Raw genomic sequence first — 142,007 nt, 5'->3', positions numbered from 1 at the left:
CCGAGCAGCGCCCCCCGGAGCCGGTCCTAGCGCCGCCCGCCGCCGCCTGCAGCCCGATCCCGCGGCCCCAGTGGCCCAACTTCCCGATGCGCCTCCGGGACGCTGATGGCTGCGCGCGGCCTGGCCCAGGCCCTAGCTTCCGTGTGTCTCCGCGCGAGCCTGTGGGGGCTGCCCGCCCGCGCCCCGTGGCTTCCGGCCCCAGGGCCACCCTCCAGTTGTTCCTTTTCATCACATTTGCTTCATCTAAGCCCAGTCATTATGTCAGGTTCAAAGGGTACCGATGAAAATTCCCACAACAAGGCTCGGACATCACCATATCCAGGTTCCAAGGTTGAACGTAGTCAGGTACCCAATGAGAAGGTAGGCTGGCTTGTTGAGTGGCAGGAGTATAATCCTGTGGAATACACTGCAGTCTCTGTCTTGGCTGGACCCATGTGGGCAGATCCACAGATCAGTGAAAGAAATTTTTCTCCAAAATTCAATGAAAAAGATGGACATGTCGAATGAAAGAGCCAGAATGGCTTGTATGAGATTGAAAATGGATGACCTAGAAATCCAGCAGGTCGAACAGGACTGATTGGGAGAGGACTTTGGGGGCATTGGGGCCCAAACCATGCTGCAGATCCCATCATTACTAGGTGGAAAAGGGATAGCAGTGGAAATAAAGTCATTCACCCTCATTCTGGGAAAAATATCTTACAGTTTGTAGCAATCAAAAGGAAAGACTGTGGAGAATGGGCAATCCCAGGGGGGATGGTGGATCCAGGAGAGAAAATAAGTGCGACTTTGAAACGAGAGTTTGGTGAAGAAGCTATGAACTCCTTACAGAAATCTAGTGCTGAGAAGCAAGAGATGGAGGAGCAGTTACACAAGCTTTTCAGCCAAGAACATTTAGTAGTATATAAGGGATATGTGGATGATCCTCGAAACACTGATAATGCATGGATGGAGACAGAAGCTGTGAACTACCATGATGAAACAGGTGAGACAATGGATAATCTGACTCTGGAAGCAGGAGATGATGCTGGGAAAGTGAGATGGGTGGACATCAGTGACAAGCTCAAGCTTTATGCCAGTCATTCCCAATTCATCAAACTTGTGGCTGAGAAGCAAGGAGCTCATTGGAGTGAGGACTCAGTTCCCGGCTGCCACAGATGATGAGAGCATCAGAACCACATGCATTTCAGGTCTTCAAATGAACAGTTGTGGAGGGCACAGAACAAACATTAGAAAGGGAAGGTCACTTATTTTGATGGTTGTTTTATTCTCTGAAATTGTATTTGAATATTTTTGCGTCATGAGTATGATAGAAAATCGAGTGGAATGCTTAAAGTGAAGAAAAGCTTTCTAGCTAGAAGAGGAATATAAAAGTTGGCCTCTGTACTTTGTTATATTTAGACATTGCTTAAACCAAATTAAATTAGTGCTGCTTTTGAAGAATTGCAGAACTAAATAAAGAAATGACTGATAATGACATGTGCCTGATGACCGTCTTCTCCACTTTGTTCCCAGCTGGGTTGATTGGTTCTTTCTCACCATTCCTCTGCACTCAAAGCTTGGAGTGGGGCTGCCTCTTTTAGGACACCTTGAGCTCCAGAAGGAGCGATATCATTGGAGAGTCTCTAAAGCCCAATTCCGTTTGTATCACCTACTTCAGCTTTAGCTTTGGGTGTCCTTGTGGAAGTTGCTTTTAAGAACTGAACCTTTCTTGGCATTCTTGATTTTAATAGGATCAATTTTATGAAAAAAAAATTTCATGAATGGTGAGAACCAGAGCTCATATTGTTTCCATTTTAGAAAATTCTTCTCAATAAAAACTTGTCTAGGAATTGAATAATTTAAAAAAATAAAATAAAATAACATGTGGTACATACTTTGAGTACTAGAGGGCCTCAGTTGCACTCTGATGATTAAGAGGTGAGCCCTTCTGAGATGAAGTTGGCTGTCCAAAATGATTTTCATCCAACCCTACATTCAGTTCTACTCCCCTCTGGCTTCAGGATAACATTTATTTATACATAAATTTAGCTTTCAGCATTCATTTTTGTAAAGTTTTCTCCCTCCCCTTGCCCTAAGATAGAAAGTAAACCGATCCAGTGTATACCTACACAATCATGCTACACATCTTTCCATATTAGTCACTATCAAAGAAGCTGAACAAAAGGGGAAAACAATGAGAAAGAAAAAAACAAAAAAAAAACAAATTTTCAAAAGTGAAAAGAATATGCTTTGGTTTTTAGCCATCAGTCATGTCCAACTCTTCCTGATCCTATTTCAGGTTTTCTTGGAAAAGATACTGGAGTGGCTTGCCATTTACTTGTCCAGTTTCTTTTACAGATGAGGAAACTGAGGCCACAGTAATACAGGGTCACACAGCAAGGAAGTATTTGAGTCCAGATTTGAACTCAGGAAGATGAGTCTTCCTGATTCTAAACCCAGAGCCTATCCACCCTTCAAGTTAGGCAAAGATGAGTTAAATTCCATCCTTCTCTGTCCCTCTTGGTATTGTCACTGGTATCAGTTTTCTGATAGGTCATGGAAAAAGCATTGGATTTTGAGGAAATACTTTCTGCAACAAAGAGTCCCAGTAGATTGATTTATGTGATTATGAACTTAATCTCACTAGATTCAGTTCACTCATCTGTAAAATAAAGATATTATCAAGCCATCAACAAGCATTGGTGAGTGCCTGCTCTGAGCTGGCTAGGGAGGTAGCAGTGCCTGTTCTCAGGGAGCTTCCATTTGAACAGGGTGCTAAAACAAAGGCCAGACCTAGTCTTTGCCCCAAGTGCATATCTGAGCAGACATGGAAAGAGAATAAAAGCAAATCAGGGGGATGGGATCAAGGGGCTATGTGTCAATTGGCCTTGGCCACCTCAATCCCAGAAACTGGGAGAAAAGAGCATATGGGCTTTTGAAGTGAAGAGAAGGGAAGAAGAGGGAGCCTCAGTTATTCCAGTAAAGTAAAAGGTGAGGTCCTCAGCTGTGGGAATGAGGCATGGAGTGCTTCAAGAGAGAAGATGCTTGGAATGATTTCTGTGAGGATGAGAGAGACCAGAAATTAGGGAGGAATAAAAGGACAGTAACTGTTCCACTGAATTTGGCTATCATGAATTTTGAGAGATCCCAGTCAACAACTTCTATAACTTCCACTGGTTGCATTCAGAAGCTGATATGGTGGATGAAGAGAATAAGTAATTCTGGACTGAACAATGGTGGGACAAGAAGGTCAGGAATTTGAAAAGAGAATATGAATGAAGTTGTATTAGTTAACTATGGGGTTGAGATTGGAAAGAGAAGCAAGGCAAGGCAGAACAGAGACAGTGGCATAAGGAAAGGACTAATGAGTTGGAGGGCTAAGGTAAGATATAAGAAATTGTGGTCTAATAGTGGATTTAGGAGGAGTAAACCCTATCAGAGTTTTTCCTGCGAAGAGTCACTGAAATAATGTAGATGAAGTCCTGGTAAATCTGAAAATGCTTGGTAAATGGCAGTGATGGCTGTGATAGCCACTGGAGCTGTTGCTCCTTCTTTATCTCCACCATCAGGGCACAACTCAGCATCTTCCTCTGCCCAGGAACCTTCCCTGGTCCCCTCAGCTAGAAGGCTTCTCTCCATCCTCAAATTTTCCTAATTCACTTTGGGTTTCTCCTTTTCATTTTCCCCTAGTCTCATGGATTGGACTTCCTTGTTGACCTGCTGAAGCCTCCCAGTAGATTGTAAGCACATTGAAAGTAGAAAGCACTACAAAGGAGAGTACCATCTGTATCCAGTTAAGGAGCTGTGGAGTTTGAACAAAGTTCAAGGACTATTCCCTTTAATTTCAAAAAAACAGATATCTTATTGTCTGATCTTGTTACCTCTTAGAATTCTTGTCTCTTCTCTAAGGATATGATTTCTCTCTCATCACACCCAATTTGGATCAAGGTACAACATGGAAACAGGGTAAAGTCTGACAGATTGCTTTCTGTGGGGGGGGGAAGTAAGATTGGGGGGAAAATTGTAAAACTCAAATAATACCTTTAATAAAAATTAATTTAAAAAAAAGAAAGTAGGAAGCAAACTTTTTGAAACTTTTGATTTATAGCACATGGTAGACAAGTGTTCAAATAAACTGCTACATAGGTCTTTATTTCTTTGGGATTTTTACTCTTTTCTTCATCAGGAATAGAAACTGGAGGACTTCTGGCCAAGATGGCAGAGAGAATCCAGACACTGTTTTCATGGATTGACAGAACTCACAGAAGATCAGAGGCAAGGTCTGGGGGAGGGGCATAGAGCAGAGGCCAAGCCCAGGGAAATTACCTGAGAACTGAAGTGGCAGCAGCAGTGGCAGGGTGGATGGAAGAGTTCCAGCACAGCAGTCCAGACACCCATCCTGCCAGGAGCCCACAAGTTTCCAGCTGAAGCCCCCGTTGTTCCTATGGCAGAGCCTGACTTTCTCCAGTACTCCAGTATAAATACAGAAACAGCCTCAAGTGTTTGCACCTTGTCCCAAGGCAGCAAATTTTCCTCTATGCTGATTACCCATTGAGAACCACTGACACAGATCCAGCCCCAAGCCCAGGAAAATGGGCGGCTTGACACCTCCAACACAACAATCCAGAAAAAGTTTCTGGTTCCTTCCCGGTGAGTTCACAGGGTAGCCCCCAGGAATTCCTAACCCCAGTGAGCCAGGCCTCTAGAGATCTCACACAAGTGCCCCCCCCCCAAAGCTAACATCCCAAAACAAAGCAAGGTCAACACAAAGCAAAGTCTATTGAATGTTACCTTGAAGAATGAAGTTTCAGAGAATATGAATTGGTCTCCAGCCCAGAAAGGCTTCTTAGAAGAGATCAGAAAGGAGCTTAAAAATCAAATGGAAGTGGACAGAGCACTGACCCTGGAATCAGGAGGACCTGATTTCAAATCCAGCCTCAGATACTTAATAATCCAAGTCACTTAACCTCATTTCCTTATGTAAATAAAATTTTAAATCAAAAGGAAAAATTGGACAAAGAAATGCAAGAGAAAATTAACATCTTACAACAAAAAAAAGACAAAAGAAAACAAATCCTTTAAAAATACAATTGGTCGAATGCAAAAAAGAAAATGATTCCCTTAAAAACACAATTAGGTAAATGGAAAAATATAGCTCCTTCAAAAATAGAATTGACCAATTGGAAAAGGAGATGCAAAAGGTAAATGAAGAAAATTCTTCTCTAAAAAAAAAGATTGGAATCTGTGTAGAAACTAATGACTTCATGAGACGCCAAGAATCTATTAAACAAAATTTAAAAAACAAAAAATAGAAGAAAATGTAAAATACCTTAATGGTAAAACAACTGACCTGGAAAATAAATCTAGGAGAGATGATTTAAGAATCATGCCTGGACTCCATACTTCTGGAAATCGTGAAGAGAACTGCCCTAATATCCTGGAACCAGAAGGCAAAATAGTCATTGAAAGAATACATTGATCCCCTCCTGAAAGGGATCCTAAAATGAAAACACTAAGGAATATTGTGGCCAAACTCCAGAACTATCAGATCAAGATGAAAATCCTGCAAGCAGCCAGAAAGAAACAATTCAAATACCAAAAAGCCACAATCAGGATTACACAGGACATGGCTGCATCAACATTAAGGGATCAAAGGACCTAGAATATGATACTACAGAGAGAAAGGGAACTTGGATTACAAAGAAGAATCCACTATCCAGCAAAACTGAGCCTTCGCCCCCCCCCCCACCGGGGGGCAACCCGAGCCGAGCCTGACCCGAGCCCCAGCACATAACCTCAAGCCAGATATGCACTGGATCTGTTGAATGGGCAATTCTTCCATTTCCTAGTACAAAACTGCAGATCAACCTCTTTGCACTTCTAAGTCCACACTACACCCACTATCCAGCTCTGGAGAGCTGCCAGATATCTCCGGTTCTTACTTTCTGCACAATTAGGGGAAAATAAAAAGTGCAACATACAGCAGTTCTGATATGGCTGAAGTGAAATCAATGTTCCGGGAAGTCCTTCCCAAACAAGGGCAGTTGTCTGTAGAAGATGTGGCCACAGTGGTGCTATGCAAACCCAAACTTCTGCCACTAAAATCTCTGACTCTTGAAAAATTAGAGAAAATGCAGCAAACAGCACAAGAAACTATTCACCAACAGGAAATGACAGAAAAGGAACAGCACCAAACCAAGGAGTGATTCATTCATCAATTTTGTAACTTTTACTTGTTGATAGTTTTTCAAAGTAATTCACATTTGTTTGCTAAATTTTTTATTTTTATTAAAGTTAAAATTCATTTAAAATAAGGGGACAAATATAAGTCATCAAAAGAACAAAATAAATTTAAGCTTTTATAATTCCTATTATGGACTATGTTCCAACTTTAGCCACAATTTATTTTAATCTTTGGTACTCTGTTTAGTGATTGTTGGAATTCTAAGTTCTACTACAAGACTACTATTTTTGTCTAGATGTTATGCATCATTTCTACTTTTATCAATTTTAGAGATTCAAGAACCAACCCATAAAATATGTAACTTCATTAAAGTTCTACACATTGGCCTTAAAAAAAAAAAATTGAGCCTTCCATTTCAGGGGAAAGATGGACATTTAACAAAATAGGTGACTTTCAATCTTTCCTGATGAAAAGACCAGAACTGAACAGAAAATTTAATCTCCAAACAAGAGACTCAAGAGAATCATAAAAAGATAAACGGGGGAAAAAAACTGTTATCCAATAAGACTAAACTGATTACATCGCCACCTGGGAGGAAGATTCTCATAACTCTTGAGAATTACAATTCTATTAGAGGGCATATACCCAGATTGAAAGTATATACATTCATGGTATGTTCATAACTTTAATGGAATGATTTAATATATATATATATATATATATGTTTCAGTAAAGAGACAAGAGAAAGGGGGGAGGTTGAATGGGGTAAATTACATTGCATGAAGAAGTGTAAAGGACCTATTACAAGAGAGGGGAAGAAGGACAAAGGTAAGAACCACCTGCATCTTACTTTCATCAGAATTGGTTCAAAAAGGGATTAACATACACACTCAGTGTATCACTTCTGCACCATAAGATGAAAAGGTGGATAATGTGCTGAATTTGGAGTCAACGATACCTGAGGTTTCTGTAAGACAATCCATTTAGTAATTTTTTCTGGTACAATACATTCAAATACCATCTACCACCATTTGTTCAGCCATTCCCCAAAGGCTAGGCAACCCCTCAATTTCTAATTCTTGTGCACCACAAAAAAAGAGCTCTTCTGGGGTGGCTAGGTGGCGCAGTGGATAGAGCACCGGCCCTGGAGTCAGGAGTACCTGAGTTCAAATCCGACCTCAGACACTTAATAATTACCTAGCTGTGTGGCCTTGAGCAAGCCACTTAACCCCATTTGCCTTGCAAAACAACCTAAAAAAAAAAAAAGCTGTTCTGAGTCTTTTTGTACATGTGCCTCCTCTTCCTCCTTCTTTGATCTCTTTGGAGGTCAGCATAACCTTATTATCCACAGAGCTGTTCCAACATGAGGTGGGCCACTCTTGAGGATTAATGAGCTTCCCTCAAGCAGAGAGTGAATAACTTGTCAGGTGCGTTGTAGAAAGAGAGTCGTTTTTGTTCAGGTCTAAGTGGATGTCCACAATAGCACAGCAGCAGTTAACAAATCAACCAGCGGGTGCCACTCTTCCTCCAAGAATTGTAGGTCACATGGGCCCAGCTCAGGAATTCACAGTTTGGAACAATATAACTTGCTCTGCTTTCAGAGACAGAATGCAAGAATGCTCTGGTCCTTGAAAGGAGTCAGAATAATTTCTTGTTGCTTCCAGGCTCCCTCTGTTGCTCTGCAATCTCTCCTCCCTTAAAGTATACCCACATTTGTCTACTCATTCCAAACTCCACTGATCGTTGTAACTCACCAATAGATCATACCTCCTTCTTTCTCCAGAGGCCTGCCATGTTCTTTTCCTCTGCAACATGTCCACTCTCATACACCAAAGACTTCAGTTTTATTAACACTGATGCTCTCCCTGACCCTAACTCTACTTCACCAATTCCTCAACCTTTTGTATTCCCATGATCTGCCCTTCCCCAAAAAAATTTCAGTGCTGAAAAAAGAAAAGGCAAGAAGAGAGAACGTTTGAAATTATGACATTTCCCAACCTAACCCTAACCCCATAGTATTCCACCTCTCCCTATTCTTCATTCATTTCTCTCAGAAAAAAAGGCCTCCTGCAAGCCCGCCATCCTTCAGCATACTGAGGCCATTACCCCAACCCCCATCCCTTCCCCAACTTTCACTCTTCTTCCTCTCCATTCTCAACCTCCCAAATGATCATTTTAACTCTGTCATTTGCTCTCAAATTCTTTGTCCTCTTGCACAATCATAAACCTCTTCTCCAGTAAAACTTCAGTCCTGGAAGACTTCCACCATCCATTGGCTTCCTGCCTTCCAACTCACAAGATGTTGAAGGGAGCTGGAGAAAGAAAGTCTCACAATTCAGTCATAACTTCTGCCTGAAATCTTTACTAACAATCCCCCCACCTGCCCCCCCTTGATAATCCTACTCCTCTTAATCCCCCCTCATTCATTCCCTATCTCACTCCCAGGGATACTTCAAAACTTTCTCTTCCTTCCTCAACCCTCCCCCTTACAACTAATATAAGGACCTTGACTAATGAGGAAAATTGAAGCCATTAGAAGGGTGGACCCTCTTCTTTATCTCAGAATATTTTGATATCCCTTCCCTCTGCCTCCTACTTTCCCTCATTCTCCTTGCCAAGGCTAAACCTTCTCTCTACGTGTGTCCATGATCTCATTCCTTCCTGTCTGTTCTACATTTCAATTTTAATCATCTCTTCTTTCCCTAACTCTCAATGTCTCCTCTCCTCTCTTCTCTCTCTCCCCCATCTTCAATCTTTATCAAATACTATCCAAACATGCCTAAGTCTCTCCTGGTTCTCCTCCTACCTCTCTGACCATTCCTCAGTAAAGTGAAGTGGTTTCACTTCATTCTACTAATTGTGAATGTACCCCAGGCTTCTTTTCCCAGGCCTTCTTCTCTTCTCTTAGTAACCTTCTCACCAACCAAGGGCTGAACTATCAGTTCTTTGCAGATGACTCCCAGTTCTATATATCCAGTCTCTACATCACTGATCCACTATTGAATATACCAAACTATATGTTCACAACAAAGACAAAACTAAACTTATGATCTTTCCCCTTCAAACCTTATTTCCCTCTGTCCGTGTCCATTATTTCTTTCAAAGGCATCACTGCCCTTCCAGGGTCTCAGGTTCATAATCTCAGCATTATCCTGGACTACTCAGTTTCCCTCACCTCACAAAGCCAATCAGTTGCCAGTTCCTGCTTTTTTCTATATTCAAGACATCTCCCATACCTGATCCCTTCTCTCCGCTCATCCAACTCCCACCTAAGTTCAGGCCCTCATCATCTCTTCACTAGATTATTCCAATAGTTTCCTCATTGGTCTTCCTCTCTCATTTCTCCCCATGCCAGTCCAGTCAACTGAAAAAGTGATCTTCCTTAAATGTAGGTATGACCATGGTACTCTCCCACTTAATCAATTCTAAAGGCTCCCTATGGCCTCTAAATTCATATATAAACTCTACTGGTGGTTTCCTTGGGTTCCTTCAAAATTCAGATGAAATATCAGCTTCTTCAAAAGGCCTTAACCATGTAGCCAGTTCCACTCCTCAATTAGTGCATCACCTCTGACATTACCTGCCATCTTCTTTGTAGTATGTGCCTAGTTGTTTGCATATTGTTTCATAGTGAACTCATAATTATAAAGCATTTAACTTAACACAGTGACTGGCACATAGTAGGCCCCTGTGTTGTTCAGTCATTTCAGTCATGTCTGACTCTTTGTGACCCCATTTGAGGTTTTCTTCTCAAAGACACTGGAGTGATTTGCCATCTCCTTCTCCAGCCTGGCATATCATAGGAGTTTAATAGTTGCTTGCTCCTTCCTCCTCCCCCTCTCACATGGTCAATCTGAAAATTTGTTTCTCTTGATTCTATATACTTGTAGCATTGGTTTTGGTCTTCCCCTTGGGGGAGGAAGAGAAGAAATAAAAACAATAACAACAATAGAATGAGAGTTCTTTGAGGGCAGGGGCTGTGTTTTGCTTTTCTATGTATCCCCAGACAGTTTCTGGCACATAGCAGTTGCCTCATCATTGCTTGTTGAACATCCAAGTCTAACCAAACTTGCCTCCTCTCTACTCCTTCCATTTCCCATCCCCAAAGCCTTTGCACTGGCTGTGTACCATGCCTGGGAAACCCTCCCTTCTATCTCCCCTTCAAGATGTAGCTTAGCATCATTTCCTACCTGATAGACTTTCTTGACACCTTCCTCCCTCTCAAAGTACCTTGTATTGAAATCCCATGCAGTTAGGTGGTCAAGTGCAGATAACATGTCCAAGAAAGGTTTTTCTTTGGGGGTGGGAGCTCCAACTCTAAAAGAAAAGTTTTGGGCCAGGGTGGAACTGAAAGCCAACACTCTTTACTGATAAAGCAACTTGCTGAGGTCCTGGGCAGTGATTTCAACCTCCTCCTTAGGCCTTGGATGCCAGGGGGTTACAATTACTTGTCAAGGCACCTTCTACCAGGGCATAGTGGGAAGGAAGGCTGCATTTTGAGTTGTCCCCAACCTGCTTCTCTAGCTGAAAAATGGTCACTTGGGTATGAGAAAAAGATATGGCTGAACCTTGTCACTCTGTTTAACATAACAAATGGGGGGCAGCAGTCCGCTTCGATTACGTCTATGTCTCTCTTCTGCCACTTTTTTCTTGTCCCCTGAGCTCTTTCTGGCCACTTCCAGATATTGTGCCCAGAGGAGATGCCAAGAACTGACTTGATGACAAGGGAAGCACAAACCCCAAGGAAATGGACATGGGGCTGTTTGCTTCTGTTCACTATTGCTTATCCTCAGTTTTAGGTGCCTAAAGTGATCATGTCAAGTTTGAAGGCAAGATTGGAGGTGAAGTGGAGTAGCCAGCCAGGCAGCCTGGAGTGAAAACCCTGAGAATCCAGGGTGCCTGCAACTTGAGCCCAAGATGGGTTTGGGAGTTTGGAACTGGAACTGTGCTTCATAGGAACTGAGCTAAGTTATGAACCTAATCCCTTTCCCTTCCCCATAGATTGAGGAGGTGGAGAGGGGTAGAAGATTTATGCCTCCTTCATTCTGAATGAGTTTGCATATTTGTTTTTTTAGAAATATTTTATTTATTTTGAATTTTACAATTTTCCCCCAATCTTGCTTCCCTCCCCCACCCACCCCCCACAGAAGGCATTCTGTTAGTCTTTACATTGTTTCCATAGTATACATTGATCTAAGTTGAATGTGATGACAGAGAAATCATGCCCCTTAGGAAGAAAAATAAAGTATAAGAGATAGCAAAATTATATAATTGAAGATAAAAGTTTCTGGTTTTTTGTTCAAACTCCACAATTCTTGCTCTGGATACAGATGGTATTCTTCATTGAAAGTACCTCAAAATTGTGCCTGATTGTTGCACTGAAGGAATGAGCAAGTCCATTAAGGTTGATCATCACCCCCATGTTGCTGTTAGGGTGTATAATGTTCTTCTGGTTCTTCTCATCTTGCTCAGCATCAGTTCATGTAAAGCCTTCCAGGCTTCTGAGTTTGCATATTTGTGATTATATCTGTTAAAGTCAATATTTCTGTGTAAAATTTCATTGCTACCTCAAAATACTGTACTTATATGCAGTACATCAAAGGGATCAAGGAATTCTGCTGTTATTCGGGCGTCCAGTCATGTCCAACTCTTCCTGACTCCCGGAACCACAGCACATCAGCACATTGTCCTGCACTGTCCTCTTGAAGTCTATCCAAGCTCATGGTCATTTCTTCCATGACACTCTGTATTCATGTCATCCTCTGCCATCCTCTTCTGCTTTTGTCTTCAATCTTTCCCAACACCAGGGTCTTTCCCAATGAATCTCATCTTCTCATTATATGGTCAAAATTTTTAAGCTTCAACTTCAGTATTTGACCTTCCAGTTAATAATCTGAATTAATTTCTTTAAGTGTTTACTGATTTGATGTCTCTGCTGTCCAAGGAACTCTCAAGTCTTCTCCAGGGGACAGTTAGATACTGCAGTGGATAGAGTACCAAACCTGGAGTCAAATCCAACCTCAGATACTTAATACTTACTTAGGTGACCTTGGGCAAATCACTTAACCCCATTGCCTTGCAAAAATAAAAAAAAGTCTTCTCCAACACCACAATTCAAAAGTGACTAAGTTTTCCTTTATAGTCCAACTCTCACAGTCATATGTTGCTTCTGGAAAAAAACTAACTTTGACTAAAGGTACCTTTGTTGACAAGGTGATATCTCTGCTTTTTAGTATGCTATCCAGACTTGCCATGGCTTTCCTTCCAAAGAGTATCTTTTAATTTCAAGGTTGCTGTGATCTTTGAGCCTAGGAATATAAAATCCGGCATTGCTTCCATTTCTTTTTCCTTTATTTGCCAGGAAGTGATAAAGTCAGTTGCTAGATCTTAGGATGAATTTCTTTAAATATTAAGCTTCAGACCAGCTTTTGTACTCTCCTCTTTTGCCTTCACCGAGAGACTTCTTAATTCTTCTTCACTTTCTGCCATGAGAGCAGTATCATCTGCATACTTAAGATGATTATTGATATTTGTCCTGAAAAATTAATTCCAACTTTTGATTCATCCAGTCTGGCATTTCATGTGATCTGCATATGAGTTAAAGAAATAAGGTGAAAATAGCCTTATCACACTCCTTTTTTAAATCTTTTGTATTTTTTTCATCCATATGCATATGTATATTTTTAAGTTGCAAAATTTCCTTCCACCCTCCCTTCCCATCCCCCTCCCTCGGTTAGCACTGCACATACATATTTTTGATAAACATGTTTTCAGATTAGTCGTTTTCAGTATGAGGAATTAGGATTAAGGGAAAGAGATACAGGCCTTGCCTTTGCAGAGGTTTGTTTCTTCCTTTATGTCCAGGTTTGACTTAGCAGTGGTTTGTTCCTGACCCAGTCCTGTCTTTTGCCCCGGTGTTTCCAGGGTTCAAATTTTGTTTGGGGTTGGGATCCTCCCTGCTGGCTTGCTATCTAGCTGCCAGGACCTCTGCTGTTGTTAAACTGTCAGAACCTGGATTGTACTGTTGTTAAAAGCCTTCTGCTGGCTTTCCCCTCCTGGACTTTACTCCCCCTTTTCCCCTAAAGAATCAGACCTTCACTGAAGATCCTCCACGATGTCTACAGTTGAAAACTTCTTTGAATCTCCTCTTTTTCTTGGTGGGATCTGTAATGTGAATGTCAAAGACTTCATTTATCTTTCTTAGAGAAAAGCTCTGGGAGTATGTAAGCTTCATGCTGCTATCTTGGCTCCACCCCGTAAGTCTGTCTATTGTTTCATTAAAAGCTTTGAAAAATAAGATTGGATAGTCCTGCTCTAGAGAAATTAGAATTTTGATATGAGACCTTCATTTTGAGCAATATTTTATGAAAGGCCTAGAGCATCTTTCAACAGGGTGACGATGGGTATACAGATTTGTTGGTGTCAGAGGACTACCTATCAATCCTGCTCTAAGGAAGAAGAGATAAGTGCAGAGAGAAGAGGTGAGATTTCCAACAGCAGCACCTATGGAAGAAGAGGCCTGGAAACAGAAAGGGTATTGAGTATGCTTACATGAGGGTGGGTAGAGGATATCAGGGTAAGGAAGAGAGAATGAATCATGTAATATGATTCCTGCTTTAGCTAGTTCCTGAGAAATCTTTGTTCATAGGATCACAGGGAGTTTGCTAGGGAGATACCTTATTATTATTGTCTTTGAGTCCCAATTTGTTACCAAGAGGATTATATTAACAGAGTTAGGGTCCCCAGGGCACAACCAGAAAGAAGTCAGGCTAAGAAAATTAATTGTATCATTAGCAGCTAGAAAAAGAGGATGTGAAGGTGAAGTAGAGTAAGGAGTAACTAGGAGGGTATGACCAAGGATATCCACAAGAGCCATATGTATCAATGATTTTGCAGAACAAAGTAGATGACCAACAAGCTAAAACAGAGGCTCCAGGGGTCACTTAGTGGAGGTGATCAAAGACAAGTGTTTTCCTCTCGAAAGAGAAAGTAAAGTCTTGTGGTCTTTTCCATGATACACTCTCTCCAGAGTCCAATCTATTGGGAGTGGATAATATGTATATAGCAATAGTAAAAAGGAAGAACAATAGGAAGTGTGGCTAACATGATAGTATTCCATGATTTTGGTAGTTGATAGTTGAATTAACATACCTATGTAGATATCATATGGTAGTTATCCAGTCCAGTCAGCAATGGCCTTACTAGTATATAGAACACTGCATGATAACAGGGCATATTGTACATGCATCTATGTCTTTCATTGACTACTTGCTCTGATCATAGAACTCTGCTAAAGAAAGAAAAAACTGGGACATGATTTAAACAAAAATGAGTCTGTGGTAACTCAATACAAATGAAATAAGATCAAACATCCTTAGCTCTGTTTGACTTTAGATAAGTATTACAGTTAACAATAAGCCATACAGTCACAGTTCAAGAATTGGGAAACACTCCTTTTCAAAGGAATACAATGGGGAAATTGAGCCAGAAGAGATAAATCTTGGACTGAGATCAAAAGTTTTCCTTTTCGGCCTGTTTCCGAACACCTTCATCTGTGACAATTTAAGTCCACCTTTCCTTTGAGTGACTTGTGACCTTAGCCTGTAGAAGTTCTTATGAATGGTAGATTACTGACTTAATGATCCATGAGACAACGATACCTAAAGTCAAACCTTAGAATATTTATCAAAGTCATAAAAACTTTTACCTCAAATAGCAAACTCTAGATACATTTGTTTTTTTTCTCATGGGTTGCTATAAGAAATAAAAGTGTGCCTGTATTCAAACACATATAAGAAATTTCACGTAACATTCTTGACTTGTTTATTTTCTCCTTCTGCAGTTTAAATATGTTCTAGTATACAGACAAAATCCTGTATTAGACAGGTACTTGCAGATCTGCAACAGGCCAGGTTCACTGTCTAGAAATTGTATGACTAAAGTTATCTTATTTCCTAGGACTAGTTGACCTTGCCCATACTTAATCAACAGGGACCCCAGAGAAGGGAACTGGGTTTATTGTCCCTGCCTATTCACCCATCTCTTCTGTGGTGGGCTATACTTTTTGATCTTTAGGTTTTTAACATTACAATATGACTTCAAACAATTTACTTTTTCATAAGTGTAGATATAACTTCCTCTTAATTTTATGCAAAGGTGGAAAAAAATCCACAGTTACAAAACAAAGGTTGATAAACAGGATGGCTGATTTAAAACATTTTTCTACTGATTATTCTTTCTTTTAGTCGGTATGAATTTTGCAATGCACTCTTAAAAAGGATCTATGACTAGATGGTTCCAAAAATCCTTTTTTCCTTTCAAGATTTTCTTTGTAACACAGTTAATAATCTTATGAATTCCAAAAATCATAACTAAAATATCCTTAAATGTGTTTCAAGGCTTAGAAGTTGACAAATCTCTAAATTTTTTGACTCAGGTATTCTTTTTTTCAACAGTGCAATTCTAATTTCCCAATATTCTAGTTTATGAAAGAATGTGTCCTTATTAGTAATCATAACTGTTAAAACTTTACTTTATACCTTATATTTCTAAATATATATTATAGCTATATAGTGACTATATTGTTAATACATGACTTTACTCTTGAGAGGTTTCTGTTGGCAGAATTCCCAGAATAGGGTGGGCCTTCGATTACACAGGAGCTGACCTGCATTTGATAGCAATTTTTCTTTGAGAAAAACCATAAGAAGGAAAGAGGAAGAACTGTGTATAGAAAAATTCCCAGAATGTGGTCCAAACTGAACAAGGAATGGGAGGACAAATTATCTCCTTTCAAAGTGGCAATTTCCAGATAAATTTTACCAGCTTGACTCCAAGCCACTTTGATCAAAGATGACTGATCCTCCCATCCCCTAGCTGTAAAGCAGTGGAAAAGAGGTGAAGAGGTGGCAAGAAGAAAACTAAGAGCAGGGGGATTCTCAGAGCAAAGAAGTTTTTTTTAGAGAGAGGAAGTTTTGTCTAATTGAAAGATTTATTTAGCTGTTCAAGTGTCATTTCTCCTGACTTTTTGAATGGCCAGGACATATATATATATATGCCATCTGTTTCTTCCTCAAATGTTATTCTGCAAAATTTTCCCGGTTCTTTAGGAGACAATCCCAGGGAGTTCAAGATTGATGTGGTTCAGCAAAGAGTGAACTACAGCAAGGATATGGTCCAGATACTGAGAGGTCAAGAGTTGTCAGATCTGTGGGGCAAGGATGTTGGGGTAGGTCTGCTGTAGTTCTGGGATTTAGACTCATTTTGGGAGGTTCAGGTTGATGTAGGAGGAGAATCTGAATAGTGAAATAGGAGTCGAAAAGGGAGGAGCACTGCCTTAGTTCAAAAAACAGATGGACAGATGGGATTTTGTTCCACTTGCCTTGCCTATGACACAAATTGTTCATGTCAGTGAGGGTGTACATGGAATGTTTGGAATTTGAGATCCCCATGAAGAGGATATGAGATGTGAGGATCTACCTAACAGTCCAATGGCCATGATTAAGACCCACATGAAGGGTATCCCCAACAGCTGAGTTGTTTAGTTCCAGTTTAAACAGAGAAAGAGGCATTCCAGTTCCATTCCTCTGTTTTGAGGTAATTCCCCACCTGGCTCAAATTTTGTAATGGAACACCCTAGAGGGAGGGGGAAGAGGAAGTGCCCAGGAAGGAGTCTTGCCTCTCAAATTAGTCCTGCCTTCTGAAGTGGCCAGGATGTAGTAGTTGTCCTTAAATGCAAGGGGCTTGGTAGATCCAGGAGAGATTTGCAAGGGTTTCTTCTAGCAAGATCAGGGAGTTAGCCCAAGCATGTTGTCACGGCTCATTGCTTCCCTGGTTGTGAGCCTTCAGGGACCCTTGCTGAGCCTCTTCTGGATTTTGGCACCAAATGTAAAGTCAAATATCCTGTGTATAAGGAGGACAGCAACAAGAGAAAAATGGAGGAGGGTGTAAAGTTGTTTATTGGAGAAAGGGAAAATGGGCACAGAAATACAAGAATATTGATCAGTTCTTTTCTGCTTGTACTAATTTTGGCCTAACAACATCAAGAAAACCGAAGATCCCCTCCAGCCAATACCACATCATCCATATGTGGAACTCTCAGTTATAGCAAATGGAGAAACTGAATGCTGTGGATAAGTTCACTTACCTTGGCATTATAATTTCCAACGATTTACACATTAATAATGAGGTTGACACACACTTTGCTGGAACTAACTCAGTATTTGGGAGGCTGAGAAGGAAAGGATGGGAGAAAAGAGGTAGACTAACTACCAAACTGAAGGTCTAGAGAGCCATTGTGCTGACTTCACTATTGTATGCCTGTGAAATTTGAACAGTCTACCAGCACCATGCCAGGAAACTGAATCACTTACATTTGAATTGTCTTAGCAAGATTCTGAAGATCACCTGGTAGGAGAAGTTACCAGACACTGAGGTCCTTTCTTGTGCCTTACTGCCAAATATTCAAACCCCACTGCAGGGAGAGCAACTGTGATGGACTGGCCATGTTGTTCAAATGCTAAAAGTAAGTTAACCTAAAAGACTATTTTATAGATATCTTATATAAGGCAAGTGCTTATATGGGGATAAGAAGAAATAATACAAGAGCAATCTCAAGGTCTCATTGAAGAACTTTGGAATCAGTTCTGAGACATGGAGGACAGGATTGCCTAACATGGAGTGCCTTCATCAAAGAAAGCACTGTGCCTGATGAGCAAAGCAGAATTGCAGGAGTTCAAAAGATGTATAAATTTCAATACATCCCCATTCCAAATGCTTCCATGGACCATTTGTTCCCAACTTGTGATAGAATCTTTTGAGCTCATATTGGTCTGGTCAATAACAGCTGGATATACTATACCTTAATCCTGACATAGCAAATGCTATTTTGGTCCTCTTCAAGCATGAAAGTCAACAACCAATCATAGTACATTATTATTCCATCACAATCATATACCACAACATATTCATTCATTCCCCAATTGATGGATATCCCTCACTTTCCAATTCTTTGCCCAAGAGATGCTATATATTTTTGCACATACAGGACCTTTTCTTTTTCCTTTGATTTCTTTGGGATATGGCCCTAGTTATGCTACTGCTGGGTCAAAGAATTTAATTAATTATCTTTTTAAGACCCCTCTTTTCAATAGAAATAGTTTATCAATGTTACCATAGGGCAGTGGGAACCAGAATGCCACTACCTCTGAATGATTAAAGATGACAAAGGATAGAGTGAGCAGGAACTCTAAAGAACAAGAGGAAAGAACACTGACAGAGCAAAAAGATGGGCTGGTCACCTGGAAAGAGTGAAGGATAAGAAGCAGCTGGTGCTCCATAGCTATACTCACAATGTTGACAAAAGCCAAAGGATCAGGATCTTCTGGGATAAACTTTTGGAAAGACATAGACAAGATTTGCCCAGGACAAGCAGGCATAGATGGATTGGAATCTGCATTATTGGAGGGAACATGTAAATGGATAAGATTACAAATCTATTGGTGTATCTAAGTACCTTGTTTTCAATTCCCAACCTAGATCAGATATATTTAATTCAAAATTTCACAATTATTATTTTAACTATTTATTATTTCATTTTAACTATTGATCTCATTCATGTAATAGATTTTTAATATCCAAATGCCTATTTATTCCTTATAATGTCCTTTATGCTTTCTTTGATTTAGAATTTTCCTAGCCATAGTTGAGAAAGGTATCTTCTTCTGTTCATGGTACTTTTTTAAGTTTAGGTTAAATAGCCTTTGGTATTTATTTTAAGGGTTTTTTTTTTCTTCAAGGCAATGGGGTTGAGTGGCTTGCCCAAGGCCACACGACTAGGTAATTATTAAGTGTCTGAGGCCACATTTGAACTCGGGTACTCCTGACTCCAGGGCCGGTGCTCTATCCACCACACCACCTAGCTGCCCCTGCCTTTGGTATTTATTGTAGCATATGCTGGTCTAATCCTATTTCCTTCCAAACTAGTGTTCCCCACAATTCCTCTTGAATAGGGATTCATTCCCTTAATAGTCTGTGTTCATAGGTTTATTGTTCAGTAAGCTGATCTGTTTTCAATTTTTTTCTCGGTGTTGTATGTGTAATCTATCTCACTGATAAACTTTTTTTTAGGTTTTTGCAAGGCAATGGGGTTAAGCGGCTTGCCCAAGGCCACACAGCTAGATAAATATTAAGTGTCTGAGGCCGGATTTGAACTCCTGGTACTCATGACTCCAGGGCAGGTGCTCTATCCACTAAGCCACCTAGCCGCCCCAATAAACTTTTCTATTATTTTTAAACCAGTACCAAGCCATTATACCATACACTCTTTTAAAAGCTTTTCACTAAAGACAAGATGCTCCTAAAGACAAGGAGCAGCTAGGTGGCACAGTGGATAGAACACCGAGCTGGAGTCATGAAGACCTGAGTTCATATGTGAACTCAGATTCTTACTAGTTATGTGACCCTGGTGGAAAGTCACTAAATTCTGTTTGCTTCAGTTCTCTCATCTAGTCTCTTATCCAAGAAAATCTTCCAAAGGTGTCACTAAGAGTCAGACAAGACTGAAAAAATGAGTAAACAACAGAGACAGTCTCCACCAACACCTAGTCTAGGGTACAGGAAGGCCTTCTATTGAAGAATGAAAGGAAAGGCAGCTAGGTAAAGTTAAAAGAAAGCTCTGAGTATTAGATGGTGCAGTGGATAGAGCACCTACCTTGGAGTCAGGAGTACCCAAGTTCAAATCCAACCTCAGATACTTAATAATTACCTAGCTGCGTGACTTTGGGAAAGCTACTTAACCCCATTTGCCTTGCCAAAAAGAAATCTGAGTTCAAATCTAGTTTCCAACATTTCCTAGCTATTCAAATCTTGGCAAATCACTTCACTTCTGACTTCCTCATTTTCCATAACTTTAAAATGATGATAATAATAATGTTGTTGTTGTTCAATCATGTCTTACTGAATAATAGTTTCCTGGATAAAAGAGGAGTCTACAATTCTGTCACTGAGTTGAGAGCTTGCCAGCTGGCTAATAGAGGCTGAGTCCTACAGCATCTACTATTGCTCAAACTCAAACTCAGATCAGGAACTTGCAGAGCTCAGAACACCGGGGCAGCAATTGACTTTGGCCTGTATCAGGCCCCTCTAGGAGCACTAAAAGCTTTCAGGTCCCCAGTCTGAGCTGTTCCTAATACACTGGAACAACCCAGCACTCAAAATTCTAAGAAAAAAAGCAGGGGCAGCTAGGTGGCACGGTGGATAAAGCACCAGCCCTGGAGTCAGGAGTACCTGGGTTCAAATCCAGTCTCAGACACTTAATTACCTAGCCGTGTGGCCTTGGGCAAGCCGCTTAACCCCATTGCCTTGAAAAAGTCTAAAAAAAAGCAGAATAACCAGCTCAGACCTTCCCTCTATATGGCAGAGTCCAGTCCTAACATCAAGTCTGAAGTCAGGAAACAGGCTGGAAGAATGAGCAAACACAAAAGGAAATCCACCATAATGAGCTACTATGGTGACAGGGTTGCTCTAGACATGAAGAAGAAGAGGATGACTGCAAAATATCTCAAAGCCTCAGAGAAAAACACAAATTGGGCACAAACTCAACTGGAATTCATGGAATAGCTGAAACAAAAGTTAAAGTGGTTTTTTTTATAAATGAAATGAGAAATCTTGAGAAAGAATTGGAGAAGAAATGAGAACTTTGGAAGAAAGGACTGGAAAGGGAATTAACATCATGCCTAAAGAGGTACAAAAAAACTTGTGCAAGGAACAAACTTTCTGAAAATTTGATTGAACCATGAAGCAACAAGAAATATTAAAACAACCTCAAAAGTTGAAAAACTAGAAGAAGAAAATGTCAGGTATCTCATAGCAGAGCAATTTGCCTCAACAATAGATAGACTATATAGATGTAATGGGAGTATGCATGAGAGGTGAAGTGGAAGAGTGAGAAGGCAAATTCTTAGCTGATACACACACACACACACACACACACACACACACACACACACACAAATGGAAATTCTGTTGGATATAATGACTAACCATAACTCCAGAGGACTTATGATGAAGCTCACTGTCCATTTACTGACAGAAAGCCAAGACTCGAGACATTTTTTTAGGTCTGGCCAGTGAGAACTTTTGTTTTGCTTGACTATACAAGTTTGTTGCAGGGGTTTTGTTTCTTTTTGTTTTGTTTTCTCAAGGAGGGTGGAGGAGGAGAGAGGTAAATGGGAGGGAAAGAAGACCAATCTTTGTTTGAAAATAAAATTGGTGCCTATGTGGCACAGTGGATAGAGCATTGAACTGGGGATCAGGAAGACTCATTCACCTGAGTTCAAATTCAGTCTCAGAAAATAAAATGAAATTTAACAAAAAAATAGAAAAAGAAAAAAATCCAAAGTATATGTGGAGGCTGAGAGGGATGAGCAGGCAGGGGAGAGGAAATGGTCAGTCCCTTCTTCCCTTTTCCTCTTCTCCTATCCTCTTTTCTCCTCCTATTCTAGACTTTCTTGTTCTGGCCTCTTTTTCTCACTTTCCATCCCATCTCCCCTACTCCTGCTTTCTTCCCATCAGGGTCATTCTAGTCACCCGGTCTCATTTACCTCTGGAGTTCCCACCTTGCCTTGTTTCTTCAGCATGGCACTGACTGAGCCCCTGTGGGTGAGTGGCTATTGTGAGTACTACGGGAACCACCATCACTGTGGTAGCTTCGGAAGAGCCCCAAGTTCAGTACAATCTCATCTTAGTAGGTGAGTAGAGAATTGGCAAGATCACCTTCATCAAGCAACCACTTGATTAGAGAATTTGAGAAGTACATTTGTGTGTATTCTGGGTGTGGAGGTTCATCTTCTGGTGTTCTCCACACACTGAACTACTGTCAAGTTCAAGGTGTGGAATGCCAAGGAAAGTTCTGAGGTCTCTATCATGATGTGCTATCATGACGTTTGGGGTTGCATCCCCAACTGGCACAGAGACCTGATGCAAGAACATCCCTAATGAGCTTTGTTATGTGGTAACAAGGTGGACACCAAGGATAGTAAGGTCAAAGCCAAAGTCATTATCTTCTGCCAGATCTCTAATACTATGACATCTTGGTCAAAAGCAGCTACAACTATAATAAACTATTTCTCTGACTTGCCAGGAAACATTGGAATTTGTGGTGATACCAAGCCTTGGCTGTGCTGGAGGAGCAGGACTTAAAAGATTCTGTTTCTGTTAGCAACAGCTTGCAGGCTTCCCTTTATTTCTAGCACTTTTATGACAACTTTCTTTTTTACACACTGATTCTAGATCATTCAGACAACTGTACTCCCTGTACTCCAGGGCCAGGAACCAACTTTGCCAAGCACCTGCTCTGGAATGCCACTTTATTGTGGAAAACACAAGGAAATATATATATCCTTGACTTTTTTCCTTTTCTTGGTGAGACAATGTGACTTGCCCAAGGTCACACAGCTAGTATCAAGTTTCTGAGGCTAGATTTGAATTCAGGTCCTTCCTGAAGCCAGGGATGGTGCTCTATCCACTGAACCACCTATCGGCCCCTAATATCCTTAACTTTTAAGAATTCAAAGGAGATAAATGACCTTCAGACCCCCCCCATAGTGGTTTCTGAAGTTTAGCATACATACCTGTGCCTGTGTCTTGGAAAGACTCAGGGTTAGGATTGCCATTTTGTTTCCCCTTGTCAGTTTCATTCCTTTTTTGACCACACTCTAATGGTCATCTAATTTATCTCAGGCATCTTTCAATTTCAAGTTTTCTAAACTTAGTCTGTGGGATGACTCAGCCAGCCTTCCTAGAACCCAGGAAGCTTTTCCAATGAGGTTTTTCAAATGTCTAACATTCAATACCCTATATGATAAGGAAAGTTCTAGAGGTGACATTAGGCTTACAAACTTAGTTTGTTTAGTTTGTTCTACTGTTAGATAATAGATCCAACTTGGGAAGGGTTAGAGCTAGTAATGTCTCTCCTGGTGTGGATGACTATGAATACACATGCACTCATACAAGTGCATCCTACCATTGGAGTTAATACAAAAAAGCTAGAGGAAAGTCACCTTTTCACTAGGGTGAAGTTTTGTTGCTTATAGAAGGTGACTTAGGGAAGAACTGATCAAGTGAAGTCCAGGGCCAGCATACACCATTCCCAGCTATACCCACTGACTCTAATGGTTGTCTTCACTTGGCCATAGGAAGCAGGTTGGAAGGAAGGCTTGAGGTGATTAAGGAAATTAGTGCATATTCACCTTGGGTTCTCTGGCAACTCCTGCTAGGCTGCAAGCTATACATCCTTCCTGAAGGTCAGTGTAAACCACAGAGGAAACACATTCTGACTCATGTGATTGATTAAAGAGTCCAACTGACCAGAATCAGATATGGAGCAGTGATGGGGGAATTAAATGCAAGTCTGGAAATGAAGAGCCTCTGAACAATGATTCTCTGATTCCAGGCCCATATTCTTTCTATTGCCCTTGACAGGTTGCTATAAACCTTGACCAAGCAGAACTGGGGAACCTGAGTTGATTCACACAGTAAAAGGGACGTCAGAAAAAAGGGGGCTTTCCATGATCCCTTTCTTCTTCCCCCTCCCCAGCAAGTCTTCGAAAGATCATTTAGGTCAAGGCCTCCCATTTCAAAACAACTGAGGAAACCAAAGATAACCATAGAAGAGGAAGGAATCAAGACTGTTGTCAAATGAACTCACTAACAAGTTTCTGAGCGATTCCCAATGCTGTCCTTTCTTACTACTTCAGGAAATAACTAAAGCAAGTACATAGAGGTAAGGGGTCTCAGGATTGTAGCATTATAGCTGAAGAGATTAGCCAGACCAAGCTTCCCTAAATCAGCAGAATACTGGAGGGAACCAAATTTACATATGGGAAACTCCCTAAGAAACAAACACCAATCGATAGAAGTTTGATCCAGATGGCCAATTCCATGTAAGAACTACTGCACCACACAGCCAAGGGATTCTTTTGATGGAAAAAATTAAAGAAGACTGTGATACAGGCAGCTAGGAGACTTCCCCACTCCACAGCTCTAGGCTTTGACTTTTCCAGGTGAACTTGTCCAACCCTGTCATTTTACCCAAAGAAGAGGCAGCTGGTAGTGCAGTGGTTAGAACACCAGCCCTGGAGTCAGGAGTACCTGAGTTCAAATCCAGCCTCAGACACTTAATAATTACCTAGCTGTGTGTGCTTGGGCAAGCCACTTAAACCCATTTGCCTTGCAAAAACCTGTCTGTCTCTTGGGGGAAAACAAGAAGCAAAGTCCAGGAGGCAGGAGAGCAGGAAAGCCAGCAGGTGGCTCTTAGCCACAGAGGCATCCAGGTCCCAACAACTTCACAACAGCAGAGGCCCAGGCAGCTAGGAAGGATCCCAACCCCAAACAAAATCTGAACCCTGGAAACACCAGGGCAAAAGACAGGACTGGGTCAGGAATAAATCACTATTAAGTCAGAACCTGGACATAAAGGAGGGGACAAACCTCTGCAAAGGTAAGGCCTGGACTACATAGGCAACATCTTGACCAATGACCAGCCAGGGATCAGACTTCAGACCCAGAAAAGAAAAAAAAAAAGAAAAGCTTGGATTCATACTCCCTACACCCCAGGAACAGAACTAAAATAACAAAGATGAGCAAAAAAGCTAAAAGAGTACTCACTATAAATGCCATGTCTGAAGAAGAAACTAATGAAAAATCATTCAGAGAGGAAGTATCAAAACAGTCTATAAATTGGACTCCAATATAAAAGTTCATCCAAGAGCTTAAAAAAAGAATTTAAAAACCAAATAAGAGAAGAAGAAGAAAAATGGAAAAAAGAAATGGGGGTCATGCAGGAAAATTATGAAAAATTGACCAGAGAATTCAACACTTTTAAAAAGGAAACACAAAATGTAATTGAAGAAAATAAAACCCTAAAAACTAGAACTGAACAAACAGAAACCAATGAATCTACAAGACTGCAAAATTGCATCAAACAAAATCAAGAGGCTGAAAAAAATTGAAGAAAATGTAAAGTACATTTTAGGGAAAACAAATGACCTGGAAAATAGATTCAGAAGAGACAATCTACAAATCATCAGACTACCAGAAACCTAGATCAAAAAAAAAAAAAAAGAACCTGGAAAACATCAAGCAGGAAAATGAAAAAAAAAGGGGGAACAGTCCAAATCTGCTAGAACAAGAAAACAATATAACCATTGAAAGAATCATCAGAACCCCTCCAGAAAGAGACCCTAGCATAAAACTCCAAGGGCTGCTATAGTCAAATTCCAGAATACTCAAATAAAAGAGAGGATATCGCAAGCAGCAAAAAGAAAACACTTCAAATACAAAGGAAACACAATCACACTCACATAGGACCTATCAGCCTCAACATTGAAGGATAAGAAGATCTAGAATACCATATATTTGAGGGCAGTGGACCTGAGATTACCAAATCAGAATGTATTGCCCTGCAAAATTCAGCATATACTGTCAGGGAAAAGGATAGGTGTTCAATGAAGTAGAGGACTTCCAGAATTTCCTGACACAAAGACCAGAGCTGAACATAGAATTCAATGCCCAAATACAAAACTCAAGAGTTGCATAAAAAGATAATCAAAAGGGGAAGGAAAAAACAACACAAAACAAAACAAATGTTGGTCAAGACCATCAAATTGTATACAACCTTAAAAGGGAAGATATTATTAATTAAAGGGTCGAATATAATTGAAGAGATTGAATTTAAAGGACACAGGTATAGTTGGGTCCTCACTCTTCAATGAAGAGGTCCAAGATGACATCACTATGTTTGAGACAAAAAAGCCCTGAAAAAAGCAGAGGTGTTGGGGCGCAGCCAAGATAGCAACAAGAGAGGATCCTCTCTTAGGCGCTCTTTCATAAAACTTATAAACTAAGGACTCTAAATTTTCAAGAGATAGAACCCACAGAGCGACCCAGTAAGGCAGTTCTCCTACTCAAGGTAACCTGGAAAAGAGCAGAAAGGATCTGCTCCCCAGGGTTGAAGGGGCAGCCCACCAGAGGGGTGGCCCCCCAGAGCGAAAGAACTTCAGTCTCCTGGAGGCAGCCCCAGGGCGCTGGGACCCATGGCTCACAGTAGCAAGGGTGTTTCCTGATCTATGCCCCAGGGAGCACCAAGCACAACTTCGGGGAACAGTGGGGTGACCTTTGCCAAAGCAAGCACATGAAGCTCTGCCCCTGGAACAGGATGCTAGGGTTGTGACCACATTCAGATCCTGATCACAGTCTAGGCCCCCCCATAGAACAGCAGGGCCGCCCCCCACCTCAGCCCTGTGGCAGAAAGGGGTGCATATGGTCATTCACAGACCAGGGGGAAGGACAGAGGCTCATACACTGAGATCCTTGTGGGAGTGTCCCAAAAGCTCAGGAAGCACCCCAAAAACAGGCTTAGGCTGGGAAAATGAGCAAGCAGAAACACCATTGAGAAATATTTTTCCTGTGAGCCCAAGAAGGATCAAAACACTTTGTCTGAAGATGAGGAAGCACAAGCTCCTGCATCTAAAGACTCCAAGAAAAACAGAAATTGGGCTCAGGCTTTGAAAATCAAATGAGGGAGTTAGAAGAAAAACTGGGAAAAGAAATGAGAGAGATGCAGGAAAAACATGAAAATGAAGTCAGCAGCTTAGTCAAGGAAATCCAAAAAAATGCTGTAGAAAATAGCATGCTAAAAGCCAGCTTGGGTCAAATGGATAAAACAGTTCAAAAAGTTATTGAGGAGAAGAATGCTTTAAAAAGCAGAATTGGCCAGATGGAAAAAGAGATAAGAAAACTCTCTGAGAAAAACAAATTCTTCAGACAAAGAATAGAACTCAGGGAGACTGTTGAATTTATGAGAAACCAGGACTCAATACTTCAAAAACCAAAAGAATGAAAAATTAGAAGAAAATGTGAAACATCTCATTGAAAAAACAACTGATATGGAAAACAGATTTAGGAAAGATACTTTTTTTTAGGTTTTTGCAAGGCAAACAGGGTTAAGTGGCTTGCCCAAGGCCACACAGCTAGGCAATCATTAAGTGTCTGAGACCAGATTTGAACCCAGGTACTCCTGACTCCAGGGCCAGTGTTTTATCCACTAGGCCACCCAGCCGCCCCTAGGAAAGATAATTTAAAAATTATTGGAATACCTGAAAGTCATAATCAGGAAAAGAGCCTTGACATCATTTTCAAAGAATTACTACAGGAAAATTGCCCTAATATCCTAGAAGCAGAGGGCAAAATAGAAATGGAGAGAATCCACCAATCCCCCAGAGAAAGAGATCCCAAAAAAACTAACCCCCAGGAATATTATAGCCAAGTTCCAGAACTCCCAAGTCAAAGAGAAAATATTACAAGCAGCCAGAAGGACACAATTCAAATAATGTGGATCTGCAATCAGGATCTCACAGGACTTAGCAGCAATTACATTAAAAGCTCGTAGGGCTTGGAATATAATATACCAGAAGGCAAAAGAGCTTAGAATGCAACTGAGAATCAACTACCCAGAAAAATTGAACATCCTCTTCCAGGGAAAAAGATGGACTTTCAATGAACCAGGGGAATTTCAAATTTTCCTGTTGGAATGGCCAGAGCTGAACAGAATGTTTGATCTTCAAATACAGAACTCAGGTGAAGCATAGAGATTGGAGGAGAAGGGGAAAATATGAGCAACTTAAGGATGATGAATTGCATGTATTCCTGCATAGAAAAATGACACTGATAATATTTATATGAACCTTCTCAGTTAATAGAGCAGGTAGAAGGAGCTTTTATAGTTGAAGCACAGGAGAAAGCTGAATTTGAAGATAAAATATGGTGTAAAAATGGAGTCAATAGAAAAAAAGGGAAATGTAATGGGAAAAAGATAAAGGAGAGGGGGAATAGGGCAAGATATTACATATAATAAGATTTTTCTTTATTACAATGAGCTATTGCAATGATATGGAAGGGGGAAGGCAAGATGGAATGAGGGAATCTGCACTCTCATGAGAAGTGGCTAGGAGAGGAAACAGCATATACACTCAATGGAGTATAGACATCTGGAATAAGAAGGAGGGGGAGGATGGGGGAAGGGGCGGGGATATGAATGAAGGAGGAGAGGATGGACCATGGGGGAAGAGTGGTCAGATATAACACATTTTCTTTTTTACTTCTTGCAAGGGGCTGGGATTGGATGGCCTGTCCGGGACCATAGGGCCAGGTGGATCCTGGGCCTAAGGGGTGGTATGGGGGCTTGGGGCCTCTTGTCTGCTGTGCCACTCAGCTATCCTACAGCAGAGTCAGAGTGAGAGGAGAGAGAAAATATAGTACATGGTAGTGGAGAAATACGAAAGGAGGGCTTTGCGATCAGCAATGGCACCAGTGGAAAAATATGGAAGTAACTTTTGTGATGGATTTATCATAAAGAATGTGATCCACCTATAACAGAGTTGGTGGTGTTGGAACACAAACTGAAGCACATTTTTTATTATTATTATTTTCTGGGGGGTGCAGGGCAAATGGGGCTGGGTGGCCTGCCTGTGGCTGCATAGCAGGGTGATCGTTGGGTGTCTGAAGCCGGATTTGGACTGGGGTGCTCCTGGCTCAAGGGCCAGTGCTCTGTCTGCCACACAGCTGCCCCTACTATTATTACTATTTTATTTTATTTTGGGTCTTTTTTTCCTTTTTTTTTTTGGTTTTCGCAGGGCAGTGAGGTTGGGGTGGCTTGCATGTCACACAGCTGGGTGATTTTTGGGTGTATGGGGCCGGATATAGGCTCAGGTGCTCCTAGCTCCAGGACTGGTGCTCTGTCCACTGCACAACCTGGCCATACCTACAATTATTACTATTATTATTTTAATTTTAATTTTTTTTTCTCCCCTTTACTTTTTCGCTCAAACACTTCTATATTTTTTTGGGGGGAGAGGGTATTTTGTTTACTCTTAAACAAGAATATTTTATTAATGTATAAAAAACATTATTTGTACAAAATGAGAATAAATAAATATTAAATTAAAGAAGAAAAATAAATTATAAGAGATAGCAAGGTTTAAAAAATGATTATTGAAAACTATTTTTGCATGTAGTTGGAAAAATAAATAAATAAATAAAAATCAGAATCCTACAATATGTTGTTTACAAGAAACACATTTGAATCAGAGTAAAGGTAAAGGTAAAAGATGGGAGTAAAATATTACACCTCAGCTGAAGGAAAAAAATCAAGGGTAGTGATCCTACTCTCAGATAAGTAAAAACAAAAATCAATCTCATTAAAAATGATAAGGAAGGAAACTACATCTTCTTAAAAGGCATCATTGGCAATGAAACTTTATCATTACTAAACATGTATGCACCTAGTGGTATAGCATCCTAATTCCTAGAGGAAAAGCTGAGTGAATTACAAGGAGACATAGACAGCAAAACTTTAATAATGGGGGACCTCAATCTCCCTCTCTGAGAACTAGATAAATCTAACCACAAAATAAACAAGAAGGAAGTTAAGAAGGTGATTGAAATCTTTGAAAACTTAGATATGATAGACCTCTGGAGAAAACTTAATGGGGATATAAAAGAATATACTTTTTCTCAGCAGTACATGGCACCTGAACCAAAACTGACCATGTACTAGGGCACAAAACCTTATAATCAAATGCGGAAAAGCAGAAATAAAAAATACACACTTCTTAGTCCATGATACAATAAAAATTACATATAATAAAGGATCAGGGAAAGATAAACCAAGAACTAGTTGGAAATTAAATAACTTTATCTTACGTAATGGGTGGATCAAACAGCAAATAATAGAAATAATCAATAATTATATGCAAGAAATTGACAATAATGAGACATCAGAACAAAGTTTATGGGATGCAGCCAAGGTGGTTTTTTTGTTGTTGTTGTTTTTGTTTAGGCTTTTACAAGGCAGTGGGGTGAAGTGGCTTGCCCAAGGCCACACAGCTAGGTAATTATTAAGTGTCTGAGGACAAATTTGAACTCAGGTACTTCTGACTCCAGGGCCGGTGCTCTATCCACTGCACCCCCCTAGCCACCCCATAGCCAAGGTAGTTTTGAGGGGAAACATTATATCTCTAAATGCCTATAATGAATAAAATAGAGAAAGAGGAGGTCAATAAATTGGGTATGCAACTTAAAAGGCTAGAAGAACAAATTAAGCATCTCCAATGAAATACCAAATTAGAAATTCTGAAAATCAAGGGAGAGATTAATAAAATTGAAAGCAAGCAAGCCATTGATCTCATAAATAAAATGAAGAGTTGGTTTTATGAATAAGTTAATAAAATAGACAAACCTTTGCTTACTCTGACTTTAAAAAAGAATGAAGATAATCAAATTACCAGTATCAAAACTGAAAAGGGTGAACTAACCACCAATGAGGAGGAAATTAAAGAGATAATTCAGAACTACTGTGCTGAACTGTATGCCAATAAATTGGATAACTTGAGTGAAATTGATGAATATTTACAAAATTACAAACTGCCCAGATTAACAGAAGAGGAAATAAATTACTTAAATAACCCCATTTCAGAAAAAGAAATTGAAGAAACCATCAATAAACTCCCTAAGCAAAAATCTCCAGGTCCAGTTGGATTTACAAGTGAATTCTACCAAACATTTAAGGAACAATTAATTCCTATTCTATATAAACTATTTTTAAAAAATAGGAGAAGTTCTTCCAAACTCCTTTTATGACACCAATATGGTGCTCATAACTAAAGCAGGAAGAACCAAGATAAAGAAAAGTATAGACCAATCTCCCTAATGAATATTGATGCAAAAATCCTAAATATAATTTTAGCAATGAGACTACAGCAAGTTATTACTAAGATAATACACCTGATCATGTAGGCAGGAATGGTTCACTATTAGGAAAACACTGAACATAACTGAACATATCAATAGCAAAACCAACAGAATCAAATGATTATCTCAATAGATGCTGAAAAAGTCTGACAAAATACAACATCCATTCCTTTTAAACAACACTAGAAAGTTTAGGAATAAATGGCATTTTCCTTAAATTTATAAATAGTATGTATCTAAAACCATCAACAATTATTATGTGTAATGGGAATAAACTCAGAGTATTTCCAATAAAATCAGGGGTGAAATAAGGATGCCCATTATCACCAGTACCATTCAATATACTATTAGAAATGCTAGGTGTAGCAATAAGAGGAGAAAAAGAAAGTGAAGGAATCAGAATTGGGAAGGAAGAGACAAAACTCTCATTCTTTGCAGATGACATGAATGGTATACCTAGAGAATCCCAAGAAATCATCTAAAAAACTACTGGAAACAATTAGCAATTTTAGCAAAGTTGCAGGTTATAAAATAAACCCTCATAAATCCTCAACTTTTCTATATATGTCTAGCAAGAAACAGCAGGAAGAGCTAGAAAGAGAAATCCCATTCAAAGTAACCTCAGACAATATAAAATATTTGGGAGTCTATTTGCCAAGACAGACTCAGAATCTTTTTGAAAACAATTATAAAACACTTCTCACACAAATTAAATTAGATTTAAATAACTGGGCAAATATCAACTGCTCATGGATAGGTAGAGCTAATATAATAAAAATGACAATTCTACCAAAACTAAACTATCTGTTTAGTGCCCTACCAATCAAAATTCCAAAAAATTACTTTAACGAGTTAGAAAAAATTGTAAGTAAATTCATATGGAGAAATAAAAAGTCAAGAATTGCCAGGAGCTTAATGAAAAAAAAAGTGCAAAAGAAGGTGGCTTAGCCCTACCCAATCTAAAATTATATTATAAAGCATCAGTCATCAAAACTGTTTGGTATTGGCTAAGAAATAGAGTGGTGGACCAGTGGAATAGACTAGGTGTAAAAGCAGGAGATGATTATAGTAATCTGCTGTTTGATAAACCCCAAGAGTCCGGCCATTGGGATAAAAACTCCCTCTTTGATAAAAATTGCTGGGATAATTGGAAGTTAATATGGAAGAAATTTAGATTAGACCAACACCTCACACCCTTTACCAAGATAAGATCCAAATGGTTACAGGACATAGAAATAAAAAACAATACTATAAGCAAATTAGAAGATCAAAGACTAGTCTACCTGTCAGAGCTATGGAAAGGGGAACAGTTTATGACTAAGGAAGAGTTGGAGAACATCACCAAAAACCAATTAGATGATTTCAATTACATTAAATTAAAAAGCTTTTGCACAGATAAAACCAATGTAACCAAGATCAAAAGAAATGTAGTAAATTGGGCAACAATCTTTACAACTAATGATTCTGACAAAGGACTCATTTCTAAAATATACAGAGAAATGAGTCATATTTTTAAAACAAAAAGCCATTCCCCAATTGACAAATGGTCAAAGGATATGCAAAGGCAATTTACAGATGAGGAGATCGAAGTAATCCATAGCCATATGAAAAAAATGCTCTAAATCATTGATTATTAGAGAAATGCAAATTAAAGCTTCTCTGAGGTACTACCTCACACCTCTCAGATTGGCCAGTATGACCAGGAAGGATAATGATCATTGTTGGAAGGGATGTGGGAAATCTGGGACACTATTACACTGTTGGTGGAGCTGTGAACTCATCCAACCCTTCTGGAGAGCTATTTGGAACTATGCCCAAAGGGCAACAAAAATGTGCATACCCTTTGACCCAGCAATACCACTATTGGGTCTATACCCTGAAGAGATGAGGAAAAAGGGTAAAAACATTACTTGTACAAAAATATTTATAGCAGCCCTGTTTGTGGTGGCAAAGAATTGGAAATCCAGTAAATGTCCTTCAATTGGGGAATGACTTAGCAAACTGTGGTATATGTATGTCATGGAACACTATTGTTCTATTAGAAACCAGGAGGGATGGGATTTCAGGGAAACCTGGAGGGATTTGCATGAACTGATGCTGAGTGAGATGAGCAGAACCAGAAAAACACTGTACACCCTAACAGCAACATGGGAGTGATGTTCAAGCTTGAAGGACTTGCTCATTCCATCAGTGCAACAATCGGGAACAATTTTGGGCTGTCTGCAAAGGAGAGTACCATCTGTATCCAGATAAGGAGCTGTGGAGTTTGAACAAAGTACAATGACTATTCCCTTTAATTTAGAAAAAAACAGATATCTTATTGTCTGATCTTGTTAACTCTGAGAATTCTGTTCTCTTTAAGGATATGATGTCTCTCTCGTCACACCCAATTTGCCTTACCAAAAAAAAAAAAACCTAAAAAAAATAGAGACTCAGGGCAGTTAGGTGGTATAGTGGTTAGATCAGAGGCCCTAGAGTCAGGAGTACCTGAGTTTAAATCTGGCCTCAGACATTTAATAATTACCTAGCTGTATGGCCTTGGGCAAGCCACTTAACCTCACTGCCTTGCAAAAACCTTAAAAAAAATAGAGAGACTCCTCTGAGCAAAAAAAAAAGTTTGTTTTGGCTTTTCTCGAGAAATGAGCATACTCCACACCTCACAAAAGTAGTGAAGATCAAGGAGCTGCCCAAATTGACAGTCAAGCAAGATTATATGGCCTAACTCAATCCCCTCCTCCTCCCTATTGTCCCTCTCTGTGGACTCATTGGTTAGTCTTCAGAGTTACATTATATTTGTGAAAATCCACCCCAACAACAAAAAAAAAGAAAGAAAAGTTTTCATAAAATATTACCTCAAAATCCAGTTGGTGAGAATAACCTTCAGGATTATAACTACCTTATTGAAGTAACAGTCTACTTATCATCAAACAAGAGGAGTCTTATGGGCTTCGTTGGAATGCAAGGTTTTTCTCATGGGAACAGTCTACTGTTCTCCCAGTTAAGATAGTTTTATCATCATTTAGGTGACTAACTAAAAAATGCTAGGTCTCTCTGGAAATAGTCCAGTATTTACGCCCTAACAGAATTGGGAGGGTGCCTGACTGGGAATGCAAAGGTCTCTCTCCCTCTTTCATCTAAGAATAGTCTAAGAGTAATATTCTGTCTTTGTTTTAATGATTTTTAACCCTGAGAGGACTTCACTAGGAATATTAACTCTTAAGAGGGAATATCCCACTCACAATCTCCACAGCTAAGAGTTCTGATAAAGGTCTCATTTCTAAAATATATAGAGAATTGCATCAAATTTATGAGGTCACAAGTCATTTCCCAATTGATAAATGGTCAAAGGATATGAACAGACAGTTTTTAAATGAAGAGATTAAAGCTATATATAATCATATGAAAAAATGTTCCAAATCATTATTGATTAGAGAAATGCAAATGAAAACAACAAGGTATCACTTCACACCTATCAGATGGGCCAAAATGAGAAAAAGGGAAAATGATCAATGTTGGAGAGGCTGTGGAAGGCATTTCTGGTGGAATGGTGAATGGATCCAACTATTCTGGTCAGCAATTATGGAACTATGCCCAAAGAGCAACAAAACTGTTCATACCCTCTGACCCAGCAATTCCAATTCTAGGTCTATTTCCAGAAGAAATTATAAAAAAAATGGAAAAGTCCTATATGTTCCAAAATATTCATATCAGCTCTTTTTGTAGTGGTAAAGAATTAGAAAATGAGGGAATGCCCATCAATTGGGGAATGGTTACGACACAAGTTATGACACATGAATACTATGGAATATTAGTGTTCTATAAGAAACTATAAGTGGTCAAACTCTAGAGAAGCATGGAATGAGTTACAGGATCTGATGCTGAGTGAAGGGATTAGAACCATGAGAACAATGTATACATTAACAACATTGTGAATGGAAGCAGCTCCTCTGGCAGTTCAGAGAGCTAGGACAATTATATTAGACCTACTATGGAATAATGCTATTCCCCATTCAAAGGAAGAAAAACAAAATAAAACAAAACACACAAAAAAATCAACCCTTCCAAATCTGATGAACACTTTATAAAAATTATCTCATGTATTTCTTTACCTTAATCCTAATTCCTCATACTGAAAATAACAAATCTGTAAAATGTTCATCAAAAATATGTATGTACAGTGCTAACCTGACTGCTTGCTGCAGTAGGGATGGGGGTGGGAAGGGAAGGTGGAAGGAGATCTTGTAACTTAAAAATATACATGTGCATATGGATGAAAATAAATTTAAAAAAAGAAACAATAGACAATATATTTTGATTTGCCATTTTAGTGAGAGCTCTGGTAGTTCAGCTTTGTTTAATAAACCATTTAGTAACTCCACAGGCAGTCCCATAAAATTGCCCTGCGCTGCTGCATTTTGGACAGCCCTGCTCTAGATCAAGCTGCCACCCCCTTCTGGTCCTTAAGGCACCACTGATCTTCCTGTATGCTCTACATTGCAGGAAGCAGTCACTAAAGACTAGGCCATTGTCCCAATTCCCATGAAGCATCCTCCCATCCCCTATGACACCCTCATCCTTTTTACAGCTAGAAACTGCCCCCCCATGTTGTACTGTTAGAAACAGTAGTTAGAAATCCTCCAAGCATCATGTTTAGTTAGCAACACTTTCTCCTCATTGTCCAGAGATGACAATCTGATCAATCTCCCATAGTCTTTGCAGGCAAGGGGTTTTTCCCTTGCTGCTCTCCCACCTAATTGACCCTGATCCCAAAAAAAATTAAAACAAAAGCCTTAAATGTTGGATCTAGGCCTGGGTTTCACTCTTGACCAGTTGAGCCCGATTGAGTATTATTTCTTGAGAAAATGAATCTTAACCTCCCTGGAAACTCCAAATGACTCTCAATACCCATGGAAACCCCAAACCCTGCTTTCCTATAGCACCCACCCATAAAAGATGTGCTCTTCAAACTACCCAGTGCTGGAGTCTGCTTGGACCCAGTCCACCATTCGTTCTTTCAGTAAACAACTTCACACCCTCCTCCATTCGTCTCTTGTTGATATCCTCATACCGAGGGTTTTCTAACCTTAAATTTGACCTTACAGTGCTGTACAACAGATCTCTGAAAGCTTCCCATTCCTTTTAGGTTCCACTGTTGCCAGCTATGTATTGGTTTAGTTTTCCCTTCAAGTTAGCATCAAATTACTCCTGCTAGGAGAAGCACTCTAATCTATTGACATTAAGTCTTTTGGTGCTTGGGGCTGTTTTTGTTGAATTCAAATATTTTTACTTGGAGAGGATAAGTCTGTGATCAGTCCAGCACTCTGCTTCACACATTTCCTTCATCACTCTCACATTATGTCTGTCTCTTCTTACAATCGTCTATTAAATACCAATGTTTGTTATTAGGGTGCAGTCAGGAAGTCTTACTCTGTTGAGATAAATGGAAGACAGTGTTTGTGATGAGGTCAAGAGATGCACAAGTCTTCAGTAGTAGGTGATAATTGCTGTTACTGTTTCCCATTCCATTCCTCCCAAGAATTCCCTGTCTTGTCTAGCATTCTGAACCCACTCAAGCATTAAAGTCACTCAGAAATATTAGCTTGTCCTCTTTTAGTAGAATGATGATAAGGGTCTTCAGGTCTCCATAAAATTTTTCTTTGACTTCATCAGGGTTTGTCACGGTGGGAGCAAAGGCAATGACAATGGTGGCATGGCGTTTTCCTGCAAGTGGCAATCACATTGTTATGAGACTGTTGTTCACTCCTTTCAGTAGGCATTCAAGCTTGTTGATCGGGTTTTTTTTTTTTTGTTTGTTTCTGCAAGGCAATGGGGTTAAGTGACTTGCCCAAGGTCACACAGCTAAGTAATTCTTAAATGCCTGAGTCTGGATTTGAACTCAGATCCTCCTGACTCATGGGCCAGTGCTCTATCCATTGGATCATCTAGCTGCCCCAACCAGATTAGTTGTGATTGCAAAACCTACCCCAGCTTTACAGCACTCCCACTGTAGCTACTCTAAAAAGCCATGTATCCATCTTCAATCTCAGTAAGTTGATCTCAGTTGCCAAATTTGTTTCATTCAGGTTTGCTATTTGGATGTGACACCTGCTGAGTTCTGTTGCAACAAGTTGTTCATCTTTCGATCTATTGGATCTTATGTTGTCTATGAGTATGCATACATTCCATGCATCAATGGTAAGTGGACTCTTCTCTGAGAAGTTTTTGCAGATTTTTTTGTTTTATTACCACAGGGTAGGATCCCCATCTAACATGGTAATCAGGTCAAGGTTGGATAAGCAAATACTTTTTAGGGCACCTTTTGTGGCTTCACACCAGGAGGTAAGAAATGTGGTCCTTCAAAAACTTTGCTCAGACACTCAGGGGACTGCTGAATCTCACTACTGCTTGCTTCCATGAGAAGATGACCCTATGACCTGGGCCAGCTCTGTTCAGAGTTGTGACTACAGTTCCCAGTGTATTTGCACCTGCCACTTCATCATTTGCGCCTTGCCACAAGACTTTGAGGTAGGTAAAAATGGTAAAACTGTATGAGTCATATCTTTTAACTAACACACAAGTTAGATTTAAGTGAGGCATATTTGCACAAAGTTATTGGCTTCACTTTCTCTTCCAGAGTCATCAGATACCAGTGGCAAGACAAGAGTCAAGATAACTGCTAATGGTTCAGGCTGCAGTGGATGACCTCAGCATCTTTAATTTCTAATCAAACTCTAAGTGTTCCATAGCACCAGTTTCAGCCACCTTCATGGCCCATTGGAACAAATAGTCCATGTCACCTATTCTGCCAAGGAAGTCTTCACATGTTTCACTATTGTGCTATAAAAAAAACAGCAAAAAGCAGGACGATTTTTAAAAACTCTGGAAAGACTTACCTGAAGATGCAGTGAAATGAGCAGAACCAGGAGAACAATGACAATGATATGGGGAAAACAATCAACTTTAAAAGTCTTAGAAACTGTAATCAAGGACCAACCAAGATTCAAAAGGACTCATGGTGAAACATATGCCCACCTCCAGATAGAGAACTCGGGACTCAGTATATAATAAGATTTTTGGAGGAGGGAGGCCTTGTTCAATGCAGAAATTTGTTTTTCATGAGTGTCCATGTTTTTAACAAGACTTGTTTGTCTTGTTTTCTTGAGGAGAGAGGGGGAAGGGAGGAGAAAAGGCATATCTTCATTTTAGGTTTTGTTTTTGTTTTTGTTTTTGCTAGGCAATGGGGTTAAGTGGCTTGCCCAAGGCCATACAGCTAGGTAATTATTAAGTGTCTGAGGCCAGATGTGAAATCAGGGCCTCCTGACTCCAGGGCTGGTGTTCTATCCACTGCACCACCTAGCTGCCCTCATATCTTCATTTTAAACAATTTTTAAATGGATTTTTACCATCTCACTTCCCACAATCTCCTTACTGTGGCCTCAGTCTTCATCATCCCTGTCTGCTCCCCGTTGTCTTTTTGCCACCCCCTCCCATATGCTACCCTGTGCTTTTTAGCAAACCATTATATATTGTCTTCCCCTATTAGACTGAATGCTACTTGAAGGAAAGGACTATCTTGTTTATTTTTATATATATTCCCAGTTATGGGAAGTTTACAGCCACATGGGTACCCTAAAAATGTAAAGGTTCTAATATTGATCCTTGAAGAGCTTTAGTATGTAACATTTATATGCTCAGGTCTCCCAGACCATCAAAAGTATCTTTCTTTACCACATGGCTAGTGGAGGAAACATCCATGTGGGGAGTGTATCAGGCTGAGCACATTTAGGGTTAGGAATGCACATGCTTGTAAGGACCTAGTTCTCATTGGTTAATTCTCCATTATAAGATTTTGATATGGTTCTTTTTTGTTGTTATTTTTTTTTTAGGTTTTTGCTAGGCAATGGGGTTAAGTGGCTTGCCCAAGGCCACACAGCTAAGTAATTATTAAGTGTCCGAGGCTGAATTTGAACTCAGGTACTCCTGATTCCAGAGCCGGTGTTCTATCCACTGCGCCACCTAGCAGCCTCTTGATATGGTTCTAAGAGACAGAGAGCAGACAGATGATAGAAATGTATGTGGTTGGTAGCTGGCCTGCATGTGGCACAAATAGATAAACCCTGGTATCTGTCCCACCTTACATCCAAGGTAAATTATAATTTTGAAGTGGCTACATGGTGTAGTGGATAGAGCTAGGTTTAGAGTCAGGAAGAGTCATCTTCCAAAGTTCAAATGTGGCCTCAGACATTTACTAGCTATGCAACCCTGGCAACTCACCTCACCCTGTTTGTTTCAGTTTCCTCAAATGCCAAATGATCTGAAGAACGAAATGACAAACCACTACAGTATCTTTGCCAAGAAAACCCCAAATGGGGTCAGGAAGAGTCCTGAACACCCCAGTCAAATTGTAGTCTAGGGATATGTTAAACATTTCAAAATAAATACCACTTTCCCTGATGACTCTCAAGGGGAAGGTAACACTTAAGGTAACACAAATTCTAGTTATACAAAAGGTCATAAATAGCTAATAACCCTTGAGAAGTTATTCAGATTTAAATAACCTTAAGAATGGGGGCAGCTAAGTGGCACAGTGGATACAGCACCGGCTCTGGAGTCAGGAGGACCTGAGTTCAAATTTGACCTCGGACACTTCATAATTATCTAGGTGTTTGACCTTGGGCAAGTCACTTAATCCCATTGCCTTGCCAAAAAATTATAATAATAATAACTTTAAAAATCTTCAAGGTTAAATAAACTCAACCCTAAAGATAGAAAAGTGTTGTGATAGGGGACTGGCTTCCCTGCCTGTTCAGAGTCTGGGGAGATCTCTAATCTAAGATTCTAAGTCAGAATTGGTGCCTTTTGGCCACCTTTCTGGGAATAAGAAGGAATAACCTGAACCTTAACTCTACTTCAATATAGAATGACTGGCTCTCAGGAGCAAGGAAAATTCTTCAAAAAGTAAGCCCTGGTGAATTTGAAGTCCCATTTTCACTAAGTCTATGAGATAGAGCAAAGAAATGAGATTTCTGATTGTTCCTGAGGGCTTCTCTCAATCTCCTTCACTAGAGACCAGAGAAGTTCAATATGGTAGACAGACAGAATAAGATGGTGAGGGAATGTCCTTCTCTTGATAGAAGGATGAGGTCAGGGTAAGAAGTCCAGGAAGGCAAATGTTAGAGATACCTCAGTGGTAAGGAAGGGTTCTGAGAATCCAATATATTATGGATCAGAGAAATGCTAATTAAAATTACTCTACCTCATTCTTACCAAATTGGCTGAAATGACAAAAATGGAAAATGATTAATGTTAGAGGGAAAGTGAGAAAACTGGGACACTGATGCGCCATTAGTGGAATTTTGAACTGATTCAACCTTTCTGGAGAACAATTTGGAACTATACCCAAAGGGCAATCAAACTGTGCCTACACTTTGATTCAGCAATACCTCTACTAGATCTGTATCCCAAAGAGATCATAAGAAAGGGTAAAAAGCCCATTTGCACAAAAATATTTATAGCAGCTTTTTTTGTGGTGGCAAAGAATTAGAAATTGAGAGGACAATTATTCATTGGGGAATGGCTAAACAAATTTTGATGGGTGATTATGATGAAGTGTGATTGTGGTACAGGACATGCCAAGCAGGATGCCTTCAGAAAAATCTGGGAAGAACTGTAGGAATTGTTGTAAAGTAAAGTGAGAAGAAACAGCAATGTTATAATGATGATCACCTGTCTAAGACTTGGCTACTGTGATCAATACAGTGATCCAAGACATTTCCAAAGGACTCATGATGAAAAATGTTTTCCACCTCTTGAGTGTAAGTTGGAGTGTAATTTTCCCTCTTTCTTCATTTTTCTTGCTTTTTTAGAAATCTAGTTAATATGGACATATGTTTTGCCTGATCTCACTTGTATAATTGCTATCTTCTTTCTTGCCTTCTCAGGGGGGGTGGGAGGAAGGGAGAGAATTAGGTACTCAAAATTTAGAAAGAAAAGAATGCCAAAAATAATCATAAATTGAAATGATTTTGAAAAAGTAAAAAAGAAAATTTCTTGGTGAAAGAAGGAAGGAAGGAACAAAGGAAGGAATGAAGGAAGGAAGGAAGGAACATTGTCAGCCAACCCAAATCAGGGCTCAATTTATTGTTTGGCTGTAGATTTCAAAGAGTGATGTGAAAAATGTCTCAAATGCCCATTAAACTGTAAAGTGGGTCTTCCACTCACATTTCTTTTTCTTTTCTATTTTTTGGGGGGTTCTTAATTTAATGAATTTTTTATTTTGAATTTTACTATTTTCCCCTAATCTTGCCTTCCTTCTTCATCCTCCCACAGAAGGCAATGTGTTGGTCTTTATATTGCTTCCATGGTATACATTGATCTAAGTTGAGAGAAATCATATCGTTAAGCAAGAAAGATAAAGTTTACGAGATAGCAAAATTACATAATAAGATAATGGATTTTTTTTTAATTAAAGATAATAGTCAGGGCAACTAGGTGGTTCAGTGGACAGAGCACCAGTCTTGGAGTCATGAGTACCTGAGTTCAAATCGGACCTCAGACACTTAATAATTACCTAGCTGTGTGACCTTGGGGAAGCCACTTAACTCCATTGCCTTGTAAAAAAAAAAGATAATAGTGTTTGGTCTTTGTTCAAACTCTATGATTATTGGCCCTGGAGTTAGGAGTACCTGGGTTCAAATCTGGTCTCAGACACTTAATAATTACCTAGCTGTGTGGCCTTGGGCAAGCCACTTAACCCCATTGCCTTGCAAAAATCTTAAAAAACAAAACAAAACTCTATGATTATTTCTCTGGATACAGATGGTATTCTCCATCACTGATACCCCCAAATTGCACCTGATTTTTGCTCTGATGGAATGAGCAAGTCCATGAAGGTTGATCATCACTCCTGTTAGGGTGTACAACCACATTTATTTTTCTAGAGGGTCAGTTGTTAAACATTTGTTCCCCACCACTGTGGAGCAGCTAGGTGGCCTAGTGCTGTCTTGAGTGAAATCCTGATGTAACAGAAGAAAACACTGACTTAGGGTCAAAAAAGATTTTTAATTGATTTTCCCAAGAATAAGGCAAATTATGTGTCTGTCTAGGCCATCGGTTCCATGTGGAAAGTACTTTTACCAACTTAAGATGCTTTTTAAATATAACCCCTTAATGCAGCTTGGTGTTTGTCTTGCTTGGGTCTCAGTCAGGTTACAAATGATCCCCAAGGGGGGGGGGGGTCATGAGCTCCTTGCAATCTCTGAAATGGTCACCAGGTGGCAGCCTGATCGAGCTGCCAGTATCATTAGCAATCCATAAACATTGATTAAGAAGAGCCTACTGGGTGCACTGGACAAGGTTAGAACGCTAATGCTGACACATCAGTGGGTCTTGAGGGGACCCAGCTTACACCTCCCGAGGCAGACCTTCCCAATTAGGCCTCCCTGGCTGGCTTCCAGTTGAACTTGGAAATGGATGGCACATCATTGCCAATAGCTTTTTTTTTGGGGGGGGGGGTCCCAGGACTGGGAGGGAGTGCAACAGAGAAGAGGCAGCTGTCATGAAGCAGTTCTGTCTTCTGGCCCTAAACTTCTCCTGACTCCTGACAGGTTTCTAAATCATAGGGAGAGACCCTGACTCTCCTGCATACATCTCAGAGAAAGCAAGAGATAGGAAGAGTAGGGGTTCCCAAGTCATCCCAGGCCATTACACCTTCTAGTCCCTCTAGATATGGTCCTTGGGTCATATCTGTGGGGAGACTAAGTCCAAACAAAAAGGCTATGAGGAAAGAATGGCAATAGGACTAAAAAAGATTGACTGGGCAACACAAGAGAACCCTTAGGACAGCACAGCACAGATACCGGCTAGTCAGGTGGTCTGTGCCTCAGTTCCGTCACCTGAAACCGAGTGTCATAATAGCACAAAGGAGTTGGTGTTTGTGTCCCACACACAGTAGGTTCCCTTTCCCCTTTGTAGTGAGGGCTCTTTCTCAGCCCTTCTCTATCTAGTTTCCTTCCCAGGCCTTGGATCTGCAGCCAGATGAGGTCCCACTGGCTCAGGCTCCTCCAATGGGCCGGGGACTGGGCGGCCCGACCTCCTGGCCCACCAGCATTTTCTTTCTCCCTTCCTCGGAGCTCCATCGGTCTCAGCCCCTAGGGTGGGAGGACTCCCAGAAGTCTTGGGAATGCCGGGCCATGGAGGGGAGGGAGGGAGGGAGGTCGCGGGAAGGCCTGGAGGCCCCAGACAGACCCAGACACACACGTGCCCAGACACCCGGCCCAGACACACTCGGCCCTACAAAGGAACACTAGCTCTCCCCCCCACCCCAGCCCCGAGGCCTCCCTAGTCCCGGCCCCAGCCCGCCCCCCCCCCCCCCCCACCGTATCCCTGGGCCCAGACTCCTACACCGGGGAGCCAGGCGGAGGGGGAGGACTGGGGGGACTGGGGGGAGGGGGAAACCTGGGGAGGCCGGGGGGGTGGGGCCGCCCGGGGGTGGGGCCGCTCGGCGGAGGCTGGGGAGGGGCCGCGTCCTCGGTGGACTCGGCTGCTCGGGCGTCGCTCGGGCTTTGGGGGAGTCCCGGGGCCCCGGCGCAGGCTCCCCCTGCCCCCGTAGAGCCCGCCTCCGCGGCCCCGCCGCCCCGCCGGCAGCTTCCTCCCCGGATACCGGGGAGGGGGCGCCGCCCCCCGGAGCCGCCGCACCCGGATCTACGTCGCGCCCCGGCCCCGGCCCCCTCCCCAAGGCCTGGCCCGGCCATGCCCGGTTCGGCGGCTCCCCGTGGCCCCCGCCCCCCGTGCACAGGGGGTGCAGGCTGGCCCTAGCGGGCGGCGGGGCGCCGGGGACGCCAGGGTCCAGGAGCGGCAGGGACGGTGGCGGCGGCGGCGGCGGCGGCGGCGGCGGCGGCGGCGGCGGCGGCGGCGGCGGCGGCGGCGGCGGCGGCGGCGGCGGCGGCGGCGGGAGGAGGGGGAAGAGGGGGGAGGAGGGGGGACGGGGAGGAGGAGGAGGAGGAGGAAGAAAGAGGGCAGCAGGCTCGGGCTGCGGCGGGATGCAGGGCAGCGGCGGGGCCACCCCCGCAGGGAGTCCGGGCCCCCCGCGGCCCCCGAGGCCCGGCCGCTTCTCCTGCCACATCGAGGGGGCCCAGTCCAGGCCTGGTGAGTGAGCTGGGCATGGGGAGGGGAGGGGGAGGGGGAGACGGGAAGGGGGGGAGGCAAGGGACCGACCAGTCTGCCCCGGGGAAGGGGGCCTGAGAGGTGCCAATGGGAAACACAGGGGTAAGGGGGATTGAGGGGACAGATGAACAGACAGACAGGTGGGCAAGCCGGCTGGGGTCCCTCTCCTCAGACTCTGTGTCTCCCTCTCCCCCTTTCCCCTTCTCTCCCCCAAAGAGATACACTGTATTCTCCTGGGACAATGTGAGCCTGGGTCACGTGGGGGTTGGTCCCTTCCAATCACTAGGATTTGGTCACTATGGGTAAAGGAAACTCTCAGGACCCAGTTGCGGCTAGAGCCACAGAGAAACATCTAGACTCTGGCTTCACTTTTCCTTCAAAAAGAACTGGAGTCTCCAGTGGACCCTGAGCTACCCTGACAGAGATCCAGGCTCCAGCAGCAGCAGGGAAGTGCCTGCTTCCCCATGACCTTTGCCCTGCCTCAGGCACAGCTGAACAGTTTTTTCAGTTGGAGACACCCCAATCTGGGTGCCAGGAGAGGGATGTTCTTCCTGGAAAAGGGGTACCATTGCCAAGTCCCCAAAGGACTGTGCCATGAGAAAGGGGGAAGTTAAGAGCCTTGTGCTGTTTGGTGCCAGCATGAGGAGGGGGGGGATGATGGAGAAGCCAGTTTAGGCTCCAGTCCTTCTTAATGATGAGAACTGTGGAAATCAGCCTGTACCATGTGCCAGGTCCTGTGTGACTGGAACCCTACTGGACCCACCAGATGAGTATGCAGCTCCTTTCATCTAATGAAGAGGTCCTCAGGCCTCAGTAGGTATCAGACTCCTCAATGGAGGACTTCAAATACAGGCCACTTGACTATTTGTCTGAAGCATCAGATACTATGTATGCTCTTTCTAGCTCAGAAACTGTGAGCCCTTGACCTAAGCACAAGGATGCTCTGACCCTGATCTCTCCCCATGCCCAAATCCAAACCCTGACCCAGCTTTCCCATCACTATCTCCATTCCAGTGGACCCCAGGAAGCAAGAGCTCCTTCTCCCATACATAGCCTGGTCCTGACTAGGGTCCTAGGCCTGGTGAGAGAACTGGCAAAGGAGCAGCTGGCCAGACGAACTTTACTAGAGATAGCCTTGAAGGATCAGGGACATCAAGCCTGCCTGGAGCAGAGAGCAATGTCAAAAGGCCTAAGCTTGACCATGGGAGGTGATCCCAGGCTCAGGCTCCTGGTGTGAAGTTGGAGTTTTGAGTGTAGGGCTCTGAATGGGGAGACGCCACCATCCTCAGACTCATCTGTGAGCAGCTAAGGTCCTTTTCCAATTCTAATTTGATGGTCCTCAGCCCATGCTCTCTGGGTCACTTTATCACCACAGAATGATGGTCACTTAAAGTCCTTTCATTTCTAATACTCTTTCATCCCAAGGCTCTTCCCTTCTTTGGGCTTCCTCAGTTTCCCTTCACTCAAATGAAGAACTGGGATTGGCTGACAGATGGCAAAAACCGAGGAACCCTCAATTCCTCTACCTCATTCTAACTTTCAGCTAAGATTCCCTTCACCCACCACTATTGACTAAGAGGAATCCTCCTCCTTTCTGGGAAGGGGGGAACTGGGGAGGAGGGAACAATCCCTTGTCTACCCCCCACTCCCAAGGATGAGGCTCTTTCTATTGACAGTCCCCATGACTGAAAAAAACTATTCATTGGTTGGGGCTGTGGGGTGATGGTTGGGTGTCCAACATCTGGGGTATGATGGGTCTCACTCAGATTTGGACCACTTGGAGATCAGAAGCCACCAAACCTAACTCTTCCCTTTTGCAAACAGGCACAGAGATGAAAAGTGACTGGCTCAAGGACACAAGGGTGCTTGGTAGCTGTACAGTCATGTCTCTTCAAAACTTGCCTTAGGAAATCAGCCACACACATTGGTTTCTTCCCATTTTACAGACTCAAATCAGTGAGTGTGGCCAAGATGATAGAGCCCAACTGCTCCACCAAGGCAGACCTGGGGATGAGACTGAATACACAGTGTGGAGCTGCTGGAGAACAGATCCCAGATATGGCTCAGGTCCCAGAGCGGGACTGGCTCCTCTTTTGGCCAGACTCTACAGGTCTCCTCATGAAGTCTCTGTCTAAAGGAAGAAGAGACTTGGCGAGGGAAGCACTTTTCCCAGCTCTGGGCTTTTCTTTTGGTCCAGACCCTGGGAATCAGGAGATTCAGCTTTTAGTTAGGGGTCCAAAATGGAATTGTTGTGCCTCTTTCCATCTGCATGCCCAGTTCTCCCATCTGTTGGCTGCCTAGGAGAGCCAGGAAAGAGTGTGAGGAATGAGAAAGGCCTTTGCTTCCTAGAGAAGGTGATTATCAAAAAAGATTAGGGATGCCAAGAGGCAGAGGAGGGACACTTTCTATCCCTTCAGGGGCCAACCTGTATAAAGGCCCCTGAGGTGAGTAAAGAACCTTGGTGTATGGGGAGTGTGTCATGAGGGGACTGCAAAGGTCAGTTGGGGCCTAGGAGGGAAGAGTGTAAAATGTCTTGTATTAGATTCTAGAGGTAAGAGGGAGCCAGTGAGAATGGTTTTGGCAGCAGTGGGGAGAGGGCTGAGGAGGAGGCTTGGACTGTGTAAGAGAAGAGATCAGGTCAGGCTGGAACATGGCTGAGAAGAGGCTCAGGAAGCCCTTAACAACCCCCTTATCATTCCCAAGGAGGAAACTGAGACCACAAAGTGAACCTGAGGCAGAGCTGGAACTCAACCAGATTCAGCCTTCTTAACCTCTCAGATCCTAGTTAAGACACAGTTGCTGAGAGATGACAGGACTTAGAGAGAGATCAGTCCAACCCTCAAGAATGGCTACTGTGCCAGGGATTCAGGAGAGCAGAGGGGCCAGCTGGGACTGTGAGCATCGCTACCTCCAAAGGCAGCTGGCAAACCAGCAAATGCCACCTCTTTGCAATTATTGATTTATTGGTTTCTAGACTTCAGAAAGTAATGAAAAAGTGTTAATGATGACAACTAAAAAGTAGGCCCACCCCCAAGCCTCCAGAACTAGTTTATTATCAGCATAGCTCCAAAGACAAGTGAATGACCAGATTCACTCTAGATGGGGAGACCCCAGCATCCCCAGGCTCCTCATCTGTGAGCAGCTGAGTTCCTTTTCCAGTTCTAATCTGATGGTCCTCACTCACCTTCCACTTCTGTAAAATGATCCATTTGTGCTAGTTAATCTAAGGTTCTATTCAGTTGAAACATTCAAGTGCCTTCTGGGTACCCGGAGGGGGAGTGGGAAAGAGACTAGCAGAGGAGTTACTGGCTCCCAGATAGCTAACTAAGTCTTGGAGGTGGCGATGAGGAGGGAAAGCATTGCAGACATTGAGGGTGGGAAGTGGGGGTTGGGGAGCAGCCTGGCAAAGACCAGAAGACAGGAGATGGAGTTTCAGGTTCAAGGAACGTTGTAGAATGAGCCAGTTTGGCCGGAAGGCTGAGTAATGTTGGAAAAGGCTAGAAAGGGGGCCAAGCAAAGAAGGGCTGGATTTGATTCTAGAGGCCCACAAGAGGCCCTGGAGTCTGGGCTTAGGGTCTCACTGGTTGGTGGGAGTGGCTCATGGGAGTAGGATCTGGGGGTGGGGGAAGGAGCGTGAATGAATTTGGATTCTGAGTTGAAGGAGCTGAGCAGGCAGGATGGAGAAGGGTCAGATGCCAGGGGCCAGCCAAGCTGGGCGGGAGAGGAAATGAATGTACCCAGAGGGCCTGGGTCTGCAAAATGCCCTTTCCCCCATATCTGGAAAGTGAATCAGACTCTCAAATTTCCCTCTAGGGTACCCAGTCTCTGTCTAGGCCTGGGCCTCCAATTACCATAACTGGGTGTGCAGGCCCAGGCTCCCTTGTGGAGAGGGGAGGCCTCCTGCCAAGTCAGCCTTAGGCTTCTCACACAGCTTCCAGGAAAAGGGACCCTGTACCTTTAAGTTCTCAAGGTCTGAGTCACCATCCCCACTTTTCCTAATGCTTTAGACAGATGTAGAGTTGGAGTTGGCCAGATGTTTGCCTGGTGGGCTGAGGGGCCCTGGCTGGGGGAAACAAACACCTGTCACTCGGAACCAGGGTTAAGCCCTCTCCTCTTACCAGTGACAGGCAGACCCTCTTACTGGGTCCCCTCTGGCCTGGAGCTGTCGAGACCTCCCACAGGGGACTGGCTCCTTGAGACAAGGGCAGAACCTCACTAGATAGTGACTCCAGAAGGCCCCCATCAGAGTGCCAAGGTGGCGACAGAAGGGTGTGGCCTTCCATGGAAAGATGAGGCTCCAAGCCCAAAGTGGTTCACCCTACTTTTGTAGGTCACTTTTGTTTCCCATTTGTCACTTGGGACTAGAAGAAGCCTTTGCTCTTCTTCCCTGCTTGGATTAGGAGTTGCAAAAGAACTTGGAGATCAAGTCATTTAGAATGGATTAAGTGCTTTTGGGAAACAGGTCCTGTTCTAAGTCAGTCGTTGGGGCAGAGGAGATAGGAATACAAAGAAAAAGTCACCAAACCCAACTATTACTGCCCTCAAAAGGCTTCTGTTTCAACTGAGAACTCCTAGAGCCCATACCAGCCAAGTGTGAGGTCCATAGAATCCCTTGGGCCCATCAGAGACCTAGGAAGAGGTAGGCTGGAATCAGGTTCCCATGGGACTGGACTGTCTTGGGCTGAGGAGTTCCCTCTGTAAGGCATTAGGGCCCTGGCTTCCAACTTTTGAGTCACCGTGGGCCTACAAAGGTCCCTCTTGGATTGGTGAGGAAATCAAGTCCTTGTTCAAGAATCCAGATGTTGGAGGGGACACTTTCCTCTCTCTGGGCCATGGTAAATGAGGGTCCTTTCTACCCTGACAAACTAAACTCTCTAGGATCATAGCCTGGAGTGCAGGCAGTGTCCCCCCCCTACACAAGCCTCACTTAGGCCTCAACTCAGGCTGATCCCCACCCACCCTCTTCCCTAACTCTGAGCCACTTCTCACCACCTAGGCCTTTGTCCTTTAGCCCAGCACCTGTCCCAGAGTTATCATGGATAGTTCTGCCCCTTCGCTACCCCCCTCCCCCCACACCCCCTCCCTCCCTCCTTCCCTTGAAGTTGACATGGGAGGGACAGTTGGTGACCATTCTGCCCCCTTGCTTAATTGGATCACCCAGGATTGTTGGGGAAGGGGCCTGACCAGTACTGCTTCAGATTCCCATTCCTCAGGCAGCTGAGGACAGCAGTAGGGGAGCATTGGACCTGGAGGCAGGAGGGCGGGGGGAAGAAGAGGAAGAAACGGGTCAGTGTCTCAACAAGCAACCCCATTCTGTATTGAAGGAAAGCAAGGCAGACAAAGACAAAGTGACTTCCCCAGGGTCACACAGCCAGGAAGTATGCTACCTCCTAGCTACCTTCTCAGAGAGACCTGCATCACAATATATAATTTCAGACACTTCTCTGTGTGACCCTGAGGATATCTCACTTCTCTAAATGGATAAAAACAGCAGCTACTTTATTAGGAGACTCAAGTGAGGCAACAGCTTTTCAAGTGGCTGTACCTCATTCCACTGACTTGTGCCTTTAGGCTGGAAGACCTTAGCAAAGTTCCTGGCTTGTAATAAATAAAACTAATTGATAGCTGAATCCCTCCAAGATTTTAAAGAGGGAAGATGATTTAGCCAAGGTAACATAGGAAGTAAGCCACTGAATCAGGGTTTGAACCCAAGGCCTGGGACTTGAAAGCCAGCACTTTCAAGTGGCTCCAACTTTCTTAAAGGATTATACTTTGTTCTGCTCCTGTAGGCAGAGAACTGGATATAAACACACACACACACACACACACACACACACACACACACACACACACACACACACAGTACCTGGTTGACCTTCCAAAGGTATAAAAAGGAGGACCTGCATTGTTCTCAACCAATTGAAAGGGAGTCAGGTTCAGACCCCTGAATCCAGAGTGGCGAAAACAGGTGCTGAGAGGCATCCAGTGTGATGCCAGAAGTGAGTGGGAGCCCTGCGGAGACTTTTCTTTGCTTTGTGAAGGGTAAGGCCACTCTGGAATGGGTTCATCCCAAGAGAGAGATTTCCAGCAGTGTCTGGTAAGCCTCTAGCTCTAGGGAATTTGCTAACAGCAGAGCAGCATAGCCCAATGAATGGCTAGCTGCCATTGTCCTAGTGTTAAAGCTGTTGCCTTTAGTATCAATCTGATGAGTAGCTCACAATTCAAAGATGGCAGCTTGAGAGGAAAGACCCTTCTGAAATGAGCCCATCGAGAGACAGGTTAGGATATGTCGATTGTCTCATTCTGTCGCCACATGTTAGTGTGACATGCTTGCCTGGCATTGGCGGTACACTGTGATGCCTTGCTGATACGGGAAGAAGAGTTACAAGGAAAGTCTGACGATTCAAGAGAAAGGTTTGCATGCATCTAGTTGTTCACTTTCTGTCACCAGTTATCTCATGCTGGTTCTTGTCTAGTGTTGATGATACACTGTGGCGCTTCCCCAATAAAGGAAGAATCAAAACCATTTAAAGCCAAGAGACTCCAGCACCAGACCATCACTAATAGCCCTGTTTCCTATCAATTAGGGCCTGGGAACAATTTTGGTACAAGCAAATGAGGATACCTTGTATAGCATACCCCTCACTGTAATAAACACCATTTGGTTGTTTGATATGGTCCTCTTTGATACCAAAGGACTAGTAGTAGTAGTAAAAGGATCTTGTGACCAATCTGATGGATGGGTAGGTAGAAGATAATTACAAAGAAAATTGGATTGGAAACTGACTGAGTGACCCTGGATAAGTCCTTTCCCCTCTGGGGGGGGGCCTCTTGAAATTCACGTAGCCAAAGGCCTTTTGCTAAAACATCTGTTTTTTGGAGTCCTGGCCTGATCTACCATTCTCCCCATAGGCAAGCTTCTAGGCTAGAGCTGGCAGCTTCTGGGCTAGAGCTCATCCCTCCTGCTCAGGAAACTGCCATGGCTCCTCATTGCTGGAAACAAAGAGACCTGTAGCCTTCTTGCTTGCCATCTTTATCTCATTGTCTCTTTTCCCACAAATCCTTTCTTTCTCTCTCTCTCTCTCTCTCTCTCTCTCTCTCTCTCTCTCTCTCTCTCTCTCTCTCCCCTCCCTCTCCCTCTCCCTCTCCCTCTCCCTCTCCCTCTCCCTCTCCCTCTCCCCAGAACAAATCATCCCTCTTGATCCCAAACTAGGCCTGGGTAGGACATATTCCCAGTGTCCCAGGCATGGTCAGGCCCCATCCTGCCCCACACACCTTGAACCTTGGGGAGAGGGTGAGGGAAGGAAATAGGGTACTTTGGGAGCTGAAACATTGTCTACTGCAGACTTGGATCCAGAGGTATCCACCTTGGGGACTGGCTTGTCTGCTACCCAAAGCCTCTCTTGAGCACCTTCTGCACCTAAGCTATAACTTGCCACAAACTCCATGGCACTTTCTCCACATTTGTGTCTCTTCCATGGTTACTTCCAGGGCCCCGGCTACTTGTCAAAAGTCTTTCCTTGGAACCCAGCCCCCAAGGAAACCCGACTGAGACTCCTAGTCTCAAACCCTCCCCCTCTAAGAAGTCTCCAGGGCCCAAGCCTCAGGGTGAGTTTGAGTTTGGGAGGTGGAGATGGGAGGAAAGAGAAATGAATGGGGGGGATAGGGAGTAGGGAGTGTCTGCCAAGTGCCTGGCAGGGGTTACCTCCTCCAATTTATCTTTCAGTGCCCCCCAAGCCAACCCACCTCTTGGGCCCCCGGCTTGCTCCCCTGCTGGAACCCATTCCCCCGCCCCCCTCCCGCCCACTGCCTGCAGACCCCAGGCTGACCAGGACTTCCCAGCCACGGACAGAGGCAGCTGGGGGGGGCTCAGCTGTGTCCTCCCTGATTGAGAGGTTTGAGAGGTAAGTGAGGAATAGGGCTGGAGAAGGGTTACCCTGTGAAGGGCAGTCAAGGGATAGGGGAAACAGGGAGGGGAGAGAGAGGGAATTTAGGGGTGAAATGAAAGGAACTCATGGGGGGGGACATGGACTCAGGGCAAGATAGCTTTTACTTGGCCTGGCATCCCTGTTCTCTGCCATTTGTCTCCAGAGAGCCTGCCAGCCTGGTGCACTCAGAATTGACAACAGGGTTAGACTCCAGGGAAGGCTCCCCATGCCTCCTCCTCTCTGCTCCTGGGGAGAAGGTGCCCAACCGGGACAGTGGCATCGGAAGCATCAGTTCACCTTCCACCAATGAGGAGATCTGCTTGGCCAGTGCTAGCAGTGGTGGCAATGGCAGCACTGAGGCTGCCCCAGGACCCCCCAGTGGCCTGCTTCCTGCTAATCCTCTGCAGCCTCCACAAAACCCCATGGAGGCAGATAGTGACCTGGACGAGGATGAAGAGGAAGATGATGAAGAGGATGGGAGAGAAGTGCTGCCTAGGCCCAGAATGGAGAGACAGGACTCTTCAGAGGTAGGCAGGGATCTGGGAGGTAAGGAGTCCAGGGAAAACTCAAGGCAGGACAACATAGTCTCCAGTCTTTGGTCAGAGAAGAAAGCCAGCTCCACTGAAGTGTGGAGTTTGACCCTGTGAGGCTACAAAGTTCCCAGGCAGGGTTCATCTCTCCACAGCTAACAGTTCAGCAGAAGGTGTTTCATATTGCCAATGAACTTCTGCAGACTGAAAAAGCTTATGTATCAAGACTGCATCTCCTGGACCAGGTAGCACCCTTCCTCCACTGCCCCCCCAGGGTACACCCTATTGCTCACAATCCCATAATATGAACCTATCTTTCATCACAGATAACCTCAAGAAAGACTACCCCCTCTAAGCACATCCTAATTACAACCCTAATCCTTCCCAACTAATCTAGGCCCCTAAGGACAAAGCTTAATCATACCCTTAATCCCTCCTTCATAAAAGTCAAGGCTAACCCAAAATCCAGAGTCCTGATTGTTATTTCTGAGGAAGAGCTCAGGGACATTCCTGGCTTCTCTCCATCATCTTACAAAGCCCTGATTCTAAGCTCCTTTCCCCCTTAATCTGTGCCTGATCCTCAACTTCTGATGCCATCACTATAACCTTCCTGACTGAGCCACCAGATTTCAGAAGTCTCAACCTAACCCTGGGCACATCTACTTCTACACTCCGACAGGTGTTTTGTGCCCGACTGTTAGAGGAGGCTCGAACCCGAAGCTCCTTCCCAGCTGATGTGGTGCATGGTATCTTCTCCAACATCTGCTCCATCTACTGTTTCCACCAACAATTTCTGCTGCCAGAACTTGAGAAGCGAATGGAAGAGTGGTGAGGAACCCCCAAGGAAGCAAATAAACAGGGGTTTGAATGTTGGTCTATACAACCTTAGGTAGCAAGGCCCTTGCCCTCTTTGGCTTTCTGTTTTTTCCTTTGTCAAATGAGGGGGTTAAATCAGATGGCCTCAAAAGTCCCTTCCAGTTTACCCTTCTCAGATCCAAAGTCACTCCCTGTAAAGTATGGGGGTTGGGTGGGCCTTGAGTTTCCAGAATTAAGAGATGCAGGTAGACCAACTGCTGATGAAGCATCAGGCTAGTCCTTGAAAGGGGTGGAAAAGTGGCTTCCCTGTCCTTCTTTCCTACCACCCCCCACAAAGGGACCGGTACCCTCGAATCGGGGACATCCTGCAGAAGCTTGCGCCATTCTTGAAGATGTACGGTGAGTATGTCAAGAACTTTGACAGGGCCGTGGAACTGGTGAACACCTGGACAGAGCGCTCAGCTCCTTTCAAGGTCATCATCCATGAGGTGCAGGTGAGCAGGGGAGCCCCTGAGATTCTCAGTCCAGAGTTCCCATGTACCATGTGGCCCTGCCTGACCCCAACCTGGTCCCCTCTCCCCAGAAAGAGGAAGCCTGTGGGAACTTAACCCTGCAGCACCACATGCTGGAACCTGTACAACGCATTCCTCGCTATGAGTTGCTGCTGAAAGACTATCTGCTCAAGCTCCCTCATGGCTCTCCAGACAGCAAGGATGCAGAGAGTGAGTCCCTTGGCCTGGTTGGGGGCCATGAAATGTATTTCTTCTCCACAATGGTAATTGGGTACTAAATTATGACATGGATGATTGGCTGCCTGGATTTCTGAATGAATGCATGGTGGATGGATCGATGGATGGATGGACGGACGGACACGGATAGATGGACAGATGTACAGAAGAGATTCAAGGCTCAGTTCCTACTCCACCTTCTTGGTGAAAGCAACCCTTGCCCTAGAGTGTTTTGTCCCAATCTGAAACCCTTGTTTTTTGTCTTCCAGAATCATTGGAATTGATCGCTACTGCAGCTGAGCATTCCAATGCTGCCATACGCAAGATGGTGAGGCTCAGTGGGTCCCCCAGCCTGTTCTGCAAGGGTTTGTGGGGAGATATTCAGAGAAGAGACCTCACCCTGTATGTCCTGCCCAGGAGAGAATGCACAAACTCCTGAAAGTCTATGAGTTGCTTGGTGGGGAGGAAGATATTGTCAGTCCTGCAAATGAGCTCATCAAGGAGGGTCACATCCTCAAGCTGTCTGCCAAGAATGGGACCACTCAGGATCGGTACCTCATCCTGGTAAGGGACCAGAATGGGGTAGGGCCTGAGGAAGATCACCTCCTACCTCCTGTTCTTTCTCTATGTGCTTCCTCTCTTGTCTTCCCAGTTCAATGACCGCCTACTGTACTGTGTTCCCAAGCTCCGACTCCTAGGACAGAAATTCAGTGTGCGAGCTTGCATAGATGTGGATGGCCTTGAGGTAAGTACCAGTAGGAGGTGACCTGAGACCCCAGGGGACTTGGGTTGGGTTTGGTTTTGGGGAGAGGAGTTGTATGGATTAATAGATAGATGGATGTGTATAGATTGATGGAGGTGGGGAGTGAGGGTTGTCATGACATTCTTTATCTCTTCCACTAGCTGAAGGAGAGTTCCAACCTGAACCTGCCCCGAACCTTCCTGGTATCTGGGAAGCAGCGTTCTCTGGAGCTGCAGGCCAGGTACTTCTTGACCCTAGGATGGGAAATTCTACAATGACCGTTCTTGATTCCTGATGAGATAATGGGGTGTCGAAGGCTTGCCAACTTCCAGCCAGTCATTCTCCATGGAGTGAATGATCCAGTTCTCATAATGTTTGTACAATGCCTCCGATTTTGTGAGGCAGGAAGCAAAGGGCAACTCTGGTGCAGAATGGACAGGCCCCACTGAGCTTGTCTCTCCCTGTTCATAGAGAAGTTGCATCTGCCTAACCTAGGTCAAACCATGTTCTTTTTCCTGCTCCCATCTTCCCCACAGCAAAGCTGGGCACTTAGAGGCCATGTAGCTCAATGGCAAGAGAGGTGGTCGTGGATGGTGCCATTGTGGCTTCACCTCATTTGGCCAGTGGGCAGAAGATTGTCCCTAGTTATTGCAAATGAGCTTTTCCTCTGTATGGTTTTTTCCAGGACTGAGGAGGAGAAGAAGGATTGGATCCAGGTAATGCCTTCCTTGGGTGGTTCTGGTTCCTGGAAGCTGGGTTGAAGCATGGCCTATCTCAGCCAATCATCAATCCTTACAAAAGACCAGAGCGAAAAGGGGTGATGGGAGGGAGGTCACAAGAAATTGTCAGTCACAAGATCTTGGAGTTTACCTGTTCCTGACTGGATCCTTGCACTTTATCTGACTTCTAATTCATGTCTGTCCTTCCCCCCACAACTCTCCTTTGTCACAAAGAACAACCGTTAAATCAAATGGACAAAAAAAATGCATCATTCAGCCCCCCAACTTCTCTTTGAGGAGTGCTTACCCCATCATTCTAGAAAGGGGGAAACTGAGGACTAAAGGGATAGGTTCCCAGGTCCCACAATGGGTCAGTGACAGAACTGAGGCTAAAACCTTCTGGTTCTTCTGGCTTTCAGCCCAGGGTCCTTTTTGCTGCCCCGAAGCACTATTCCTTCTCAGAAATCCACTCTGTTCCCCTATGTGACTGGGTAAAACCCGTCTCTTTGCTGTATCTCCTTAGCCTTCCCCGCTATAGAGAAAGAATGAGGGAAGGGGGGAATGGGGTGGGGGGAAGGAAGAGAGAGAGAATGTGTGTAGCAGGATTGACCTCTCAATGGGCCCTTTCTGAGAGATGAGAATCTCTTACCTCTGACTTATCTCTGAGCTCTGCTCCCCCTTGTCAGGCCATTCATGCCACCCTCATGAAGCATGAGCGTACACTGGAGACCTTCAGACTGTTTAACTCAGCTCACCGAGAGGAGGATGAGACCCCCCCTAGCTCACTGGTAATTGAGAGGACCTTGCTGCTATTCCACTTTCCCTCTCTCCTCTCCCTTTTTTACTATAGAGGAAATCTTAGGCCCAGGCAGGTAGCAAGTTGACCAAGACACACCCCCCCCCCCCCCGTGAGGTCTTCTTACAGGAGTAACTTGCACTGACATATGGGGAAGACTAAAGGTGATGGGAGGTCATGTTTGGGATCAGTTTAATGGGAATCAAGTGCCTGTGAAAGAGCCTAGGAATCAGACTATTTGGTTAGAAAAAAAGGGGGAGACTAATTAAAAGGTTGCAACAACAGTGCAGGGAGGGTCCCAACCTTTGGGGTGGAGAGCCATTGTGCTCCCACAGGGAGCCTCACTGGGAGCTGGGGTTCTCCCCAGAATGTGGACCTTGGGAAACGTGCCCCAACACCTATCCGAGAGAAGGAGGTGACAATGTGTATGTGCTGTCAGGAACCCTTCAACCCAATCACTAAAAGGAGGCACCACTGTAAAGCCTGTGGTCACGTGAGTATGGGCCAGGTCCCACACAGTATTGGTGGATGTGGCTCTGAAGATTCAACCTGGGGGAAGGAAGAAGGTGGAAAGTGGTTCTTTCCCCTTCCCATTCCCATCCCCATCCTTCCAGCTGCCCAAGCTGGAGATCGCCCCTCCCCCAACCCTCTTGACATGGCCTTTTCATCCACCTCTGCTTCTTGCATCTCTTCTCATATTTACTTTTTTCTTCCTCTCCTCTCATGGCCTGGCCTCCCCTCCCCTCTCATGGGCTGTCCTATTCCCCAATTTTGACTTCCCCTCAGTAGTCTCAGGACCCTAACCATTGGTATTTTCTGACCTGGCTCCCAGGTTGTGTGTGGCAAGTGCTCGGAGTTTCGGGCCAGATTGGTCTATGACAACAACCGCTCCAATCGAGTGTGCCTAGATTGCTACACTGCCTTGAGTGGAGCCCAGGGACCCAGCCCAACTCCAGGGCAGAACACACCCCAACGGAGACGCTCCATCCTAGAGGTGAGCTTTTAGCCCATGGCCTGGGGAAGGAGGACAGCTAGCTCAAGCAGTTCCTTCCGGCTCTTGATCCGAAGCCCTAACCCCAGCTTCCTTCCTGGCCCAGAAACAGGCATCAGTAGCTGCTGAGAACAGCCTCGTTTGCAGCTTCATGCACTACATGGAGAAAGGTGCCAAGGGCTGGCACAAGGCCTGGTTTGTGGTCCCTGAGAGTGAACCCCTTGTCCTCTATGTCTATGGAGCCCCTCAGGTGAGAGGGTCTTACACAACTGATACTCCTCCCTTCTCCCCCATTCCCCTGGTCCAGTGCCCATCTTTCCTTTCCTTCAGGGTCAAAGCTCCTCTCCCTGAGTTGCCTTAGTTTTTCTCCCTCTGAAACTTGGGAGGGGGGAGTCAACAATTTTTTACCCTCTCCTTTCTTTTCCCCTTCTTCAACCTTCTTGCCTCATCACTTTTCTCTCTGGTCTCTTAATTTCCCCTCTCTTCCTCATCTTTCTCTCAGGCCTAGGAGAGAGGGGGTGAAGGAAATACACACACAGGTATATAGGCCAAATTAGTCCAGGAATGCTTCCCAAGAAGAATTGAACTTCTACTGAATGATAGGAATAGTATAGAGAAGACCAAGAAACAATGAACTGTGTGAGGGTCAGAGTGGAAGAATGAGTCTTTAATGCCAAGCAGAATCTCAACTGAATTCTATGAAATCCAGGGAAGTTTGAGGACAGGGGAATTCCTCTGAGGCCATACTCATTCTTCTATCTGATTTGTCCTGCCCAGGATGTGAAGGCCCAACGTAGCCTACCCCTTATTGGCTTTGAGGTGGGGGCCCCAGAGGCCAATGAGCACAAGGAGAGGCGTCACGTCTTCAAGATCACCCAGAGTCACCTGGCCTGGTACTTTAGCCCAGAGACTGAGGAGCTTCAAAGGCGGTGGATGGATGTCTTGGCCCGAGCTGGGCGGGGAGATGAGCTCCAGACAAGCCCCTCCATTCTAGAGTCCCAAGAGGAAGACAAAGCAGCTGCTGCTGTAGTAGTTTCAGCAATAGCAGCAGGCCGGAGCTCAGAGCTGGAAGCCCCTCCTTCCACCTCTAAGCAGGGACCCCAGGACTAAGTCCGTGGCAAACTGCTTGCCCCTTGTTACTTGAACTCCAGATTGTGGGCACTTTTGTTCAACATTTTAGCCAAATGTGAGGGTTTTGTTTTTGTAATTTCTGACCTCATGTTTTGTTGTTTTTTTCACTTGGGGCAAGACTTTATAAAGGAAAAAAAGTTCTGCCCTCCCCATTTCCTACACCCTTATGTAAAATGCCTCAGCTGTGCTGTGACTTTGGGCAGGCTGCATGCCCCATGGGCGTTTCACCAATTGTAAAATGGGTGAGTTGGCCAAGTCTCCATGTGGTGCTAAGTCCATGTCTCTGGGATCCTTTTCTTTAAAATGGCTCATCTTCAAAGTGTTATCCAGCTTTTGCACTCTTATGATCCAAGGTGTCTCTCTAAGCCTCAATTTTACCATCTATAAAACAGGCACTGGAGAGAACTAAATGGCTTCTTTTCTGAAAAAAAGTATTTTTGAATAAGACCTGGGTCCCCACTCCATTCTCCTCAGTCCAAGATTAGCCACTTAGGGTGATCTTCAACATCTCCCCTCCTATTGCTGGACCTGTTTCTCCTATACATGGGTATGGTTTCTAAGGTTCTATCCTGCCTTTTTGGTCTCTGAGCCTCAGTTTCTTCATCTGTAAATTGATAGGGTTGGCAGGATCAGATGGTCTCTAAAGTCTCTTCTAAATGATTTGAGTTCTGTGATTTGCAAGTCCCTTCTGTCTTGGTCTCATTTTTCATGTCCAAAAGCAAAATCAAGTGAGAGGAAGCCCTAGCTTGGATGAGCTTTCCCTCTGGTATGGGGTTGGGACTGGCATCTTAGCATCTCCTTTCCCCAAGTGGCAGGACCACTACACCAAATAACAGCAGGGCATTGGGGGACTAAGCAAAGGAGATATGGTTTGATGTTTTGTTTTAATGGAAAAATACAGTTTTGGTTGCAGTACCAAGGAAGCTTGATTACTGTGTGTTCATCTGTCTAAGGCCAATAGTCTAATAACCCAAACTAGAAATGCAGCCTTTCGTCTAGAGGAAAGGCAGATGGAGAGGAAAGCAGTAGATGTGGAAGTTACAAGGGGTGGCGGTGGGAAAGTTGTTCCTAAAAATTGTAGCCATTCTCAGAGAATGTGCAGTTGCCTGGGGAACTTGTTAAGTTGTTCCTCCTCCTCAGGTGTCTTCCAAAACTGGAGGACCAGTTTTCAAACAAGTCAGAAAGCATTTCTTGGGCACCAACTATGTGCTAAGGGCTAGGGATATAAAGAGAAACTTCTTCCAACTTGATTCATTTCAATCCCACAAGCATCAGTGAGTAGAAGCAAGGACAAAAGGCCCTAGCTACAAGCAGACTCCACTCAGCAAAACCTTGCTTTTACCATTATGACTGAGAACACAGACTGTCCACATGAGCAAAGGGAGCCCATTACCTGGTTACAACTACAAGGAAACTTTGAGGATCAGGATGCAGAGGCTAAAGTGAAGAAAGGAGGGGACTCCAAGGATGGGAGAGGAACTCTTGGCAGGTCCATCAGCCTGGAAAGGCAGGTAAAAGGAATACTGTAGAGAGCTTTAAATGCTGGCTTGAACACTTTAAGAGTTTAGCCTAGAAATGGGAGTCACTGAATGTTTTGGGGCATAGATGCGATATATCTTTTATCTCTATTTCCACACACACACACACACACACACACACACACACTCTGACAATTATGTGGAAGATAGAGTGGACAAAAGAGAAGTGTTGAGGTTATTCTAGTTGAGGTGAGAGGGAATGAAATTAGGGTAGAGGCCATGTGAGTGAAAAGAAGGTGGGGGGAAGGAAGATGTCCATTTGTTGATTAGGAACTATGGTTCAAAGATGGTCCCTGAGGCCCCTTCTGTCACATTATTGCTTTCTAGCTGACCCTCAATCTGGGGTGTTAGCTAGTGAAGATCCTGGGGGGGGGGCAGGGGGTAAACAAAGGCTCTGAAAACCTTTCACAATTCATTTCTTTGTATCCCCCATTCCCATCCCTCCCCCTCCCCCAGCTCCTGTGAAGCTGAGCAAAGTCAAAGTCTATCCCTCCAATTTTGGGAAGCCATTATTGTCCCAATTTTGCAGATAAGGAAATGAAGGCCCAAAGAGGTCAGGTGACTTTCCAAAGATCACATGACATCAATAAATGTCAGAGCCAAGCACCCAATTCTCTCAAGTAGAAACTTCTCACAGGCTGAGCCCCTTTGGGTGGCTCTAAGGCCAGTTTTATAGCTGTGCAGGGAATGTCATGGAATGGTGCAAGAAGTTCAGGAGGTGCTCTTCCCTGAGAGGTCCTGAAGCACACCTGGAAGGTCAGGTCCAGCCCACTGGGGAAGGGCTAGGCTCTCACTTCTTTTTCCTCTGAATGACAATCCACCCATCTTCAGCAGGTTCATGCCCAAGGGAAGTCAGGCTATTGACACCTGAAGGACCAGCCTGGGAACCACAAGGCAGGGCAGGGGCCTCCCTGCTGTCAGTCACCTAGAGGGAAACAAAGGAGATGTGGAGAGTCATCAATAGGCTGGCACCTGCCCATGTACACTGATGATACTCCTTTCTGGTGATTCACATGGGACAAATGAAATTCTGCAAGGAGGAAGAAGCCTAGAACACAGAATTCAAGAGGCTTTAGTCACAGGTGCTATTTTCATCAGTATAAAGAGTAGAAGGGGAGAGAAATAATAAAACTGAGGAAGCGTGCAGCTTTAAATTTCTGTACCATGGCTTGAAAACAGGTATGGTAGGTAGCAGGCTCTCAACCAGGCTTAGAGGATAGCTAAAAAAGGCTGCTCTGAACATACTGGGCTAGAATACAGTAAATATTTTAAAACAACTTTAAACTTGAAAAGGGAGCGCCAAAAACCCCTGTCCACACATTTCTATGAAGACAACTGGAGGAAGAATAGCATTAGAAAGCTACATGTTCACAGAACATAAAATCCACAAAAGAAAGCCTCATAGGAGACTTGTCCCCATTTGTCAAGAAAGAAAGGCACAAAGTTGGGGTTTAAAGAGTAGTATAACCTTGGGGATCCTGACATGAGACCAATCTGACCTCATGCCTATCATTGAATGGACGGAAAGGAACCAAGGGCCACTATATGTATCATGCATTCAAATGAGAAAGGAAGCCAATTGAGCTCTGGGTAGGGACAACAGGGTGGTTATAATATTTCTGAAGACCATCTCAGCTTAAGCAACCCTTCAAGAAAACATTTGAGGGGGCAGCTAGGTGGCATAGTGGATAAAGCACCAGCCCTGGAGTCAGGAGTACCTGGGTTCAAATCCGGTCTCAAACTTATTTTTAAGGTTGTTTTTTTTGCAAGGCAAACGGGGTTAAGTGGCTTGCCCAAGGCCACACAGCTAGTAATTATTAAGTGTCTGAGACCGGATTTGAACCCAGGTACTCCTGACTCCAAGGCCGGTGCTTTATCCACTGTGCCACCTAGCCGCCCCCAAGTCTCAAACTCTTAATAATTACCTAGCTGTGTGGCCTTGAGCAAGCCACTTAACCCCATTTGCCTTGCAAAAACCTAAAAAGAAATATTTGAGCACAGCGCACCAAAGTATTGTGGAAAGAGAATATGGCCTCCCCCATAAGGAGAAAAGACAACCAGGGCAACATCTGCCATCAGTCAACATCTTCAAAGCAAAGTCAGTCCAGTTTGGGGACTTCTTCTGGTAAAAAAGAGGGAATGATGACTGAAACTACTATTATGGATTTGATTTTAACCTAAAGGGATAAAGTGGTCAAAGTAAAAATGATGGAAAACAAGTAACTGACCATTCCATTCTCAGGGATTGCTGGGTAGTCAATAGACACCAACTTCCAAGAGATTTTTAAGAATTGGGGGGCATGAGGTGGGGGCATAATCTAAGCTAAAATACTGCTCCGGAAATTTGCTAGAGATGGGACTCTGAGGGGAAAAAAATAAGGAAAAATCTCTAAAGAGACTGATGTGGAGGTCCAAGAGACTCATCAAATGACATAAAAAATTGTGAAGAAAAAAATCACAGAGATCTATAGGGATATATGGGGAGGGGGAAGAGGGAAAAGAGAAGGTAAAACCATGATACAGGCAATTGAAGGGGGTCACAATAAGGGAATGGGCATTTATTAAGTGTCAAACGTTGTGCTAAATTTTTACAAATACCTTGTTTGATCCTCAGAACAACCTAGCCTAGCAGGGTAGGCACTATTATTATCATCATCCTTAGATTGACATTTGAGGAAACTGAGTCAGGAAGTGGTTAAGAGTAACTTTCCCAGCTGTTATCTAAGGCTGGATTTGAACTTGGGTCTTCACAATGTTCTCTCTGATCAGAGCTATGTCTAAAAGAAGACAAGACTTACCTCATACTGTGTTTGTTTCTTCAGCAAAGTAAAATGATGTTTAGACCAGAAAGCACAGAATCAAAATGGCTAACAAAACCCATACCCAAGGAGCTCATACTAATTGGTCTCATTAATATGGTTGAAATAGACCTGTGCTGAGCAATGGGAGAAGTACCAGGAAACTGGAGAAAGATCAACTTCCCAACTTTTTTAAAAGACTAAAAAAACAGACTTTGCCAACAATTCAATGAATATGAACAGAATTCCTGAGAAAATTGTACAACTCCTTCAAAGGCTTGTTAGGGTTACTGAAAACCTAGAGGGGAGTGGTGATCAGAAAGGACCAAGTTATGGCGGTAGAATCTCAATGGCAGGGCTGTACCCCTCCAACTCTTCCACAAAGATCTAGAAAATGCACCAAACTGAGTCCATATTGAGTAAAAGAAGGAAAAAAAAAACAAATCACAGTAAATTATTTTTCCATTCCAGATGTTTGCAAACACTGAGGACACTGGGGCTGGGGGTGTACCCAGGTCTACTCTGTGCCTCACAGAGCTTTCCAGGGAAGGGACTGAAAGAGGCTCAAGGGAATACCTAGGACAGGAATCCCAGCCCAAAGGTGAGTCAGTGGTTCTGACACTCAGAACAATACAGCTTTCCAGCCATCTACTGGAACTCCAATCAGGATCAAGCCCACAGGTCAAGAACTTGCACACCTCAGAGCAAGAACTAATGAAGCGATTTTGTCCGGAATCAGAGCCCAGTGGGAATACTTCAAAGTTCCAGGCTCTAGGTCTGAGTTGTCCCTGAGAGCCTGCAATAACCATCACTCAATAACTTAAGAATGCAGCAAGAGGAATTGAAAAGAACACAAAGGTCAGTCCAGGCTTTCCTTCAGATGTTTGCAGAGCCCAACCTTAACACAAAGAACATGTTATGTCACCATTGCTCTTCTGCCAAGGTAACTAAACTGGTTGGTCACAGGAATACTACAGATGGAGTTTCTGAAAGCATTCTACTATGTACTATTCTTGCAGAAGAGATGGACAAATGTTCAATGGATGACAGGACAGCTAGGTGAATTTAGAATTGATTCAAGTAATGGATTCAAAGAGTAATCATCAGTAATCCATTTATAAGCAGGGGATGTGGCAGAAAGAGCTTTGGACAAAGAGTCAGAAATGGCAAAGTTCATACATCACCTCAGATACTTCTTAATAATGATGTGAGTAACCTTGGGCAAGTCCCAACTTCAGCCTCAGACTCCCTACTATAAATCGGGGCTGGTAATAGCATCTTCCACAAATCGTTTTGTTAGCTGTTGGGGGTGGGGAGAACAGTGGCGTAGCCAGGTGTCACATTGAATAGATCACCAGAGCTCAAATCCAGTCTCAGACACTTGATACTTACTAGCTATGTGATCTTGGACTAACCCCACTGCTCCACAAAAAATAAACAAACAAACAAAAAAAAAAAGACTCAGTTGTAGAGAATCTGGTGGGGGAGAGGATCTTCAGAGTATCCCAGGAATTTCTCTTTGCCCTGGTCCTGCCTGATTGTGTTTCTTCACAATCTGTCTATTAGAGGTATCCAGCTCATACAGAACCAGATTAAAACATAATTGAGAAAATATTTAACAAGTAAAAAAAAATGTAACTCAGTTAATGTTAATTTGTGGTTTTCTCAATCTGGCAAGGATCCATTTCTTGTTGACCTTAACACAACTGGTTTATAAATTTGAAGGATTGTTAGAAACCTTAGAAATCTAGTCTAATCCCTCATTTTATGCTTACCAAAAACTGCAGAGGGGGGTGGGGATGGGGATGGGGTCAGGATCAAAATGATCTAGGCAGACTAGAATGAAGAGCCCAAATCAATAAGAAATGTTATAAATTTTATGATCAGGTTGAGGAGAGGTCATCTCCAGCTTCTGACCTAGTCAATCCCCTCCTCCTCACCTCCATTTCCTCAGCTGCCCCAGCTAGTCTTTCCTCCTGGTCTGAGTTGTTGTCATTGGTCTGCACGACTGCTGGAACTTCCAGGACTTTGACCTCCATCTGCTTCTGGCCCATCTGACTGATGAACTCTCTCAGCAAAGGTTCTTCACCATTCTGGCTGTAGCTGAACACTCTCTGGAGCTGCTGACTTACCTGTTAGACCCAGCCCCACCACCACCACCATCACCATCACCACAGGTATTCTTTTCAGAACTCATTCATGGGCATAGGCCAGGAAAGAGATAAAAGGAAGATATGACACTTTTGAATGAGGAAGACAGGCTTCCAAATTAGCCTGTGAATTAACAAGGAAACAGCCCAAAAAAGTAGGGACTGGGTTTGAATCCCAACTCCAAATCCTTTTAGTTTGGAATGTGGGCTGGGGGGGAGGGGAACATGCTGGAAGGGGTAGTCTGGGCTTGAGGGCAAAGAGACCTCAAAGGTGGAACAGCGATTGTACTTGGATAGCTTTGTTAAGGGTGAACTGTTAACATGGGGAGCCCCTGGAGGCAGGAAAACTCATGACACTGGTGCAACAGAACTAGAAAAGGATATAGAGTGGGGCCACAGAAATAGAAGGAACTTGGGACAGGAGGAGCTGACCTGAGCCAGACTTCCATCTTCCACCAGCGTATCAAATTCGGTGCTCATGATGTCCGACAGGAAGTCCTCCACCTCATCCTGCTCCAAGTCAGCTGGGAAGGGAAAGATGCCCAGCAAGGGCACCAATTAGGGTCTGCCCAGGTAGTAGGCCTCCCGCAGCTCTAGGATCCCAGTCCCGACTTCACTCACGGTTCCGAACGAAATAGTCCTCGACCACTCCCCCTAACCACAGGGCCTTCTCGTGGCTGTGGACTCCCCCGAAGCCATTCTCCACTGCGATCTGGAAGAAGAAGAGATACTGCCAGCCCTGGGCGGGGGGCTCCCCACTTCCGGGCCCTGCTGGCTCCCTCCCTTCCTTCTTCCGGCTCAGAGAGTCGCTTCAGTTTCTCGGTCTGGGGTAGGGCGACACTCGGAGTTTCCTCCCTTCTCAGGCACCCTCACCTGCAGCGCCGGCCAGGACGCCAGCACCGCCCGAACCCCGGTGCCAAACAGGGCCCACGCCTGCTCCGCGGCCGCCGCCATATCCATCCTCGCCGCCACCAGTCACGAGAGCGCCAGCTACACCGGCAAAGCGCGCACGCGCAGGACCGGTTGTCGGCGGGTGACCAATCCCGATCCGGCCACGCCTCCAAGCTTACTCCCCGCCTCCCAGCTCCTACGTACGCTTGCGGGGCTGGATTTTCGCGGCTGTTCTCTCTGGGAATGTAGCTATAGGATTCCTCCCGAACACCTCCTGACCCGGCCCGGCCTGGCCCACCCGACCCAACCCGACATGACCCTCCTCTCCCAGTTTAGTTTTCGGGGCGGGGGGGTCTTCCTGGCGTTCACTTGCTTGCTTGTATGCAGTCAGTCAATAAAAGCATTAAGTGCCTATTATGTGCTGGGGGGGTGGGGGGAACAGTCCCTGTCCCTCAAGGCGCACCCAGTCTAATGAGTGAGAGAAGGGGTCTGGTACAGTGGAAGTACAGACAGGAGAAAGGGGAGAGAATTAGGAAAGGCTCGGGACACAGGCCAAAAAAAAGTCAGGAGCTGCTTGCTGTTGGAAAGCCGTGGGGGTGTGTGTGTGTGTGTGTGTGTGTGTGTGTGTGTGCGCGCGCATCTGTCTGTCTGTCTGTCTGTCTGTCGTGTCTGACTTCTGTTTCTGACTTTCTTATCACGCTGAGCTCAGTTTCTGGAAATCTTTCTACTCTCATCTCCTTAATCTGTTGCTCCTTCTGTTCAGGGTCTTCCTCTCTGGGTCCCTTTCTCCATGTACCTCAGTCCCTTTCTTCACTTCTGTCTCTATGGGCTTCTACCTTTCTTTTTCCATGTCTGTTTTTCAGACTCAATGTCAACTCTTCCTTCCACATTCTTGACTAGAGTCCCTTTGCTAAACTCCTAGAAATGGCTTCCTACACTAGCTGGCTCCATGTCATCTCTTCTTTACTTCTTACACCCACCCTGTTCTCTCCAGTCAGCACTGACCTCTAAGTTGCCAAATTTCAGTGGCCTTAATTTACTCCTCACCCTTAATCTTTCTACAGCATTGGACATTATTGGTCACTCTTCTTAGACTCTTATCTCTAGGTTTTCAAACCAGTTCCCCTTCTTTCTCTCCTTTTTTGGGATCCTCCTCCAGATCTTGCCCTTGAAACCATCTTGTCCCTCAGGTCCCTGTCAAGCTCTCTGTTCTCCTGTACTACTTGGCAATCTCATCAACTCTCATAGATTGAATGACTTTATGCTGATAATTGATCCTCAGACCTACTTATCCTCCTCCCACTTCTCAGCTGACCTCCAATCTTCCATCCCCTACTGCTTTTCAGACATCTAGAAATGGATATCCAGTAGGCATCTGAAACTTAACCATGTCCAAAATGGAACTCATTCTCTTTCCCCTGAATCTACTTGTCCCACCTTCCCTATTTACTGTGGAAGGTAACAACATCCTCTCTATCTTCCAGGCTGAAAACCTAGATCTCATCCTAGACTCCATTCTCCCTCACCCTCCATTACCAAGCTGTTGCCCAAGGCCTGTCAGTATTACCTTTGCCTTATCTCTGATATATACATCCTATCTCCTCTCTGACACTGCATCCCACTCTGGTATTGCCCCAATCACCTCACATCTGACCTACTGTAATAGCTGAGGAAGAGTTTGCCTAACTCAGATCTCCCCCCCATTCTAGTCCATCCTCCATTCACCTGTCAAAGGGAACTTCCTAAAGTACAGGTCTGACCATGTTACCTACCCCTCTCCACTTCATAATCTTCAGTGGCTCCCTGTTGCTTCTAGGATCAAATACAAAATGCTCTATATGACTTTCCAGCCTTTCATGACCTGCCCCTCCTCCTTTCTTTTCTAGTGTTCTTACACCTGACTCTGGCATATACTCTTTTTTTTGGTAAGGCAATGGGGTTAAGTGGCTTGCCCAAGGTCACATAGCTAGGTAATTGTTAAGTGTCTGAGGCCGAATTTGAACTCAGGTCATCCTGACTCTAGAACCAATGCTCTATCCACTGTGACACCTAACTGTCCCTGGCAGGTACTCTTAACATCCAGCAACATTGGCCTCCTGGCTATTCTGCCTCTCAGCTCTGGGCATTTTTCTCTGTTTCCATACCTGGAAGGCTCTCCTATCTCTACCCACTGCCTTCCCTGGTTTCCTTGTCACAGCAAAACTCCCTTGTTCAAGAAACCTTTCACAATTCCTTTGAATTCTAGTGTCTTTGCTCTCTTTTTATTTTATATTTATCCTGTAGTTTCTTTGTCTATGTTTGCTTCTTGTCTCCCCCATTAGGCTTGGAGCTCCTTGAGGACTGGACTGTCTTTTGCCTCTTTTGGTATGGCTAGTAATTAAGCACTTAGTAGGTATTTAGTAAATTTTGCTAACCAATTGACTTGATTTTGTCTTTCTTTACCTCCATCCCAGTCCATCTCTGCCTATGTCTTTTAGTCCCTAACTAGGCTTCTTTATTTGTCCCTTATTACCATTCCCTCAAGATATGTTTCTGGGGGCAGCTAGGATAGAGCACCAGCCCTGGAGTCAGGCGGACCTGAGTTCAAATCCGGCCTCAGACACTTAATAATTACATACCTGTGTGACCTTGGACAAGTTACTTGGCCCTATTGCCTGGCAAAAACAAACAAAAAAAGATGTGTTTCTCTCTGTCCCTTTAAATTAGGGCCTATTGCCTGCTGACATTCTCATAGATGGCAGACAGACACTCCCAATAAAAAATACTGAACAGAAAGTCCAGTAGGTAATCTAACCACTGTATCTTTGCATGCTTTAGAATCTAAAGATTGATTCAGAGAAATTAAAAGAGCTAAAAATAAGCTAAGATCAACAAACTCTGGAGCCTTTGTCCCTTGTTTTGCCAGGATGTCTGTACTTGGTGAGCTGATGGTCCAGCCATCTTGAGAATGAAAGAAGTCCCTTGGACACCTACATCCAGATCAAATGGAATCTGTAGCCTGTCCAGGTCTAATTATTTCCCTTGACTTTTTTTGTCTTATATCCCACAGCTAGCTGACAAGCTTTCCCCCATCTCCAAAATGATGAAATCAGATCCCAAAGCTCAGGAGGAGAGACACTAGCTTCCCCACTAATCCCTGCCTTAAAGTCTCTACCCCTGAAATGTGAGCAAAAACTGATTGGCATCTACCTGGTAGAGATAGGCTCCTCTAAAAAGAGCAAGGTGGAGTATTACCTGGGGGGGGGTACATACTGAAGTGTAATATCAATATTTGTGTAAACCCTGTATAGAAGGAGTCCTTGACACCTTTTGGGGCCCTGAGAAACTCATCAGAAATATAACTTTGGCTGGGCATCTTTGGGTCTGAAAATAATCTGACAGGACCCAAATGCTTGACTCTGGGGGTGACCTGTAGGCCATAAATGTGTCTAAGATTCACACAGCCCCCTTGTTAGCCTCATTATCTTGCTGTATCTGTAAAATTCCTGATTCCTCCTCTTCCCCAGATGCAGCTGGAACCATAAGATAGTAAATGTCCCTCCCTCAAACCTGTGGGAAGCCTGTGAATATGTGACTCCCTCCATCTCAGGAAACATGTTCAAAAATAACACCAAGACCCTGACCCTTTCCCACTCTGTCCATACTGGACCACATGTTTACATATGTTTGGAGTAGAATGACAAGAAATATATCTAACTGCTGTCTTTGTTTCTGTCTCCTGCTTGCTCTCAGTCCCCCCCCCCCCAAAAAAAACCTCTAAAAACCCTATCCCCTGAACACTCAGGGACTGTCTGATTTGGTTCCTCTTCATCCCCAGGCAGTCCCCAGGAAATTAAAGATCTCTAAACTTATCCAATTTTGGTCACCATCTTGCTCTTTGGGTTCAGCAATACCACTTCTGTACTAGAAATAGATTGGGAGATTGCCAAGTCACCTGAGGTGGCTTTAGCCAACTTCAAAGAATTCCCTGAGAATTATTATCTTATTTGTATAACATATGTGTTATTTCTGGATTCCTGATCTTTTTTCTCTCTAAGGTGACCACAGAATTATCCTCAAATTACTCATTTGGAGAATTGTTTGCTGCTAAATGTAGGAATTCAAGTGGGCAGGAGAACTTCTATTTATTTGGCAGGGGTCTGATCCTATCTGGGAATTTGACTATCTCTGTTTTCTCTCTCTCTGTATCTCACACTCCATGTCTTGGATGTCTCAACTTCTGTGTAACTCTTAGTCTCTGCCCTATCTGTCTCTCAATCTGTCCCTCCTTCCCTCAGTTCAACTCAGTGTATCTTTCTGTTCATTTCTGTCTCTGCTGCTAATGTTCTTTCCTTCTCTTTCTCCTGCCTCTTCCTCTTCTCTCTTTTTTTGCAAACAAAATGGGGTTAAGTGGCTTGCCCAAGGCCACACAGCTAGGTAATTATTAAGTGTCTGCAGCCAAATTTGAACTCAGGTACTCCTGACTCCAGGGCTGGTGCTCTATCCACTGTGCCACCTAACCACCCTCCCCTTCTCTTTTATCCATCTCCCAACCCCCTCTCTGTTCTGTTTGTGTGTGTCTCTGTGTTCCTGTAGGTGGGTAGGTATGGGTCTTTTTCTCTCTTTTCCTTTATCTGTCTCCATTAAAAGTGTCATTAAACAAACATTGGACTATATATAAAAATAAAGGAAGGGAAAAAGCATTTATATTGTGCCTACCATGTGTGAGACAATGTGGTAAGTGCTTTTTAAAAATATTTCATTTGATAGAAATGCATACAGGACATAGAAATATATCTACACAAAGTCCTGGGCCCAATTAGCATTGTCCCTCTCCATGCCTAAGTTTCTTCACTTGAAATCAGTCTCTTCTGATTTTCTGTGATCCTAAGTCCTTTCTTCTCATGAGGCTTAAGTAGTAGCTTCCCAGCAGAAATGAGGGGGTCAGGCTAGAGGACTCAGGTCACTTTCAGCTCGGGAACTCCCCACCATTATCTCTATTTTACTCTGGGATGTAGCCCTGGGCTACACTCTACCCTTCTGGGGACCTTGGTTTTCCCTCCTTCTGTCAAATAAAGGTTCCATTTCATTATCTTCAAGATTCCTTCTAGCTTGAAAGTCTGGGGAGTTTGTTTTGTTCCAGGAAAGATAAACCAATCACAACACTGGATTGACACAAAGTCAGATCTAATGGCAATTACTTTGGCTTCAGCTTGGATGATGGACTGAAGAGAGTAGAGATGTCAATGAGATGGGATGATGGAGTGAACCAGGGTGGTAGTAGCTGTGTTCAGATGAACTATTTGTGACCAACCGGTGGTAGAGCATTCCGAGTTACTATAGTTCTGATCAGACACAGTAGTGACTTTTGGTCTTTTATAATGAAGGACAAGAACCAACTGTGTAAGTAGAGCAAGGGTTGGATGGGAGAGATGTCACAGGATGGAAATGGTAAGATTTGGTCAATGATTGAATATGTGAGGTGAAGGAGAGTGAGGAGTCTAGAGGAAGGAATGAATGCCCAGGTTATGAACACAGAGGACTAGATTGATATGCTTTCCACAGAAACTAGGAAATTGGGTAGAGCAGAGACTGGGAGTTTAGACATTAAATTAGAGAGGTCTCTGGGACAATCTAGTCTGAAATGTTCAATAGGCAATTGGTGATGGGGAAAACACATGAGAGTAGATCAGGGCCAGCACTCGGGGTAGAAAAACAGATGTTTAGAAATAGAAGTGTAAGTTCTCAAGCCTGCTATAAAATTATCCTACTCCCCCAGACCTTCAGGGTTCCAGAGTAGCTCTGGAAATTTCTCAAAAAACTTCTCAAAAGGAAAACCAGGACAAAGCATTAGCCTCACAGGCTTGCTTGCATGAGGACCTTCTCTTAGAATTGGGGGGGGAGGGAAAGGGCTCCGAAGGGATCCAACCCCACCCCCCCCCATTGTAGAGTGGGAGAGGGGTGCATGAAATACTGCTGCCCAGACAAATCCTTGAATGGGCGGGGGTGGGGGATGTTTGATTCACTATATTTAATAGAGCTAGGGACAGAAAAAGGGAATGGCAGAGATTGTGGGGACCCTTAGGAGCCTGCATTTTCTCTTTGTCTGGTTGTGCATTTGAAGGAAATTCTAGCTCCCCTATTGTAGAAATGCTTCCCAGCATCTCTAAAGGCATTTTTTTCTGGACAGTATTTTTGATTGTCTCTCTTCACCTCTGCAAATGGCAAGTTGGACTAAAGAGGCCAGATGGGTGTACCTTCAACCTGAGGGCCTCTCGTAAGTGGGCTCTTTGCATGGGGGTAGCACATTTTGCTGTGAGAGACTGGACAGACTCTAGTTGGGGAGAAGTGGTCACCAATTTGTGAGTCATGGCCTTATGTTTGTTCAAGTTGACAGGAATGTTGGTTTGGGAGGGTCCAAAAAGCCTAGGGCCCAGAAAAAGTCACTAAGATCACAGATTTAGTGATCTGCGAGATTTGAATTCAGATGAGGAAAACTGCTACTTCAGCTGCAGCAGCTGCTACTACTACTAGTGGAAGTTCCCTCATCCTTAGCACTTTCAGAATTGAAGTGGGAAACGTTTGGCTATAACCCAAGATATAGGGCAGGTCCAGGAGGAAGCAAAGTCTGTTGGTAGAAAAGGGTCCAGGTTCCAGACTTGTTTTATGTAAAATACTTGAACCACAAGTAAAAATGGGCAAGCCGTCTGGGACAAAGAAAAGTCAGGGCTAGATCTCCACCCCCTGAAGCTCCAAGCATAAGCCAAGATTCCTATTGGTCCAAAGGACAGTAGGAAGCCAAGGTGGGTTCTTGAATTGTGTGCTCAAGGTTCACTGAGGGAAGTGCCTCAAATTAAGAAGAGGAATATTATGGGGTTTGAATGTCTCGGGAAGTCAGGCTTGTGTGGAGATAAAGCTAGCTGGGTAGATAAACAGCGTGGGATTGTGAAGAGAGGCCAAGTGGCACCTTGAAATAACCCAGAACTAGCTGCGAAAAGTCTGCTCTGGCGGGGGGGGGGGGGGGGGGGGGGCGCAAGGGGAGGGAAGGGAAGCTCCCCGGTTGCCTAGGTAACAGGAGGAGACCCGGAGCAGTGAAGGGAAGGTCTTTCTTTGCCTTCCCTAATTCTCCCCTCGGCCTTTCCCCCAATCGTCCATTGTTCCCGCAGCTACCAGCGTCAGCGGCACCTCCTGCTTCGGAGCCACCTCACTCCAATCAGGTGAAAGGAGCTGTACGCGGGGGGAGGGGGGGGACGGCATGGCGCTCGCGCGGAGCCATAGCACTAGCACCCAGTGGAGGCTGCGGAGACGGAAGCGGCAGCAGTGGCGGTGGCGCAAGTAGCGTCGTCACGTCACGGCTAGCGCAGCGGGAGTGCCGGCGGCACGCGCCCAGCACGTGCGGGGCAGGAAGCCCCGCCCCATATGGGGCGGAGCCTAGGGAACTTCGAGGGCTCTATTGGCCCGCCCCTTTGCCATCGCCCCGCCCCCTCGTCATCGCCCCGCCTTCTCCCCCAGTCAGTCCCTCTTCCGATTCGCTGTAAGCTGCCCGGCGCGCGAGCACGGGCACACACCGCAGGGTCTTGGGCCAGCAACGAGACTTCGATGTCCTCGAGCCACAGAGCTCCGCAGGTAGGGTGGATTGTGGTTCCTGGGGAGGCAATAGGTCGAGAGGAGGGCCAGAAAAAGAGGAAGGGGGGAGAAGGAGAGATGGAGGGGAAAAAAGTGGAGGAACGGAGGGAAAAAAGGAAGGGGGAGAGGTGGGGAGAAGGGGAGGGGGAAGGGGAGAGGAGTGGAAGAGGGGCAAAGAGAAAAGGGGAAAAGAGGGAGGGGAGTGATCAAGGGGGAGGTGAAAGGGAGAGGAGGGAAAATAGGTGGAGGGGCACGAGAGGAGGGATGGAGGGAAAAGAGGGATGAGAAGGGCAGAGGTGGGATAGGAAAGGGGGAGGATGGATAGAATGGAAAGCGTTTGTATGGAGGCGAAAAAAGGGGAGTGGTGATGGAGGGGGAGAAAGGAGAACGAGAGTAGGGGCAAAGGGGGAAAGCGGGCAAAGGAAGGGAGGGAGAAGGGGCGGGGAGGTTCGCTAAGATTCCACTCAATTGGCGGGCTCCACTCGTTCTGGGGGAGCATTTTCCCGAAATGGCCCGGAGCCCGCCACGGGGCAACGTGTCAGTGCCTCCTAATCGCGCACCTGGGGCGAAGGGGAATGGGGGGAGAGGGTTGGAGGGGGAATGTGCGTGAGGGTCTGAAACTGCCTGAGCTGCAGCTCCAGAGTGGGACGGGGGGGGGGGGGGGGGGGGGGGGGGGGGGGGATGGGCGCGAGCGGGTGCGCGTGCGCGCCCAACCCCGGCTTCTGTTGCGTCGGCGTTCTTTCCCCGGAGTCGATGCGAGCGCGCGCGCCTGAAGGGCCGCAGCTCGAACCCCGCAGACCCCATCGACGGGGTCGCTTCTGGTGCTTAGTGTCCCTTCCCGGGTCTTCCCTGAGGGCTCTCGTCGGTTCGGTGCGTCTCCCCTAAGTACTTCTCCCCTCTTCTCCCTCTTTCCCTTCCTCCCTCCCCCGCCCTGGGCGCAGGCGCAAAATGAGTCGGCAGCCCGAGCGCCGGCCCTCGGAGCGACCTGGGGGCGGAGTCCTTACTTGCCCCTCCTTCCCTTCTCTGGGCTCCTCCCCTTTCCCCCGCCCACCGGGAGCCGCGCTACCGCTTTGCGGCCTCCCCCTGGCGGCCGACTATAGGCCGGGGCGCGCGGAGCCGGTGAAGGAGAGAGCGAACGGTCGGAAGGGTGGGCGGCTGGTCGCTGGACGAACGGGGGTGGGTGAGCCCCGCAGAGCGGCCCGGCCGGTGCTAACCCCCCCACCCCCCACTGCTGGGGCCGCCTTCGACGCCCCCTCCCCCTCCGCGGGGCCCGGGTCGGGGACCCAGCGGAGGGCGGCGCGGAGGAGGAGGCGGGGGGGGGGGCGGGAGGAGGGGGGATCCGGCCGCGCCCCCGCCCCCCCTCCCCCCCCCGCCAGACCGGGCTTCGCTCGTCCACTCCGGTCCCCACCCCCCACCCCGAGGTCACAGGTGAGGGACCGCGCCGGGAGGGGGGGCGGGGAGAAATCGGAACCCCACCATTCCTCTATCCTCTCATGCCGCCCCCCCCCCCCATCCTCCACCTTAGCTGTGGATTGGGAGGGTCCCGGTAGTCAGGGGAGGCTATCTGGTGAGAGTCTCCCGGCAAATGGAGGATGCTCTGGTGGGGCGGGGGGAGCAGCCTTGGCACCTGGGGTGGCCCGGAGGACCCAGGGACTGGCCGCTGGGGGAGTGGTGGGGCAACCGGCACTCCCACCCAAGCCAAGAGCTGAGTATCTCCCGGCACGTGGCCCAAGCACGGGGGAAGGGGGAAAACCACAAAGCGCTCAGTCAGCCTGGGGGGAGGGGGAGACCCTCGCCCCTCCCCCACTGCAATCGAAACTGGGGAATTGAGACCAGTTTCCCAGGGGGTCCTTTGTGTCTGGCCTGGAAGGCCAGGTCACTGCTCCCTCTTCTGTTCTTTTCCCTCCCCTCCATCTTGCTCCCCCCTCCCCTAAAATTATTTGCTTTTCTGAAGGCTGCCCTTTGCTTTTGGAAGCCAATGCAGTATACACTTTTTTTCACACCCCAACCATCTTCCAATGGGACCAAGCTAGTCAGCTCTGGAAGAGGACCTCCTTTTTTAATGAATTAATTTATGTATTTATTTTTAGGTTTTTGCAAGGCAGTGGGGTTAAGTGGCTTGCCCAAGGCCACACGGCTAGGTAATTATTAAATGTCTGACACGGATTTGAACCCAGGTACTCCTGACTCCAGGGCCCGTGCTTTATCCACTACGCCACCTAGCTGCCCCCAGGACCTCCTTTTGTACTGCATTTATGGGCAACTGGATTTTTTTTTCTCAGAGATCACTGGCAAAGGCCCAGACTTCTCTTTCTCTCTCCTTGTCCCCCTCCCCTCCTCCTTTCTCTTTATCCTGCCCCAGAGAAGGTGATCTGACCTGGACTCAGAACTTGGAATTCTAGCTTCTAAAGTCCATGTGTTGGATTGGGGTGGGGGTGGGGGGGACATTAATGGTAGAAAGACCTCCTTTTGATTGCTTACCTACTGCCAGAGTAGGGAGTGACTCTACCTCTTCAGACCCAGGCTCTACTCTGTTACTGAAACAGTACTCACCTAACAGTCCTGTAAAAGGCCTAGAACTGTCCAAACTCACAAAAATCACAGATTTTGAGAGTTGGGAGGGAGGGACTTAAGCAGCCATGGAGACCCACCCACTGTGTCTGAAAGACTTGGGACACCCATGGGGGTCTGTGATTCTGTTGGTAAGTTTCATTTGGTGTTGCAGCTCTGATCTAACCACAGTGATGATGAGTAGAGTAGACTTGCCTGGCTTGCACAGCCAACAGTTTATGCCTGAGAATCAACTTTGCTCCCAAGATCAACTCTCTGGCTAGCCCACCACACCAGCCTCTGTCAACAACTCACACCTTCTTCAGGGAAGGACTCTTCAAAGCCCTGTATTCTGAAGATGACCTTCTTTTCATTTGTATAGTACACATTTTCCTAACACCTTGGGCAAATGGGAGGATAAATAGTAATCCTTGTTATATATCTGAAGAAACTGAGGCTTAGTACCCTCAGTCAAGCATCTGGGTCCTATGCCCCCAGTTTGTCCTAAAAACTGCTCCCAAACCCACTCACAGTGAGGAGGAGGCGGCAGCGTTTCCAACTCTGCCTTATCCCATTTGGGATTTTCTTGGCAGAGATCCTTAACAGGGTGAAGGAACTTGCCCAGAATCACAGCTAGGACTATCTGAGGTCAGATTTGAACTCAGGGAGAGGAATTTTCCTGATTTCAGGTCTCCCAAACCCATCCACTATACCATCCAGCTCTCCTTTTAAGCAGAGTTAATTATCAGAGGTCATACACCAACTGAAGTTGATTATTCCCAGTTCTGTGGCAAGAGCTCCCACATAAGCCTTTTGTTCCCCCAAAGTGGATGACTTTATACCTGAACCCACTTGGCACTTATTTAAAAAGTCAGTTGTGCTGCAAAATTTCTCCCTGAGAACCAGAAATAGCAGAAATCAGAAAAAGCCACATCGACTTGCTCAGCTCATGACTTGGCAGCCACAGAAGTTCCCAGTCTTTTCTTTTGGCTGATCATAATGGAATTAGAATTGACCCTTGGCAGAAAGCCAGACCAAATCTGAAGAGTTGATGACTTTGCCAGGATGAATTGATAGAGTCTGATACTACCTTGAATTGTTTTGGTGGAGAGTACATTATGAAACTTGAGCACTGCAAATATGGGATAGAGAGCACTAAACTTCCTATAAAATAGAAAAGAAAGTCAGGAATTCTCCTACTCCCCCCTCTTCTGACACTGCTGTCGTCACTTGGGGTGGGGGGTATAATGAAAAGTTTCATGGATTTTACTTTAGTTTTCAGAATAATTACACAGTTTGGAATGTTTGTTTGAAATTGGAAAGTATGGATTGAGTCTGACTATCTTGTGGTTACTTCAGAAACGAGTCTTGACTGTAGCTACCAAAATTCTCAACTAAATTGGGGTGTGTGTGTGTGTGTGTGTGTGTGTGTGTGTGTGCATATGCACGTGCATGTGCGCACACGCATGCATATCTATCTGTGCACAGATAGGTGTTAGGGGAGGTATTAGCCTCTGAGACCTGAGTTAAAGGCCCCAGCCAAATACTCACAGCTTCCTGTCTTGACTATGAATGTTCTTCACTTTGGAACAGTAGAAATTTCACTTTTTCTGTTACTTGGAAGAGATTTTGACTTATGTTAGATTCCATTGATGTTTGGAGCCTTTGCCAAGCTACTTAATAATAGGCTCTGAGTTCAAAGGGACATGTAAGAAAAACGTCTTGGCCATATCTCTCTTTTTCATTGGGATTTAACTGAGACCATCCAAGTTAATAAAGAATAGAGCCAGAACTTGAACCCAAATCCTTTAGATGACTCCACTGGACTTCATTTCTTTAGGTTGCATTTGGCTCTCCTGTGCTTGCCTTAGACTCATTATGACTGTTTTAGCTTCTTATCTGGAGTCCCCTCAGGTTGTACTCTAAACAGTTTAGGAAGGAAATAATCCCCTTGAACTCAGCAGTTTCCAGGCAGAGGCTTCTCTGGCATTAGATGGAATCAGGACTTTTCCAAGGAGAACCAGCGTGGCCTGGGAACTAGGTCAGACATACACGGAGTGGGTTGATCAGCTTAAAAGCACTTTGGAGGCCAATTTGGTGGCAGGTCAAACTGCAGATACCAACATATTGTTGTCTTTCTCCTGGATCCTGCTTTTCATCCTAACCTAACACTTTTTGTAAGTTGTATCACCATTCACTCAGTCTCCCATGTTTGACCTCTTAGTATTTATTTTGCAGCAAATTAATTCGACAAGTGTTTCTGAAGAAGCTTAGATTTGGAAGGGCATCTGTGAGGTGAGCACTCACAGAGAAGTCACTATGTCATTTAGGACTCTTTCCTCTCCCTAGCCTCTCAGTCGGTCTTAACCAGTTCCTTGTATTGCATTCAGACCAGAGAAGTGTTTCTTTTGTGTGTGGTGTCAGGGGTGAGCCACTGTTGACTTGAGATTTAGGTTGAGTCCTCAAAGAGGACTTGGGTGGCCCTCCTGCCAGGAGTTGTGCCCTGAGACTAGGGCAACCTGTTAGAAGAGGTCCTCCCTTGATCTCCTGGACTAATAAAGTCTTCCTTTAAAATCTTTTTTGCCCTATCCTCCCTTTTCCTTGGCTAACCTTTACAAACCAGTTTTTTTGGTCATAAGCAGTCCCCTCTCCCCCTCCCCCACACCAGAGAAGAAACCACTTCAGCTAACAATCTCCAATTTGAATTCCGATGGGAGCCAAGAGTGAACCGTGGTTGGAATGTTGGTGTTAGTGCATTTTGATTGCTGTGCTTGGCCTGGTTCTCCTGCTTTGCTCCATTTTAGCTGACTTGGTTGGGGTCATGCTTCTCAGAATTCTTCATATTCCAGGTCACTGGCCAGCAGTCTGTCCTATGCCTTCCACAGGCATCAGGGGCACCTACTTTCTTTCTAACTCCTTACAACCATCAAGAGAATATCTTGGGGGTCTCTGAGGCTTTTCTTTCTGTCATTGCCTTTTTTGACATCTGTAGCCAGCTTTGAGATCTCTAGGTCAAATGCTCTAAATTTAGCCCAGTCTTTCTCTCTCTTCCTACTTCCCTGTCCCCGTATTCTCCCTTAACTGCCCATGATGTGCAACTTGCATGCTGGAAGACTTTAGAGAGTAGCTAGTCCCATGTCATCATTTGACAGAATGGAAAATAGAAGGTCAGAGAGGGGAGATGATCTCTCTCTTCATTATCATCACCATCATCATTACCTCAGTTCTCCCAGAAACTCTGCAAGGCCTGGATAGTAGTCCTGTTTTGTAGCTGGGGAAGCAGTCTCGGAGAGGTACAGTGGTTTACCCAGGAGCCCAGAGCTTGGAAATCACAGGGGCAAAATGCTTCAGACTAGGTTTCCAGGAGGTCAGTAGGAAGTTCTTGGGTCTCTCTTTGTAGTGCTGAAAAATTCATTTCAAGGAGCTAAAGGCTGAAGCATAATGGCTATCTGAGGTGATTATATTATCTTAGCCTGCTTGGCAGTTTAATGTGGGGGAAAACTTGTGGAGAATCTGAGCTCTTTGCCCTTGTTATAGTCTTTGTATAATCTCATGCAGTTGGGAGTGACAGTTGAGTTCAGTCCTGGTTACACAGGTTCCCCCTGAGTTGGACCAAAGCAAATGAACTCAAAATAAGTTTGCTTCAGGTCTCTCTGCAACAGAAGGGCAAGTATGTATCCAGTGTGACCATGGCAAGCTGGGTTCAAAGACAGTGTCAGATAATCAGTTAGGTTACCAGAGGCCAAAGAGATTGGAGCTGGCAGAGCTTCTGCTGTGAAATGGGGAGAAGAGCAGTTCCCTATCTCCCGGTTTGTAGGAACAGTTCTTGGTTAGTGACCTCAAGGGGAATGGGAACACCTGTGTTAGAAACTTTCTCTTTGATTCATTTGTTTTCTGGGTCAGGGGCACTCATTATAAAAGAATGGTTTCCCAGCACTGTTTTGAATTAGTTTCTGTTTTTTGGTTACAAATCAAAACAAAAAACAAAAGTGACCCTGGAGCTGGGCTCCTCATCAGTTAAGCAGAGGTGGAGGGGACTGTGCCAAGGCCTTGAGATTCTACAGTCGCTGGATCCCTGGGAAAACTGAACTGGCTGTTTCATTTTGGACTGTGTGAATTGCTTCTTTATAAAACTCTGTTTGGAAAAATGACTTCATCCAATTTTCAACACTATTAGCAAGGTGAACAGAAGGTAGGTGGAGTGGCTGCAGACTGAGTAACCCTAAGGCTAAGGAATCAGGACAGGTGGAAGATGGCCAAATTCTCTGCAATAGTGAGAGATTGCTTGTATGCCACCCCACTCACTGAAGGCAGTGATGCCAGGGAGAGGTCAGTGATGAGTGACAGTCCCCTTTAGAAAAGCTTCAGTCTTCTTTCATTCCTTTTAGTTTTTAGGCTTTAGGTCTTACTCCTGCCTTTAGAGTGAAGACCTGCTTAGCTTAGTGAAAAGTCTCCTTTGTTTTGTAAGATCATTTTCTGGTAGAGAAGGTAACTCTTTTAAATCCAACCTGGTAATAGGATCATTTCCTCTCCTTGTCATCAGTGTCTGTGGGATTCCCTAGGCCCCTGGTGTTTAGAAAGAGCTAACACTGTTTGTATCAGGCCTTCCCTAAGCCCTGGGGTTACAGAGAAAGAAAAATAGTCTAATGATAGAGGGAAGAGGTGCTTTTAAGAGCTGACTCCAAAACTTCCAAATACTGAACCATAGGAGACTGGGTTTCTGATTGTAGAAAGTTAGGGGCATCCATTGTTTTAAATCATGGGGTCTAGGAACTCCAATTTTTCAAAAAATATCAGGATTACCGTGTTTCACATTTTTAATTATTTTTTATAAAAGAAAGATTTTATTTTATTTTATTTATTTTATTTTACAATTTTTCCCCTACTCTTGCTTCCGTCCCCCCACCTCCCACAGAAGGCAGTCTGTTAGTCTTTACATTGGTATACATTGATCTAAATTGGATGTGATGGGAGAGAAATAATATCCTTGAGGAAGAAAAATAAAGTATAATAGTAAAATTACATAATAAGATAACGGGTTTTATTAAATTAAAGGTGTTTGGTCTTTGTTCAAACTCCACAGTTCTTTCTCTGGATACAGGTAGTATTCTCCATCGAAGATACCCCCAATTGTGCCTGATTGTTTCACTGATGGAATGAACAAGTCCATCAGGTTGATCATTGCCCCCATGTTGCTATTAGGTTATATAGTGTTTTTCTGGTTCTGTTCACTGCTCAGCTTCAGTTCATGCAAATCCCTTTAGGCTTCCCTGAATTCCCATCCCTCCTGGTTTCTAATAGAACAATAGTGTCCCATGACATACATATACCACAGTTTGTTAATCCATTCCCCAATTGAAGGATATTTGCTTAATTCCCAATTCTTTGCCACCACAAACAGGGCTGCTATGAATATTTTTGTACAAGTGATGTTTTTACCCTTTTTCATCATCTCTTCAGGGTATAGACCCAGTAGTGGTATTGCTGGATCAAACATTTTTGTTGCCCTTTGGGCATAATTCCAAATTGCTCTCCAGAAAGGTTGGATGAGTTCACAGCTCCATCAACAATGTATTAATGTCCCAGATTTCCCACATCACTTACAACATTGGGTTTGTTTTTTTTTTTTTTGGCAAGGCAAATGGGGTTAAGTGGCTTGCCCAAGGCCACACAGCTAGGTAATCCCTTCCAACATTAAATATTGAAGTCTTTCAATAGAATTGGTTTCTTGTGTCTTTTATACACAGAAAGACATCATCCTGGGAAGAGCTCTGACCATAGACTTCTTCCCAGGACCACCCCCTCCCCCCACAATGTGAAGGTTCCCTTTCCCAAAGCATCACAGTGACCGTATTGGAATGATTCCAGACCTTTGATGAATGAAGTGCTGCTAGAGTTTTCAACCAAGCAGCAGGACTTTACAGTTATTTTATTATCTTTATCTTTTTAATTAAAAGTTTTTTTAACATGTTTTGACACAAGATGCTTCCCCCCCCAAATACCCAAGCCACCCTCCATAAAGAATATCCACTTACTCTTCAGCTCCTCTGGGCCAGCTGGACTCTAGGACAAGTTCCAGAGCTCTGGAAAACCAGGCTGTCTCTTTGACAATTCTCCCAAGTGCACATTGAACCAGGAAAATATGAACCAAAGAAAAAGGCAGGAAAAGTGAATGCCAACAACCTATAGCCAGAAGAACACTTCTTCTCTAGGGTTTCTAAAGGGGTGAGACTCTGGGAACTTTGACAAATTAGGATGAATGATCAGCTTTTGTATTGGTTTCTGTTATTTGAGCAAAAGGTCCAAGGTTGGCTCTTCTCATAGCATATTTTATTAGAGTAAATGCTTGACAGTCTTCACAGAATGGACATTCCTTTTCTTTTCTTTTTTTTTTTTTTAGATTTTTCACAAGACAAATGGGGTTAAGTGGCTTGCCCAAGGGCCACACAGCTAGGTAATTATTAAATGTCTGAGGTCAGATTTGAACTCAGGTACTCCTGACTCCAGGGCCAGTGCTCTATCCACTGCGCCACCTAGCCACCCCTCTTTTTTTAAAAAAAACTTTGTTCAGGAAAAAAGATGTATGCACTTGACATTCATCTTACTAAAAATACCACAATCCTTTGCTTTGAATCCTACTTGAGTTTAGCTTGAAAGATAGCTGGGAGATTGGGAAGCTTTCAACTGACCTTTCCCAGATAGGGCTTCTATTTCTATGGGCTAGTTCCAAGGTGAAAACTCAAATGGGATGTTAGGGGGACTGGGGAGCAGGACTCAGAGAAGGCCTAATACAGCAATAATCACTATTGTGATAGGAAGGACAAAAGAATCAAAAGGAGATAAAATAAGGTTTTCTTTCTTAATGGTGATTTCCTTTGAAAAATGATTTCTTAAAATGTCCTCTTTTCTTCAGGTTGCTATGGGAGTTCCATGTGACAGCATGAAAGGACAAACATTCCAGTGATGAAGCTTGTGATGTGACTGGCCTGAGGAGCAGAGTGCAAACCGTTCTTGGTGCCAACCTTAATTCCACTATGATGGCTACAGATGCGGGTGAGCCAGCAAGCACTGAAGATTCAGAGAAACCTGATGGGGTCTCTTTAGAAAATGGTGTTCTTCCAGTGGCTGCTGCATTGACAATGGAAATTAGACTGAAGGAAAATGCCAGGACCTTCTCTGCTTCTAGGGAAACTATGGAGAGGACCAGGGTCTTCAGGAAGAGCATGGAGTTGGTGGTTGATGATCAAGGCACTGACTCCTCCTCTAAAGAAGAGAACATCCAGGGTGCCCAAAGAACAGCTCAACTTTCAACAAACAGTCAGGGAGGGGGACAGGAGGGTAAACATGAACAAGGGTCAAAGCTAAATTCTGAAGTTCCCAAAGACTGTCTCAAGGAGAAGAGTGAAAAGGAGATGGAAGAAGAAGCAGAAATGAAGGCAGTAGCAACTTCTCCAAGTGGCCGCTTCTTGAAGTTTGATATTGAGCTGGGCCGAGGAGCCTTCAAAACGGTGTTTAAAGGGTTGGACACAGAGACCTGGGTGGAGGTTGCCTGGTGTGAGTTGCAGGTCAGTGTTCCCTAAACATCCTCTCCTTGCCAGGAAAGTTGCTGCTAAGCTAAAAGGAGTTGCTCAAGCCAACCAGGCTTAGGCAGATTCTCACTTGCTCTTGCTATCTCTATCTCTTCTCCTTCTTCCTGGCTCTCTCTCTTGTCTTTTTCTCCTTCCTTTTCCCTTCCTCCCCCTTTCCTCCTTTCTCTGTCTCTCACTGTCTCTGTCTCTCTCCTCTGTCTTTGTGCTAATTTAGAGGTGTGCCTCCTTTGACTTCAACATGTTTCTCCTTCAGTTTAAAAAAAACTTAATCATTTTTGCCCAGTCTACTCCCCAGCCCCCATTTGGATAAGGAAGAAAGCCCAGGTCCTTTGCTTTTTGACCTGACTGTTCTGTCCAGGCAGGGTTTGGGATCACTCAGGTTTTGACGTGATGTCTAGAAGGGTCTCCCTGGCAAAGCCTCCCTTCATTCAGATGCCTGAGACTTGAATTGAAAGTCACCAGAGCCCACTGGGCAGCTGAGAGGTTGACTTCATAGTAGGGTTACTGAGTGCTAGATATAATCATTAAGGAACTTAAGAGGGAATACAATGCAAGAAGCTTTAGGCTGAGTGTGAAGAGCCCTGTGGATAGCTCAGTTCAGAAGTTGTGGGGACCCGACCCAGATGTCAGGGCTGCAAGGAGCTTCATGGACTGGAGACCCAAGGGCTTCTGCACTTGTCTGTCCTCTGAGCACTCAGCTGCTTTGAGTTTTGAAGATTTTGACCAGTATTTCCATAACCAATTTTCCATCTTCTGTATTTTATTACCTTGAAAAAGGGGTCCTGGGGGTGGCTAGGTGGCGCAGTGGATAGAGCACCGGCGCTGGAGTCAGGAGGACCTGAGTTCAAATGTGGCCTCAGACTCTTAATAATTACCTAACTGTGTGGCCTTGGGCAAGCCACTTAACCCCATTGCCTTGCGAAAAAAAAACTAAAAAAGAAAAAGGGGTCCAGACTTTCTTGAACTGCCCTGTTCTAGGCTAGGCGCTTCATTTTCCACAGGAGGGAAATGAGAAATTCAGGTTGCCTGATTCCCAGAGGCTTAGGGGGTTCCTTTCTTGTTCTTCATTAAAAATAATTCCTGGGTATTTTTACTTTTGCTATCCCTTTGATTTCCAAATCTATCCCTGCCCCTCATAACAAAGACAGTTCAGCCAACTTGACAAAGCTGTCAGTCAACAGAATAGATAGCATTCCACACTCATGGGACCCCACCTCAGCCAAGTTGGGAGGGAAGGATTGTGAGGGTCCTTTCCTGGGAAGAATAAGCCCTGGCCCCAGTTTGGTATGGCTCCATTGTTGGGCATCACGTATGTTCAGCAACAGCCTGGGCAGTCAACTGAGGACTTGAGGGTCTCTGCACGGAAGAGGTCTGAAGCAGCAGCATCTGCTCACTTGTGCCCAGTTAGGTTAAGTAGCATCAGAAATGACAAGGCTTCCCTCTCTCCAAATTCCCCTAGCTCCAAAGGGCCAAGAAAGAGTTTCTGTGCAGCATGGAGGCTTTGATGGCCATACCCACTGTTCATCAGCAGCTCTTAGGCCTCTAACTCACCCACTTTGTATCAGACACTTGATCCTCAAAACCCTACAGCCAGTGCCATTCTTGTCCCCATTTTACAGAAGAAGAAACTGAGACAGTATGTGTCTGAGGGCAGATTTGAAGTCAGGCCTTCCTGCTTGATCTGAGGTCCAGTGTTCCCTCCCTTGTGGTGTGACCAGCTTCTTCTTGCTGGCATTGGTCTTTGTTTCGGTTCAGGAAATGATTGAGTGAAGCTGATAAAGCTGCTGAGGGAAGTTTTAACCATATGGTAAAGGAGGTTTAGGGAGTCACCAGGAGAAAGCTGTGAGTTCATGACAGGGAAGGTACCTCACTACAGTTTATAGAAACTGTAGAATAAAATAGGATGCTAGGAAACACGATCCCAGTTTGAGACAGACACAGAGAGGAGAGATAGACCCATAGAAGCAGAGGAGAGAAACCAAAGGGAGAGAATAGAGAGGCAAAACAGGCATACACACACACATACAGAGGAAAGAAAGAGACAGATAAAGAAGCAGAGAGAGGAGGAGACAGGTGAAGAAAGATAGAGAAGACAGAAGGAGAGAGACCTTGAGACAGAAGAGAGAAGAGAGGTAGAAGGAAAGAAAGAGTTGATTATTGGGCTTAGTTTCTAGAAAGGGGATGTGGGAGAATTCCTATCAGATCACATTTCTGTTCCATACTACTTAGTAGGACAAGTGTATGATCAGGATTCTATCTTGAGAAGATACTGAATAATGCTAATGAATTAGGAGAACCAAATGCTAGATGTTATTAAAATCCTCTTGTGAGGCAAGCCTGGGTGTTGCAATGGAGAAAGCGTTGGGCCTGGAGTCAGGAAGGCCTGAATGTAAATCTGACCTCAGACATTTACTAGCTTTGTGACCCAGGGCAAGTCATTTCACCCTATTTGCCTTAGTTTTCTTGTCTGGAGAAGGAAATAGCAAACCACTCCAGGATTTCTACCAAGAAAACCTCCAATGGGGTCACGAAGAGTCAGACGTGACCAAACAATACTAATATGAGGTAAGCTTACTCAGGGTGGCACTAGGCTTTCTTTTCTTCTTTTTCTTCTTTTCTTTTCTTTTCTTTTCTTTTCTTTTCTTTTTTCTTTTTAAGGTTTTTGCAAGGCAATGGGGTTAAGTGGCTTGCCCAAGGCCACACAGCTAGGTAATTATCAAGTGTCTGAGGTCGAATTTGAACCCAGGTACTCCTGACTCCAAGGCCAGTGCTCTATTCACTGCGCCACCTAGCTATCCTGGCCAGTCCTTTTCTAAGAGCCAGGGTGAGATAGAAGAAAGCAATGCATCCTGTTCTCAGTGTCTCTATGACCAGGTTGGGGCAGTTCCTAGTGGTGCTCCAAGTCTGAGTCAGACAGCTTTGTCTTCACTGCTAGTTACCTGCCTCTCTAGAAGCCTGCCCCAACCTTACCATCATTTCTTCTTTTGCTAAGAAAGTAGAGTCAGAGGATCACAGACCTTGAGAGTTAGGGAGTCTAGCTCTCATCTTTCAAATGAGGAGACCAAACTGGGCCTCTGACTCAGTCATTTTCCAAGAAAACCTTTTGTTTTTAACATTTCATACTGAACATAAGGCCCCAACAAAGCAGAACTGGGATGATTTACAAGTCCAGAATTCTTTTTTTCCAATCCAAACATCATTGGTCCCTTCACATCTGGGACTTTCCCAGTGCTCAGCTTAGGTAGGCTTTCTGGATTGCTGGGAGAGCAGCTGGGATCCTTGACTAGGTGGTGCATTTCTTGTCTGCATTTTCTCTTCATGTTGCATTGCCCCGTGTCTTCCTGAGTTTCTTTCCTGTAGTTCTCTTTGTTTAGGGTGTTGCTCCAGTATTATTTGAGGCTGCTAAGCCACCATTTGCTCAGTACATCCTTGGTTTTCAAACATGTGTGGCGCTGCTGTCTGGTACTTGGCTACTCACCTCCTACTGGAACAGCCTTGAAGTCCACATTTTTGCTCTTAGAAAGTTGTTGATTTTCATTTTTCAAGAAGCCTTAAGGTCTCGAAAGGGGCAATATGGCCTGACAGGAAGCCTTGGCTTTAACTCTTGCCCCTACACCTGTTAGCTGTGTGATTGTGGGCCTAGGGGCCCTGAAGGTGTGGGTGGTGCTTGTTTCTTCCCCAACCCAGACTAGAATAGAATCATTCCACTTCCCTCTGCCATCCGTGGGGAAGTGGGCCTGTGTGCCTGCTGCAGACCTGGTGCTGGTAGGACTTCTTCCTTAGCACAGATTCCTTTTTCCCTCAGAGTTGTGTTTCAGCCCCAGAGCTTTCCAGCCATATGTGAGTGTTTCCCATTCTTCTGCTTTTCCCTTAAGCCTTCCTAAGCACCTGGGTATCAGAAAATGAGGCAGGACCACAGCCCTGCTAAAAAAAGAATCCTAGATGAGCCCTTGCTTTGCCTCTATCTAGGGAAGTCTGCAGGGACCATCCGGCCCTTCTGGAGAGTCGAGACGATTTTTTTTTGTTCTGGAGAGCTGCCATGCTAATGGCAGGAGCCAGGCCCTGAAGGGCTCAGCAGCATTGCAGACAGAAAGGCCTATGGTCCTTAGAAGGGCTGATGATGCTTGTAGCCCTTTTCTCCAGCCTTGTTTCCACTGAGAAAATGGGAGCACCTTCAGGGGAGCTTTCTGACCAACCCCACCAAGATTCTTGATGGCTGAGAACTTTTGGGGGTAAAAAATGATCTCACTTTGTGATTCTGAAATCCCTTCTCCATTTTAGGACCGAAAACTAAGCAAAGCTGAGCAGCAGAGATTCAAAGAAGAAGCTGAGATGCTGAAGGGTCTTCAGCACCCCAATATAGTCCGATTCTATGACTCCTGGGAATCCACCGTGAAGGGGAAAAAGTGCATTGTTTTAGTGACTGAGCTCATGACCTCAGGCACATTAAAGACGTGAGTTAACTTGACTTTGGACTAGGGTGTGTAGGGGGGTGTGTGTGTGCGTGTGTGTGTGTATGCATGTGCGTAGTGTAGTGTGTAGGAGGTGTGTGAGTATGCGTGTGGATGTGTGTGTAGTGTGTGTGTGTGGACATGAGTGTGAGGTATATGTGTGTAGTGGATGTGAATGTGATGTGTTTGTAGTGTGTATGGTGGGGGGGAGAGTGTATGTGTGTGTGTGTGTAGGGGGGTGAGTTTGGAGTTAAATTGCCATTTCAGCGTTCTGTCCTGTGTGTCCTCCCCACCCCCCACCATTTTGGGGAATGAGAATATAATAATAAGACTATGGATTTTCTCAGCACACTCTAGATTGACTTGAACGTACAGTGTTAATTCAGGTTATTTGAAGCAACATTTGAAGAAATTAAAATATGGAGGAAGTTGTTTTCTTTCCATAGAACTGATTAGAGGCAGCTGTTGACTTGGTGGAGAGAGGGCATCTGGAGTCAGAAAGACTTCAGTTCAAATCTGGCCTTTGACACTTTGTGACCCTGGCAAAGTTACCTCAATTCTGTCAGCCTCAGTTTTCTCACTTGTAAAATAGGGATCATAACATCTCCCTTTCAGGGTTGTAAAGAACCAGTGAGGTTGTGTTTGTAAAGCAATTCAGTGCTTTAGAAATAATCATTTCCCTTTTCCATTCCCTCTTAGTGTTAGGTCCTGTTTTTATAGTTTGAAGAAATCATGGCTTCTCAGAAGGGAATGATCCAGTTTCAAGTCTAAGTCTAAGTCCAATATTTTTTTTTGTTTGTTTGGCTTGATTTTTCTGCAATGTAGTGGTGATTTGCCCAAGGCCACAGAGCTAGTTAAGTCGCAAGTGTCAGGCTAGATTTGAGCTCGGGTCCTCCTGACTCTGAGACCAGCACTGAGTTGCAGTCTCCCCCCCCCCCCCCCCATATCTTTTTGTCTCTTTTGGTTTTTGCAAGGCCATGGGGTTAAGTGACTTGCCCGGGGGTCATACAGTACAGCTGAGGCCAGATTGCACTCAGGTCCTCTTCTGTGCCAGTGCTCTATCCACTTAGCTGCCTTCCCTGCCACCACCACCCCCAATATCTTTTAACAGACAAATAGCAAAATGGGATAGAGGGTCAGTAACTTCTCCAGTGTCACCTTGCTATTTCCCTTAGCTGTGATCCTAAAAGCAGGTGTTCTACTGGTCTTGGATGACCTGGCCAGGTATTCCATGAGAGTGAGATAAGGTTCTTTGCATCTCAGCAGCCATGTAGGGCTGAGAGGGAGGGAGATGAGTACTCACCAGGAAATGAATCTCCTGGCCTTTTGAGGATGTCATATCCCTGTCTGTCTGATGGTGGAACCTTAGCCCTCCAGTAGGATTAAGGCAGATGGGGGAATCTGGGAATAGAGATGGGGAAGACACTGATCTTTTGACCCCCAATATTGAGACTTAACATTTCTGTGTAGGTACTTAAAACGGTTTAAAGTCATGAAGCCAAAGGTGTTAAGGAGTTGGTGCCGGCAGATTTTGAAGGGTCTTCAGTTCTTGCACACGAGAACACCACCCATTATCCATCGAGACTTGAAATGTGACAACATTTTCATCACCGGCCCAACTGGCTCAGTGAAGATTGGGGACCTGGGTCTAGCCACCTTAATGCGCACATCATTCGCCAAGAGTGTGATTGGTAATATCTGTGGTTTTCTGACTTGGGCCAAGGGCGGGGTTCCTGTCAAGTAACAAGAGTCTAGGTTATGGAGAGGTGGCTTTTTTTCATTTCTTATCTCTTTTTTATAATAAATTTACTTATTTTTTCAACTACAGGAAAAGATAATTGTCTGTCTTTCTTTTTTTGAAAGGCAAATGGGGTTAAGTGACTTGCCCAAGGCCACACAGCCAGGCAATTATTAAGTGTCTGAGGCTGGATTTGAACTCAGGTACTCCTGACTCCAGGGCCGGTGCTTTATCCACTGCGCCATCTATCCACCCTTACTTCTCTATTTCTTAAGCCTATATGAGACAGTTTTGATAACTGCCACTTTGTAATATAGTTTGAGATCTGGTGTAGCTAGGCTACCTTCTTTTATTTTTTTTTCATTAATTCCCTTGATATTCTCCACCATTTTTTCCTCCACATGAATTTTGTTACTATTTTTTCTAACACTATAAATTAATTTTTTGGAGTTTGGTATGACACTCAATAAATAATTTAAGTAGAATTGTCATTTTTATTATATTAGCTTGGCCTATCCATGAGTAATTCACATTTTCCCAATTATTTAGGTCTAATTTTATTTTTGGGAAGTGTTTTGTTATTGTGTTCCTGTAGTTTCTGCATTCTTTATGAAGGGGCCACAGAAGATTAGGGAGAAGGTTTGCTAGTTTGCTAACAGAGATACTGGAACAACAGAGAATAAGTGGGAGTCATGCCTAAATACCAGTAGTGCCTGTTGTCAAGTGTTGGCCACTAAATAGTTTCATTCAGCATGTGCTAAGAAAAAGTGCCTTTACCTATGGTGAGCAACCAGTGAGCATGGGCCCTTTTGTGCAGCATCTAGAGTCACCGCTAGGTACTGGAAGTGTGAGGCAACCCCTTGATGTGCTTCAAAGAGGGTGGTTTTCCCCCCCTTTTAGGAAAAGGTGTTGGTCATTTTCTGTTTGTAGGGACCCCAGAGTTTATGGCTCCAGAAATGTATGAAGAACACTATGATGAATGTGTTGATGTCTACGCCTTTGGTATGTGTATGCTGGAAATGGCAACTTCTGAATATCCATACTCCGAGTGCCAGAATGCTGCTCAGATCTACCGCAAAGTCACCAGTGTAAGTCTGAGTTGGGATAGGTTGGATATTTTTGGCATCTAGCTTTGTTTCTTTTTTTTAGTTTTTTTTTTTTTGCAAGGCAAATGAGGTTAAGTGGCTTGCCCAAGGCCACCCAGCTAGGTAATTATTAAGTGTCTGAGGTCAGATTTGAACTCAGCTCCTCATGAATCCAGGGCCAGTGCTCTACCCACTGTGCCACCTAGCTGCCCTTTCTGGCTTTGTTTCAAGGGGGCCAGATGGGGTTCTGTGCAGTGCTGTGTTGTTGCACCCAGCCCCATTTTATGCATTGACTGGTCAGAGAGAGTGTTTCTCTATTTCACTCTCTCTGTCTCTCTCTCTCTCTCTCTGTCTCTCTCTCTCTCTCTCATCTGTCTCTTAACTTTCTGTACAGATGGCTGGGGGTTGGAGGGTGGAGATCCACTTCAGCCAGTTTTGCTTCTAATGTAGGTTAGTGTTGTGTGGATGAAGCAGCTTGGGTCCTATTGGAGCCCACACAAGTGATGAAGTGATTCTCTTACACTGGGGAGGAGTAAAGATTAAATCCACTGCCAGAGGTTCCTCATTTCTCAGACCCCATTCATGGAGCTGACATTTACCACACTATGAAAGTATTGTGCCACTAATAGTGAATTAGAACTCCCTGAGTCTGCTTATCTATACCTTCTTAGGAAACAGCAAAACAAGTTCATTTGGTCTATTGGTAGCCATCTTCTCGCCCTTGAGACCATGGTGTGGTAGATGATTGGGTTGGGTTTACTGTGCTACATTTCTGTCAGGTAATGGTACCAGTTCACTTACCTGGATATCAAATAATCTTCATTGCTAGGAAGCTTAGAGACTGAGCCATCTGCTAGTTTGGCAGATATGGGGGAAAGAAAACTGAGAAACCTGCCTTTTGATCCCTTGCCTGCTCTTCACGGTCCCCCTTCATGTGGGGAAGTTTCCCTTCTCAGGCTACAATGATTAGAGAGAGAAAGAGAGCAGTGTGAGTTCCAGGTCTGTTTGTTACATGGTGACTTTTGGTCTTTTCTGGCTCCAGTTCTGGGGGTCACCAAAGACCATCTTGAACAAACAATCTCCATTTTTTTCTTAAGGGGATCAAACCAGCTAGTTTCAACAAGGTGACTGATCCAGAAGTGAAGGAAATCATTGAAGGGTGTATCCGCCAGAACAAACGGGAAAGGTGAGTGTATGCACACACTAAGCTTGGTCAGTCAATTAGTCACTCTCTCAGCATTAATTAGACACTTACTATGTGCTGCTTCTGCAGGGGATAGAGCAGTGGATTTGTCATCAGGAAAACCCATGTTACCTTACTTCACATATGGCCTCAAGATACTTCCTAACTGTGATCTTGGGCAAGTCACTTAACCACACTGCCTTGGTTTCCTCAAAAGGGGAATCATAATAGGATCTACCTCTTTCCAACAACATGGAACAATAGTTTGCACCATTCTGGTTTTTTTTTAGTAAAATTTTGGGTTTTATATTTTTCCCCTTCCCTCCCCCTCCCCCTGACAGAAAAGCAGTCTAATATAGGCTCTACATGTCTGATTATGCTAGATATAGATTCATATTAATCTTGTTGTGAAAGAAGAATCAAATCCAAATGGAAGGAAACTAGAGAGAATTAGAGAGAAAAAGGTGAGAATAAATAAGATAATTTTTAAAAATTGAAGATATACAAAAATATTCATAGCAGCCCTGTTTGTGGTGGCAAAGAATTAGTAAATGTCCTTCAATTGGGGAATGGCTTAGTAAACTGTAGTATATGTATGTCATGGAACACTATTGTTCTATTAGAAACAAAGAGGGATGGGAATTCAGGGAAGCCTGGAGGGATTTGCGTGGACTGATGCTGAGTGAGATGAGAAGAATCAGAAAAACACTGTACACTCTAACAGCAACATAGGGGCAATGATCAACCTTGATAGACTAGCTCATTCTGTCAGTGCCACAATCAGGGACAATTTGGGGCTGTCTGCAATGGAGAACACCATCTGTATCCAGAGAAAGAGCTGTGGAGTTTGAACAAAGACCAAGGTCTGTTATTAATTTAGAAAAAAAACTGCTACCTTATTGTCTGATCTTGCTATCTCTTTTTCCTCCCTCATTTTAACATTTTGTTTTCCAATTATATACAATAGTAATATATACTCATCATTTTTTTTTAGGTTTTTGCAAGGCAAATAGGGTTAAGTGGCTTGCCTAAGGCCACACAGCTAGGTAATTATTAAGTGTCTGAGGCCAGATTTGAACCCAGGTACTCCTGACTCCAGGGTGGTGCTTTATCCACTGCGCCACCTAGCCACCCCAACCCATCATTTTTTGCAAGGCTGTGATTTCTACAATTCCCCCCCCCTCCCCACCACAGAAGGCTGTCTGACAATCTTTACATTGTTTCCATGCCATACATTGATGTAAATTGAATGTTATAAGAGAAAACATAAGAATAAACATAACCCCTCCCCAAAAGAAGATGAGAAACCTCAAGAATAGAGAGGAAAAAAACTTGTACTTCAGTCTGTGTTCAGATTTCAATGGCTCTGTCTCTGGGGTGAGTTGCTTTCTTTATCTGAAGTCCACTAGAGAAGTTGCTTCAATATTTTTCCCACAGTTGCTATATTTCCCTCCACTCTATTCCTCTCCAATCTCATTTATTCTAGTCTCTCTCTCCTTTCATCCTGGCCCTGTCCAAAAGTGTGTTGCATCTGAGTACCCTCTCCCTTGTTCTTCCCTCTCTTCTATCACCTATTGCCCCCTTCCATCCCCCCATTCCCCCTCATCCCGTCCCTTTCAAGCTAGATTTCTTCACCCCATTAAGTGTGTATGTCATTTCCTCCCTGAGCCATTTCCAATGAGAATGAAGGCTCACTCATTCCCCCTTGCCTTCCCCCTTTCCACTCCATTGAAAAAAGCTTTTTCTTGACTCTTATGTGAAATCTCTCGGCTTCTTCTTCATCTCCTTTCCCTTCCTCCCAGTACTTTCCTTTATCACCCATTGACTCCATCTTTTTTACTCTAGTATATATTCCTCTCCTTCCTGTGTCCTATCTATATATGCTCTTTCTAACAGCTCTTACAAATGAGAAAGTTCATATGAGTCATCAATATCTTCTTCCCATGCAGGAATACAAACAGTTCAGCATCATTAAGTTCCTCATAATTAGTCCCTCTCTTCCACTCCCTCTATGGTTCACCAGAGTCCTGTACTTGAAGATCAAACTTTCTGTTCAGCTCTGGTCATCTCATTAGGAAAGTTTGAAAGTTCCCTGTTTCATTGAAAGTCCATCTTTTCCCCTGAAATACGATGTTCAGTTTTGCTGAGTAGTTGATTTTCGGGTTTTTAAACCAAGATCTTTTGCCTTCCGGAATATCATATTCCAATCCCTATGAGCCCTTAATGTAGATGCTGCTAGATCCTGTGTAATCCTGACTATGGTGCCTCGGTAGTTGAATTGTTTCTGGCAGCTTTTAGAATTTTCTCTTTGATTTGGGAGTTTTGGAATTTGGCTATAATATTCCTGGAAGTTTTTCTTTTGGGATCTCTTTGAGGAGGTGACCGGTAAATTCTCTCGATTTCTCTTTTTACCCTCAGCTTCTAGGATCTCAAGGCAATTTTGCTGTATTATTTCTTGAAAAATGAAGTCTAGGCTCTTCTCCTGGTCATGGCTTTCAGATAGCAATTTTTAAATTATTTCTTCTGGATCTGTTTTCGAGGTCGGTTGTTTTTCCAATGAGATATTTCACATTTTCTTCTGATTTTTTACTTTCTTGGCAGAGTTTTATTTCTTCCTGTTCTTTTTTTTTTTAGTTTTTTGCAAGGCAAATGGGATTAAGTGGCTGCCACACAACTAGATAATTACTATGTGTCTGAGGCCGGATTTGAACTCAAGTACTCCTGACTCCAGGGCTGGTGCTCTATCCATTGCGCCACCTAGTCGCCCCTCTTGCTGCTTTCTTGCAAAGTCATCAGCTTCCTTTAGTTCCATTTTGCATTTGAAGGAGTAATTTTATTCAGAGTTTTTTTTAATCTCCTTCTCCAGCTGGCCAATTCTGCTTTTTAAGGCATTCTTCTCATTTGCCTTTTGTTTTGCTTTTTCCATTAGGCCTAAACTGGTTGTTTTTGTTTTTTGTTTTAGATTTTTTTTTCAAGGCAGTGGGGTTAAGTGGCTTGCCCAAGGCCACATGGCTAGGTAATTAAGTGTCTGAGGTCGGATTTGAACCCAGGTACTCCTGACTCCAAGGCCAGTGCTCTATTCACTGAGCTACCTAGCCTCCTCTAAACTGGTTTTTAACATTATTTTCTTCAGTAGTTTTTTGTATATCTTTCACCAAGCTTTTGATTTGGTTTCATGATTTTTCTGCATCGCTCTTATTTCTTCTCCCAATTTTTCCTCCACCTCCCTTAATTGCTTTTCAAAATCTTTTTTGAGCTCATCCATAGTCTGAGCCCATTTTTTATTTCTCTCAGAGGTTTTGGATATGGAAGCTTCTCTTGATTGGCTTCTACTATCACCTTTTATGTCTAAATCCTATATCCATCTAAATCCTATATTCAACCTTATTTTGGTATAGGTGTGAGATGTTCTGTGCCTGGATTCTACCATACATACAATCTTTTTTTTTTTGCAATGTAGTAGAGTTAAGTGACTTACCCAAGGTCACACAGCTAGGTCTGAGGCTGGATTTGAACTCGGGTCCTCCAGACTCCAGGGCCAGTGCTCTATCCATTGTGCCACATAGCTGCCCCCCGTACATACAATCTTCCAGTTTTCCTGGCAGGTTATTTTTTAGGCTTTTTGCAAGGCAATGGGGTTAAGTGGCTTGCCCAAGGCCACACGGCTAGGTAGTTATTGTGTCTGAGGCCGGAGTTGAACTCAGTACTCCTTATTCTAGGGATGGTGCTCTATCTACTGTGCCAACTAGCCACCCCTTCCCAGCAGTTTTTATCAGAGTAAGTTCTTATCCCAGAAATTGGAATCTTTGGGTTTATCAAACCGTAGATTACTATAGTCATTTGCTACTGTTTCTTTTGTACCCAATCTATTCCACTGATCTACCACTATTTCTTATCCGGTACCAAATAGTTTTGTTAACTGATGCTTTATAATTTTAAATCTGGTATGGCTTACAACCTCAAGCATTTCTGAGCTGTGTGACCCTGGGCAAGTCCCTTAATCTTCTTGCTTCAGTTTTCTCATCTATAAAATGAGCTGGAGGAGGCAATGGCAAAGCACTTAAGGATCTTTCTCAGGAAAACCCTAAATGGGGTCACAGAGTCGAATATGCCTGAAACTGCCTGAACATCAGCAATAAATGTGCCAGGCACTTGCTAAGCACCTGGGCATACAAAGAGAGACAAAAAATAGCCCCTGCCCTTGAGGAGCTTACAATTTAATGGGGAGACAACAAGCAAACAAATAGATAAAAAGTAAACTTCAGACAGGATGAATAGGAAATGAATAACAGAGGGAAGACCCTGAAATGAAGAGGGGTCAGGGACGGCTTCCTGTAAAAGAGTTACAGTTGTAACTTGAAGGAAGTCAGGGAGGTCAATAGTCAGAGTGGAGGAAAAAAATGTTTCTAGGTATGAGGGATGACCAGAAGAAATGCCTGGAGCTGAGAGATGTTGGCCACTTGTTGGCCACTATCACAGAATAGACAAACACATGAAAGGGAGAAAAGTATCAGAAATCTGGAAATAGAAGAGGATGCTAGGCTTTGAAGATCTTTAAATGCCAAAACAATATGTGTATTTGATCCTGGAGGCTATTGAGTTAGAGAAGTGACATGGTTGGACATCCATGAAGAATGGACTGGAGTGAGGAGAGCCCTGAGGCAGGCAGACCCTCCAGAAGCGGCTGTCATGGTGCAGGTGTGAGGTGATGGGAGCCTGCACCAGTATCTGAGAGATGGTGCAAAGATCAAAGTCGATATGGAGGGTAAGGAAGAATGCATCCAAGATGAGACCTGAGTTGTGAACCTAAAGGACTGGGTGAAAGGTGGTAAGCCCAGCAGTCAGAGAGAAGGTAGGAGGGATGGATTAGGAGGAAAGAGAATGACCCCTGTTTTGGCCAAGTTGAGTTTAAGATGTGTATTTGATATGTAGTTCAAAAAAAAACACTGGGTTATTTCAGAGTATTTTGGGGTCAGAAACTTCAGTGAGAAACCTTGGCTTTGTCCTTGTTGGAGCCTCTAACAGATTTGCTTGCTCCTCATTTGAATTAGTATAGTCATACTTGCCCTACCCTGACCCTAATCTGCTGTTCAGTAGCCTGCATCTATATTCAGATTGGCAGAGGGGATCATCACAAGTCAACCAAAGGACCCACCAAATTCTTTCATTTTATTGCCTATGTGACCTTGGCAAGTCCTTCTTCTGGGGCCTCAGTTTCTTTTGAAAACTGGGGAAGTAACATGAGATAGATGGTCTCTAATGTATGTGCCTTCTAGCTATAAACATGATTGGTGTTCATCTTGGTCCAGATTGGTGACCATAGGGGAGACCATGGGGATCATTCCCTCCATGATCAAATCCAAGGAGGAAAAGACACTGTGACTGTACCTGTTAAAAAAAAAAGTTAGGAGTTATTGGAAGACATTGATCCAAACCCCAAAGGAAAGATCTGGATTCTTCCTGTCTTTTGTATTTCTCTAGAAAAAGATAATAATAGAATAGATCACTTGAAATAACCAAGAACCAAATCTCTCTGTTGGCCTAAAATCTGATCTCCTGGAGCCAAGAAGAGCAAGGGTCTCTTGGTAAACCTAAGTGAGCCTTCATTGCCAAAAGGGAATTAGCAGAGTCTGCAATAAACATTGACTTCCCTATTCTCAGCCCTCCCGCTTCCCCTCCCCTTCATCCCCCCAGAAAGCTTGCTTTTGCTGTAATACTTTCAAGAATCTGTAACCCAAACCTTACTTGGTTCTGCTCATTTCAGTGTATAGTTTAGAGATCTGTCTAACCCAACGTGTCCTAATAAATGACTTTTTTCTGTATGCACTTTCATGGAGACAAGAATAATTAAAGTCTCTAAACTGATTGCTGTGTCTTCCTCAACTAATCAGTTAAATTGCAGGGTTTTTAATGTTTGATTTTTTTAAAGGGGAACATTTCTACATACAATTTAGAGCAAAAAAAATGTGATTAGATACAAATGCAAGTCTCTTTTATGTGAAACTTAATTCTTTTTTTTTTATTTTTTAGGTTTTTGCAAGGCAAATGGGGTTAAGTGGCTTGCCCAAGGCCACACAGCTAAGTAATTATTAAGTGTCTGAGACCGGATTTGAACCCAGGTACTCCTGACTCCAAGGCCGGTGCTTTATCCACTATGCCACCTAGCGGCCCCAACTTAATTCTTTTTTGAAAAGCATTTAATATATTTAAAATAGTCTTTTTAGAGCTTTCATCTAGGTCTAGATGCCACCATAGAGAGAAAACACTGGAGTAAGGAAGACTGGAGTTCAAATTCAGGCTCAGATACTGTGTGACCTTGGATAAGTCACTTTACCACTTTCTTCCTCAGTTTCCTCAAATGTACAATGGGAATGATAATAATAACTCCTGTCTCCTAAAAGTTGTTGTGAGGATTGAATGAGAATCTTTGTAAAATGCCTATTAGCACAGAACTGTGCAGATTCTAAGTACTCCATAACTGCTGCTGCTGCTGCTATTGTTGCTCTTTTCTCATTGGTGTAGAAATGTTTCATTGCCCTTTTTTTGAACAACCATATTGCAAACTCCCTTCCCCCCCCAACCCCCCCCACCATGGTACTGCTGAGGAAACTGAGGCATACAGAAGTTGAGTGACTGCCTGAGGTCACATAGCTAGTTAGTGTCTGAGGTTAGATTTGAACTCTGGCCTTCCTGATTCCTGTTTTAGCACCTCTAACCATTGGCCAGGCCACCTGACCAGAAACTCTGAAAATCATATGTTGAATGTATTCTATACTTTTGAATATCATGGATCCTCTAGAATGAATCATGGTTAGTATTGAATAGATCTGAGTTCTTTACAGTCTATTAGCATTTCTTAAGTACCTACTGTGGGCTAGGTGCTGAGAATTCAAAGGTCAAAAGGCAGCAACCTCTAGGAGTCTCCACTCTATTGAAGGGGTGACCTGCACATGTACACATTGGGCCGAAAGGTAGAAAGATGGAGGTGGTTGGAATTTCTGTGCCAGCCCTGTGAGCAGCTCAGCATCCTGCTCAGTCTGTAGAGCAAACAAGGTAAATGAGCTGTTGGTTCATGTAAAATGGAAAAGCAGCCCAAGTTCCTCTTGATGAGAAGACAGAGGCTGGCTCTGTTTCTGGCCACAGCTTTCACTAAGTGCATGGCTAACCTAGCTCCTCATGTGTTGTTATTAGGTTATCCATCAAGGACCTCTTAAACCATGCATTTTTTGCTGAAGATACAGGGCTAAGAGTGGAGTCAGCAGAAGAAGATGATGGTTTCAATTCTTCCTTGGCATTAAGACTCTGGGTTGAAGACCCTAAGAAACTCAAAGGCAAACACAAAGACAATGAAGCTCTGGAATTCAGTTTTAATTTAGAAACGGATATCCCTGAAGAAGTGGCATATGAGATGGTAAGTTTCCCTCTCCCAGAACTTGGGCATGAACTCTGCCCCCTGACCTCCTGGGCTTTTCTCACCAGTCTCTTCAGAAGGCCTCCAGGGAGTGGTTAGAGGGTCCACTGAGTCCTCTTCCTTCTCCTCCATACCTTTTCCTGCCCCACCTGGCATAGGAATGTCTTTGATAATCACTTTTCCCAAATTATCCCCTCTGCCTTATGGGCTAGATAAACAGAATTGGAAGTTTCCAGCCAAGTCCTGCAGTGGACCGGTTCTGTGAGCCATTGATGAACTAGCTTATGGTCACAGAGGAAAGTCTACTTTGGAGGGGGCAGGTCATACTCTTTTAATATCACACACTGAGGAAATCCAGCCAAGCTCTGAACTTCTCTTTCATCCTTAAGCCCACTTTGTCAAGGCTCTGAGCTCTCAATCTGGAAGGGACCTCCATAGTCCTCTAGTCTAACCCCGCCCATTTTCACTGAGGAGGCAACTGAATGTCCATGGAGAGGTCCCCCAGAATGCAAATTATCAAGTCACCTGCAAAAAGAGCTGGTTTGGGGTTCCCATAATCCAGCCTGGAATTGATTACAGTCATTTCACACTCAAAGAAAATTCTTGTCTATGTTCTGACTTGATCTGGACATGGATTTTGTCCTTTTAGGTGAAATCTGGCTTCTTCCATGAGAGTGATTCCAAAGCAGTTGCTAAGTCCATTCGAGATCGGGTTGCTTTGATTAAGAAGTCCCGGGAGAGGAAGCAGGCTAGCTTTTTGGGGGAAGAACGCCGGGATTCTCAGTACAAGCCTCCACAACAAAACACTTGTCAGCTAACTGGGACTGAGTGTGAAGAGACTGAGGTTGATCAGCATGTGCGACAGCAGCTCCTCCAAAAGTCACAGGCTCAGCCACATCACTGTCCTGCCTCGGTTCTTGGTATCTGTCAAGTCCTCTTATGTCCTGGGGGGCAGGGAGGGTGGTGGTGACTGAGGCCAAGATTGTCTGGTGATCATTCCATTGATCCAGAATGGCATAGGGGCCCTTGGGGTTGCTTGGGCTTCAAGAATTGCTTTCTTTTATTGTGGGACATCATCTACATTTGTTGGGCTTGGAGGCTCTGAATTCACAGTTATGACACTGGCTAAGTGTTGAAGATCCAAAAAGAGACAAAAGACAGGCCATGTCTCACAGTTAGAAAAGTCAGGTTCACATCTTGCCACTTAGCTTCTAGCCATGTGATGGGGCAAATCACTTACCCTGTATCCTGAGTCCCTCACCCCTGGTTGAACCCTCCTTTGTAACAAAAAGAAAAGACAGATTCTCCTAGGCTCTGTGATAGGGGAGGACAGAACAGCCAGGGCCTCCCCAACCCTCCATGGCATAGTGAAGGTCACAGGGTTGAGGTCAGGTTAGGGTTAGAAATGCAGTCTAGCCCCTTCATTTTACAATGGAGGAAGCAGGCCCTGAAAGAGGAACAGATGTGGCCTAATTCACACAGGTCATGAGTGACTTTGATTCCATGGTACCTCTTCGATGTTTAGAGAAAAGAGCCCTGTCTATGGATGAGGAGGGCAAAGTGTTCAAGAATAGTACTGTCCTCTTGAACGTCTCTCACCTCTTTTGGCTGCACGTGGGCTTTCTTGACTCCATGGTGACTTTGGGCTTTGACTCTGGCATCCAGAACTGAAGTTACCTCTGTAGGATTTGCTTTTGGTATAAATTAGATTGGGGGGGGGGGGTCTTTGAATTCTTACAACTCATAGATCCCCAGGTGGACCCAGTGAGAGGGAATTTTGTTCAATATATGTGGGCATGTCCACTGCAAGTGTGCTAGTCTTGGCTTCCTGTCAGACCCTTAGGAATGGCCAAATCTGCAATCAGACTCCAGTTTGGGTTATGGTATTCATGTTGCCCATCTGGACCTTTAAGGAGGAACAAACTGCCAGATTTGACCTAACCCTAACTCACCATATGGGCTTATATAGGACAGTTTTAGAGTCTTTATGGCTTTGATAGAAAATTTTTTTTGTCCTAGCTACTGTAAGTCATTACTGGTTTTTTCTCTTCTTCATGGATGCCAACCAATATCACCCTCCCTGTCCTCATCCCCATCCCTTAGTTTTTCTCTTCTTCTCCTTTCCTTCCCCTTCCTTCTGTCCTTTTTCCTTCTGCTTCCCTACCCCACATTGTAGTGAGCTATGGAAGGCACCTAAAAGGTCAGAGGTCAGACAAACCCTATTTTTCAGAGGAGGAGTTTGAGACTGAAGGCAAATGAAATGCCATAGCCATATAGCTAGAGCTAGGTGTCCCTGATTGGATTCAGACCCAAGTTTCTCTTGCTTCCAGTCTAGGGCCTCACCTTCCTCTTCTGTCAATTGAGGGAATTAGAAGAGGCAACCTCTCAGATCCCTTCCATGTGACATCAGGGAGGAGCAGTAATGCTCCAATTTAAGGAGGTGACTGAGCCCTAACTCCTCACCTGGGCACCCATTTCCAGGAAAGGGAAGTAACTGGGTTAGGATTAGTCTCCTCATTTTACACATGGGGAAACCAAGACTCAGAAGGGAAATGGAAATGAACTGTCTAAAGTCACAGAAGCACATAACTCTCAGGGAAGAGGTCTCCTGCAATGCCAAGGGGATCTCCTGGCTGGTTTCAGATGAATCCCTTAGTGGACATGGCTCACATCTGAGTGATTGCCAGCTGTCATCTTTATCTCCATGGCACACTCACAATTGGCATATTTCTTTGCTGCAGCAGACAGTTTGCCTGAGGCAGGAGTCCAGGTAGTCAAGAATTCTGATTCTTCGAGTCACCACACCATGGCCTTCTGCCCAGATCCAATGGTGGTTTCTGCCAAAGCTCCTGTTCCCCAGGCCAAAGCCCAACTTCCGGATCACCTTTACCCACCACAGCAGCTGGTGGGACAATACCAGCAAATGCCAGGGGTGAGAACCACGCTTGAACCTGTTTTAACTCTAGTCTCAACACTGACTCTGAAGAGGAAAATTGTTTCAACATTGTTTTTCAACCTTTCTTCTAGAATAAGGTCCAACAACAAGAAAGCCTTGCTCAGACCCAGATGTTTCCACCAGTAGCTGTCCAGCAGTTCTCCCAGACAATGGTAAGATCCTCAGGGCTGAACAGTTCACACTCTTGCACACACACCCTCATGGGCAGCAGCAGGGCCCTCAGGGGTGGGGCTATTGGTATCGATAGCTTATTCTTTGGAGTTGACACCCAATTTGTCAGTGATTAATACAGAAGACATATGATAACCATCCCTGGGAACAGCTCTTACTCCAGTCACCTATTTCCCTCTTTTGCTTCATTTGAATCTTGATGCAATTTCCCCCTTTCCCTCATTCCCCCTGCTCCCCTACACTCCTGATCCCTAGATGCTTGGAAACAATCACTGAGTGCAGTGTTGTTGGATTTGATCTGTGCTCTTCTCTCCTCTCCCCCCACCAGTTATTTGCTTCTTTTGTCATTAGGAGCGATGTCTTCTGATGATTAAGTCATCACACTGTAATGATTTGAGCAGAAAATGTGATGCTTTCAAAAGATAAGGCTCCCCATACATCACAGTTGTCTGCACTGTGAATCTCAGGGTGGGAGAGTTCATTTCGTACAGATGAAGGGAAGAGTTTTGGGGCTCAGGTAGCTTCTTCAGTTTGCCCAAATACCGTGAAGGTTGGGATCATCTTAGAGGGGAAAGACCCAAATCAAGGAACGCACTGGACACAGTAAACTGCTTCATGTGGCCAGGCAGTTCCTGAAGAGAGACGAGATTTTATTTTATTTTTTGTGCTTACTTAAAAATTTTATTTATTTTGAGTTTTGCAATTTGTTCCCATAATCTTACCTCCCTCTCCCCACCCCACCCCCCCACAGAAGGCAATTTGCCAGTCTTTACATTGTTTCCATGGTATACATTGATCCAAATTGAATGTGGTGAGAGAGAGATCAGATCCTTAAGGAAGAAACATAAAGTATAAGAGATGGCAAGATCAGACAATAAGATAGCAGGTTTTTTCCCCCTAAATTGTCTTTGTTCAAACCCCACAATTCTTTCTCTGGATACAGATGGTATTCTCCATTGCAGACAGCCCCAAATCGTCCCTGATTGTTGCACTGATGGAATGAGCGAGTACATCAAGGTTGATCATCGCCCCCATGTTGCTGTTAGGGTGTACAGTGTTTTTCTAGTTCTGCTCATCTCACTCAGCATCAGTTCATGCAAATCCACTGGAGAGAGACTTTAAGGGAATTTCGTGGGATACTGAAATCCCTGTGAATTTTCTGTTGGCCTTTCACCATCTGGTATTTGAAAGTCTCTGATCCGTGTTTTGGGCAGGTCCATCTCAACTGGCAAGAAACCAAAAAGAGGGAGGGAAAGCCAATGCCTTACTAGACCCATTGGATCGCCTCTTGAATTTTTCATCTGTGAAAACTGTCATTTTACCTCGCTGGGATGATGGGAGGACATACCCCGTTTCCAGGGCAGGTGGGGTCGTGGGGGAGGATGCCAGATCCCAAGAACTGGTTGCTACTTTTTGACTGACTTTCTGTAATATTTGTTAGGGAGGTTTTGAGCTTGAAGATGTTGAGACTGAGGCAGTAAATTCTAACCTTTGGTGTTCCAGAATGAAAGGAAAATGGCTTGGTGATGGTTTTGCTTTTTAAGGTCCTTGGTGGTTAAGTCGGTCAGACCTACTAGACTGGGCTTAATCTGTACATGTTCCTTACCCACCTTTTCCTTGTACCAGGAGCCCCAGCAGACTTTTGGAGCAGATGGACGGACCTCAAATCCCCTGACCTTGCCCTCCACTCAACACTCTGCAGTGGGCATCGTGCTCAATTGCAGCCCTCAAAACAGCAGCCAGATGATGGGCCTGACACTGGACACTGAGCAGCCTTCAAGCTTTTTGCCAAATCCTTCCACTGCTCAGTATCTGACTAGCACCCAGAGTGCTCTCAGGGCAGCCCAGCAATTTCCAGTCTCTATGGATGTTCATCAAGGAGCCCAGCTGGCTGTCCCCCAGCTGCCTATAGTGTCCCAAGCATACTCGATAATCCATCAGGATTCTGGCTCTCACTACTACCCGGTGCCTTGCCCGCTCCCCCCAGTGGCTTTGCTGACGAAGACTGTGGAGCCAACCCAGGAGGCAGGCCTCCAGGAGGCTGATGTGCAGGGGGTTCTGCAGCAGCCAGAAGATGATGGGAGAGGAGGCCTAATCTCACTCAGTGAACAGCAGCCCCTCTTTGTGGTAAAACCATCTAAGCAGCTGCCTTACCCCGCCTATCCTGTGCAGCCTTCTTGTTTGGTTCCACCTCCTGAGCAGTCTCCTTACCCTGTATCATCTCAGCCACCATATGGCACACCAGCCACTTACACTATCCCCCCAACTGCAGTGCGATCCCTCTATTCGGCACCAGTCTCTGGACAGCCCACAGCATATCCTGCTCAGCCTTCTTACCTGGAGAAGCCAGGATATGTCATGCAAGGGAATTACACTGGGCAGCCCATGGACCAGCCTTCTTACCCCATCCTCCCCTCTGAGTCGTCTCCATATGCAGGACAAGCAATGTTTTCTCTCCAGGCTACAGGCCAGGTGACATTCTTAGGCCACCAGGCACATTCAGTGAGCCTCAACTCTGAGCGGCAAGCTCCAGACGAGCAGCAGACGTACAGCCTGCCCACCTCAGAGCCCCAGGCCAGTGTAGGCCAACCACCAGACATTCTTTTGGCATTTGTGGAACAGAATGCTCAGTTGTACCCAGCAGAGGCACAAATGGCTGTTCCCCAGGTTGATATCAGCAGGGGGAACGAGCAGCTCAGAGGCCCAGCTCCTTCACTGGCCATTGGCACTCCAAGGACCCCACTGCAGCATCCCCAGCATCAGTATGTCCCAGGTCCTTTCTTGAAGTCCACATTCAATCCATATCAACATGTAGTTCACCCTTCTCATCTACCAGTAGCACCACCCCATGAGCTATGGACTCCAGAAGTTTCTCAGAGTCAACAGCAATCCTCATATGGCCAACCTGGTACCTTCCAGCAGCAGGCTCTTAGCCAAGCCCAGCAAACACCAGCTCTAGTCCCTCACTTGGCCACTGAGTGCGGTCAGACTCTACCTTGCCAGATACACCAGCCTCTGTACAGCGAACCCCAGTGGCAACCACCATTAAGCCAAGCGCCCATTTCTGGGCCATCAGAATTACAGCAGCAGACTCTTTACCAGACTTCAGGGACAGCTGCCCTTCCCAAGCAGTTACCCCTGATCAGTCCGTTCCAGGGCATTTCCATTTCACAGGCCCAGATACAGCATCAGTCTTTAAAAGGCCAAAATGTTCCAAAGGTAAATCTGGGGGAAGAACTTCAGAGGTTGGTGTGAGACTATTCTCTGCATGTTGAAGAGGATTGGCTTCTAAGCAAGGTTGACCCTGGGTCTGACCTCTGGCCTTCTGTCTTTTGGCAGATACCGTCCTATGTTCATAATGAGAAAATCTTGCCAGTCACAGTAATGCTCGTATTTTAGGGAGCTTAGGAAGAGGGACTAGGGGCTCCTTTCTTTAGAGGAAGGAGCAGGACCCACCCTTCTCCTTCCTTCAACTTCCTGCGTTATTGTCACCTTGGATTTTTTTTTAGGGTTTTTCTTTTTTGCAAGGCAGTGGGGTTAAGTGGCTTGCCCAAGGCTACACAGCTAGGTAGTTATGAAGTGTCTGATGTCGGATTTGAATTCAGGCTCTCCTGACTCCAGGGCTGGGTGCTCTATCCACTGCGCCACCTAGCCGTCCCTCACCTTGGCTTTACTTGCACCTTTCCTAGTTCCCTGAGGCTTTGAGAGACTAGTGAGTTGGCGCTTTGTTATCAGAGGTAGGGTTTGTTGTGTGAATTCTTATATACTGAAGATTTTTCCACACTGCTTTGGATAGTGGAGTAGATTCTAGAAATGCCCTTTAAAAATGAAGAAGAATCTCTGCTAGGAGAGTTGGATTTTTGCTCCTTTCCTTCTGGGGGGAAAAAAAAACATCAGAGAGTGCTTTTTTCTCTAGTGCTGCTTTCCTGGTTCCAGGCTTGTTGGCAATATCCTGTGTGTTCTGAATCTTGACTCTAGTCCTGGCCTGGTTAACATTAAGAGAGAAACCTTGAAGGGTGGGTGACTGCAGTCAGGGTTGTGGTGACTGGTTGATACTCTGGGCCTGTTCAGAGGTTCAGTCCTTGTACTTTTGTCTCCTAAGTAGAAACTGAAGTTTCTAAATGACGGGCTTTGGGTTACTCTCATCCATCATGGCTTCTTGTCTGGGTTAAAGGAATCATTTCTGTTTTCATTAGGAAAACCAGAGCCTGGTCTCACTCCCTTTACCCCTCCCCCTTAGTGTGACAGAAAGTGATGCATTGGATTAGACATGCTGAGTGCGGAAAGCCAGTGGAGGCTGAATATGAAGACTTTGTGATGCACAACATAGCTCCTTTATAGACATAGTGCTTTCCTTTTCATGTCTTAGAGAGTATTGTGTGATTGCAGAATTGACTTAATTGGGTACTTGAGCAGTTCTTGAATTCCTCTCCTTATTAGGAACATGTTCATTCGGGGCTTCCCCCATAACTTCCCTTGTTGAGACCTGGGCTGTGGAACCCAATAGACTGACCCTGGACTCTGAGGGAGCTGGACTCCCCAACACAAGGACCTGGACTAGATTAGAGATGTTTAACTCAGATGTCATTGGGAAATGCTTAACAAAATCAGTACAAAGACAATACAACCTAGGTAATGTTCATTTGGTGATTAAACAGATTAGCTCTGAGGTCCCTTCCATCTCAGACACTTCCTGGAACAGAGGGCTTATTTATAGCTAGATGTGTAGAACCTGTTGGCAAAGCCTTGTGCTGCTTTCCCAGCTACCCCCTCAGGCTTTGAGGAAGTCACTGTATTTGGGGAATCCAGCAATCTTGGGAATGAGCCAACGGTGAGCCAGGCAGCTCTAGTAGCATGGACAGGCTATGCAGCCTGGGCTTCCTGGCTCTTTCATTGGTTTCATTGGCATCTTCTCTTTCTCATTTCCAGTCTTGTGTTCTTTTGAGGATGCGTATGAACTTTATTTGGTGCACACTTTCTAGGATGGTTGACAGATCTAATCACTTTTTAGAATGGGGAGGGGGGCACATGATTATTTCAAGAGTGAGATTGAAGCTGCCTCAGCAGCCTCCTGTCCCCCCTAGAGTGACACACAGTCCAGTAGGTCTCACAGAACACTTCTTTTAAACTTGGAAGAGTTTTTTCTCACCACCCACTGGCTAACAAGTACCTTGGAAAATAGCTAGGATATACCTTAAAGGCGATCTAGTTGAATCACTCACTTTACCGAAGGGGAAATTGAGGCCCAGAGAGGAAGATGGATTTGCCATGGGTCATTTAGATAACAAATGTCAGAGGCAAGATTGGAACCTTAATCATCTGCCTAACAACAATTACAGACCACTGAGCCATCTAGTTCCCCTCAATTTTCAGAGCTCCCTAAGGAGACTCACTAGTCTCCCTGAAACTTGAAAAAAACATAGTTGCCAAAGGAAGAAGCCAAGGTGTGTTCTGGGCTAGTGTGTGCATGGGGTTGAATCCCTCCTTGTACTTTGTTCCTTATTACTTAGCTTTTGGATGAAAACTGGTCTCTGAATAGTTAATGTTCACTCTTCTTGGCTGCTATCTTTGTTTTCCTGCTTGGTTGGCAGACTTGGCACCTAGAAACTGACCTGCTCCAATGAAATAAGATAGCGGTCATTATGGTCTTCCTGAGTTGGTTTAGAGGCTTTGGATGTCTCCAAGCCAAAATTTCACTCCACAGTGTTCTTTGGGCCAAGAGATGGCCCTTTTTGTCCCGAGGTCAAGTCCCTTCCTTAGCACCAACCACAATCAAGGGATTGGATTGCTGCTGCTGAGTGCTTTATGGAAGAAAGGTAGATAGTTTCTCTGTAAAGCTTAAAAAAACCAACTCAGCAACAGCTAACAACAATAGCTAACTTAGAAGATGGCTAAGGACCTCCAGAAGAACAAAAGAATTGACTCAGTTGTCTAAATTGGATTAATGAGCAAAATCAAGACTTGAAAGCTGCTCATAAGTCAGGCCAGACCAAAGAGCATGCATGCAACTCAAAAGCTTGTTCAGACAGGTGTGATAAGAGTGAGGGATAGGTGGGCTGCTGGTTCTTTTGGTCTCAGTGTGAAAGAACTGACATCAAGTCTCTCTTCAAAGGGATGGGTTGGCCACCTCTCTTCCTGTCTTTATTCAGAAGAGGCAAAGGAGCAGATATTCAGTCACAATCTTCCCTTGTTCCTTGAGGTTGTATATTAGAGAAGACTCCCAAGTCATTGGCCTATGAGGATCTGTGTAGCTGGATGCAAGGCTTTGGCTTCCCCCCCTCCACTCAGGGTTCTGGGGGGGAAATAGTCCTTCTGGTGAGTCACTTAAATGACTTAAGTGCTTTTCTTATTTCTAAGTGGGACAGAAAAAGGAAGAAAAAATTAAGGTTAGACATAGAATTAGGGTTTGAAGCAGTTCAGAGGCCTGTCTTCCAATTTGGAAGGGCCTATTCTGTTGTTTGTCCTTCATTCTCAAAGAAGACACAACAGCAGGGAGGTGATGCCATGACAAGCTCATGAATTGGATTTGAGTGGGGGGGGTGTGCTGTGCTAAGTCCCCAGCCTCACATTCTCCTCCAAAGCTATCTGGATCCAGTGGCCAGATAGAATTAAGGACAGCTGGAAATGGCCCCTGGATGCCAGGCAATCAGGGGGAAGTGACTTCTAGGCTATTTGAAGAAAGTAAGACTTGTAGGGAAAGGAGCACACACTGATCAGTAAATAGGAGAGTCTCTTGCAGTATTGATTCAGCTCTAGCACATCCAGAGCTCTCTGGTTTAGACTCGTAGACAGTAGCTTTCCAGCTCAGAATTCACAGGAAGGGAGTCCTCCTTCCCCTCTTCTGCAGACAGAGAGAGCATCTTTCCCAGGAGACTGGAGTTTGTAATAACCTATCTGTTCTATAGCATTTGTATTCCTATGTTGAGAAGGGAGACATTTTGTCATAGATGTAAGTAGAAATATTTTTAGAGTTGAAAATAAGTTATTAAAGGAAGCATGACATTGCTCCCTTCACAAACCTTGTCCAGATGAAGTTCTTGGGGACTGTCCAACAGGTGCAGTCTGCCCAAGATACAGCCAGTTTGAGTGAGAGAGAACAAAAGGTTTTCAAGATCATTGGAGGCACTTGAGTAATGGCTGCAAGAATTGGGAGTATGTACTCAGGGTGTGTGCCTCTGTGATTGTCGGGGCTGAGTGTGATCAGCCAAAAAGTCTTTTCACTGGGGAGAAGTCTGGGCTTTTCTGATCCTCATTCTCGGCCCTGTCCTTTTCAGGGTTTCCTCCCTTAGACTTAAGGGCATCAGAATAACAGTATTTATTTGTCTAGTGTTTTGTGATTTCAAGATGCTTTTTCTCCCCCCAAAAGATTGATGGGATTAAGAGCAGTGAAAGGAGTGGCTCAACTCCCACACCAGGGGGTATCAGAGGCAGGGCTCACTCTAGGTGATTGCTTGGATGCCCAGGGTCCAAGGGATCCAGGGGCTGCATGTAGATCCCTGAACTTACCATATTTATTTTCTTTCTTTTCTCTCCCATACGCCACAACTGGATCTGGATGCTGAAACTCTGGCTATTGAGAGACCAGTTTCCTTTGTTTACCACATGATGTAGATTGCTTGGCAAGCACTTCATCTGATTTAATAGTACCCAGTGGTATCGCTGTCAGACCAACACCTGGGCTTAGAACTGTCACGGAGCATATGGGGGTGGGGAGGAGGGGATGCCATGAATTTTAGCCATTTTTCTGACAAGTTTTGTTCCAGCAGAGCTCACAACCTGGATCCCAGCCGCCAGTAGGAGACCTTCAAACTGCTCTTCCGAAAGCAGATTTAGTCCAAGGGTGAGTGTGAACAAGTGAATTCCCTGAGAATAAAGGAGGTATGTGCCCTGCTCAGTTGATTAGAATAAAGTTCACCCTTTAACCTCTGAAAAGAAGGTGATCTTGTATCACCTGAGTGGCCCTAATAAGAACCACGTGAATCGAGAGGTTCTGCCCTGTAGGACTTGGCCTAGGCTGGAGTAATTGCTGACCCCCTTGGGTTTCCCTTTCTCTGTTTTTGTCAGAAAAGATGAATATTTTGTGGAGTCAGGAACTTCATCAAAAAAGAGCAATCAAGAGAGCTCCCTGAGATCTGTCATTCTTAACCCAGTGGAGTGTCAGCTGGGGGCTCTGTCTTTGGGAGGCTTTGCACATTGCTGGAGCTTGACCCAAGCTGTTGGCCAAACTCACCCAGTCTGGTGGATGTGGGCCGACTCAGTCTTTTCTTTGTTTTGCATGTTCATTGATGTCATCAGTTAATTGGTTCATGGCTTAATGACAGATTAAGTGCAATTCTTTTTTGTTTTCTCTTATATTTTCTCACTGTTGCTCTTTTTTTTCCAGAAATTCCATCTTTAAGATCAAAGGTTCCCTCATTCCCCCTTGCCTTCCCCCCTTCCATATCATTGCAGTAGCTCATTGTAATAAAAAAATCTTATTATATGAAATATCTTGGCCTATTCCACCTCTACTTTCTTTTACTCCCATTACATTTCCCTTTTAGCCATTGACTCCATTTTTACAATATATTAATCTTCAAACTCAGCTCTCTCCTGTGCTTAGGGAGACTTTTTAATTGATTACAGGAAATGTTGTCTACATTGGTTAGCTCTCACTTGGAGAGTGTTTCATGGGAATCTCCCTATCCCTAGGAAACCTCAGACTTTCTTCCTTCCCTGGCCCCATCTTTTCTTGACTGCTGCTGTCCACCTTTGCCCTCTCCTGCTCTTAGGGATCTGACTTTTCTTCTCCTTGATCTTCTGGGCAACCTAGTCACATCTACTCAGGAACAAAGTCTGGTGGAGTCTTGGGCAATGATTTGGGGGAAAAACCTGTTTCCTTTGTGTAAAAGGGCCCTTAGAGCCTCATTCTTCCATGGAGCTTATATAATGTAGTGAACGTTTGTAAGTCATTGACTACGGCCTTCCATGTCATGCTAGGAGCTGAGATTTCCATTTCCCTCTCTGGTCTAGCCTTCCATCAGCTACTCAAGTTATCTTCTTAAAGGGTTGGCTCTGTCCATGTTTCCCTCTTGCTCAATGAGCTCTAAGGCTTCCTCCCTTCTGATTCCAAGGTTCAAATATATACTCTTCTGTTCCACTCTCTTGGCATCACTCTCCTTCCCACACCCTCCCTCCAGCCCAACTAGCTACCTGTTATTCCATCTCCTGCCTTTATGCTGTCTTGGAGTCCTTGGTTCCTTTATACCTCCAGTTCAAGCCACTTTGTCCCCAAAGCCTTCCTTGATTTTCCTCTCCAATGGTCTTTTCTTTCTCTGTGTCTGTGTATGCTGTTTACTCAAAGAGGTGGCCAGGGCCTGAAAGTCACTCCTTGCTTCAGCAGCCAATACCTGGCACAGGGTACGATTCTTGAAGAATAACTGTCCTCCCCCTCCTTCCCACCCACCCCACCCCCCGCCACCTTTCAGTTCCCTCATTTCCTCCCTTAGTCACTAAAGAAATCGAGTTATTTGTCCATCTTATCTTCCTGTTCAGGTCTCACACAACTCCCTCCTTTTTTTTCCTCATTCCCACTCCCAGGTTTCGCACCCCAGCTCACCTAATTAGAACAATAGAGTCACCCCTTCATTGGCCAGAAAGCTAGACACATGACCAAAACTCTGACCTTCCCATTTGGCACTGGCTTCTTAACGCATCTCCCGAGGAACCTCCCACTGTCAAGTGCCTGCTGTCTTTCTTTCATGGCCCCCAGATATTTCTTTCCTTTTAGAGGTGACTCACCTCCACCCAACACCCTTACCCCCCAAAAGTCCCTCACAAGACCATAGCTTTGTCCTTGGGGACTCTTCCACCTCAATTTTAGGATTTTACATTTCATGAGGTATCCCTCAGATCTGATGCAGGAAGGTAGGAACTACATTCCAGGTGGGGTGGCTGTTAAAATTAATATCAATTAATACTGAATTGGGCCCAGTCTTTGTTAGAGACTGTTATCTGTTCTAAAAGATTTGATGGCAGTTTTTCTCTGTGGTTTTTAGAATTGGTGTTGATGTAGCAGCATTGAAGGACAGTACTAGCGGGTTTGAGAATGTCGGCAGAAATGAGAAACAGGATCGGATGAAGCCAAGGAGGGCTTCTTGTCCTCGACCAGAGAAGGGGCCTAGATTCCAACTGACTGTCCTCCAGGTACAGCTCCCTTTTCAGTTTGGCATTAGAGTGATTGATTTGATGGGGTAGGGAATATTGACGCTTTTCAGGTTTTCTTATGGAGGCCAGAAGCCTTGCCACATTCCTCAGATTTCCCCCTAAAGAGGTCTAGAGCTAGGAGAGAAAAAGGTAGAAACCAACCAGTTTAACTTCTATTTTTATGATGACACTTAATGAACAACCCACTAGTGGCAACAGAGAAGATCCAAAGCTACTGGCTCCTTTGAATGTTTTCTTGACAATTTTTTATTTCTCTCTATTCACATCTCTTTCACTGCCCTTCTACTCCCCTGCCCCCTGATAAAATAGCCCTTCCTTGTGACCTATAAGTGCAGTCCAGTAAAACAGTGCCACACACACTGACACCCCCAACCCAGCATCTCTGGCAGAGGTGGAAGTACATTTCATTCTCCAGCTGTTCTCTGATTGAGCCCATTGCTTCCTAGGCTCAGTCCTCTTGTCTAGGCTTGTAACATCTCCTTCCTGCTGGGTTGTTGAATCTGTCAAATGCCAACTCTTAGAGATTTTTGTACATCAGACATATTTAGTAAGACTGAGTAAAAAAAACTGAAAAAGAGATGAGCAGACTAAATGAGCTGAGTCCAGCCCAGAAACCAGGGTGCCCAAGCCACCCATTGTGGACCTGCATCACATCAGGAAGCCAATGTCCTGGAATAGTTTTCTTAGAATAGTTATCTTAGAAACACAGAGTGTTTTCTGCTTTCTAGTGAAGTCTTGGGTATGAACTTGGTCCCTAGATGCCCTATATAGTTCTTCATGAATTTCTGCAATCAAAAGGAATCTCAAATAGGGTTAGATTAGAGCTTCAAGTGTTAGGGTGATGGGTAGTGATTTTTCAGGGTAGCACCTCTTCTGCAGTCTTGAATCTGGGTCTCAGAACCTTGAACTGAGCTTCGAGTCATCAGTCTCATGTTGGAATTTATTTTGTTCATTTTCAAGGAAAGAGAAAATGCCTACACCGTCTAACTAATCTCTTTTTCCTTAGGTTTCAATGTTCGGTGATAACATGGTGGAGTGTCAACTGGAGACTCACAATAATAAGATGGTCACTTTTAAGTTTGATGTGGATGGAGATGCTCCCGAGGACATTGCCAACTACATGGTAGGTTCTCCTTTAGTGTTACTGTTGCTTGCATGTGCTCAGTCAAAAATAAATGGGAGCCTCTCTCTGTCCTTGTAACTAGTGTAAATGAATCTGTGTGAGAAGAGAGTTTTGTAATTGTTTTCAAAAAGTTTTTGAGTCTGCCTTGGCAGGTAGACTCCCAGGTATTTTATTTTGTCTGAGGTTACTTTGAATGGGGTTTCTCTTTCTAGTTCTTTCTGTTGTATCTTGCTAGTCTATATGTTCTTTCTTGTGAGCCTATTTTAAACCTAGCTACTATGTCAGCTCCTGAAGGTCAGACCTATTTCCTTCCTCTGCCTTTTTCCTCTCAAGTTTAGGTCCTGTATATTACATGCTTAGTAAGCATTTGGTGATTGAGAGATGTTTCTAGATCAGCCTTGATAATCTTTTGGGATATTTCTTCTTTGATGTTATGTTGGAAATGAGGCACTTTTTGTTTCAGGTGGTAAAGGGGGCATGAGGTCTTGTTCTCTTAGAATCCCAGTGATAACAAGCAGATACAAATGAGAGTGTGCATGCTCTTCTTGTCTCTGGGTGTGTCTAACAGCTAGCCCAATTGTTCTTGGCCAAGCTCAATGCTATGCCCATTGTATGACCTGACTTAAGGTGAGAATCTCATTCTTCAGTGGGAATTTATTTCTTGGCAGGTTGAAGATAACTTTTTGCTAGAGTGTGAGAAGGGGAAGTTTGTAGAAGAATTGCAGGTGGTTGTATGCCATGCCCAGGAGATCCTTTATACCCTCCATGGTGGGGAGTCAGCTTCATCAGAATCCAGCAACTACCAAGTAAGCTATTTAGGAAGTTGTGTGTATATATGTGAGTGGGGAAGACTGGAGAGGGGTGTGTGTGTGTGTGTGTGTGTGTGTGTGATGTAGATGCTGGGTGTTGCTATGTGGTTGTGAATATATGTGTGTGTATATTGAGTGTGGGTGTTGTGTATATGTAAACATGTGTGTATGGAGTATGTGGGGGTTGTCTGGACAAAGAAGTAGATATGTGAGTTGATATAAGTGTGGGTGTGAGTATGTATATGGAATGTGAGTGTGTGGTTTTTTGAGGGTGTATTGGTTGGGGGTAAGTTGTCTATGGGAGTGTTCCTGGGTGGGTGAGTGAGGGTGTTGAATTGGGTTATGTGAGTATTTAAGTATGTGAGTAGGTGTGGGTATATGTGTGGGTATGGGTATATGAGTTGTCTCTGAGAGTATTGCTATGTGGGTTGTGAGTGTGGGGGTTACAGGCGTGTGAGTTGGTTTAAGTGAGTAGGAAAGTGTATGGATATGCTGTGTAGCAAAGTTCTTACTCTTGTTTCTTTGTCATTCATCATTCAGACAGGATCAATGGAACCAGCACAGATGAACCCCACGCCCACTCAGGACTGCAGTGAGTATCTGGAATCTTTTCACCATTTGGCAGGAGTTTGCCCCAATTTCCAGAAACAGTATTTGTAAAGAAGGGAGCCCAACTGTTTAGGGAAACTTGCCACCATTTTGAAAGGACCCTTCTGGGACCCATTAGGAAAAAACTAGGCCATGTGTCCCCCACTGGTTTTCTTTCCAAGAGATCTTTGGGACCAGAGAACAGGTTGTGAATGAAGATAGATAGAATTTATCTGGTGACCAGATTATCCTTTGTCTGCAACTCATCTTTCAAATCTCTTTTCCTTATTTAGGCTCCTTGCAACAGTGCCTGGTATCTGACCCCATTCTTGCCAGTTGAAAAATGATGCAGAAACTGGAGACTGATTCAGTTTGGGGACTCTCAAATCTATGTCCCTTGACTCTCTTCCTTGGTTTCTGGCATTTTGTTACTCATTTTGTGGGAGGGGTCAAGTTGGAAACATGCCAGGTATGGGACCAATGGGAACATGATCTGAGCCTCTGCTTTGGTGTGGTAGGCACCTCCATTTTGTGGGTGAGCTCAGCCTGGGGAGTGTTGGTTGCTGTGACTAATCTGGAGTGCACCAAGAGGTTGCCAGTGGTGACTTTTGTTCTTCTAGCACATTTGAAGCTGATGAGAGGCAGCTTTGTGTTTGACCCAGCAGACTCCTTGCTAGGCAATTGAACCTGCCTGACTGCTCTGAAACATCGGTGGTTTTGAGCCGATTGCCTTAGCTCAAGGTCCAAAAGTTTGCCCATAAATGTAATGTGTTTGTGTCTTTTCTGCAGCTGACTCTGCTACTCAGTCCTCCCCAGTTGGTCGCTGGAGGTTCTGTATCAATCAGACCACACGCAATTGTGAACCCCTGAGCCTTCCTGAGTTACAGCTCCTTGCTGGTAAGCTTTCGTTCTCTAGCTGGCTTTCTCCACCAGACTCTTTCAGGTTCTCCTGGCCCCAGCATCCTCTTGTTAGGACTTGGTGCTAGGCCCTGGTGTTGAGAAGGGGCAGAGAAACAAAACCAAGCACTGGGAGCAGTCAGTTTCATCAGTTTTTCCCGTGTTGATTTTGATTTAGACAATCTCAGAATAATCTCTTGCAAACATAAAACTCTTGACTGTGAAGTTACCTGTGACTTCCCTTCTTGGAGCAGCCTCAGTCTTCATTCTCCATTAGATTGAGAATATAGAAAGTCAATCTGGTTTTTGCGATCGGTGAGCAGCGGTGGTGACCCAGAGAGGTACAGCGGAGGTTTCCTGATTTTGGACCCCCAGCGGCCAGATGGTGAAATCCTCCCTGCAGCGGATCCTCAACAGCCACTGCTTCGCCGGAGAGAAAGAGGGGGATAAACCCAGCAACACTGTCCACGTCAGCCGTGCCATGCCAGTCCTCAGCCTCCACAGCAGCAGCAGCTGCAGCATCAAGAGTTCCAGGGTCTCCTTCAATTGATGTAGTAACGTGGATCCAGGGTTTCAGTGGTGCTCCTGATGTCCCTCACCCACCCCTGAAGATCCCAGGTGGGCAAGGAAATAGTCAGAGGGATCACAATCTTTCAGCTAATTTATTTTATTCTGATAATTGGCTGACTGTAACAGAGGAACTAACGTCTAATAACAGGACAAGAATTCTAAATGTCCAGCCCAGGCTTACAGATGCCAAACATATTAATTGGAGAGCAGTGCTGAACAACAGCCTCTACATTGAAATTCCAGGTGGCAGGACTACTAGGTGGTGGAGTGGATAAAGCACCAGCCCTGGAGTCAGGAGTACCTGGGTTCAAATCTGGTCTCAGACACTTAATAATTACCTAGCTGTGTGGCCTTGGGCAAGCCACTTAACCCCATTGCCCTATTGCCTTAAAAAAAAAAAAAAAAGAAATTCCAGGTGGTACTCTACCTGAAGGGAGCAAAGATAGTTTTGCAGTTCTTGAGTTTGCTGAAGAACAGCTTCATGTTAATCACGTCTTTATCTGCTTCCACAAGAATAGAGATGATAGAGCTGCATTGCTCCGTACTTTCAGCTTTTTGGGCTTTGAGATTGTGAGAACAGGGCATCCCCTTGTCACCAAGAGACCAGATGCTTACTTCATGGCCTACACGTTTGAGAGAGACTCTTCAGAAGAAGACTAGATTGCAATGTTTTGCATCTTTAGAGCTTTCTTGTTGTCTGTAAAGATGAGTCTGTGGAAAATTTGTCAATATCAAGTACAGTGCATTTAATATTGTGCTTTGTACGAAATATTATGACCAACTGCTCTAGTGGTTGGATGTTGAAAATTTCAGACTTTTATCATCTTTTCTGGATTTGTCTGCATGTTATGATTGTGCAAATAAATGCTCACTCCAAATTAGCAGTAAAAGAAAAAAAAAGTCAATCTGTCTGAAGCTTGGCAGGCAGAGGGAGGGCAGCCAAATTCACCAGTGAGATCAACAAAGGGTGACATCATTCTGCATGCTTTGAAAAAGAACATTTCATAGTAATACATAGGCAAAGCTTCCAGACCCTCTATCTTCTTTCTTTTCCATGGCTGGAAGCTATTGCTCAAGAGTTTTAAAATGAGCTTCCCTGAACTGACATGGGCTGGACACTGAACACTGCCTAATCCAACAGATATCATGTATAAAAGCTACTTACTGTTCTAGATGGTAGAAACAAGGAGAAAGGGAAACATAGTCTTTCTTCCAGGAGCTCCCAGTCTAATGCAGAGCCATGAGATAAAGAAGACAGTTTCATAGGAAAAGACACTGGGTTGGGGGGGTGGGGGTGGGGAGAGTGAGCCTTTCTGCAATAGGTACATCTTGAGGGAAACCAGGAGGTGCAGTTGGGGAGCAAGCTCAGTAGGGTCTTGTTCATGGAATAGCCAGGAGGCCGATGTCACTGGATCAAAAAGTCACACTGGTGGGAAGTAAGGTGTAAGAAGACTAGAAAGGATGATAGGGGCGGGGGGGAGGGGGACAGGTTCTGAAGGGCTCTGAGTGCCACTGAGCAGTTTGTATTTGCTCCTGGAGGAGCCATTGGAGTTTATTGAATAGGAACCTCTACTTTGGGAAATTGAATTTGGTGACTGACTGGAGGAAAGACTGTAGTGAGGAAAGACTGAAGGCTACAACAATCTGGCCTTGTGGTCATGATGACTACTTGAATGGAGGCAGACTACTTTAGGGTTAGAGTTGGGGTGGCATTTAATGTTACACCAAAACCATGAAATACATCCAAGACCAAACATAGAGCAAAATATCCTATTAGAAACTGCGGTAAATAGACACGTTGAAGGTGAAGTGGCTACAACTTTTGACCTTGAGTCAAGATCTGAGGTCAGGTCTTCCTGTGTGAACCAGAGCAGGGTACTTAAAACTTCTCTCAGCCTCAGTTTCTCCATCTCCCTTGCAAGGTGGTTATGTTGATCAGATGAGCTAGCATGTAAAGTGCTTAAGGTGCTATATAAATGTATGCTAGTTAGCTACCAGGTGAAAGCCTTCTTCTACCTTATAACGGTATCAGCTGGAAGGAACTAAAACTTAGAGAAGTAAGGAAATCAAAGACACTGAGAATATATTGCAAACTGAGAGACCCCAAATGGAAAGAGAAACTCCCCACTAGCTACAAGCAGACATAAAAGGAAAGCAAATGCAAGGATTCTGTGAATACCTACAAGAAATGGAGAGGGGGGAAGAAATGAAACAACAAAAAGCTCTGGAAGAAAGAACTGGAAGGAGAAGAAATAGTTTCAGAGGAAAATGTGGTCAACCTCCTCCAAAGAACAAAGTCCCTCAAAACTATAGACAAACAGACCAAAGAGAAACCAGACAATGCTGGAACAAAATCAAAAGATTGGAAAAAGAGAGCATGTCAGGCCTCTGCCATCAAACACTGACCTCAAAGACAGATCAAGGAGAGAGAATTATTATTAGAAAAACCAAAATGAAAGTCTGGACCCTCTTATTTCAAAATACAATAAATAAAAACTGCCCTGGTCTATTTAAGCCAGAGGGCAAAGTGAAGACAGAGAGAACCCATCATTTACCTCCTGAAAGTAATTCCAACAAGGAAAGGCCTAGGAATGTCACAGTCATTATCCAGAGCTTCCATGCCAAAGAAAATATCCTGCAAGCATCCAGATAAGCAGCACCCAATGCCAGAAAATAGAGGGAGGATCACCCTGGCAAGCCCTGGCAACTTGAGATATAAGCCAGTATTGTATGTCAAGAAGAAATCTTGGCATCCAATTTCCCAGAGGTAACAGTTGCTTTACAGCTAAGGAGAAATTACCCTGCAAAACTAAGTTACCCTAAAGGAAGAAAAAAATGGAGCTTGAAAGGAATAGAATTTCAAGCATTCTTGATGAAATATAGATGCCAGAGTCCAGAGAAACTTAAAAAATATTTCTCTGCGTAATTGGAAGGAGTATATGATGAAGTTGGCCTAATACTGTACTGGGGGAGAAGAAATGAGGGTCCCCTTGGACCTTGAAGATCTTTAAAGGGTACTGAGGGGGTGGAATAAGGAATGGGGAAGGAAGAGTGAAGGGAGAGTTAGGAAAACAAAGATACTTATTTTGAGAAAGAAGAACAGAATGGAGGGACTTGCTAGCTCTCCTGATTGGAGTGCATGAAAAGAAGAGTATAGTATATAAACTTGCAAGAAGAGATGGGGAGACTAAGTACTCTTCACTGAAATGGACCAAGGAGGTAGGTGGACAGTCAGACACTCAGTGAGTGAGGACACATTTGCAGACTGGGAAGCAGGGGGTAATGGGGATGGCAGGGTGTAAGAAAGATGAAAACAAGCTCCAGACCTTGAAACAGTGATAAAAAGACCAAGTTAGAAACCAAACCCTGGAAACCAAACTGCAGCCTGGGAATGTCTGGGGGGGGGGGCGGTGTTGAGCTGTAAGAAAAGGCAGTGGAGCTGATACCAGTAAGTGGAAGCCATGTAGGAACTGGGAGAGTGAAGTGAGCATAACCAGGAGAACTTTCTACAAAGACTGGCCATATGCTAAAAGTCCAACCACTCTAATAAACTGACCAAAGCAATGTCTCTAGAGGACTGATGATGAATTGAGTCACCCACCTCTTGCCAGAGAAGTAATGGACTCAGGGTTACAGAGAGACATTTGTCCAACTCTTTGTGTTGCTTCATTTTGCTTGGGTCTGCTTATTTGTCACAAAGCTTGGAATTTTTTTTTTCATTGGGAAGGTTGGGATTCAGGGGGAGGGTTTGCTGTAGTGATGCCTGCCAAAAAAAAAAGACCACAGAGAGGTGGTTCGTTTTACAAAATGAACAGAAAAGGAAATAAGTTTAATGTGAAATGGAGATTCATTGTGTCATCTGAAACCCTAATTCTTTTGTGTTCTGCTCTGAGTATGGAAATGCTCTGGTTTTGTTTTGTTTTTTTGGTTTTGGTATTTAAGTTCAAAATGTCAAAAAAAATTACCTTGAAGGCTAAGTAGATATTGCTTATTAGGAATGATTTCTTCCATTCATTTAGTAAAGGTTTTATTCTCTCCATAATTGAGGTAGATGGTTCCTTTTTCTTGTTTTTTTGGTATGAATACCAAAAAGTTTATAGATTATTCATCCAGACTTAGTTACATTGCTTTAGGGTTAGGTATGCTGTTTGGCATTCTGATTTTCCCTACCATTTTTTGAATGAAAATTCCTTGTTCCAGTGCAATATAAAAATGAATTTATTGGGGCTGCTAGGTGGTGTAGTGGATAAAGCACCGACCTTGGAGTCAGGAGTACCTGGGTTCAAATCCAGTCTCAGACACTTAATTACCTAGCTGTGTGGCCTTGGGCAAGCCACTTAACCCCATTTGCCTTGCAAAAACCTAAAAAAAATGAATTTATCCAGCAGTGATCTCTGATTCTGAATCTCTTCGGTCTTTTCCCCTTTTTTTAATTTTCATACTTCCTCCTTCATTGTTTCTTCTTTTTTTAGGGTTTTTTTTTTTTTTTTTTGCAGCCCTGTTTGTGGTGGCAAAGAATTGGAAGTTAAATGAATGTTCTTCAATTGGGGAATGGCTTAGCAAACTGTGGTATATGTATGTGATGGAACACTATTGTTCTATTAGAAACCAGGAGGGATGGGAATTCAGGGAAGCCTAGAAGGATTTGCATGGACTGATGCTGAGTGAGATAGATGAGCAGAACCAGGAAAAACACTGCACACCCTAACAGCAACATGGGGTGATGATCAACCTTCATGGAATTGCTCATTCCATTAGTGCAACAATCGGGCACAATTTTGGGCTATCTGCAATAGAGAATACCATCTGTATCCAGAGAAAGAATTGTGGAATTTGAACAAAGACCAAGGACTATTACCTTTAATTTAGGGGGAAAAACCCATTATCTTACTATGTGATTTTACTATCTTTTATACATTACTTTTCTTCCTTGAGGATATGATTTCTCTCTCATCACATTCAACTGAGATCAATGTATACCATGGAAACAATGTAAAGACTAACAGACTGCCTTCTGTGGGGGGTGGGGGAAGGGAAGCAAGAATAGGGGAAAAACAGGTGGCTAGGTGGTGCTGTGGATAGAGCACTGGTCCTGGAGTCAGGAATACCTGAGTTCAAATCCAACCTCAGACACATAATAATCACCTAGCTGTGTGACCTTGGGCAAACCACTTAACTCCATTGCCTTGCAAAACCTTAAAAAAAATAGGGGAAAATTGTAAAACTCAAAATAAATAAAATCTTTCTTAAAGTAGATGATGCTAAGTGTCCACATTCTTGGCCCTTCTCATACAATTGACAGTGAAGACATTTATTTAGGATTGGAAGGCAGCTTCACTTGGTGATGTGGGAATTTCCATCATTTGTGGGATCTGTTTTGACTACTCTGTATGGTAAACTGTTGTTAAAACCTTGCACCATGGAAGATGAGAGATATATCTCCAAGAGGATCTGAATTTTAACCTTTGAATTCAAATGGGGGCTTTTTTTAACTATGAAAATCTCTCCAGAAGGAGCCCCGTATGATGGAGAGGGTCTATACCAGGTGTGGCCCAGCTTTAACTCTTCACCGAACTCCTTCCTTAATCTTTTATTCTTCTTGTTCTAGATTTGGGGAACATTAGCAACAGAGAACTCTCCTCTCAGGACACACTTCTCATTGTGGCAACTAAGCCACCCCAGGCTAAGTCCAAGGATTTAACAGATGGTAAGACTTCTGAATGTGCTGAAGGTTCTGAAACTGAACTGCTAGAGAACAAGATGTCAAGGGTCCATCATGCTCAGATTGACTTTGGAGAGTCCGTCAGCCAAGTCCCTGGCACATATCCAGAATGCCGGGTTGAGGACCACCCTGAGGTGTGTGTGTCTTCCTCGGTGCAGTGGCCTCCTGGTTGTGGCACTTTGGCCTCTCGAGAGGTCCCAGGCCTTGATCCAGCCCCTCTTCATTCCTCCTCAGTGCCTGAGGGAGATGGTGAGAGACCTCCAAAATTAGAATTTGTAGATAACCGCATTAAAACCTTGGATGAAAAATTAAGGAATTTGCTGTATCAAGAGTACAGCACATCTGGTCTCTACTCTGACAGTCAAAAGGACACCACCAACCTAGAGTCTCCATTTTCCTCTTCCTCCTCAGCTGAGGAGACTCTTGGTGGCCCTGGGCTTGAAGTTCTGAGTTCAAGATACCAGAAAAGCCAAGGCAACCCTGCACAACGGACTAGTGTATGGCAGGCCAACACTGAGCTTCTGTCTGTCTCTGCTGTAGCTCAGCCTGCTAAGGTAGCAGTGCTCAAAAGGGAACCACCCAGAATGACTTCTTCTATATCCAGCAAGTTGGGTTTGAATGTAAGTAGCTCTCATTCTACCCCAGTGTCTTCTTCTCTCAGAGGGCAGTGACAAGATCCGAAGCTGAGACTTGGCCATCAGAGGGATTCCCCCACCTGGTGTGCCTTGTAAATCCCTGGTCCTACTGCCAGTCTGAATTCAGTTCAGGCCCCAAGGCTGCCAGGGTGTGGCCTTTGACTCTCCTTGATTGCTTCCAGGCTGCAGTCAAATGGCTGAGGTTAGGACTGGGTGAATGAAGCCTGAAAGACCTTTAGTGAACTGGATGAGTAGACCCTGGGCCAAGGACAGAGGGAGATGGACACATTTATCTAGGGCAGGAGTGGGGAACTTTTTTCTGCCCAGGATCATTTGGATATTGATAATATCAGTTGCAGACTATATTTGGTCAAGCATTTAATTAATTCACACCTAAAAAGCTACTAGATTTATTGAATTTAGAGTTCAACCTGTGGTTGCCTTGGCACCACCAGACCAATATGTAGCCCTTGGCTGGAGGTTCCCACCCCTGATCTAGGGGAAGCAGACATACCCCTGTACTGTACTGTCTGGAGTTGAAAGGCCTCAGAAGCTGAGAATGGAGCTTCCCAAGGGCCCACAGGTAGGAAGGAGTACTCAGCAGATGACTCAATAGCTGTGGGCAGACCCTAACATATACCTAACTCAGTGGTTTGGATTTGTTCGGATCAATGGGCCAGATAAAAATACCTGGAGGGCCAAAATCCCAAAGAACTAGAAGGGACCTCACTCTTAGGAAGTTTCCTGTCAGCCTCATTGTGTTTGTCTTCTGGGCCCAGCTCTCCTTAGAGTAATGTGTCTAATTGGTTTTCTGGGTACTCTAGAAAGAGAGAGTGAATCTTGTTCATTCGTTCCCTGATGAGATTTTACCTGATACCAGCCTCCAGCCAGATGTACCACCTGCTGACTTGGATTATAGGTCTAGTTTAACCAATTGCTGAAACTTTCTGGGTAGGAGAACCTGAGCCAGCCTTAGGACCTTTCTTTCCATTGGCCCCTTTTCGGGATCCAAATAGAAAGTTGTTGAATTCCAGTAATGTCTTGGAATATGACTCTCTCTAGCTCTTCTCAGATTATGTGATTCCCCACCTCCCCCTGAGGAATCCCAATCATAAATCCTTGGGAGTGGAAGGGAAGAAGGATAGATAGATGAAGGGATTTGTATAGCACTTACTAGATGCCAGGCCTTGCTGAAACCCTTGGCAGATATCAGCTTTCATTTGATCCTCACAGAAACCCCATGGGGGGAGGGGTAGTGTGATTCCCATTTTATAGATGTAAAAACTAAGGCAGGCAGAGATGAAGTGACCTGCCCAGGATCACTCAACTAAATATCTGAGGCTGGATTAGAACTTTGGCCTTTCTGACTCCAAACCCAGTACTCCCTTCAACATGGTGCCCCTAACTATTTGCCTTGATGAAAACAAAAGGGGAGCTTCAATCCGAACTGAGGGGGAAAGTAGAGTTCTCATTTCCTCCAGTGAGGTGGGTTGAAACAAACCACGTGCATGAAATCTATTCAGCCCCCTCCCAGTTCTCTAGAAGAGTCTTTGAGCTGTCAGCAAGATCAGTTTGTGAGTTTAGCATCATGTGTTTTTCCTGGCTCTTCCCTTCTTTAGAAGATGTCTACTGATGCTTCCCCTCCAGGGGACCCTGAAGTCTCCCCTGCTTCTGGGTTGAGTGGCAGCGGCAGCGGTGGTGGCGGTAGTGGCGGCGACAGTGGCTGTGGTGTTGGCAGCACCTTCCATCTGCACACAGGAGGTGGATATCTTGGCCTAAGCTTTACATGTCCTAGTCTCAAAAATCCTATTAGCAAGAAATCCTGGACTCGAAAATTAAAAAGCTGGGTGTACAGGCTACGGCAGTCAACTAGCTTTGGCAAGAGATCCAAAGCCCATCAAGGTAGCGTGCTTACAGTCAGGGCCATAGACTAGGTAACATCACTTTTAATTTCCTTTTTCCACCGAGCCTGTGTTTGTGACATATCCCATGACTGCCACTGTCACTGTCCTTTGCTTTCTGTAACCAATTTGTTCCCATTTTTCATTTCATATAGAAGCTCAGGTTGGAAAAGCGTCTTTTGACGCCTAATTCCAAGCTCGGGAACTGGTGGGCTGATTCTCACACTTGCATTGATACCTTGAAAACAATCTAGGCTGAATGAAGCTTCTGCTTTTTTTTTGGGGGGGGGGGTTGACGAATATACGAAATCTTAACAAATACTCTTCTTGTTTTTCATTTGTGTGTTTATTGTTGAACCAAATGTTCAGTGGAGACAGAGATGAGAGCTGAAGTTGCTTCAGAAGTACCGCTGCCTCGGACAGGAGAATCTGCATTTCTCCAAAGGTGTATGGAGGCTGGTTCATTTCAGCGGGGCAGGTTCCAGGTAAGTGTCTCAGTTTAATCTTTTGTTCAGAAATTTGGAGGGTGGGGTTAGGCAGGTGCTAGGTATCACAGTCTCTCTCCATTGACTTCTTTCTGATGTAGTCATGTTACAGTATTAGGTGTTCACTTTCTCTGTCATGGGGCCCTTCTCGTATGCGCCCCTTCCAGGATCAAATGAATGCCATTGGTCCTCTTCCAGATCCTGGGGGAAAGAGATGGAGGGAGCTCAGAATTCAGAGTTCTTTAATGTGCCTTTGGCTCCCCTCATGCCAGTGAGGTGTTGGCAGATTTCCCCTGAGGACATTCTCTCTGCCATGCGACTCTCTTTGTGCCTCACATTGTCAGTGTACTTCAGCTGCCGGTGAATAAAGTTGATTTTTGTGACAAAGACTGTGTCCCCACAAACAGGTCCTGACCAGTCTCAGTGAAGATGCTGGCCAAGAGACTTGGCTTTCTTCAGCAGCCTTCAGTTCTCACCATGAACCTCTCGAAGATGACCAAGCCTCAAGAGAAGGGGAAAACTTTTTGTCTCTCAGCACGACATGTGAGATGGATCCGACCTCCATGACTCCAGAGAAAGATACCTCCACAACAGAAAGTAGTGCCCAGTCTGGGCCTGAGCTAGGGGGGACTGTCTGGACACAGTTGAGCTCTGAGAGTGAATCTTCTGCTCCTCTTGGCCCCAGAGAAGAGTTGAAGGGAAATCCCAGTGAAGAGAAAGTCCAAGAAGCACCCTATGTTCAGACTTCGAGTGCACTCTTCTATTCGCCATCCTCCCCAATGAGCAGTGATAATGAATCTGAAATTGAAGATGAAGACTTGAAAGTTGAACTTCTGAAACTACAGGAAAAGTAAGTGATGCTTTTGTCATCTCAGCCCCTGGCTTTCTCAGCTTGGGATTTGGCTTGGGAGAGGCCCAGAATTTGGGATTGAGAAGCCAAAAGTGGGGAGGATAGACATTCACCCCGGTGGGAAAACTGCAGAACACAATTGAAGTTTTAGAAGCCTCTTGAATGGGGATTAAAAGTTTTCTGATGCCTTACTGGTGTTTGCCAGTAACTGCTAAAACAGCCCAATTTTTCTTGGGGAATTTAAATAGACTCTGTTCCGTGAGTTCCAAGGGCCCTCAGCACTGGCATCCAATCTGACCCTTCTCTAACTAAGAATCTGCCAGGGCCTTGTCCTGGGTGAGAAGGAAGGGCTCCACGGGGCTATGAAGGTGGGCCCAAGGGCACCTGGTCAGGATCCCAACACCATGTTGAGACAACCCTGTTCCCTTTTGCCAGAGTTAGCATTTTCTTTAAAATATTGGATAGTCTGCCCTCTTCCATACGACAGCCCTTCAGATACTTGAATACAGCCAGCATATCTTCCCTAATCCTTCTCTTCTGCATTGGCAAGTTTTTCCATGCCTCAGTTGCCTCATATTTCAGTGTCCTCTGAGACTTCTTCCAGTTCTGGATCTGTGAACCCAGATAGATGGTGGTGAAGGACTGGATGAAAAGGTTCTGACTATTTTCTCATCTGACCATACTTGCTCTTCTGGCAAGCTTCCTGTAAATGCTCTCAAGCTTATTCATGATCTTCCAGAATTGAATGCAAGAGTCCCCCGGGTAGCAATCAGTCTGTGACTTTGGGCCTGTAAATTACACAGACCACCCCCCCAAGATCTTTTTCACATGAACTTCAGGTAATATTTGCTTGTCAAGGTAACATTGACTAAAGTCCTCACAATTAGAATTTCGAAACTTCTGCAGTTTTGTCTTAATGAAGGTATGAAACTGATATTCCAGTGTATGGAGAAGGAAGGGATGTTTCTCCCCTCTAAACTAAACAAAAAAATAGAAAAAAATGTTCATATAAATTCACAGGAATTGATCCAGCTCTGTAAAAAACAGCATCTTTGGGTTTGTCTTTTCTAATTGCACACCACTCTTCTCTCATTTTACCTCTCAAATAAGTGGAGTGAATGAATGAATGAAACATTTCTGAAGTGCCAAGCATTGTGACAGTTCAGCCTGGCTCTTGAGGGCCTTGAATGCTTTTTTTTGGAAACTCAGAAGATATTTGCCTTCTCTTTATCACGCCTATTCTCTCCAATTGAGAATGAAAGAAACACAAATTTCTGCCTTAGTCATTTCCCCAAAAATATATGCCAATCCCCTCAGAGTTCCTCACTTCTCTGTCCAGAAGTGGATCAATTACATATATCACTGTGAGGTCCTTGGTCATTGTGTTGAGCAGTTATTTGTCATTACAATAGTGTTGGCATTGTAATCATTGTCCATCCCCCTGGTTCTGTTTATTTATTTCCCTCAGTATCAGGTCATACAAGGCTTCCCATACAGGTCTCTCTAAGGCCTTCTACTAATTGAGCTCTAATGTTCACTAGTCCACTGGTATATTCGTTCATCTACTGTAATTTGTTAAGCCATTACCCAGGTGATGTAGAAGAGGTGTCAGAATGAGGTCAACTGAAAAGGGCCCCCCCCCCCCCGTCCCTTCAGATGTAAAGGTCAGACAGGTGGTAGCACATTTTCTTAGCTGCCTTTTCCATGAATTAAATCGTGTTTGTTTCTACAGCATCTACCAAGGTTACTCAGTAGTCTAGGGGATGCTGCTTTTGTCAGGGCTCTTGAGTGACCCTGCCCAGCAGTGGAGGTGGGGACTGCTCGGCTCTTCTCCCCAGGGCTTATTCCTCTTGATGCTGGCTGTTGGAGCTAGAGTTAGTGATCTAGAGGACACTGCTTTCCCCCCCCCCCCCCGCCCCCAACTCTTTTTGGTTTGGTGTCTTAGGCTGTCTCCATCAGGGTCTGAGGGTAGTGTGTGGCCTCTATCTACATGCCTTTGTCAGACCCCTCCTGCCCTCCCCACCCCCACATTGTGGGTCAGAGGGTGGATTTGGAGCTCCATCTTTCAGATTGCAATGCAATTTGCATATGTCTTTCTCTCTGCAGAGCAGCATACCACCTAGGGTGATCTGTTCTGCTGTTCTGCAGTAGTTGTTGGCTAGCTAGTTTCTCCTAGCTGCTCTGTCTTCTAGGACCAACCAGGAAAAGTTTCCTCCTTCCTCCATGTGACATGTGGTTCCAACACTTTGATACTGCTCCTAGGGCTCCCTGAATCTTATCTTCTCCAGGCTATCGTCTAGATAGCACAAATATTGCAGCCTCTTCACCTTCTTGACTGCTCTCTGATTTAGTGATAGCCCTCCTAAATAGTGAGGCCTAGAGAGTAGAAGGCTTTCCTGCTCCTGGCTTGATGCTACCCCAGATGGCAGCTGTCCACTTACACCCCCCAGAACCTTTTTAGACAGACTACTGTCCCATCTAGTGCTTCTTAAGTGTCAGATTCAATCCTTAATTCCTCCCAGCCCCTGCCACCTAATTGTATACAGTTGTTGACCCCTATGGTTTGAGAGGGGTTTATGACAAGGAAGCAGGGAAGACCAGAATGATCATAGACCAAATTATCCTTTCAAACGCCCCCCCAAATCACATGATTCTATTAGTAGGCATGGAAAAGACCTTTGAGCAAACTTAACCTAACAAACCCAGGAGTACACAGGCAACACCAATACCCCGCTGGGAGCAGAGTACTTTTTTCTGGGCCTGGAATTTCACAGGGATAAGAACCTCCCCAATGAGGCATCTCCATCCACTGGTCCAGGTTGGCACCTTCTTTGGACAGTGTGGTTTCAGAGTTGCCTTGAGCATTGCACCAACATCAGTCAGACTAACTCACTATATCCCATCCTCTGTTCTTTCCTGATAAGAGAGATAGAGGCAAAGAGGGGGCCACTCAATATTGAGTTCTTTCTCTGCAGATTGATAGGTGGTGAAACTCAAAGGATGGGGAACTGACCTTGGAATCAGGATTGAAGGTGGTTTTGAAAAAGGCCCCCAAACTGCCTGTTGGTCATGTGCTTCACTGCTTCTGTCTGTACTTACTTTAACTTGGGATTTCTCTTTTGGGGTTCTCCAGACACATTCAGGAGGTCGTGACCCTTCATGCTCAGCAAAATCAGGAACTTCAGGAGCTCTACAATCGCCTCCGGTCCATTAAAGACAGCAAATCAGAATCCTCCGAGCTGCCTCTGCAACCTGCATCTCCTCGACGTCCAAGATCTTTCAAAAACAAACTCCGAAGCCGCCCCCAGTCCTTGACACACATGGACAATGGTATTGTTGTTGCTACAGGTAAAAATGGGAGGGGGGAGGTTGTCTGAAGAGCCTCCCCATGGCCCACAGAAAAGTTTTATAAGTAACAAGGCCACACCTCTCTTGGAAATAGGACCTCAGGGCCAATGGGTGGTCTTGATAAATTTTTAAAAGAGAAGTGCAGCCCAAGAGTTTTTCTGAGTTTTCCTTGAGGGATAAAATAAATTGGGGAGGGGGGCAGTGGCAGGAGAGTAGGGAGAAGGAAAGAACCTACAGGGCCTGCACAAGTACCCAAGTGTAGACAGAGGTAGAGGTAGATCAGTTAGGACTGTTGTAAGAGTTTGTTTCAGGGGCAGTTAAGTGGCACAGTGGATAGGCCCTGGAGTCAGGAGTACCTGAGTTCAAATCCAGCCTCAGACACTTAATAACTACCTAGCTGTGTGGCCTTGGGCAAGCCACTTAACCCCATTTGCCTTGCAAAAAAAAACCTAATTAAAAAAAGAGTTTGTTTCAAGGCATTCTCAGATAGAACTCTGTATCCAAAGGGAAGCAAACTTTATTGGTGGCTTCATGTTGTTTCCCTCTTCCCAGCTGGACCTCATGTGCCCTCTTACAGTCAGTGAAACAGATTCATTTGCTTAAACTTTTTGAAGCTACCACCAGCATTCTTTGAGAATGATACACATTTCTTAGAATTTTTAGGGGCTCCAATATTTTCTGAACAGAAATGCTTTACTGGGTGTGCTCTTGGAAGCAGGGCTGTCATTTGATTTGGCCTTCAGATCCCAAGCACCCGACCATTCTTTCCTGCTCTCAGTCCTGCTTTATGCTGGATCTGCCCAGGAATGGATACCCCATCAAAGAATATTGAGTGAACATCTTCGTAGCCTTCGAGGAGCTCAGATACTGTCATAGGGGTGAATGAATGGTGGCTAATAGAAACCCTATGAAGTCAATGGGAATTGACCTATTTGAGAGCTGAGAGTCCTGAAGACCAGGGGTGTACAATAAGACAGTAGTGGATGTTCCAGGGCCAGCTGCGATTCTCACTCAGATTTCTGGTCCCAAAGTTTAGGGCACCAAAAAAACCCAAAGTCTAGGGCACCTTCCACAGTACTGCTTGTAAAAGATAAAATGATAGCTTTGGGTTTATAGCGTCTTCATTTCTGAATATATCCATCCCATCTTCACTACCCAGAAAGTCTTGCCTTTGAATAGAAAGGAGGCAAGATTAAGCCCTGTTCCTAATTGCCCCCTATCTTGGCATTTTTCTGTCTCTTCAGGGACATGTTCATTATGAAGTATTCAGTTTCATTTTAAAAATTATTTTCACGATATCTAATTGAACTTAAAATAATGTTTGTTACCTGCCTGGCCTGAGTAGTCAGCAAAGGGCCTCCACATAAATGTTCACCTGGGGTTCATTTCAGGCCCCCCTGATTTTCCGTTATTCTTGCCTAAGAAGTAGTCTGGGACTCAGCTTCACTCCAGTTCTTCTCACCCCCCAGTGCCAAAACAATGGGAATTGGGGAAGCCAAGGACTCCTTGGGAAAGATCATGCTTTCTAGTCCCTAGGGCAAGTTTGGATGCTTTGTTCTCAGATCACATCCTTTGAAAATGGTGATATATTATTTCCAAGCCATAGCCATCTGCGTTGATGTTATTGGGAGAAATTCATCTGTAAATGATCACTTGGCAAAATAGGTCTTAGGTCAATCAAGCAGATAAATCCCCTCTTTTTGAATGAGGCATTTTTTTTTGCAAGGCAGTGGGGTTAAGTGGCTTGCCCAAGGTCATACAGCTAGGTAATTATTAAGTGTCTGAGGTCAGATTTGAACTCAGGTCCTCCTGACTCCAGGGCCGTGCTCTATCCACTGCGCCACCTAGCCACCCCTGAATGAAGCATTTTGCTTGAATAGTTTCTCCCAGTGCCATGGATTTGGAAGATGGACCTAGAATTAGAAATGGCATTAAGACTTGAGATCATTGGAAAGGAGGAAGAGGAGGCAAATGGAAAGGGAGCAGGAACCAAGTCAAAGAAAGCAAGATTACAGCAATAAATCCAACCTGCCTCTGTTTGTAGAGCCCCTTATTGTGGGATTCCAAAAGACCGCTTGTAGAGTCAGGTCTTCTCCTTCCCTCAGTTTAGCTTTGAAAACATTTTTCTCCACATGATGATCAGAGCCTCTTGTGGTTCAATTTGAATTCAGGTTTGACAGTTGTTGCTTTATAGACTGTGTTTTCCCACTGTCAAAATAAGGAGGGAGGCCTTTGGGAAAAAAAAATATGTCTCAGTAAGTGTCCGCTGTGTGCCTGCTTCTGCTATGGGCTGGGTATAGAGAGAAAAGTGAAACAAAGTATTAATCAATTGATTCTGGGAAAGCAACCAGGAGGTCTTGAGGAAAGTCATCATGCTGTTTTGCTGAGGTATTTCCCTGGGAGTCACTATTGCCTTGGTTTCTGATAACCAAGGGCACTTACATTCAACTTCCCTGCTCTTTGTTCTAGACCCACTTTGCATGGTGAATAGCGCAGCATCCTGTCAACGGTCGCCAGCCAGCAAGAAAGGCATGTTCACCGATGACTTGCATAAGCTGGTAGATGACTGGACAAAAGAAACTGTGGGAAATGCTCTCATTAAGCCAAGCCTGAACCAGCTCAAGCAGAATCAGCACAGATTGGAGACAGACAACAGGAACAAAGGCTATGAGGTGAGTGGTTGAGTCCCAGATCCAGCCATGTCTGGGATCAGGTGAGTGCTACCACTTGGACATATGTAGTTAGGCCTGAACTTTGCAAAGCCAAATGTCTGTCTGCTATGGTGACTGGGTATTTGCTAAGTGAGACAATCTGGCTCCCTCCAGGAGGAGGCAGGCTAAGCAAAGCTAAGCAAGGACTTTGACACCCCATTCGGCAATGCGTGGTGTTCTGCTACCTGTGAATGAGCTGCTGTGACCTCCAGGGGAGTCTTTTCTGGATTCAGTGAAGAAGATCTTAAAGATTTGGGGAGAAGTACTTCTGTGTGTTCAGGAGCTAGACTTTTTCTGCCCATGGGAGCTCAGAAAACCCTGGAGAGCAATGAGAGCTGTGTAGGGAGTGCTGCAGAAAGGGATGGCTTGGGAGAACAGGAAAGGTCTTCAGACTCCACTGGAGACTAATGAAGTGCCAACAAACTGATCTTTTAATTTTTGCTGTTCTTTCCATCAGAACCCTTCATCTACGGTGGCTTATACATCAACCTGGATCTCATCTCTCTCCCAAATCCGTGGCCCTGTCCAAGCAGCCTTGCCACAAGGAATCTCCCTCCCAGCCTTCCCTGGAACCTTGCCTTCTTATGGAGTACCACACACCTGTCAATATCACATTGTGGGCACTGCTGGGTACCCAGTGCAGTGGGTGGGAATTTCAGGAATGGCATCTCAGTCAATAGTGATCCCCAACCAAGTGGTAGGCCCTTTCCAGCCTGGGCTGAATTTGCCGGCCTTTTCATCTGCCTCAGTGCAGAACTCTGCCCCAGGACCTCCTGGGCCCAAGTGAGACCACTGGTCAGGAAGACACCCCCCTCCCCCTCCTGCTTTGGTGTACTTGTCATTCTGTAGAGATGTGCACTTTGTACAGCAGGTGCTGCGCACGGATATCATTTTTCACTCCAGATCCTACTTCCTCTTTGATACTTGACATTTTTAAAAATGCTGATCAGAATGCTTTGGGAAGCTTGCCTTTTTCATCCCCATCCCCAGGAAATTCTCAACCAGCTGTTGAGAGCTCTTTTTCCCCAGTACCAATTGGCCTTTTGTGCCTGTCCTCTTCCTGTCTCCTCTCCACACACACACACACACACACACACACACACACACACACACACACAGAGTTCAGCTTGGTGAGCCTTGTCCATAAATTTCACAGGGACCACTTCACATAATTTTCACAAAATGGGAGCCATGTTATGACTTTCTGATGGTCCCCTGTCCCATTGAACTTCTTGTGTTGTAATGTTGAATTTAAGCCAAGGCTTATCACCCTGGGCTGGTGGGAATGGCTACCTGTGACCACCTTTGGGTACATGGACAAAGAGAATCATCTTGCTGATGAATCCCTGGCATATGTCCACTTTGGAATGAGTGCTTTTTTCCCCCTATTGTCCCAGGTGTAGGAGCTGAACAGCATTCTACATAAAGGTTGGGAGGGCTGAGGAGAGAGCAGGGAATAACTAATGACTGGGAAAATTCCTTGATTCTGCTCAAGAGGTTCATCGATCTTGTTCTCTGTATATGCCACACACACTACATTGTTTTCTGAGCAGCTGAGAAATGTGTTTGGCTGTGATGAATTCCCTCTATAAGGGTTTCTTGGGACTCTTAAGGGAGGGGGAAAGGGATTAGATTCTAGCCCCATTGGTGAATGTATCCATCGGAAAAGCCTTAATCTCCTGGCCTCTAGAAGGGGTGTCCTTGGCCTTTTTGTCCTTTAGTGAGAGCATAGGGGAGGGGAGAGAAGAGGCCTGGGAAATAACAGTTTGTCTAAATAACTCCAGCTCCGAAAAGAACAGCTTGTGCATTTGAAAGGATTTGAGCATTGATACAGAGTTTTTTTTGAAGAAGGCAGACAGGCATAGTTCCTTTTCCTTTCCCGAAATTCCCCACAAGGCCAACTTGGAGCTTTCCTGGACTTGGCATCTGGAGCCAAAAGAGCCTCGATGCCTAGATTTGCCTCTCAGGCACCTAGAAGTACTTGAATTACTTCCCTTCAATTTGAAAGGTTTCAGGACTTTTCTCCATATCTGCGGTCCCCTTATAGGTCTCTTTGCCCAGTTTAGGAACCCTTTCTTCTAATCATCAGTTTTTACTCATCACAAATAGGATGTAAAGAGTGTTTCTAAAAATTGTTCCCTGAGGCATATCCATGACTTCAAGTGGCAGAGATGACTTTCACTTGGTCTACTTGTTAATGCCTCCCCTCTAACTAGAACCTGACTCTCCCCGCCCCCAGGTATGCCAGGAACAAACCTTCCCTAGTCAAGAGTTTAGCATGGGACGGTGGCGTAACATTACCAACCCTAATCCAGCACCACAATAGACATCCATTGTGGCATCTTTTCTAATGTTCATTGCATTTTCAGATCCCTGAAGATTTCTTTTCCATTGGCTTTAAAGGCAGTGTACCTTGGCATGCTGATATATAAAATGCTGCCAGTAATGCAGCCTTTCAGAATCGGTACTCTTTTGACCAGGAAAATTTTCTCTAAACCACAGCCCCACATTTTCTGTTCTGAATTGACTGTGGAATTGGGCTAAGACCTGTAGCCTCTGAAGGTCTAGTCCGTGCTCTCAAGCATCACAAACCCTGAGGAGGGACAGCATCACTAATGATGGTCTTGGATGTTGTAGGTGCCACCTCTGGGTCACAAAGAATTCATCATTCTTGTTTGCCTGCAGAATTCTGGCAGTGCCTTGTGATAATTAAATTTTTTTCAGGTTTTTACTGGAAAGATTTGAAAATGTTGGAGAATATCCTGCTGTCTCCATGGTGAACATAGCAGCTAGGGATAACTTGATAGAGATGTATGGGGTTATCTCTAGATCTTCCTCTATAAACATACGTAAAACAGTGAGTCTGTTAAGTTGAAGAAAACTATTCTTTATAGCACTGTTTTTATTTAATTCATTTTTTCATTCCTTAAAAACATTTCCTTTAGAGTATAGGCACTTTGTAAATACTCAATAGTTTTCTACTTAGGGATTTTGCATTATTTCGTAATTTTGCTAAATCAGATAACAGTGCCGTTTTCACTTTTTCCTGAGGTATGTGAAACTCTTCTTCCCCCACCCCCCAATTAACTCAAAGTCAAGCTGATAAAGCAATCTCCTCAGTGTATCCAAGAAACTGCCTCTGGCAGGAGGCACAAGCCTGTCTGTTGAGCATCCCGCCTGTTTCCAATCTTGCCTCACACCCCACCCCCACCCCAACACACCTGCCAGTCTTCACAAAGACTCCTCTTGGAAAGGAATCGTGTTTTGTTATATGTTAGCTCAGCACGTGTATTTCCAAGTGCTAGATCTTCATCCTGAAATGTGTGAACTGTTTCATGGGTGACATACCATGAAGCATAGGAAACCAGCCCGTAATGAAAAGCTGAGGCAAATAATTCTTACATGACAAATCACTGTTCCGTTTTTTCCTCCTTGCCAATTTTTATACCAAGCATGAATTCTAATGATTTGACAGCAAAAAAAAAAAAAAAAAACCCTCTGTGTAAGTTAGGCACTTTTCTGCTGTGACTTTTAGATTGAGTGTGGCTGGAGATGTACAGTCGGATGGAATGTATCGTTTTTGTAAGCCCGGGTTTGGTTCTAGTCCAGTTCCTTTTCTTTATCTACCTCGTTTTCAGTGCTGTTTGAGGTGCACAAATCGACACAATTGCCTGTGAATTTTTATTTGGGGGTGGGGGATGTTTGATTTTCAGTATTTCAGCCTAGTGGATCCCCCCTCATCCCCAAGCAGTGTGAGCTTGGGGTTGGGGGGAGGGGGGCTGGCCAGTCCATATTCCCCCATCAACAGCCTCTTTGAAGTCAAGTGGCATGAACTGTGCATCTCAATTAAAATAAGCTTTGGGGGAGGGGGGGAAGAAGGAACATTGCAACTTGATTTGTGGTTAATCCTATGGAAATGCGTTGAAAGCAGTCCTCCGCAGAATGTTTCGAATCAGGCAACCCGAGGTCTCCCCTCCACTCTGCCTAGCTCTTCATGCAACAGGAGATCATCGGAAAAGTAACCCCAACCCTGGCCCGATGTTAATGTTACCAAACGCCGAAGCTTGAAGGGCCATTGGAGTTGCTGTTTGTTGACTCCGAGGGCTTCAAAAGGATCTGATTGAATTAGATTTGGGGAGAACGCAGGAAGCAATTGTCAGTTACCCAACCTTGGTTTTCAGTGTTTCGTTTCCTCAGCCGCATCACTGGATAGATATTCCAGAAATACGTTGATCGACAGTTTTCTATTTCCTCATTCAATCTTGTTTGTTCTGAGGAAGTGGAGTGTTTGCAGGTAAAGGGGTCAGGCCCTTTTTTTTTTTCCATAAGGACCTTCCATTATTTTGATTGCCTTTTGCCCCCCCCTCCCTTATTTGATTAGATGAGCTTTGTGGAGGGAATCAAGCCAACCACCATTGGCATGTGCACAGCCCTAGGTTAGCATTGTAAGAAGGGCAAGCCGAATGTGAAGCTAGAAATAATGAAGGAGATAGCCTTGAAGCCCAAATCTAGACCCTAGAAAAAGAATGGGACATGGGGGTTTAGGGCTTGGGTTTGGGAGGTGCTCTGGTGGCCTTTCTGATGAGTAGAAGCCATTGGGCAGTGAGGTCAACACTGGCACCCAGTCTCCCCCCACCCCCAAGTGCTGACAGTCGTGAGGTAACTCTTGGGGGGGGGGGGAAGAGTGCAGAGGGGCGCTTTTGCCCGAGGGAGCTGACTGCCTGCCTTTGAGAGCCTTTTCTCGCCGAAGCCATGGGCCCTACTAACTGAAGGTGCCTTTTTTTTCTTTATAGGGGCTCCTTAGGCAGCGTCTCTGGGTGCAGGGACCTCACACAGATCAGGTTTGGGGGGAGCGCAAAAGTTCCCCTCACAAAATGCAGAAGCGTCTTGGCCTCGAGGGCTGGGTGGGTGGGTGACACCGGGGTCCAAGTCTTGCTTCTGGAAAACTGTAACCTTCGTTTTATTTGTACTGAACCATAACAAATGTTTTCTTTGGGTGGGGGATTTTTATTTGGAAAAGGAAAATAAAGGCTGTGTTCATGGAGTGTTGGTTCTTTTAGGAGGAGACCCGCGGGACTTCCGGTAGCCATTTGCCGGGGAGAGGGGTCAGTCCAGAGGTTTCTCTCGCACCCCCTTAGGTCCCACATTCGATCCAGCCGTGTCCCCCTAACCAGCTCAGTAGTGTCTCCCCCGTTTGCCTCTTGTTACCACCTCCCCTCCCCCAAGGAGATGCGGGCCTTCCAGGAGTCGGGGTGCGGTGGCAAGTGGGACGCCACGCTCCCCTAGAGCTTGGCGCTCCTGCACTTCAGGCTGGGGGAGAGGTACGGCACACGGGCGTCCCCAAGCTGGCGGGGGGGTGGGGAGAAAGGAGTGATGAGGCTCCGAGGAAACGTAGGCGTGAGCCTGTCTCGGGGTGTCTGAGTGGGCATTGAGAATAACAGGCGAATGACAGGCCAGAAGGCAGAATAAGGAACCCTATGTTGGCCATCCAGTTGGCCGTGGCCACGACACAGTAGGTAATGGCAGTGGGCAGAGCTGAAGTTCGGGGAATAACGGGAGGCATGTCTAGTTCCCAGAAGAACTCATTGTCTTTCCCCTGAGATCCCATGGCCTGACTAATCTCTGGGTGTTGAATGCGCCATCATCCTTCCAGTCAAGAAAACTGAGAACAAAAGTCATAACTTTGCATTCTGTCTCTAAACCCCAAAGTTACCCATCTCACTGCTACCTCCACAACCAGATCTGACTCCTTCCCAAATACCTCTCGCCTGAGCAATTAGGGCCCTCATTAGTCTCTGTTCTTTCCTCTCATCCATTTTCCGTGCAGCTGCCAAATGAAGATGCATAAACGTGATCTGACCATGTCTCCCTGAGGTAAGTGCTGAGAATACAAAGAAAGGCAAAAAGACAGCCTCTGCTCAGTTTGAGGAGCCAACTCAAAAAACAACTTTGTCCATCAAGCCACAGACAGGAGGCAATCACCAGAGGGGAGGCACTAGACTGAAGAAACACCAGGAACAGCCTCCAGGAGAAAGTGGGACTTGAAATGACCCTGAAGGAATCCAGGAGACAAAGATGGGGAGGGAGAGCACTGCAGATGTGGGGACCTCAGGGAAATGTGGACAACTGAGACTTGGTCAGGAATAATCTAGTTTGGGAGAGGTTCCAAAGAATTAGGGTTAATGTGGAAGAAAAATTCTGAGTCCTTGGAATAGACAGATGAGGACACACTAAGCACTCATCAACCAATTCTGATTTGATTTTTAACTTGATTTTTCATTTTCAGTTCCTAATCCTATCCCTCCTTTCACTTCCTCCCTCCCCTGCCCATTTAGAAGGAATAAAATAAGATACCCATTACACATATGAAGCCATGTAGAACATATTTCTGCATTACTCACCGGTTTTTGGGAAAGGGGATGCAAGAAAAACAAAGGGGAAAAAAATCTGCTTCATTCTGCACTTGAGGTTCAACACCTCTCTGGAGACAGCATTTTTCATCATGAGTCCTCTGAGATTGTCTTTGGATCATTGTCTTGCTGTTACTGAACAAAAGCTTCCTCCTGTTTCTAGTCACTTCCCTCTGCATCAGGTCAGGTGGCTCTTCCCAGGTTTTCCTATTTTTGATTTTAAAAAGAAATCTGCAGAAGAAACACAGGGCAACGCTTAGATTACTGGGGGAAGCTTCTCTTAATGAGCTATTGTTTCTCTTTCCATCTTGAAGAGGACATAACAAGCACTTGAATTGGATTGGAGGCAGGCATATGCTAAAACATCAGCCTCATTTTCTCCTCTAAAGCCCTCTGGGTCCAGTGGCCAAGTAAGAATCAGGTTGACTGAAGATGACCTTGGATGCCAGGCCATCAGGGTGAAATGACTTGTCCAAGGTCACACAGCAAGTATATGTGAAGAGTCTGAGGCTGGATTTGAACTCAGGTTCTCCTGACTCCAGAACTGATCCTCCAGGGCACCACCTACCTGTCCTTTCTTAATTACCTAAGCCTCCAAGGACCTAGCCAGAAGGGTACCAGTGGAAGGGGATTTTGTTCCAGCTATCTTGGATCAAATTTGGGATAGGACTTTTCTTTGGGTTGTATGGGATCACGATTACTGACCCCACAGAGAAGTTAAAGCAGCTTCTGTTTTCTCCGCTAAGGACACTGACCTTTGCCCTGGAAACACAAGTGCCTTTGAGGAATAAAGGTTAATTGGCCTGCATGGATGCATCTAAATCTCAGAGAAAGCCCTTGTGGTTGAGCCTGCTGAGTCAAGCAGTGATATGAGAAGGTGCTAGAAACCCAAAAAAGGTCAAATAAACAGGGGAGAAGAGATTCTGTAAGCTATAGGCCAGGGAACTTGACTTCAATTCCCGGGATCTGATCATTGTGTAGATTGGGTCATCGTCCTACCTCTAAGAGAAAGAACTAACAAAGCAAAGTTGTTAGCAGTCTACTGTCAATACAAGAGGTTTCCAGTGTTTGACACTATCTACTGTTTTTCTTATTGATTTGGATAAAAGCACTGATGGTCTGCTCATCCAAACTAAAATAGAGAGCCAATTTACTGGGTGGTCAGGATCCAAGAGGATCTCAGCTAGACTAGAGCATTGAGCTCTAATGAGATGAAATGCAATTGGAGTTAGGTTAGTAACTATTACTATGGGGCAAACTAAACTAACCTTATTAATTCAAAACCATTCATCCTTTGGGCTATACTTCCTTATTTCAAAAATCCAAAATCACAGTCTCTTTTTGGACTGCTTCATAATGAACTTGGAAGTCCACTCAAGCCCCTTGACCTCATTTAAAACAAGGTCTGCTCCATTTTTATACTTGGAAGGTTGACTTTTTCTGGACCCAAGAGCAAGACATCACATTCATCCCAACTCCTACAAAGTTCCTGAAACTTCTTCCTTACTTTATTTTTCTCCTAGAGTTGGAGTCAGAGTTCACTCTGTCATATCTTTGGTGGGAACTCTTCTTTACTTTCCAAAGACATTCAGTACCTGGAGCTGGACAGACTCATAATAGAAGGTCCAAAAAAGCACTCCAAAGAAGCCATACTCTTACTATGTGTACCCTAGTAGCCCTAACTAGCTCACATCTGTGATTATATATGGGATAGGCTGGAATGCTCTGCTGACTGGGATGAGGAGCTATACTTTAGAGTATTCAGGAGAGAGAGCCATTGAGTCTTATAATACTGGGGCATTATAATTCATGGAAGCTTTTTGTAGTAAATCTTTAAGGGGGGCAGCTAGGTGGCGTAGTGGATAAAGCACCGGCCTTGGAGTCAGGAGTACCTGGGTTCAAATCCGATCTCGACACTTAGTAATTGCCTAGCTGTGTGGCCTTGGGCAAGCCACTTAGCCCCATTTGCCTTGCAAAAACCTAAAAAAAATCTTTAAGACTTCTGCTCCCTGGCTCTTCTTTTTTTAAAATTGTGGTTGGAAAATGTCATTGAACTCTTCTCAGAGTTGAACAGTGAAAAGAGTGCTGGTCATGGAGGCAGGAAGGTTTGCATCCAGCCTCAATCACTTACTAGTTGTTTGACCTTGGCCAAATCACTTCACTTCTTTGTTTACCTCAGTTTCTTCATTTTTGAAATGGGGATAATTCCCCTGTCTATCAGGGTTGTAAGGATACAAAGAAATAATGTCTGTGTGTGTGTGTGTGTGTGTGTGTGTGTGTCTTTGCAAACCTTAAAATGCTATAGAAATGTCCATTGCTATTATTGTTTTTGTTGTTAGTCACCTTTCCCTAAAATAAGTAATTCAAAGTCATAGGTTCAGTTGCTCAACTTTTCAACTTTGTAATATTGTCTTTGAGACTCAAAAGCTTGTCACACTAATCGTGAAGTTCTTTGGATTCCTGATTTGGGTCTCAATCCTCTTGTCTCCCCTGAAAGTCTGGAATCTCAAGATAAATTATCTTACTTCCAGATTAATGTACACTGAATTCCTTTTTCTCTAACTCCCCCAACCCTGATATCTCCTATCAATACTCTTTGGCCTTTGAGAAGCTGAGGCATAAGCTTGGCTAAGGGATAAGCCAAATTATTTTGGTTCTAAGGATCTGAGAGGTTGGACCCAGAGAATAAGAAGACTGATTTGTTCAGCCACCAGGAGTATACCTTTGGTAGTATAATTTGAGATATAGTGCTGGTAGCCCCTCCTTTTTTCCTAATTTTTAGATCAACTAATAGGAGGGGGCCATTAACCTGCCAGACTTTAGATTTAGACTAAAGAGTAGCTAGCTTTCTGTGTCATTGTATGTTCTCATTCTCTTTCAGGTCCTTCAGAAAGACCTAAGTTCAAATCCAGCCTCAGGCACTTATTGGCTAGGTGACCCTGGGCTGGTCATTCTACCCCGTCGGCCTAAGTAGCTATTATGATGGTTCCCACTGGTCTCTTCCCATGGGAGGTAGAAAATAAAAAAAGCTAGAGACTTAGTAAGGAAGCAGTCAGCCAGGCTCAGAAACTGAACCTCTAGCTATCTGAGCCTCGTGGGACAAAAAGTTTTAGTCACTGGT

At 44.5% G+C, this 142,007-nt stretch overlaps 4 protein-coding genes and 2 pseudogenes across 12 annotated transcripts; 5 read left to right on the top strand and 1 right to left on the bottom strand.

Moving 5' to 3' along the window:
- Positions 1-105: 105 nt before the first annotated feature.
- LOC141497685 (ADP-ribose pyrophosphatase, mitochondrial pseudogene) lies at positions 106-1,248 on the top strand (annotated as a pseudogene).
- A 4,703-nt stretch (positions 1,249-5,951) lies between these two features.
- On the top strand, positions 5,952-6,245 carry LOC141502625 (BBSome-interacting protein 1-like). The gene has a single exon (XM_074207433.1). It carries the CDS (start codon positions 5,973-5,975, stop codon positions 6,183-6,185), a length of 213 nt encoding a protein of 70 aa, XP_074063534.1. The 5' UTR covers positions 5,952-5,972; the 3' UTR covers positions 6,186-6,245.
- Positions 6,246-43,985: 37,740 nt separating this feature from the next.
- FGD1 (FYVE, RhoGEF and PH domain containing 1) lies at positions 43,986-61,600 on the top strand. Its single transcript, XM_074208362.1, has 18 exons — positions 43,986-44,116; positions 51,626-51,742; positions 51,861-52,038; positions 52,226-52,589; positions 52,748-52,837; positions 53,272-53,420; positions 53,746-53,902; positions 53,992-54,130; positions 54,406-54,464; positions 54,554-54,700; positions 54,789-54,881; positions 55,040-55,119; positions 55,564-55,594; positions 56,284-56,385; positions 56,761-56,886; positions 57,226-57,387; positions 57,491-57,634; positions 58,162-61,600. Exons 1-18 carry the CDS (start codon positions 44,011-44,013, stop codon positions 58,492-58,494), a joined length of 2,577 nt encoding a protein of 858 aa, XP_074064463.1. The 5' UTR covers positions 43,986-44,010; the 3' UTR covers positions 58,495-61,600.
- Positions 59,932-65,989, bottom strand: TSR2 (TSR2 ribosome maturation factor). Of its 2 annotated transcripts, XM_074208365.1 has the most exons (6): positions 65,875-65,989; positions 65,623-65,713; positions 65,434-65,525; positions 64,792-64,983; positions 60,803-60,978; positions 59,932-60,014 (listed from the first exon to the last, which is right to left on the bottom strand). In XM_074208365.1, exons 1-5 carry the CDS (start codon positions 65,959-65,961, stop codon positions 60,844-60,846), a joined length of 597 nt encoding a protein of 198 aa, XP_074064466.1. In that variant the 5' UTR covers positions 65,962-65,989; the 3' UTR covers positions 59,932-60,014; positions 60,803-60,843. The 2 variants fall into 2 exon arrangements, with proteins under 2 accessions (XP_074064466.1, XP_074064464.1); XM_074208363.1 differs by having other exon boundaries at positions 59,960-60,978.
- Positions 65,990-73,401: 7,412 nt separating this feature from the next.
- Positions 73,402-137,368, top strand: WNK3 (WNK lysine deficient protein kinase 3). 8 transcript variants are annotated; one of them, XM_074208556.1, is made up of 25 exons: positions 73,402-73,497; positions 82,961-83,612; positions 87,918-88,090; positions 89,558-89,778; positions 90,756-90,913; positions 92,008-92,096; positions 99,285-99,504; positions 100,154-100,424; positions 102,246-102,436; positions 102,532-102,612; positions 104,258-105,850; positions 110,398-110,471; positions 112,669-112,816; positions 113,844-113,960; positions 114,629-114,766; positions 115,310-115,361; positions 116,147-116,254; positions 122,433-122,531; positions 122,958-123,166; positions 124,801-124,942; positions 125,452-125,567; positions 125,975-126,417; positions 129,551-129,765; positions 132,235-132,437; positions 132,934-137,368. In XM_074208556.1, the coding sequence occupies exons 2-25, from the start codon at positions 83,082-83,084 to the stop codon at positions 133,261-133,263; spliced, it is 5,922 nt and encodes a 1,973-aa protein (XP_074064657.1). In that variant the 5' UTR covers positions 73,402-73,497; positions 82,961-83,081; the 3' UTR covers positions 133,264-137,368. The 8 variants fall into 8 exon arrangements, with proteins under 8 accessions (XP_074064657.1, XP_074064653.1, XP_074064652.1 ...); XM_074208552.1 differs by having other exon boundaries at positions 102,249-102,436; positions 122,433-123,166; XM_074208551.1 differs by having other exon boundaries at positions 122,433-123,166; positions 124,804-124,942.
- Positions 116,288-118,085, top strand: LOC141503325 (ornithine decarboxylase antizyme 1-like; annotated as a pseudogene).
- Positions 137,369-142,007: the final 4,639 nt, after the last annotated feature.

Source organism: Macrotis lagotis, chromosome X (genome assembly GCF_037893015.1).
Source record: "Macrotis lagotis isolate mMagLag1 chromosome X, bilby.v1.9.chrom.fasta, whole genome shotgun sequence".
In the NCBI taxonomy this organism is placed as follows: Eukaryota; Metazoa; Chordata; class Mammalia; order Peramelemorphia; family Peramelidae; genus Macrotis; species Macrotis lagotis.
The sequence above is the reverse complement of the archived record's forward strand: the minus strand, read 5'-3'. Positions and strand labels throughout refer to the sequence as shown.

Coding starts and splice junctions, on each gene's coding strand:
- WNK3 (XM_074208549.1), top strand. CDS start 83,082: ATGATGGCTACAGATGCGGGTGAGCCAGCAAGCACTGAAGATTCAGAG. Junction 88,091..89,557: donor ACCTCAGGCACATTAAAGAC/GTGAGTTAACTT, acceptor ATTTCTGTGTAG/GTACTTAAAACGGTTTAAAG. Junction 110,472..112,668: donor AAAGCAGATTTAGTCCAAGG/GTGAGTGTGAAC, acceptor TGTGGTTTTTAG/AATTGGTGTTGATGTAGCAG.
- LOC141502625 (XM_074207433.1), top strand. CDS start 5,973: ATGGCTGAAGTGAAATCAATGTTCCGGGAAGTCCTTCCCAAACAAGGG.
- FGD1 (XM_074208362.1), top strand. CDS start 44,011: ATGCAGGGCAGCGGCGGGGCCACCCCCGCAGGGAGTCCGGGCCCCCCG. Junction 54,465..54,553: donor ATGCTGCCATACGCAAGATG/GTGAGGCTCAGT, acceptor TGTCCTGCCCAG/GAGAGAATGCACAAACTCCT. Junction 55,120..55,563: donor TCTCTGGAGCTGCAGGCCAG/GTACTTCTTGAC, acceptor GGTTTTTTCCAG/GACTGAGGAGGAGAAGAAGG.
- TSR2 (XM_074208365.1), bottom strand. CDS start 65,961: ATGGATATGGCGGCGGCCGCGGAGCAGGCGTGGGCCCTGTTTGGCACC. Junction 65,526..65,622: donor GGACTATTTCGTTCGGAACC/GTGAGTGAAGTC, acceptor TTCCCTTCCCAG/CTGACTTGGAGCAGGATGAG. Junction 60,979..64,791: donor GGGCAGCTGAGGAAATGGAG/GTGAGGAGGAGG, acceptor GTTTCCCTCTAG/GTGACTGACAGCAGGGAGGC.